General features: G+C 39.6%; 5 protein-coding genes, 1 long non-coding RNA gene and 1 pseudogene across 6 annotated transcripts; 3 read left to right on the top strand and 4 right to left on the bottom strand.

The window, feature by feature from the left end:
- The first annotated feature begins 33,554 nt into the window (after positions 1–33,554).
- Positions 33,555–54,064, top strand: LOC132091058 (cytoplasmic polyadenylation element-binding protein 1-like). The gene is made up of 8 exons (XM_059497824.1): positions 33,555–33,579; positions 34,169–34,282; positions 34,366–34,455; positions 35,679–35,803; positions 35,876–36,074; positions 36,907–37,001; positions 37,088–37,168; positions 53,661–54,064. The coding sequence occupies exons 1-8, from the start codon at positions 33,555–33,557 to the stop codon at positions 53,805–53,807; spliced, it is 876 nt and encodes a 291-aa protein (XP_059353807.1). The 3' UTR covers positions 53,808–54,064.
- A 225-nt stretch (positions 54,065–54,289) lies between these two features.
- Positions 54,290–54,998, bottom strand: LOC132091056 (synaptic vesicle glycoprotein 2C-like). Its single transcript, XM_059497823.1, has 2 exons — positions 54,848–54,998; positions 54,290–54,548 (listed from the first exon to the last, which is right to left on the bottom strand). Exons 1-2 carry the CDS (start codon positions 54,982–54,984, stop codon positions 54,290–54,292), a joined length of 396 nt encoding a protein of 131 aa, XP_059353806.1. The 5' UTR covers positions 54,985–54,998.
- Positions 54,999–64,638: 9,640 nt separating this feature from the next.
- On the bottom strand, positions 64,639–72,080 carry LOC132091055 (uncharacterized). The gene is made up of 4 exons (XM_059497822.1): positions 71,803–72,080; positions 71,124–71,432; positions 65,441–65,749; positions 64,639–64,746 (listed from the first exon to the last, which is right to left on the bottom strand). The coding sequence occupies exons 1-4, from the start codon at positions 71,854–71,856 to the stop codon at positions 64,639–64,641; spliced, it is 780 nt and encodes a 259-aa protein (XP_059353805.1). The 5' UTR covers positions 71,857–72,080.
- On the top strand, positions 66,269–70,994 carry LOC132161321 (uncharacterized). The gene is made up of 2 exons (XR_009438120.1): positions 66,269–66,402; positions 70,209–70,994. It is a non-coding gene; the product is annotated as an uncharacterized LOC132161321 (long non-coding RNA).
- A 9,581-nt stretch (positions 72,081–81,661) lies between the features above and the next one.
- LOC132161317 (cytoplasmic polyadenylation element-binding protein 1-like) lies at positions 81,662–106,233 on the top strand. Its single transcript, XM_059571285.1, has 12 exons — positions 81,662–81,756; positions 82,243–82,348; positions 83,051–83,248; positions 85,514–85,716; positions 85,854–86,109; positions 93,036–93,149; positions 93,233–93,322; positions 94,568–94,692; positions 94,765–94,963; positions 95,797–95,891; positions 95,978–96,058; positions 105,848–106,233. Exons 1-12 carry the CDS (start codon positions 81,742–81,744, stop codon positions 105,992–105,994), a joined length of 1,629 nt encoding a protein of 542 aa, XP_059427268.1. The 5' UTR covers positions 81,662–81,741; the 3' UTR covers positions 105,995–106,233.
- Positions 106,234–106,454: 221 nt separating this feature from the next.
- Positions 106,455–107,186, bottom strand: LOC132161319 (synaptic vesicle glycoprotein 2C-like). The gene is made up of 2 exons (XM_059571286.1): positions 107,035–107,186; positions 106,455–106,735 (listed from the first exon to the last, which is right to left on the bottom strand). The coding sequence occupies exons 1-2, from the start codon at positions 107,169–107,171 to the stop codon at positions 106,477–106,479; spliced, it is 396 nt and encodes a 131-aa protein (XP_059427269.1). The 5' UTR covers positions 107,172–107,186; the 3' UTR covers positions 106,455–106,476.
- An 8,122-nt stretch (positions 107,187–115,308) lies between these two features.
- On the bottom strand, positions 115,309–121,818 carry LOC132091054 (phosphatidylinositol 3,4,5-trisphosphate 3-phosphatase and dual-specificity protein phosphatase PTEN-like; annotated as a pseudogene).
- Positions 121,819–138,891: the final 17,073 nt, after the last annotated feature.

Below are 138,891 nucleotides of genomic sequence, written 5' to 3'. Positions count from 1 at the left end.
TTATTGATATTTAGCACTATTGAGCGTGACATTTTGTTTGTGCTTTTTTAAGGTGGCAATACTATACCATATGTATCCGGTATTTCTTAACACAAGAATAACACAAGTATTCAAATTCAATTTATTTTCAGTGTAAATTTCACAGTACATACATTACAATAGGCAGATAAAAGTGCCAGCAACCAAAAAAAAAGTTGCTGCATTGAAAAGAAAGACTTGGGCGAAAAAGTCCGCCTTAACATTCTGATCCCGCTGATTCTGATTCGGATGCCATCAAGCGGTATCTCTGGTCATAATCAGTCCTTCACTGACCAATCAGCGTTCATTAGCAGAATGCTAGCTTGTTATGGGCAACAACAACTCAACCTGTAAGAAATCGAATGTCAGGATCCTGCCCTGACAGTCCTGTCCATCTTGTCTCTGTTCCATGTTTCTTTGTTTGTTTTGTGTCTAAGCACATGGTTCTGTCTTTGTTCGTGTCTGCCACGTGCTCCCCTTGTCCCACCTCCTTGTTACCCCTGGTCACGCCCCCTTGTTTAGCCCTAGGCTGCTTGATTGTTTTCACCTGATCCTCATGTGTACTGCTCTATATATAGGGTTCTCTTTCCTTGTGTCTTTGCTGGTTCGTTTTTGGTGTTTACCTGCTTCTTGGGCCAGAATTTATCCTTTTGATCTAGCTCAAGTTGTTTTTGATCTCTTGTCTAGTTAGTCTTTATCCTCGGTTCCTTTTTGGCCTTTTAGTTTTATCTAGTTCTTGTTTTTTGATTGTGCACATCCTAATCTAGTTTTTGTTTTTCTCTTTTTGATTTAGAATTTTTTTTAGAATTGAATTTTCATCTTGGACCATCTCTGTGGTCATCCCTCCTGCCCGTATTGTCTGCCCTGCCCATCTGTTTGAACCGTTTCACTGCACATTCCCCCAGCTGTTCCAGTCTATGTTTTGTTAATAAAATACCCTTGTCTGCTCATTCTGCATTTGGGTCCCATTTCTTGCAGATCCCTGACATCGAAAGTACATAAGTACTCGTTTATTCAACTTTCGACCTATAACCTATGTTGAACTTGCAAAACCTACAATCAGATCTGAGATTTCTCATCGGCAATCGGATGAAAGGGACAAATTTAGCCGTCTAGCCCCATAGACTACCATTCATTTTGCACTCATGGCGATCGCCCCCAGTGGAACTCTGGTGGAACTGCAACCAAAATTCGGTACAATAGGACTTAATAGGGAGTGGGAAGACTCTCCGTAGACGGGCTCTGGTATAAGCCATAAAAATGTAACCATACATGGTAGACTTAAAACCAGCTACGGCTGTACTAAGCGATTTTATATGCTCATATGAACGCCAAAAGTTCATGGGGCACTAACCTTGTTTTGAGATAAATGTCTTTTATTCGCAATGGGCTAGGTGCATAAAATGGCGCCGGTGAGCTTTTTTATTAAATTTTTTTATTGAACATCATTAACAACCCAAATTGGCTAGAAGGCAGCGGTTTTAGGACCCAGCCTATAGGACCCTGCTTATAGGACTCTAGTTTTTTCTGACAGCGCCACCTACCGAACTGGATCAACTAAAACACTCATTTGAGATGGACGACATGGACAATCAGACTGTGAGTAACGATATTAAATTAACTTTTATTATATTACGTTTAAACGAACCAAAGTTTACATAGCCAAAGTGAGAGCTGCTAACTATGAATTAATAACTAATTCCCATGAATTTAGAATTCGTATTCTAGATGTATTAATTACTTAGACGTTCTTAAATTTCTAAACGTGTGGATTTCAGGAACAAAATTTAGTAAAACTGGTTTATAATACAACATTTGTATCAGATAGTAGGCTATACAAGTTTTTTTTATTTTGCATTTGATTTGTTTAACTATAACACTGATAAAGTACACACTCTGTTGGTCATCATCCACCATCCCCTGCATCACATTATTTATTATAGCTCAAATTTTTTGACAAAAAGTTTCACTGTTTAGAAGGCTTGAGTTAAATTTCCAGTACCCTTTTGGCCTTTGATATGTGTTAGCAGGTTTCAGAATAAGTTTAACCATACAGTGGTCAGTTAAAGGTGCCGAAGAAACTGTAGAGCTTGGCTCCAGACAAGATCTAAATTCAGAGACCAGCCAGAAATCTAATCTAGATTTTACTGAACCATCAGGCTTAAATCAAGTGAAGGCTTGGAAACAACAGTTTTTAGTCCGCCATACATCTATTAAATTAATCGCACTACAAAAGTTAAGCAATATGGCATTGTAATAATGTCTTGTATATTTTGAGGGAGATCTATCAAGCCAAGGGTAGATGATGTCAGGCAGTGGCCAAAACTTACTGATAAAGGTAATTGTTTTGACAACATAATGTAATAATGTAAAAATATGTAATGTAATGGAATTAAGAAGTGCATTAATTGATGACAACAATAAAACCTAATGCTGTCATTACTAGCTGTGTTGCTAATATGTTCACAACCTTCAAATAACTATTAGGCCATCCTTAAAAATATTATTGTTTGCAAATAACCAGACCGACCCAATTAATTATTTTTTCCCCCTTTTAGTTCGACCGACTTGCCGATTGTAATTGCGTTAAGACCCACAGATTTTTTTTTACTCTTCAAACAACTAATACAAATGCAATAAAATGTGAGACACACACAATTGATGCTTTTCAGATGCTCTCACGCCACACATTTTCTCACGCACAGAAAAATCGCAGAGCAAAGAGGACACGGAGACTGACAGACAAGACCGAGCGGGATACTTATGATAGAAAAAAAAATCTCATCTCTCAGATTCTGTCAATTTTATTACGAAATTCAAACAATAAATGCTCCTCCGCTCGACCAGGAACTCTGTGTAATCCGTATGGCCGTAAACATGGGCGGTCAATGTGCAACAAAGGTTCATGAATTTCACAAACGGTTTTATTCCAGGCCTGTAGTTTTGTGCTGTTGTTAAAACAGCCAACCACACAACACTCTCTTCCCGGCATCACTGGACAAAATAACTTTTCGTACAGCTAACATCTGCTACAGCCGCCTACGGGACCAACACGCTACTTCTGCTACTTCCTTAGCAGCAAGGCACGCAGTAATGGCGGCTCTGCTTTACTTCCGTGTTTCGCCGGAATTCTGTATAAGGCGAGGTATAAATCTCAATCTGTTACTTAAGAGGTAAATTACATGCTTTTGTCCAAAGCGCTGTCTAATCCAGAGTAACCCTGTTACCGTTGATGTAGCCCACATGTCCTCTGTAGTACACATTCTGGCCTGCCGCCCTGGCCTGCTCCATCTTCGGCCATGCAGCTGCACGAGCCTCCCTGTCAGCTTTGCAAAAGTCTTGCTTGAAATGAATTCCCAGATCTTTGCAAACCTTAGAGTTTTTGGATAGCTTCCAGATGGCGTCACGGTGAAATCTCATGGTGAACTGGATAATAACCTGACGGTCTCTTCCCTCTTCTTTTCTCCTGATGCAGTGCACAGTATCAACTACCGAATCCATCGATGTGTCCCACCGCGGCGCTAATCTAGAAGGGATACTCTTGACAATGTCTCTGGTGTTTTTGTTGACTTTTTCTTTGAAACCATGTATTTTAAGGTTCCATCGTCTCTTGTAATGCTCCATCTCTGTGACTTTATCTTTCAGCTCCTCGTTGTCCTTTACAAGATGGAGCATTTCTTTTTAGGGATGTCCCGATCAGGTTGTTTTGCCCTCGAGTCCGAGTCATTTGATTTTGAGTATCTGCTGATACCGAGTCCCGATCCGATACTTCTATAATACATTAAAAAAAAGAATAAAGAAGAGCGAAAAAACAGATCCAGGATGTTCAATAAATTACATTTTGAAATATATTCAAATATAAAACAGCTATTTTAAATAGGCTAGTAAAAATATTTCAAAATTTTACTGTTTTGCTTTACTTTTGATCAAATAAATGCAGGCTTGGTGAACAGAAGAGACTTCTTTAAAAAAAACATTAACAAGCTTACTGTTCAAAAACTTCTGACTGGTAGTATAGGCAATTAAAAGAGTTTAGCGCTCTGTGATGTTCATCTCGCTGTATTCTGGGTCCGAATGAAATATCAGGTCATGCACAGACTATCCTGTTTCTTTGAGTTTGAATCTATATTTTTTCACACCATCTCTTGAAAACAAAGTAATGTCATGCCGCACGCGTTACTGTTTCTGTGTGGAGTCAAAAGGGTCTAACTCTATGCCACCGCATAACTAAAGATGTGTTAAAAAATAATGAGAATATATATCCGACTCGAGTCCTGATCGGGAGGTAACATCCGATTCCGATCGAGTCTGAAACCACGCGATCGGGCCCGATTTCCGATCACGAGATCGGATCTGGACATCCCTATTTCTTTTTCTATCGCTTGAATCTTGAGCTTGCACTCTTTAATCTCAGTGACATTCAGCTCCACTAGTCTGGTAACATTAGCCACCATGACAGCGTTTTCTCTCAGCTGGTCGTCGATGCGGTCAATTCTGGAGGTGAGCTTTTCTATGGCTTCAACGCGTTTGGCACTTCAGACGAATCCTCTGAGGTTTTTACCTTCGAAGGTGGCACTTCACCTTTCGTTGGAGTTTTTAGGGGATGTAGGATTAATAAGGGAATTAAGATCAATACAACTCAAAGGGGATTGAATTACAATGAATAAGAACCGAATTAATATGCAAATTATTCAGAATTAATATTTAACACTTTATCAACCATTCGTCCACCGATAAATTGAGATTAGGGTATTTTATCAATTTTGGACAAAATATTATCCCGTGGCCTATGGTAATAATATTATAAAATTATGATAATTGATTATGAGCAAGGTAACAGAATCTACAGTTTAAGGCAGTAACTTGTAAGCACACAGCACAAGACGCTTGTAAAATGTATGTAAAATCAACCAAGACTTTATTGAACTACTCTAATACACACAAACTAAACTAACGAAAACACACAAACATTCATTCAAACAGTGACGGAGAAAAGTGATGTTATTAACGGAGGGTGAATGGAGTCCCAAGTGTCTAGCGTTAGACACTATTTCTTGACCGCAACCTGAGAGAATCAATCTACTAGCACTTTAATCTTAGTTTGTTTTCTTAATAATATTTGAACCAGTTTCAGCCAGAATTAGGAGATATTGTGTACTTGCATTTAGATGCTCATGTGGGCGCGTTGCTGGAAGTTGCTGGAGACTGAATCTCTGGTGCTGATTGGCTGGCAGTCGATCGATGATGTGTTCTGAGGGACAGCACTCTTTTGTGATTGGTTGGTTGGCTTTGCCGGTAAGCACTTACGAATAGGCTGTAATGAAAGTTAAACACACAGAAAGAATTCCACAGGTTATATAAAACATACATGGTACTTAAGATATATGTGAGGTAAATACTGGTAATCAATTCAGCTTATTGGAAGCAATTTTGAGACCGTTGTTTATTAAACCACAAGTGGGTTAAATTCAGTCTATTGGTTTTGGAGACACAAGTCTCTGGAATTTGTATCTTCAGAAAAAAGGGGTGTTCCCTTGTTTAAGGTTTGTGGTGATCCTGGGCCATAGGAATGCCTTAGCATCCTTCGTTTTTCTGATAAGGCTGGGGATTTATGCATCGGGGTCACCACAGGGTTTCTTGACCATTTGGTCTTTAGTTTGGGGAACAAAGAGAAATCTTTTCCTGCTGTCCTGGTGTCGCTGGTATGAGATTAGACAGGCACAACAAGGGAAAGGGGGGGTTGACATCTCCTTTAGCCATCTCGGCACCATGACTGTTTTATGACACACAAATGGTTCGATGGAGAATCGTTCAGATCTGTGGAATGCGGTGTTGGGTTCATTTAATGAAATGGACTGTTCAAGGATAATCCTACAGGGAACTTTTTCTCTTTGTCTCACCCCTGGAGGTTGTAACCTCCATCTGTGCGTAACCATGGTCCGTGTTTGCTTGGCCTGAGGTAGCGGCTGATTTAACGTCTGACTTTCCGCTTGGCATTTTCAATTAAAACTTCGATTGGGCTATAAATGTCTGGAATAAGGTGTTTCAACCCCTTAGTTAAAAGTTCAGTTTACTATTTTTAACCTTTAAACCAATCACATTTAATTTTGAGGTAAAAATTCTGGGGCATGTGAATGAGAGCTCACAAAGTGCTGCTTGCCCGTTCCGCCATCTTGCGGAATCCCCTTGTTAGCCTATTTTTACAATAAACTGCTTCTACGGGGCCACAACGTAAGATACAAGGTAATGGGGCCTTTTATAAATTTTGTGTTTCTTTAGAAATAATGAATAGACAAATGGAGTCTTTAAAGCTTCAGATGTAAATTCACTGTCAAAGTGACGCCAAAATGAATGGGAGTCAATGGAATGCTAACAGCAGGTGGGGGTCCGCTAGCCAATGGCGCCCAGGGATGCTTCAATAAAATACAACTGTGCACAACTGGAGGCTGCAGTTTTAGAACCCCGGCTATAGGACCCTAGTTTTTTGTGACAGCATGACCTACCGAACTGGATGATATAGCAACGGTTGCAGTTTCAGGTGTCAGTTATAAGACCCAGGTGGTTTAGTTTGTACATACATAATTTGAAATACAGTTAATCTCAGGAGTATTTTTTATTAGATTTTATAAAATGTGTTTTTTATTCAAAATGCATCAGAGGTTAAATTTAAAGAATTTACACAAAACAAAATTACAAATATATATACATTTTTAAACATCTGAAATAGTGAAGTCTTAGTTTCTTGAATTATACAGTATATTTATTAACCTCCTTAAGTTTAACTAATTTGCTTGTTATCAGGTAAAATTAAAATTGGAATCAGAATATGCAGTCACTAAATTATATAGCCAGATATTGTAATGGTTGTAGAGAGGCAAGACAAAACTGGAGAATGATTAAAGAATGAATGTATTGACATTCATATAGAGAGTTTAACATGTTCAACTGATAAATATATCTCTGATTTAACACAAATGTTTTTGAGCTTTTTCACATTTGGCTCCCAAACTCTGGAATAGGCTTCCTGATAAAGTTCAGGGTTCAGACACACTCTCTCTGTTTAAATCTAGATTAAAAACACATCTCTTTCGCCAAGCATTCAAATAATGCATCTCATAATATGTGACTGTTGTTGTATCTGAACAAATGCGCTTTCTTATTCTTTCGCTTGGGTTAAATGGGTTAATTTTACTTTGTTGGAACAGCTGCTATGCTAATGATGTCTCTATTTGTTTCTCTGTTTCTGCTGGGATCTTTATCTCGTGGGAACTAGGATTTACACAAGCTCCAGTCTGGATCCAGAACAACTGAGAAGAGATGATGCTGACCCTCAGAGGACCTCAGATGATGCTAACCCTGAATCAACAAACAGAACTAATAAATATTGCTACAAGTGTGACTGCATCATATAATAATTGCTGTTAATAATGTTCATCGTCTGGCTGACTACGTCTTGTATTAATTTTTCTGAAAAGTCGTGTCATATGCACATAAACTGACAGTAACCACTTTTAAGCTACTACTAAATATTGTAGAAACGTAATTTTCTGTAAAGTTGCTTTGTAACGATTTGTATTTTAAAAAGCACTATACAAATAAATTTTAATGTAATTGTTCCGTGAGGTATTCATTACTCTGATTGACAGTGATAACTGTAGCAATGAATGGAACAAAACATCTGCAAAGTCGATGTCAAAACAGCATTAAGTATATCTTTGCATCAGAACATCGTACAAGTATGGGGGTCGGTTTATATTGGCAAGCAGCCTTGGAAGTATCATCACTGGCAGCTTCCAAGCCACTCCCTAGCAACAAAACAGAGTACCCTAGCAACCATTTAGTAAGTCATATCTTTGCAACAGTAAATCCTATAACAGGAATTCCAACATGTTAGTCATACTATTAGTGAATAGCTACATGCATTGGATTCCGTGATCACAGAATCACAGAAATTCCGTGGTATTCGTTATATTTTAGAGGAATTCAAATGTTCATTATATTTAATGTAGGTTTGAATAAAAGTACCATTATTTGAGCATGTTAAACTCTTTCATTCTTCACTTTTCTGCCTTTATTTCTGACCTGTGATCTTTTGAAACCTCAGTACACGTCCTCCTCCTCCTTCCGTTCCTGTTCACAGGTAAAACAGTCAGCAGCAGTTGTCTAGTGCTGGTCACCGTGACTACGAAGGAATGCGGCGGAGCTCCGCTGACTGTGAACCGTGAGAAGATGGTGATGCATCAGTTTTAATTTAGAAACTTGTTAGTTAATAAATCCATCTGCTCAGACTAATCATCTGACTGAATCATTTGCTGCCTTTGTGATCTTTCTGAAATCAATAGAAACTCCGTGCAGTGTTTATCTTTCACATTTACTGAATGCAATGTCTTACATCTGATGCCATCCACCATCCACATGATGACTGTAGATTTGTTTCCAGAAACCACTTCAAACTGGTTTAGAAAACATGAACTTTGTTGAACTCTCCTGAACATTTTCTTATTAGTTTTAGAACACAGTCACTTTCTGTTGGTTTAGCAAAATCAAAAGCCCCAAGAACATCAGTATAAATTCACTGCTTTCATGTTGTAGCAACATCTCCTTTGACAGGAAATGTGTATTTTCTGTAATTGCGAATGTGTAACTACTGAATTAGGACTATGGAGTGGTGTATCTCAGCTCTCAGAAGAATACAGTATCTCACAATCCAGTTATTTTAGATATTTTAATGCAATCTGGAGCCATTCATACTGTTGAATACACTGTTAGTAGTTTTTAGACCTTTTTATGATGTGCTTGATGGCATAAACCAGATATTCCTTCTCATCTAGGTTAAAAATGAAATCCAGCTTTACTGACTCCTCTGTGTCACTGTAGGAAATCATGTGTTGTTTAAATATTATATCTCTATTTATTTATCATAAAGAGTTTTAAATATCAATAAAACAGAAAGCACACTCAAATGAAGATGTCTTCTAATTTTTATTTAACTTTGATGTGTTTATATGGTTTGATATTTACACAGACAGGTGTGACCTGGGCAATTTATTTATGAAACGCAATTTCTTTTTTAGCGGTTACAAATTAGCAAAGACTACTGGCTTTTTTTCATGTTACAAACATTATACAGAAATAATTGTTATTAAAAAAATTGTATGTTTAATTTATCCGTGTTTTTAGTTACTGAAATGTAATCCTCGTGGCAACTTCCCGTGTGACCACTAGCCCCAGCCTCCACTGTCGTTTGGTCTGTGCGCGTGGAGCAGCGACGGCCTGACCTGTTTTAAAAAGTTAAATTAGCCTGTTTTTGTCTTTTTGAGCTGCATATAGACGCTCTCATGGATTTCTGCAGGGTAAGAGACGGTCTGTTCTATGTGTTTGAAAGAGCTTTTACACACACTTTCAGTTTTTAATTTTACGTCGTCAACTCCAAACATTTGCAGCTTCTAGCTGTGTATGATGAAAATAGTACAAACACAATGTAGGCCTACACAAACCGAGACAAATAGCAAAAGAATTTACTAGATGATGAGCATTAAGTATTAAATAGAGAAAAAAAGGAGTATAATCAACGTCTAAATAGAGAGCTCACTAGGTTTTAAGACAGGGTTCCTTAACACTAAGTGGAGTTTTTCAAAGTTTGCTGACTCAAAAGTGTTTATTCATAATTTTGAGGTATAGCCACACATCCTAGCAAGCTGAATATACATGTGCAAAAAGTAAAGTACTAGTAATGTTTCACTTTAGTTAACTAGTTGCAAGTAGATCTAAATGAAATTTTCAGCTAATATGGCAATTCAGTCACCCTCTTGTGCATGTGCGCTGTTTCTTTTAACAGAGAGAGAGAAAACACTGCAAGGCCGCTTATGAAGATCATGGAGCTCAAAGGGCCTTTGGGCTGTTCACAGGAGCCAACCCGCAGAACTACTGGAAACACATCCCAGGTGAGATATAAACACACACACACACACACACATTATTTATTGGTTTAGACATGCTACATTTCAAAACTACTGACTCTGTAATTTATTATTTTTAGGGCCCGAGCACCGATGGTGTGAGGACCCTCTTGGAATTGCTCCGTTTATTATTATCATTAGGGCCCGAGCACCGATGGTGTGAGGACCCTCTTGGAATTGCTCCGTTATTATTATTATTATTATTATTATTATTATTAGGGCCCGAGCACCGATGGTGTGAGGACCCTCTTGGAATTGCTCCGTTTAATATTATTAGGGCCCGAGCACCGATGGTGTGAGGACCCTCTTGGAATTGCTCCGTTTATTATTATTATTATTATTATTATTATTAGGGCCCGAGCACCGATGGTGTGAGGACCCTCTTGGAATTGCTCCGTTTATTATTATTATTATTATTATTAGGGCCCGAGCACCGATGGTGTGAGGACCCTCTTGGAATTGCTCCGTTTATTATTATTATTATTATTATTATTATTATTATTATTATTCTCCAGAATGAATCGCATTTTTGAGGGCCTAAACATACTCAAAAAGTCATGAAACTTTGCACACACCTCCGAACCGGCGAAAATGTACATCTGATAGGGGTTTCAGAAGTGGGTGTGGCAAAATGGCTCGAAAGCGCCACCTATACATGTTCAACAGTGTGCGCCTCGAGCTATGTTTCACGTACATGTATGAAATTCGGTACACACATGTAACTCTCCAATACCTACAAAAAAGTCTCTTAGAGCAAAATTCTAAACCCAACAGGAAGTCGGTTATTTTTAATATTATGAGCAAATTTTGTGTCATTTTTGCCATTTCCATGCGTTGTATTTTAACGAACTCCTCCTAGAAACTTATTCAGATCAACACCAAATTTGGTATGCCTAATCTAAAGGCCTTTGCGATGTTAAATTGCGAAGATTTTGAGTTTTCGTTAAAGGGCGTGTCCGTGGCGGCCTGGCGAATTTCGATGATTCGCCATGAAAGATGAAGTTGCTATAACTCAGACATACAATGTCCAATGTGCCCAAAACTTCACATGTTTAATAAGACTCCTGACCTGAACATATTTACATGCCCATATTCAGTTATAGTCATAGCGCCACCTATAGGCAACAGGAAGTGACATATTTTACACTTCGACAGACTACTCCTAGAAATTTTTTGACATCAATGTCTTTTTTATGGTCAGTCTAATCTAAAGGCCTGTGCAATGTTAAATTGTGAAGATCTTGAGTTTTCGTTAAGGGGCGTGTCCATGGCGCCGTGACAAAATTCAAAGTCTCGCCATGGGAATAAAAGATGTTATAACTCAGGCAAAAAATGTCCGATCTTCCCCAAACTTCACACGTGTGATAAAAGTCCTGGCCTGAACAGATCTGAAGGCCAATATTCCATCGGGTGTGGCAAAATGGCTCGATAGCGCCACCTATACACTTTCAACTGAGTGCATATACACTTTCAACGGAGTGCGCCTCAAGCTATGTTTCACGTACATGTACAAAAATCGGTACACACATGTAACACACCAATATCTACGAAAAAGTCTCTTGGTACGAAATCCGGATCCAAACAGGAAGTCAGTTATTTAGAATGTTCTCTGCAAAATTGGTGTTGTTTTTGGCATTTTCAGGGGTTGTACTTTAACGAACTCCTCCTAGAGATTTATTCAGATCAACATCAAACTTGGTCAGTTAAATCTAAAGGCCTTTGCGAAGTTAAATTGGGAAGATCTTGAGATTTCGTTAAAGGGAGTGTCCATGGCGGCCTGACAAATTTTGATGTTTCGCCATGAAAAAGGAAGTTGCTGTAACTCAGACATACAATATCCAATCTGCCCCAAACTTCACATGTTAGATAAGACCTCTGCCCTTAACAGATCTACATGCCCATATTCAGTTATAGTCATAGCGCCACCTGCTGGCAACAGGAAGTGACAGGTTTTACGTTGCGACAAACTACTCCTAGAAATCTTTTGACATTAATGTATTTTTTGTGGTCAGTCTAATCTAAAGGTCTGTGCAATGTTAAATTGTGGAGATCTTCAGTTTTTGTTAAAGGGCGTGTCCATGGCGCCATGACAAAATTTGATGTCTCGCCACAGCAAGAGAAGTTGTTGTAACTCAGGCATAAAATGTCCGATCTTGCCCAAACTTCACATGTGTGATAAGGGTCCTGGCCTGAACACATCTGAAGGCCAATACTCCATTATAATGATAGCGCCACCTGCTGACAACAGAAAGATTGGCACATATATGGAATAAACTTTGATATATTCCACTTATATTTATGAGTTTAAATGCATATTTCTCACCGTTCACCTATTTACTAAAGCCACTCGCTGCCGGTGAGCCCGGGTGCGAGGGCCCGTTCATCGCTGCTTGCAGCTTTAATTATTATTATTATTCTTCTTCTCTAAGATGAATCGCATTTTTGAGAGCCTAAACATGCTTGAAAAGTCATGAAACTTTGCACACACCTCAGAACTGGCGAAAATTTACGTCTGATATGGGTTTCAGAAGTGGGTGTGGCAAAATGGCTCGACAGCGCCACCTATACACGTTCAACGGTGTGCGCCTCGAGCTACGTTTCACGTACATGTATGAAAATTGGTATACACATGTATGTCTCCAATACCTACAAAAAAGTCTCTTGGAGCAAAATCCGAAACCCAACAGGAAGTCGGTTATTTTTAATTTTATGAGCAAATTTTGTGTCATTTTTGTCATTTCCATGCGTTGTATTTTAACGAACTCCTCCTAGAGATTAATTCAGATCAACACCAAAGTTGGTATGCCTAATCTAAAGGCCTTTGCGATGTTAAATTGCGAAGATTTTGAGTTTTCGTTAAAGGGCGTGTCCGTGGCGGCCTGGCGAATTTCGATGATTCGCCATGAAAAATGAAGTTGCTATAACTCAGACATACAATGTCCAATGTGTCCAAAACTTCACATGTTTAATAAGACTCCTGACCTGAACAGATTCACATGCCCATATTCAGTTATAGTCATAGCGCCACCTATAGGCAACAGGAAGTGACATATTTTACACTGCGACTAACTACTCCTAGAAATTTTATGACATCAATGTCTTTTTTGTGGTCAGTCTAATCTAAAGGCCTGTGCGATGTTAAATTGTGAAGATCTTGAGTTTTCGTTAAGGGGCGTGTCCATGGCGCCATGACGAAGTTCGATGTCTCGCCAAGGGAATAAAATATGTTATAACTCAGGCATAAAATGTCCGCTCTTCCCCAAACTTCACATGTGTGATAAGAGTCCTGGCCTGAACACATCTGTAGGCCAATATTCCATCGGGTGTGGCAATATGGCTCGATAGCGCCACCTATACACTTTCAACGGAGTGCACCTCGAGCTATGTTTCACGTACATGTACAAAAATTGGTACACACATGTAACACACCAATACCTACAAAAAAGTCTCTTGGTACGAAATCCTAATCCCAACAGGAAGTCGGTTATTTTGAATTTTCCCTGCAAAATTGGTGTTGTTTTTGCCATTTCCAGGGGTTGTACTTTAACGAACTCCTCCTAGAGATTTATTCAGATGAACACCAAACTTGGTCAGTGTAATCTAAAGCTATTTGCGATGTTAAATTGCGAAGGAATTGAGGTTTCGTTAAAGGGCGTGTCCATGGTGGCCTGACAAATTTCGATGTTTCGCCATGAAAAAGGAAGTTGCTGTAACTCAGACATACAATGTCCAATCTGCCCCAAACTTCACATGTTGGATAAGACTATTGACCTGAACAGATCTACATGCCAATATTCAGTTATAGTCATAGCGCCACCTATTGGCAACAGGAAGTGAAATATTTTACACTGCGACAAACTACTCCTAGAAATTTTATGACATCAATGTTATTTTTGTGGTCAGTCTAATCTAAAGACCTGTGTGATGTTTAGTTGTGAAGATCTTGAGTTTTCGTTAAAAGGCGTGTCCATGGCGCCGTGACGAAGTTTGATGTGTCGCCATGGGAATAAAAGATGTTATAACTCAGGCATAAAATGTCCGATCTTGCCCAAACTTCACATGTGTGATAAGGGTGCTGGCCTGAACAGATCTGAAGGCCAATATTCCATTGGGTGTGGCAAAATGGCTCGATAGCGCCACCTATACACTTTCAACTGAGTGCATATACACTTTCAATGGAGTGCGCCTCAAGCTATGTTTCACGTACATGTACAAAAATCGGTACACACATGTAACACACCAATATCTACGAAAAAGTCTCTTGGTACGAAATCCGAATCCAAACAGGAAGTCAGTTATTTAGAATGTTCTCTGCAAAATTGGTGTTGTTTTTGGCATTTTCAGGGGTTGTACTTTAACGAACTCCTCCTAGAGATTTATTCAGATCAGCATCAAACTTGGTCAGTTAAATCTAAAGGCCTTTGCGATGTCAAATTGGGAAGATCTTGAGATTTCGTTAAAGGGAGTGTCCATGGCGGCCTGACAAATTTCAATGTTTCGCCATGAAAAAGGAAGTTGCTGTAACTCAGACATACAATGTCCAATCTGCCCCAAACTTTGCATGTTAGATAAGACTTCTGCCCTTAACAGATCTACATGCCCATATTAAATTATAGTCATAGCGCCACCTGCTGGCAACAGGAAGTGACATATTTTACGCTGAGACAAACTACTCCTAGAGATTTTTTGACATTAATGTATTTTTGTGGTCAGTCTAATCTAAAGGCCTGTGTAATTTTAAATTGTGGCAATCTTGAGTTTTTGTTAAAGAGCGTGTCCATGGCAAAAATGACAAAATTTGATGTCTCGCCACAGCAAGAGAAGTTGTTGTAACTCAGGCATAAAATGTTTGATCTTCCCCAAACTTCACATGTTCGATAAGAGTGCAGCCCTGAACACATCTGAAGGCCAATATTCCATTATAATGATAGCGCCACCTGCTGGCAACAGGAAGATTGGCACATATATGGAATAAACATTGATATATTCTACTTATATTTATGAGTTTAAACACATTTTTGTCACCGTTCACCTATTTACTAAAGCCACTCGCTGCCGGTGAGCCCGGGTGCGAGGGCCCGTTCATCGCTGCTTGCAGCTTTAATTATTAGGGCCCGAGCACCGATGGTGTGAGGACCCTCTTGGAATTGCTCCGTTTATTATTAGGGCCCAAGCACCGATGGTGTGAGGACCCTCTTGGAATTGCTCCGTTTATTATTATTATTATTATTATTATTATTCTTCTTCTCCAGAATGAATCGCATTTTTGAGGGCCTAAACATACTCAAAAAGTCACGAAACTTTGCACACACCTCAGAACCGGCGAAAATGGACATCTGATATGGGTTTCAGAAGTGGGTGTGGCAAAATGGCTCGACAGCGCCACCTATACATGTTCAACGGTGTGCGCCTCGAGCAATGTTTCACGTACATGTATGAAAATCGGTACACACATGTAACTCTCCAATACCTACAAAAAAGTCTCTTAGAGCAAAATTCTAAACCCAACAGGAAGTCGGTTATTTTTAATATTATGAGCAAATTTTGTGTCATTACTTATTCAGATCAACACCAAATTTGGTATGCCTAATCTAAAGGCCTTTGCGATGTTAAATTGCGAAGATTTTGAGTTTTCGTTAAAGGGCGTGTCCGTGGCGGCCTGGCGAATTTCGATGATTCGCCATGAAAAATGAAGTTGCTATAACTCAGACATACAATGTCCAATGTGCCCAAAACATAACATGTTTAATAAGACTCCTGACCTGAACATATTTACATGCCCATATTCAGTTATAGTCATAGCGCCACCTATAGGCAACAGGAAGTGACATATTTTACACTTCGACAGACTACTCCTTGAAATTTTTTGACATCAATGTCTTTTTTATGGTCAGTATAATCTAAAGGCCTGTGTAATGTTAAATTGTGAAGATCTTGAGTTTTCGTTAAGGGGCGTGTCCATGGCGCCGTGACAAACATCAAAGTCTCGCCATGGGAATAAAAGATGTTATAACTCAGGCATAAAATGTCCGATCTTCCCCAAACTTCACATGTGTGATAAAAGTCCTGGCCTGAACAGATCTGAAGGCCAATATTCCATCGGGTGTGGCAAAATGGCTCAATAGCGCCACCTATACACTTTCAACAGAGTGCACCTCGAGCTATGTTTCACGTACATGTACAAAAATTGGTACACACATGTAACACACCAATACCTACAAAAAAGTCTCTTGGTACGAAATCCTAATCCCAACAGGAAGTCGGTTATTTTGAATTTTCTCTGCAAATTTGGTGTTGTTTTTGCCATTTTCAGGGGTTGTACTTTAACAAACTCCTCCTAGAGATTTATTCAGATGAACACCAAACTTGGTCAGTGTAATCTAAAGCCATTTGCGATATTAAATTGCGAAGGACTTTAGGTTTCGTTAAAGGGCGTGTCCATGGTGACCTGACAAATTTCGATGTTTCGCCATGAAAAAGGAAGTTGCTGTAACTCAGACATACAATGTACAATCTGCCCCAAACTTCACATGTTGGATAAGACTCTTGACCTGAACAGATCTACATGCCAATATTCAGTTATAGTCATAGCGCCACCTATTGGCAACAGGAAGTGAAATATTTTACACTGCAACAAACTACTCCTAAAAATTTTATGACATCAATGTTATTTTTGGTGTCAGTCTAATCTAAAGACCTGTGTGATGTTTAGTTGTGAAGATCTTGAGTTTTCGTTAAAAGGCGTGTCCATGGCGCCGTGACGAAATTTGATGTGTCGCCATGGGAATAAAAGATGTTATAACTCAGGCATAAAATGTCCGATCTTGCCCAAACTTCACATGTGTGATAAGGGTCCTGGCCTGAACAGATCTGAAGGCCAATATTCCATTGGGTGTGGCAAAATGGCTCGATAGCGCCACCTATACACTTTCAACTGAGTGCATATACACTTTCAATGGAGTGCACCTCAAGCTATGTTTCACGTACATGTACAAAAATTGGTACACACATGTAACACACCAATATGTACAAAAAAAGTCTCTTGGTACGAAATCCTAATCCCAACAGGAAGTCGGTTATTTTGAATTTTCCCTGCAAAATTGGTGTTGTTTTTGCTATTTTCAGGGGTTGTACTTTAACGAACTCCTCCTAGAGATTTATTCAGATCAACACCAAACTTGGTCAGTTAAATCTAAAGGCCTTTGCGATGTTAAATTGCGAAGATTTTGAGTTTTCGTTAAAGGGCGTGTCCGTGGCGGCCTGGCGAATTTCGATGATTCGCCATGAAAAATGAAGTTGCTATAACTCAGACATACAATGTCCAATGTGCCCAAAACTTCACATGTTTAATAAGACTCCTGACCTGAACATATTTACATGCCCATATTCAGTTATAGTCATAGCGCCACCTATAGGCAACAGGAAGTGACATATTTTACACTTCGACAGACTACTCCTTGAAATTTTTTAACATCAATGTCTTTTTTATGGTCAGTATAATCTAAAGGCCTGTGTAATGTTAAATTGTGAAGATCTTGAGTTTTCGTTAAGGGGCGTGTCCATGGCGCCGTGACAAACATCAAAGTCTCGCCATGGGAATAAAAGATGTTATAACTCAGGCATAAAATGTCCGATCTTCCCCAAACTTCACATGTGTGATAAAAGTCCTGGCCTGAACAGATCTGAAGGCCAATATTCCATCGGGTGTGGCAAAATGGCTCAATAGCGCCACCTATACACTTTCAACAGAGTGCACCTCGAGCTATGTTTCACGTACATGTACAAAAATTGGTACACACATGTAACACACCAATACCTACAAAAAAGTCTCTTGGTACGAAATCCTAATCCCAACAGGAAGTCGGTTATTTTGAATTTTCTCTGCAAATTTGGTGTTGTTTTTGCCATTTTCAGGGGTTGTACTTTAACGAACTCCTCCTAGAGATTTATTCAGATGAACACCAAACTTGGTCAGTGTAATCTAAAGCCATTTGCGATATTAAATTGCGAAGGACTTTAGGTTTCGTTAAAGGGCGTGTCCATGGTGACCTGACAAATTTCGATGTTTCGCCATGAAAAAGGAAGTTGCTGTAACTCAGACATACAATGTACAATCTGCCCCAAACTTCACATGTTGGATAAGACTCTTGACCTGAACAGATCTACATGCCAATATTCAGTTATAGTCATAGCGCCACCTATTGGCAACAGGAAGTGAAATATTTTACACTGCAACAAACTACTCCTAAAAATTTTATGACATCAATGTTATTTTTGGTGTCAGTCTAATCTAAAGACCTGTGTGATGTTTAGTTGTGAAGATCTTGAGTTTTCGTTAAAAGGCGTGTCCATGGCGCCGTGACGAAATTTGATGTGTCGCCATGGGAATAAAAGATGTTATAACTCAGGCATAAAATGTCCGATCTTGCCCAAACTTCACATGTGTGATAAGGGTCCTGGCCTGAACAGATCTGAAGGCCAATATTCCATTGGGTGTGGCAAAATGGCTCGATAGCGCCACCTATACACTTTCAACTGAGTGCATATACACTTTCAATGGAGTGCACCTCAAGCTATGTTTCACGTACATGTACAAAAATTGGTACACACATGTAACACACCAATATGTACAAAAAAAGTCTCTTGGTACGAAATCCTAATCCCAACAGGAAGTCGGTTATTTTGAATTTTCCCTGCAAAATTGGTGTTGTTTTTGCTATTTTCAGGGGTTGTACTTTAACGAACTCCTCCTAGAGATTTATTCAGATCAACACCAAACTTGGTCAGTTAAATCTAAAGGCCTTTGCGATGTTAAATTGCGAAGGACTTGAGGTTTCGTTAAAGGGCGTGTCCATGGCGGCCTGACAAATTTCGATGTTTCGCCATGAAAAAGAAAGTTGCTGTAACTCAGACATACAATGTCCAATCTGCCCCAAACTTCACATGTTAGATAAGACTTCTGCCCTTAACAGATCTACATGCCCATATTCAGTTATAGTCATAGCGCCACCTGCTGGCAACAGGAAGTGACATGTTTTACGCTGTGACATACCACTCCTAGAAATCTTATGACATTAATGTATTTTTTGTGGTCAGTCTAATCTAAAGGCCTGTGCAATGTTAAATTGTGGAGATCTTTAGTTTTTGTTAAAGGGCGTGTCCATGGCGCCATGACAAAATTTGATGTCTCGCCACAGCAAGAGAAGTTGTTGTAACTCAGGCATAAAATGTTCAATCTGCCCCAAACTTCACATGTTGGATAAGACTATTGACCTGAACATATCTACATGCCAATATTCTGTTATCGTCATAGTGCCACCTATTGGCAACAGGAAGTGACATATTTTATGCTGAGACAAACTACTCCTAGAGATTTTATGACATCAATGTTATTTTTGTGGTCAGTCTAATCTAAAGACCTGTGTGATGTTTAGTTGTGAAGATCTTGAGTTTTCGTTAAAAGGCGTATCCATGGTGCCGTGACGAAGTTCGATGTGTCGCCATGGGAATAAAAGATGTTATAACTCAGGCATAAAATGTCCGATCTTGCCCAAACTTCACATGTGTGATAAGGGTCCTGGCCTGAACAGATCTGAAGGCCAATATTCCATTGGGTGTGTCAAAATGGCTCGATAGCGCCACCTATACACTTTCAACTAAGTGCATATACACTTTCAACGGAGTGCGCCTCAAGCTATGTTTCACATACATGTACAAAAATTGGTACACATATGTAAGACACCAATAGCTACAAAAAAGTCTCTTGGTACGAAATCCGAATCCCAACAGGAAGTCGGTTATTTAGAGTGTTCCCTGCAAAATTGGTGTTGTTTTTGCCATTTTCAGGGGTTTTACTTTAACGAACTCCTCCTAGAGATTTATTCAGATCAACAGCAAACTTGGTCAGTGTAATCTTAAGCCCTTTGCGATGTTAAATTGCGAAGATGTTGAGGTTTCGTTAAAGGGCGTGACCATGGCGGCCTGACAAATTTCGATGTTTCGCCATGAAAAAGGAAGTTGCTGTAACTCAGACATACAATGTCCAATCTGCCTCAAACTTCACATGTTAGATAAGAATGCTGCCCTTAACAGATCTACATGCCTATATTTAGTCATAGTCATAGCGCCACCTGCTGGCAACAGGAAGTGTCATGTTTTACACTGCAAAGAACTACTCCAAGAAATTTTATGACATCAACATTTTATTTTGGTCAGTCTAATCTAAAGGTCTTTGCAATGTTAAATTGTGGAGGTCTTTAGATTTTGTTAAAGGGCGTGTCCATAGCGCTGTGACAAAATTTGATGTCTCGCCATAGGAAGAGAAGTTGTTGTAACTCAGGCATAAAATGTTCGATATTTCCCAAACTGCACATGTTCGATAAGACTCCTGGCCTGAACACATCTGAAGGCCAATATTCCATTATAATGCTAGCGCCACCTATTGGCAACAGCAAAATTGACACATATAAATGACTTTGACATATTTCACTTTTTATTTAAGATTTGAAATGAATATTTCTCACCGTTCACCTTTTATCTAAAGCCACACGATGGCGGTGAGCCCGGGTGCGAGGGCCCGTTCATCGCTGCTTGCAGCTTTAATTATTATTATTATTATTAGGGCCCGAGCACCGATGGTGTGAGGACCCTCTTGGAATTGCTCCGTTTATTATTATTGTTATTATTATTATTATTATTATTATTATTATTATTATTATTATTATTATTATTATTATTATTATTCTTCTCTAAGATGAATCGCATTTTTGAGAGCCTAAACATGCTCGAAAAGTCATGAAACTTTGCACACACCTCAGAACTGGCGAAAATTTACGTCTGATATGGGTTTCAGAAGTGGGTGTGGCAAAATGGCTCGACAGCGCCACCTATACATGTTCAACGGTGTGCGCCTCGAGCTACGTTTCACGTACATGTATGAAAATTGGTATACACATGTATCTCTCCAATACCTACAAAAAAGTCTCTTGGAGCAAAATCCGAAACCCAACAGGAAGTCGGTTATTTTTAATTTTATGAGCAAATTTTGTGTCCTTTTTGTCATTTCCATGCGTTGTATTTTAACGAACTCCTCCTAGAGATTAATTCAGATCAACACCAAAGTTGGTATGCCTAATCAAAAGGCCTTTGCGATGTTAAATTGCGAAGATTTTGAGTTTTCGTTAAAGGGCGTGTCCGTGGCGGCCTGGCGAATTTCGATGATTCGCCATGAAAAATGAAGTTGCTATAACTCAGACATACAATGTCCAATCTGCCCCAAACTTCACATGTTTGATGAGACTCCGAACCTGAACAGATTGACATGCCCATATTCAGTTATAGTCATAGCGCCACCTATTGGCAACAGGAAGTGACATATTTTACACTGCGACTATCTACTCCTAGAAATTTTATGACATCAATGTCTTTTTTGTGGTCAGTCTAATCTAAAGGCCTGTGCGATGTTAAGTTGTGAAGACCTTGAGTTTTCGTTAAGGGGCGTGTCCATGGCGCCGTGACAAAATTCAAAGTCTCGCCATGGGAATAAAAGATGTTATAACTCAGGCATAAAATGTCCGATCTTCCCCAAACTTCACATGTTTGATAAAAGTCCTGGCCTGAACAGATCTGAAAGCCAATATTCCATCGGGTGTGGCAAAATGGCTCGATAGCGCCACCTATACACTTTCAACGGAGTGCGCCTCGATCTATGTTTCACGTACATGTACAAAAATTGGTACACACATGTAACACACCAATACCTACAAAAAAGTATCTTGGTACGAAATCCTAATCTCAACAGGAAGTCGATTATTTTGAATTTTCCCTGCAAAATTGGTGTTGTTTTTGTCATTTTCAGGGGTTGTACTTTAACGAACTCCTCCTAGAGATTTATTCAGATGAACACCAAACTTGGTCAGTGTAATCTAAAGCCCTTTGCGATGTTAAATTGCGAAGGACTTGAGGTTTCGTTAAAGGGCGTGTCCATGGCGGCCTGACAAATTTCGATGTTTCGCCATGAAAAAGGAAGTTGCTGTAACTCAGACATACAATGTCCAATCTGCCCCAAACTTCACATGTTGGATAAGACTCTTGACCTGAACAGATCTACATGCCGATATTCAGTTATAGTCATAGCGCCACCTATTGGCAACAGGAAGTGAAATATTTTACACTGCGACAAACTACTCCTAGAAATTTTATGACATCAATGTTATTTTTGTGGTCAGTCTAATCTAAAGACCTGTGTGATGTTTAGTTGTGAAGATCTTGAGTTTTCGTTAAAAGGCGTGTCCATGGCGCCGTGACGAAGTTCGATGTGTCGCCATGGGAATAAAAGATGTTATAACTCAGGCATAAAATGTCCGATCTTGCCCAAACTTCACATGTGTGATAAGGGTCCTGGCCTGAACAGATCAGAAGGCCAATATTCCATTGGGTGTGGCAAAATGGCTCGATAGCGCCACCTATACACTTTCAACTGAGTGCATATACACTTTCAACGGAGTGCGCCTCAAGCTATGTTTCACGTACATGTACAAAAATCGGTACACACATGTAACACACCAATATCTACGAAAAAGTCTCTTGGTACGAAATCCGAATCCAAACAGGAAGTCAGTTATTTAAAATGTTCTCTGCAAAATTGGTGTTGTTTTTGGCATTTTCAGGGGTTGTACTTTAACGAACTCCTCCTAGAGATTTATTCAGATCAACATCAAACTTGGTCAGTTAAATCTAAAGGCCTTTGCGAAGTTAAATTGGGAAGATCTTGAGATTTCGTTAAAGGGAGTGTCCATGGTGGCCTGACAAATTTTGATGTTTCGCCATGAAAAAGGAAGTTGCTGTAACTCAGACATACAATGTCCAATCTGCCCCAAACTTCGCATGTTAGATAAGACTTCTGCCCTTAACAGATCTACATGCCCATATTCAATTATAGTCATAGTGCCACCTGCTGGCAACAGGAAGTGACATATTTTACGCTGAGACAAACTACTCCTAGAGATTTTTTGATATTAATGTATTTTTGTGGTCAGTCTAATCTAAAGGCCTGTGTAATGTTAAATTGTGGCAATCTTGAGTTTTTGTTAAAGAGCGTGTCCATGGCAAAAATGACAAAATTTGATGTCTCGCCACAGCAAGAGAAGTTGTTGTAACTCAGGCATAAAATGTTTGATCTTCCCCAAACTTCACATGTTCGATAAGAGTGCAGCCCTGAACACATCTGAAGGCCAATATTCCATTATAATGATAGCGCCACCTGCTGGCAACAGAAAGATTGGCACATATATGGAATAAACTTTGATATATTCCACTTATATTTATGAGTTTAAATGCATATTTCTCACCGTTCACCTATTTACTAAAGCCACTCGCTGCCGGTGAGCCCGGGTGCGAGGGCCCGTTCATCGCTGCTTGCAGCTTTAATTAGGGCCTGAGCACCGATGGTGTGAGGACCCTCTTGGAATTGCTCCGTTTATTATTATTATTATTATTATTATTATTATTATTATCTCACAGAGACCGTAACATCCTATATTAGTTTCTGTGAGGATATATGCATTCCTACCAGGACTTATTTAACATTCAACAATGATAAGCCATGGTTTACAGTAAAACTCAGACACCTTCGTCAGGCCAAAGAGGATGCCTACAGAAATGGGGACAGGGTCTTGTACAATCAGGCCAGGAACACACTGAACAAAGAGATTAGAGCGGCTAAAAAGACCTACGCTAAAAAGTTGGAAGACCAGTTTACTTCCAACGACTCTACTTCAGTTTGGAGAGGACTGAGAGCCATCACAAACTACAAGACACCATCCCCTTGCACTGAGGCTAATCAACGACTTGCTAACGACCTGAATGAGTTTTATAGTAGATTTGAAACCCCCAACACCCACTCTGACCATCTCCCTGCACAACCATTAACACCTCCTGCAATCCCCCTCTCCATACCTCCTGCTCTTCAAATCTTTGAAGATGATGTGCGCCAGGTCTTCAAGAAAAACAAAAGAAGAAAAGCACCAGGCCCAGATGGTGTTACACCAGCCTGTCTGAAAACCTGTGCTGACCAGCTGGCCCCCATCTTTTCACAGATCTTCAACAGATCTCTGGAGTTGTGTGAAGTGGATTCCTGCTTCAAACGCTCAACCATAATCCCCATTCCAAAGAAACCCAAGATAACAGGACTTAACGACTACAGACCTGTGGCTCTAACGTCTGTCGTCATGAAGTCGTTTGAAAAACTGGTTCTGGCTTATCTGAAGGACATCACTGGACCCTTACTAGACCCCCTGCAGTTTGCGTACCGAGCAAACAGGTCCGTGGATGATGCAATCAACATGGCATTGCACTTCATCCTGCAACATCTGGACAAAACAGGGACTTATGTGAGGATCCTGTTTGTGGACTTTAGTTCGGCTTTCAACACCATCATCCCAACAACCCTCCAGACCAAACTGACCCAGCTCTCTGTTCCTAGCTCTATCTGTCAGTGGATCACCAGCTTTCTGACAGATAGGCAACAGTTAGTGAGACTGGGGAAATTCATGTCAAACAGCTGCTCCACCAACACTGGTGCCCCTCAGGGATGTGTTCTCTCCCCTCTGCTCTTCTCCCTGTACACCAACGACTGCACCTCTAAAGACCCCTCTGTCAAGCTCCTGAAGTTTGCAGACGACACTACAGTCATCGGCCTCATCCAGGACGGTGACGAGTCTGCTTACAGACAGGAGGTTGAGCAGCTAGCTGTCTGGTGCAGTCTTAACAACCTGGAGCTGAACACGCTCAAAACAGTGGAGATGACTGTGGACTTTAGGAGAAACCCCCCTGCACTTTCCCCACTCACCATCATGAACAGCACTGTGACTGCAGTGGAGTCATTCAGATTCCTGGGAACCACCATCTCTCAGGACCTGAAGTGGGACAATCACATTGGCTCCATTGTGAAAAAAGCCCAACAAAGGTTGTACTTCCTTCGCCAGCTGAGGAAGTTTAACCTGCCACAGGAGCTGCTGAAACAGTTCTACTCAGCCGTCATTGAGTCAGTCCTGTGTACTTCAATTACTGTCTGGTTTGGTTCAGCTACAAAATCAGATATCAGAAGACTACAGAGAACTGTTCGGACTGCTGAAAGGATTATTGGTGCTCCCCTGCCCACCCTCCAAGAACTGTACACATCCAGAGTGAGGAAAAGGACTCAGAAAATCACTCTGGATCCCTCACATCCAAGTCACCCCATCTTTGAACTTTTGCCATCTGGCCGGCGTCTCAGAGCCGCAAATACAAGAACAGCAAGGCACAAGAATAGTTTCTTCCCCCAGGCAATCTACCTCATGAACAGTTAAATGTTTCCCACTTAAACTTATGCAAAAATGTGCAATATCCTTATATTTATTTGTTACCCCTCCATCCTAGAACATTCCTGCATCTCACTCAATCCTATTCCATTATCATTTATAGCACAATTGTTTATACACTTATTTATTTGCAAATTTGTAAATCTCCTGTAAATTTTTTTTTTTTTTTTTGTCTGTGTGTTGTTGTCTCTGTTTACTGAAAGCTTATGTCACTAAAACAAATTCCTTGTATGCGCAAGCATACTTGGCAATAAAGCTCTTTCTGATTCTGATTCTGATTATTAGTGGTGCTTGCCGGAGGCAAGGCATCACTATAACTATTCGCCTTGACGAAACTTTGGCGCGCTACTCCTCCCGCATTTTTTGTCACAGACCCATGAATGAGATGTCAAAACGTGCGGCTTATTGAGGAGAGGTGTGCTATGACTTTTCTAAGCAATCTGACATACGATATTCGTACAGAGGACGAAGAAAATGTGTAAAAATATCCCATAGACTTAACATTGGAAAAATTATCTTACCTTATTTCTTTGGATCAGAAAGACATAGAGGCTTGGGAGTGGGCTCATTTGACTCGGCCTATCAAGCAGTCCATATGTAGTGACCTAACAACTTAGTATCCATGCCCTAGCAACCACTTTTAGCACCCTAGCAACTGTTTAGCTACATTTAAAAGCTATATATCAGCAAAATAACAATACAGAAACACTGACTCTGGCTTTTTGGGTTCAGGCTGGCCAATAGTCTTTAATAAATAACACCCATAAACTATATAGCCACACCATAGCAACCACATAGAGCACCCTAGCAACAATATAGCAATATAAAGTACTTATATCACGGCTCCACAACATCACACAGGCATCATGGGTGGCTACAGGGCGCCGAGTTTTGCCACTGCAAGCACCACTCACATTTTCTTCAGGAAATGTACATTCTAGTTATTATTATTATTATTCTTCTCTAAGATGAATCGCATTTTTGAGAGCCTAAACATGCTCGAAAAGTCATGAAACTTTGCACACACCTCAGAACTGGCGAAAATTTACGTCTGATATGGGTTTCAGAAGTGGGTGTGGCAAAATGGCTCGACAGCGCCACCTATACACGTTCAACGGTGTGCGCCTCGAGCTACGTTTCACGTACATGTATGAAAGTTGGTATACACATGTATCTCTCCAATACCTACAAAAAAGTCTCTTGGAGCAAAATCCGAAACCCAACAGGAAGTCGGTTATTTTTAATTTTATGAGCAAATTTTGTGTCATTTTTGTCATTTCCATGCGTTGTATTTTAACGAACTCCTCCTAGAGATTAATTCAGATCAACACCAAAGTTGGTATGCCTAATCTAAAGGCCTTTGCGATGTTAAATTGCGAAGATTTTGAGTTTTCATTAAAGGGCGTGTCCGTGGCGGCCTGGCGAATTTCGATGATTCGCCATGAAAAATGAAGTTGCTATAACTCAGACATACAATGTCCAATCTGCCCCAAACTTCACATGCTTGATGAGACTCCGAACCTGAACAGATTGACATGCCCATATTCAGTTATAGTCATAGCGCCATCTATTGGCAACAGGAAGAGACATATTTTACACTGCGACTAACTACTCCTAGAAATTTAATGACATCAATGTCTTTTTTGTGGTCAGTCTAATCTAAAGGCCTGTGCAATGTTAAGTTGTGAAGATCTTGAGTTTTCGTTAAGGGGCGTGTCCATGGCACCGTGACGAAGTTCGATGTCTCGCCATGGGAATAAAAGATGTTATAACTCAGGCATAAAATGTCCGATCTTCCCCAAACTTCACATGTGTGATAAGAGTCTTGGCCTGAACACATCTGTAGGCCAATATTCCATCGGGTGTGGCAAAATGGCTCGATAGCGCCACCTATACACTTTCAACAGAGCGCGCCTCAAGCTCCGTTTCCCGTACATGTACAAAAATCGGTACACACATGTAACACACCAATACCTACAAAAAAGTCTCTTGGTACGAAATCCGAAACCCAACAGGAAGTCGGTTATTTTTAATTTTATGAGCAAATTTTGTGTCATTTTTGTCATTTCCATGCGTTGTATTTTAACGAACTCCTCCTAGAGATTAATTCAGATCAACACCAAAGTTGGTATGCCTAATCTAAAGGCCTTTGCGATGTTAAATTGCGAAGATTTTGAGTTTTCGTTAAAGGGCGTGTCCGTGGCGGCCTGGCGAATTTCGATGATTCGCCATGAAAAATGAAGTTGCTATAACTCAGACATACAATGTCCAATGTGTCCAAAACTTCACATGTTTAATAAGACTCCTGACCTGAACAGATTGACATGCCCATATTCAGTTATAGTCATAGCGCCACCTATAGGCAACAGGAAGTGTCATATTTTACACTGCGACTAACTACTCCTAGAAATTTTATGACATCAATGTCTTTTTTGTGGTCAGTCTAATCTAAAGGCCCGTGCGATGTTAAATTGTGAAGATCTTGAGTTTTCGTTAAAAGGCGTGTCCATGGCGCCATGACGAAGTTCGATGTCTCGCCAAGGGAATAAAATATGTTATAACTCAGGCATAAAATGTCCGATCTTCCCCAAACTTCACATGTGTGATAAGAGTCCTGGCCTGAACACATCTGTAGGCCAATATTCCATCGGGTGTGGCAAAATGGCTCGATAGCGCCACCTATACACTTTCAACATAGCGCGCCTCGAGCTCCGTTTCAAGTACATGTACAAAAATCGGTACACACATGAAACACACCAGTACCTACAAAAAAGTCTCTTGGTAAGAAATCCTAATCCCAACAGGAAGTCGGTTATTTTGAAATTTCCTTGCAAAATTGCCGTTGTTTTTGCCATTTTCAGGGGTTGTACTTTAACGAACTCCTCCTAGAGATTTATTCGGATGAACACCAAACTTGGTCAGTGTAATCTAAAGCCATTTGCGATGTTAAATTGCGAAGGACTTGAGGTTTCGTTAAAGGGCGTGTCCATGGCGGCCTGACAAATTTCGATGTTTCGCCATGAAAAAGGAAGTTGCTGTAACTCAGACATACAATGTCCAATCTGCCCCAAACTTCACATGTTGGATAAGACTCTTGACCTGAACAGATCTACATGCCAATATTCAGTTATAGTCATAGCGCCACCTATTGGCAACAGGAAGTGAAATATTTTACACTGCGACAAACTACTCCTAGAAATTTTATGACATCAATGTTATTTTTGTGGTCAGTCTAATCTAAAGACCTGTGTGATGTTTAGTTGTGAAGATCTTGAGTTTTCGTTAAAAGGCGTGTCCATGGCGCCGTGACGAAGTTTGATGTGTCGCCATGGGAATAAAAGATGTTATAACTCAGGCATAAAATGTCCGATCTTGCCCAAACTTCACATGTGTGATAAGGGTCCTGGCCTGAACAGATCTGAAGGCCAATATTCCATTGGGTGTGGCAAAATGGCTCGATAGCGCCACCTATACATTTTCAACAGAGTGCATATACACTTTTAACGGAGTGCGCCTCAAGCTATGTTTCACGTACATGTACAAAAATCGGTACACACATGTAACACACCAATATCTACGAAAAAGTCTCTTGGTACAAAATCCGAATCCAAACAGGAAGTCAGTTATTTAGAATTTTCTCTGCAAAATTGGTGTTGTTTTTGGCATTTTCAGGGGTTGTACTTTAACGAACTCCTCCTAGAGATTTATTCAGATCAACATCAAACTTGGTCAGTTAAATCTAAAGGCCTTTGCGAAGTTAAATTGGGAAGATCTTGAGGTTTCGTTAAAGGGAGTGTCCATGGCGGCCTGACAAATTTCGATGTTTCGCCATGAAAAAGGAAGTTGCTGTAACTCAGACATACAATGTCCAATCTGCCCCAAACTTTGAATGTTAGATAAGACTTCTGCCCTTAACAGATCTACATGCCCATATTCAATTATAGTCATAGCGCCACCTGCTGGCAACCGGAAGTGACATATTTTACGCTGAGACAAACTACTCCTAGAGATTTTTTGACATTAATGTATTTTTGTGGTCAGTCTAATCTAAAGGCCTGTGTACTGTTAAATTGTGGCAATCTTGAGTTTTTGTTAAAGAGCGTGTCCATGGCAAAAATGACAAAATTTGATGTCTCGCCACAGCAAGAGAAGTTGTTGTAACTCGGGCATAAAATGTTTGATCTTCCCCAAACTTCACATGTTCGATAAGAGTGCAGCCCTGAACACATCTGAAGGCCAATATTCCATTATAGTGATAGCGCCACCTGCTGGCAACAGGATGATTTGCACATATATGGAATAAACATTGATATATTCTACTTATATTTATGAGTTTAAACGCATATTTCTCACCGTTCACCTATTTATTAGAGCCACTTGCTGCCGGTGAGCCCGGGTGCGAGGGCCCGTTCATCGCTGCTTGCAGCTTTAATTAGGGCCCGAGCACCGATGGTGTGAGGACCCTCTTGGAATTGCTCCGTTTATTATTATTATTATTATTATTATTATTATTATTCTCTAAGATGAATCGCATTTTTGAGAGCCTAAACATGCTCGAAAAGTCATGAAACTTTGCACACACCTCAGAACTGGCGAAAATTTACGTCTGATATGGGTTTCAGAAGTGGGTGTGGCAAAATGGCTCGACAGCGCCACCTATACACGTTCAACGGTGTGCACCTCGAGCTACGTTTCACGTACATGTATGAAAATTGGTATACACATGTATCTCTCCAATACCTACAAAAAAGTCTCTTGGAGCAAAATCCGAAACCCAACAGGAAGTCGGTTATTTTTAATTTTATGAGCAAACTTTGTGTCATTTTTGTCATTTCCATGCGTTGTATTTTAACGAACTCCTCCTAGAGATTAATTCAGATCAACACCAAAGTTGGTATGTCTAATCTAAAGGCCTTTGCGATGTTAAATTGCGAAGATTTTGAGTTTTCGTTAAAGGGCGTGTCCGTGGCGGCCTGGCGAATTTCGATGATTCGCCATGAAAAATTAAGTTGCTATAACTCAGACATACAATGTCCAATCTGCCCCAAACTTCACATGTTTGATGAGACTCCGAACCTGAACAGATTGACATGCCCATATTCAGTTATAGTCATAGCGCCACCTATTGGCAACAGGAAGTGACATATTTTACACTGCGACTAACTACTCCTAGAAATTTTATGACATCAATGTCTTTTTTGTGGTCAGTCTAATCTAAAGGCCTGTGCGATGTTAAGTTGTGAAGATCTTGAGTTTTCGTTAAGGGGCGTGTCCATGGCGCCGTGACAAAATTCAAAGTCTCGCCATGGGAATAAAAGATGTTATAACTCAGGCATAAAATGTCCGATCTTCCCCAAACTTCACATGTTTGATAAAAGTCCTGGCCTGAACAGATCTGAAGGCCAATATTCCATCGGGTGTGGCAAAATGGCTCGATAGCGCCACCTATACACTTTCAACGGAGTGCGCCTCGATCTATGTTTCACGTACATGTACAAAAATTGGTACACACATGTAACACACCAATACCTACAAAAAAGTCTCTTGGTACGAAATCCTAATCCCAACAGGAAGTCGATTATTTTGAATTTTCCCTGCAAAATTGGTGTTGTTTTTGTCATTTTCAGGGGTTGTACTTTAACGAACTCCTCCTAGAGATTTATTCAGATGAACACCAAACTTGGTCAGTGTAATCTAAAGCCCTTTGCGATGTTAATTTGCGAAGGACTTGAGGTTTCGTTAAAGGGCGTGTCCATGGCGGCCTGACAAATTTCAATGTTTCGCCATGAAAAAGGAAGTTGCTGTAACTCAGACATACAATGTCCAATCTGCCCCAAACTTCACATGTTGGATAAGACTCTTGACCTGAACAGATCTACATGCCAATATTCAGTTATAGTCATAGTGCCACCTATTGGCAACAGGAAGTGAAATATTTTACACTGCGACAAACTACTCCTAGAAATGTTATGACATCAATGTTATTTTTGTGGTCAGTCTAATCTAAAGACCTGTGTGATGTTTAGTTGTGAAGATCTTGAGTTTTCGTTAAAAGGCGTGTCCATGGCGCCGTGACGAAGTTCGATGTGTCGCCATGGGAATAAAAGATGTTATAACTCAGGCATAAAATGTCCGATCTTGCCCAAACTTCACATGTGTGATAAGGGTCCTGGCCTGAACAGATCAGAAGGCCAATATTCCATTGGGTGTGGCAAAATGGCTCGATAGCGCCACCTATACACTTTCAACTGAGTGCATATACACTTTCAACGGAGTGCGCCTCAAGCTATGTTTCACGTACATGTACAAAAATCGGTACACACATGTAACACACCAATATCTACGAAAAAGTCTCTTGGTACGAAATCCGAATCCAAACAGGAAGTCGGTTATTTTTTATTTTCTCTGCAAAATTGGCGTTGTTTTTGCCATTTTCAGGGGTTGTACTGTAACGAACTCCTCCTAGAGATTTATTCAGATCAACACCAAACTTGGTCAGTTAAATCTAAAGGCCTTTGCGATGTTAAATTGCGAAGATCTTGAGGTTTCGTTAAAGGGCATGTCCATGGCGGCCTGACAAATTTCGATGTTTCGCCATGAAAAAGGAAGTTGCTGTAACTCAGACATACAATATCCAATATACCCCAAACTTCACATGTTAGATAAGACTTCTGCCCTTAACAGATCTACATGCCCATATTCAATTATAGTCATAGCGCCACCTGCTGGCAACAGGAAGTGACATGTTTTACGCTGCGACAATCTACTCCTAGAAATCTTTTGACATAAATGTATTTTTTGTGGTCAGTCTAATCTAAAGGCCTGTGCAATGTTAAATTGTGGAGATCTTCAGTTTTTGTTTAAGGGCGTGTCCATGGCGCCATGACAAAATTTGATGTCTCGCCACAGCAAGAGAAGTTGTTGTAACTCAGGCATAAAATGTTCAATCTTCCCCAGACTTCACATGTTCAATAAGAGTCCTGGCCTGAACAAATCTGAAGGCCAATATTCCATTATAATAATAGTGCCACCTGCTGGCAACAGGAAGATTGGCACATATATGGAATAAACATTGATATATTCTACTTATGTTTATGAGTTTAAACGCATATTTCTCACCGTTCACCTATTTACTAAAGCCACTCGATGCCGGTGAGCCCGGGTGCGAGGGCCCGTTCATCGCTGCTTGCAGCTTTAATGTTTCTTATGTTCATCATGGCTGCATTTATTTGATAAAACTACAGTGAAAACAGTATTATTGTGAAATAATTTTACAATTGAAAATAACTGTTGTCTATTTTAATATATTTTTATAAGGAATTTATTTCTGTGATGCACAGCTGTATTTTGAGCATCATTACTCCAGTCTTCAGTGTTACATGATCTTCAGAAATCATTCTAATCTGCTGATTTGCTGCTCGTGAAACATTTCTGATTGTTATCAATGTCGAAAACATTTTTGCTGCCTGATATTTAGGGCTGCTCTGATCCAGATCGGCCGATCGTTAATGCGCATCTCGTCAGTAAAGCCTGTTCTCTAATCAGCGGTAAATTCCATCAGGTGTGTGATTTCACATAGAGCAGCTGTTACTACACAGAACCGTTGTTAAATGAGAAGCTGCGCAAATCCATGGTCATTTTCAGCATTTATTACCTTCAAATAATTATGTTCAGTTATGCACTCAATACTTGGTCGGGAATCCTTTTGCAGAAATAACTGCTTCAATGCGGTGTGGCATGGAGGCAATCAGCCTGTGGCACTGCTGAGGTGTTATGGAGGCCCAGGATGCTTCGATAGCGGCCTTAAGCTCATCCAGAGTGTTGGGTCTTGCGTCTCTCAACTTTCTTTTCACAATATCCCACAGATTCTCTATGGGGTTCAGGTCAGGAGAGTTGGCAGGCCAATTGAGCACAGTAATACCATGGTCAGTAAACCATTTACCAGTGGTTTTGGCACTGTGAGCAGGTGCCAGGTCGTGCTGAAAAACGAAATCATCTCCATAAAGCTTTTCAGCAGATGGAAGCATGAAGTGCTCCAAAATCTCCTGATAGCTAGCTGCATTGACCCTGCCCTTGATAAAACACAGTGGACCAACACCAGCAGCTGACATGGCACCCCAGACCATCACTGACTGTGGGTACTTGACACTGGACTTCAGGTATTTTGGCATTTCCTTCTCCCCAGTCTTCCTCCAGACTCTGGCACCTTGATTTCTGAATGACATGCAATATTTGCTTTCAAAGTACTTTGGACCACTGAGCAACAGTCCAGTGCTGCTTCTCTGGAGCCCAAATTGGCTTGACCTGGGGAATGCAGCACCTGTAGCCCATTTCCTGCACACGGCTGTGCACGGTGGAGCTGGATGTTTCTACTCCAGACTCAGTCAACTGCTTCCGCAGGTCCCCCAAGGTCTGGAATCGGTCCTTCCCCACAATCTTCCTCGGGGTCCGGTCACTTCTTCTCGTTGTGCAGCGTTTTTTGCCACACTTTTTCCTTCCCACAGACTTCCCACTGAGGTGCCTTGATACAGCACTCTGGGAACAGCCTGTTAGTTCAGAAATTTCTTTCTGTGTCTTACCCTCTCGTAATATTTCCCAATATTACTGTTTTTTCTGTATTTTTGATCAAATAAATGCAGGCTTGATGATCAGAAGAAACTTCTTTCAAAAACATTAAAAATTGTAATGTTTCCAAACTTTTGGTTTGTACTGTATATATATATCAGGCTTTAAAATGGTGGAATATTTAAAAAACACATCTTAAAAGCCTTGTGTTCTGTCTACAGCTGTTATTAATATTGTTGTGATTTTATGACTCATTGTTTCTCACAGCTGTAAATGAAGCCACTTACACCTGGGAAGGAAGCCTTCCTCTACGCCACTACAAAAACCCTGTTTACTCCTGTAAAGTGTTTCTGGGAGGAGTGCCATGGGACATCACAGAGGGTGTGCTGACTGAAACTCATTTGAGATGTAGCTTTTATTCTGTATTATGGTTCTGAATGCAATCAACTTTTCTGTTTCTGTAGCGAGTCTGTTGAACACATTTAGTGTTTTTGGTCCATTGAAAGTGGATTGGCCTGGTAAAGATGGAAATCATCCACGTTTTGCTCCACAAGGTAACAGCAGAATTTATCACATAGGATTATATCTTATCTATAATTCAACAATATAAGGGTCAATATAGAAATATATTTGATGCTTGACCATATAAAGCTTTACGTATCATCTTCTGGTGTATTATTCATGCTTTTTCTTAGGAAACAAAAGGCTTTTAGAATCAGAATCAGAAAGAGCGTTATTGCCAAGTAGGCTTGCGCATACAAGGAATTTGTTTTAGTGACATAAGCTTCCATTACACAGAGACAACAACACACAGAAAGAGAAAAAAGGCTAATCATCATCACCATTTGTGTCAAACATATTTTTGCTGGGAAATTGTTGCTAAATTTGATAAAATAACAGCAAGTATAACTTAATTTTGTTACTGATATTTCAGAATCAGTATTAAGCACCTTTATACATAGTTTTTTTGTTATTCTTTATATACTATTATAGATTTTATTAATATTTTGAATTAGCTTTTTTGTAATTTTGTTATTCGCTTTTTTCATTATTATTATAATTTTTTATTAAGTTTTAATTCCCTTTTACTTTTTATTTATTTCCAGTTATTAATTAAATTTCAAGGTTTAGTAATTTAACATCAGTTTAATTTATTTAATTAAAATTATTTGAAAATGTCTTCAATAGTTTTAGATAACCATCATAAACCTACTTAAAATGCCTTTTATGATGACAATAAAATTATCATCAAACCATTTAATTATTAAATTATATAAAGTAAAAATGAGATTTTACCAAGAAACATTTAGTTTTCAACTGATATTTTACATGAATATGATACACGCAGACTGCTTCCTAATTATTAAAATTAGATTTGGTTAGCATTTTTAATTATTCATAATAATGTAATTTATGCATATTAACATATTTGTGTATTTACATTTATAATATATTTATATTATTATTTTACCTAGTTTATTTGGTGCCATCGAAACTGTTTTTGATTACCATGAATCTAAATGAAAAGTCCCTTTAATTATCAAAGATTTTAAATAATAGAAATTCTGCAGAGATTGTTAAAATATACAGATTGTAAAAATACAAAAATACATACAAAAATATATACACACACAGTATGTACAGAATATAATTTATAAATAATGTATGTGTGTGTGTGTGTGTGTGTGTGTATATATATATATATATATATATATGAACACACATATATACAGTATGTGTATAGTGCTTTGATTTGACGTCTTGTATGTTTTTGCAGGTTATATGTATCTGCTGTTTGACTGGGAGGAGTCAGTGAAGTCGCTCCTGCAGGCCTGTGCTCAGTCTGATGATAATCTTGAGTTCTACTACAAATTGTCCAGCAGGCGGATCCACAGCAAAGATGTGAGAATAACATGCACTTAACCGTACCGACCCCTGACCTCTGACCCCGCTCTCTCATTTGCTGTACTGCAGGTGCAGGTCATCCCGTGGGTTATCTCAGACAGCAGTTTAATCCACCTCCCCATCCAGCGTCTGCCCCGCAGTAAGACGGTGTTTGTGGGTGCTCTGCATGGGACGTTGAATGCAGAGAGTCTGGCCCACATCATGGAAGAGCTCTTCGGAGAGGTCATGTATGCAGGCATCAACATAGACAAGGACAAATATCCGATAGGTCTGTGCATTCTCCTCTTATCTACAGTGAAAAAATAGGTGTAGATTTTATACTGGCAACCAAAAGTTTGGCATAATTGGAATAATAATAATGCTTGGAATAGTCTTTTGTTATACGAAGATTGCAATTATTTGATCAAAAATAAGGTAAAAACTAATATTGTGAAATATTATTAGAATTTAAAGTTTTCTATTTGAATATACTGTAAAAATGTTTCTATAATGCAAAGCTGAATTTTCAGGTTCATTACTTTTGTCTTCAGAAATGATGCTTCAGAAATCATTCTGTTACGCTGATATGATGCTTAAGAAACATTTTGTATTATCATCAATGTTAAACTCAGTTAATAATTCATAATATTACAATATCCTAATGGAAAATGTGATACACTACCATTCAAAAGGGGTATAAAAATAAATAAAAAAATAAATCAATACTTTTATTCAGCAAGGATACATTAAACTGATAGAAAATAACAGTAAAGACATTTATAATTGTGTAATCATAACAGACATTTGTTATAGAAATCTGTTTCGAATGAATGCTGTTCTTTTGATCTATTTAGAATCCTGGAAATATATTTTTGTTTCCACAAAAACATTAAGCTGCAAAATCAATTTTTTACTGTATTTTTATTCAAATAAATACAGCCTTGGTGAGCATTAGATCAATTTCTCAATTATTCCAAACCTTTGGCCTCCAATTTATTTTCATTCAGAAATTGGTCGTATGTATACACACACACACACACACACACACACATATATATATTCTACTTTTATCTTACTGTTGCTTCAGCCATAGAGTGAATGTGTTGCGTTTGTTCATCTAGGGTCTGGGAGAGTGATGTTCAGAAGTCAGAGGAGCTATTTGAAAGCTGTGACTGCAGCGTTTGTGCAGATAAAAACCTTTAAGTTTACCAAGAAGGTACATTAGAGCAGAACTCAGATATACCATATGCTGTGGGATCAGCTCTGTGGATATTCCTCAATTCCTTCCTGTTCCCTCTGTAGGTCTGGATTGAACCTTATCTGAGTGACTCCATGTGCCAAATATGTAACAGTCTGCCCGGCCCGTTCTTCTGTAGAGCTCAGGTAGGAATCAGATTCTGCACAGCATCATACCGAGCGTTACAGCTCAGCTTCTAATTCTTTGGTCTCTGTTTAATTTGACTTTTGACAACAACATATCTGCATCATTAAAGTGATGGTGAACAACCATTTTTAAGCAATGTTCTACTTACATTTTTCATTTATTTTCTATTGTGGAAAATATTTATTTCAAGAAAGGAATCTTTGGGTTGACAGCAAATTTATTTGATTATCAATTCGATTCACTGGGTTTTGATTAAATTCAAATGCAAGATTTGCAATTTCCAAACGATTCAATTCAGTACACACACAAAAAAAATTAACTAGTTTCGATTTCAATTCGGTATACAGTCTCGATTAATTAGATTTTTAATTAGCATTTTAAATTAATTATAAATATACAGAGGATTTAATCATTTTGGAAATTTAGTTTTTTATATAAATAAAATTTTCTATGTGAATATTTGTTATTTAACTATAAAACAAGCATTGCAATTTCTTATACACACATTTTACACATACAGTATCTATATACATTATTAGTTTTATTATAAGATTAAGTTTTTTTATTAGGAGTGCAAAAACATTCAACATAGGGTGAACACAAAACACAACAACAAAACACAAAACAACAATAAAATAATAATAATAATAAAATGTATATCAATAATAGCAACAATAATAACAGCAATAATAATAACAATAGTAATACTAAATATGGTGATGATGATAATATTTTGTATTAACAGAAATAGTTATATCAATAATAATATAATAACATTAATAATAACAACAATAATATTAAAAACAATATCAATAATAAATACTAATGATGGAAATGATGATAATATTTTGCGATTGCCGAAACAGTAATATCAATAATAATAACAGTAGTAATAATATTAATAATATAATAATGATAAAATGACAATAGAAATAGTAGTAATGAAATAATTACACATAACTAACACATACCACACCTCTCCTAGGTTCTGTGTCAGTGTTTTTCTTTTCTTTTCTTTCCTCCTTGTCATTCACAGTACAGTTACTATTTGTATGGATGCCTGAGGTGGTGCATTAAAAGAAGGGTGTGGTGCATTAGGGCTGTCACTTTTAGTTTGAAAATTGATTGCACAATCGATCTGACCAACCAAAAAAAGTTTCGAAAATGCAAATAGGGAATCGATTTTAACCAAATATGTACACTATTAATTTTAAAAGAATTAAACAATTAAAATATATATATGTAACAAAACTCACAAACAAGCAGAAAAAGAAATTAAAGAATTCCGAAAGTGCAGTAGCTATGCATTGCGAAAGCTAGACAGAAAATTGCAGCAATTTTACTACAATGCTGTGTTCACACCAAACGCGAATAGAGCGTCTGGCACGAATGATTTCAATGTTAAGTCAATGCAAAGGCGCGTTTACGCGTGTCTGGAGGTCTCGCGGCGCGAAAGAGGTGTTTACGTTACGCGAGATTCTGAGTTATGAAAAGGACTGTTGCAAGCTGACAGGGACCGGCTTTTGTGGTGGAAAATTGGCAGTATTACCCCCACCTTGCGCAGCTGTACCTGAGTGTCCCTGGGACATCAGTGCGGTCGGAGCGCGTCTTCTCAACAGCTGGACATACAGTGAATAAAAAACGCTCTGCTCTGGACCCCAAAAATGTTGATCGATTTGTTTTCCTGTCCAATAAATTTGTAATGGTGTCGGTTACGTTCAATAAAAAAAAACACACATGGCCTGTTCTCAAGTCCATTTAAAGTTTCATTTTTTGAACAGTAGTTTGAAATGGATTGAATCATTATTTAAAATAATCTTGGAGATTTTTGAATTGTCTAAATCATAAATGCAGCCGGGTTGAAGCCTGCACTGATGTTTTTCTTTTGTTATGGCAGCCATCCCCTCTGCAGATATATTTTTTGCTCTTTGTTATTCTGTACGATACTTCATGCCAATAAATAAGAAATATTGCTGACTTGTGCGTTTCCATTGCTCTTTATGTTCGTGCGTTATTTGACGTTGAAAAAGGAAACGTCTTTTTTTTAGACATGGAAAATCGATTTTACAATCGATTCAATGAACACTTATGTCTTAAAAATCGAAAATGATTTTTTCACAAAAGTGACAGCCCTATGGTGCATTAAAATTAGAATTTGGTGCATTAAAACCATGTGTGGTATATTTTAGGTGTAGATTTGATTTGATTACATTTATATAAATATATATACCATATTTTCAGTACTATGGCTGGTCCTGCGACTTATAGTCAGGTCACCTTTATTTATATAGCGCTTTAAACAAAATACATTGCGTCAAAGCAACTGAACAACATTCATTAGGAAAACAGTGTCAATAATGCAAAAATGATAGTTAAAGGCAGTTCATCATTGGATTCAGTTATGTCATCTCTGTTCAGTTAAATAGTGTCTGTGCATTTATTTGCAATCGATATCACTGTAGATGAAGTGTCCCCAACTAAGCAAGCCAGAGGCGACAGCGGCAAGGAACCGAAACTCCATCGGTGACAGAATAGAGAAAAAAACCTTGGGAGAAACCAGGCTCAGTTGGGGGGCCAGTTCTCCTCTGACCAGACGAAACCAGTAGTTCAATTCCAGGCTGCAGCAAAGTCAGATTGTGCAGAAGAATCATCTGTTTCCTGTGGTCTTGTCCTGGTGCTCCTCTGAGACAAGGTCTTTACAGGGGATCTGTATCTGGGGCTCTAGTTGTCCTGGTCGCCACTGTCTTTCAGGGCAGTAGAGGTCCTTTCTAGGTGCTGATCCACCATCTGGTCTGGATACGTACTGGATCCGGGTGACTGCAGTGACCCTCTTATCTGGACACAGACTGGATCTGGTGGCCACGGTGATCTCGGAACAAGAGAGAAACAGACAAATATTAGCGTAGATGCCATTCTTCTAATGATGTAGCAAGTACATAGGGTGTTATGGGAAGTGTTTCCGGTTCCGGTTTACCTAATTAATGCAGCCTAAAAATCCTTTAACGGATTTGGATAATAAAAGCATATTAGTATGTTATGTGTATGCCAGGTTAAAGAGATGGGTCTTTAATCTAAATTTAAACTGCAAGAGTGTGTCTGCCTCCCGAACAATGTTAGGTAGGTTATTCCAGAGTTTGGGCGCCAAATAGGAAAAGGATCTGCCGCCTGCAGTTGATTTTGATATTCTAGGTATTATCAAATTGCCTGAGTTTTGAGAATGTAGCAGATGTAGAGGATTATAATGTAAAAGGAGCTCATTCAAATACTGAGGTGCTAAACCATTCAGGGCTTTATAAGTAATAAGCAATATTTTAAAATCTATGCGATGCTTGATAGGGAGCCAGTGCAGTGTTGACAGGACCGGGCTAATATGGTCATACTTCCTGGTTCTAGTAAGAACTCTTGCTGCTGCATTTTGGACTAGCTGTAGTTTGTTTACTAAGCTCATCAAACAACCGCAGTAAGAATATTTCATCAAGCACGGTGAGTAATGGCTTCTCCTATCATTGTTTCTTGCACCTCTTGCCACATGTACAGTTTATCTATCTCTGTCGCTGATGAGGGATTCACATGTGATAAATGCAGGGAAATAGTTAGGCTGACAGAGAAGATTTCAGAATTAAGAGACATGCATCCAAACTTTAATTGAGGACAGTAAGAATGTTAAGGGGTTTAGATACGGCTTTGGATGCGTCTAGCTCAGGGATTCCTATACATTGTTCGGTTCCGGAAACAGAGTCCCAGCAGCAGGGCAACTGGGTGACGGTGAGGCAGCATAGTCGTGGGTCAAAACACCGCTCTTCTGTTCCGATCAAAACATTAAACAGGTTCTCCCCACTCAGTGATGCACCCACTGAGAAACCTGATGAAAGTGCTCTAGTTATTGGTGATTCTATTGTACGGAACGTGAATATAGAGACACCAGCCACCATAGTCAAATGTTTACCGGGAGCCAGAGCGCCTGACATCTTGGCAAATTTAAAAGTGCTGGCTAATGCTAAACGTAAATACAGTAAGATTGTTATTCATGCCGGCGCTAATGATGTTCGACTTCGCCAGTCGGAGATCACTAAAAATAACATTAAAGAGGTGTGTGAACTTGCAAGCACGATGTCAGACACTAATATGCTCTGGTCCCCTCCCTGCTTACCGTGGTGATGAGATGCATAGCAGATTGTCATCACTCAATGGCTGGATGTCTAAGTGATGCCCACAGAATAACATAGGTTTCATAGACAATTGGACGAGCTTTTGGGGCAGACCTGACCTGTTTAAAAGAGATGGTCTTCATCCCTCCTGGGGTGGCGCCACTCTTCTCTCTAGAAATATGGCAAATAGTCTTCTTGTTTATACTTGACTAACTGGGGCCCAGGTCAGGAAGCAGACAGACTGGCTAAACCGACCGTCTGCTAGCTGCCTCCCGTCACAGAGGTCAGCTAATTCTCAGCACATAGAGACTCTTTCACCTAGATATCACACTATAGAGACTGTGTCTGTTCCCCGAACTAGAAAATACAAAAAACGTCCAAACCAAGTTAAGATTAACAATTTAATTGAGGTTCAACAAATAAAAAACAGAAGCAATATGGATAAACAAATGATAAAGCTTGGCTTATTGAATATCAGATCCCTTTCTACGAAAACACTTTTTGTAAATAATATGATCACTGATCATAATATAGATGTACTCTGTTTGACAGAAACCTGGCTAAAACCTGATGATTACATTATTTTAAATGAGTCCACCCCCCAAGATTACTGTTATAAACATGAGCCACGTCTAAAAGGCAAAGGTGGAGGTGTTGCTTCAATTTATAACAACGTTTTCAGGATTTCTCAGAGGGTAGGCTTCAAGTATAACTCGTTTGAAGTAATGGTACTTCATATAACATTATCCAAAGAAACAAATGTTAATGATAAATCCCCTGTTATGTTTGTACTGGCTACTGTATACAGGCCACCAGGGCACCATACAGACTTTATTAAAGAGTTTGGTGATTTTACATCCGAGTTAGTTCTGGCTGCAGATAAAGTTTTAATAGTTGGTTATTTTAATATCCATGTTGATAATGAAAACGATGCATTGGGATCAGCATTTATAGACATTCTGAACTCTATTGGTGTTAGACAACACGTTTCAGGACCTACTCATTGTCGAAATCATACTCTAGATTTAATACTGTCACATGGAATTGATGTTGATGGTGTTGAAATTATTCAGCCAAGTGATGATATCTCAGATCATTATTTAGTTCTTTGCAAAATTCATATAGCCAAAATTGTAAATTCTACTTCTTGTTACAAGTATGAAAGAACCATCACTTCTAACACAAAAGACTGCTTTTTAAGTTATCTTCCTGATGTATCCAAATTCCTTAGCATATCCAAAACCTCAGAACAACTTGATGATGTAACAGAAACTATGGACTCTCTCTTTTCTAGCACTTTAAATAAAGTTGCTCCTTTACGCTTAAGGAAGGTTAAGGAAAACAGTTTGACACCATGGTATAATGAGCATACTCGCACCCTAAAGAGAGCAGCCCGAAAAATGGAGCGCAGCTGGAGGAAAACAAAACTAGAGGTATTTCGTATTGCTTGGCGGGAAAGTAACATATCCTACAGAAAAGCATTAAAAACTGCTAGATCCGATTACTTTTCTTCTCTTTTAGAAGAAAACAAACATAACCCCAGGTATTTATTCAATACAGTGGCTAAATTAACGAAAAATAAGGCCTCAACAAGTGTTGACATTTCCCAACACCACAGCAGTAATGACTTTATGAACTACTTTACTTCTAAAATCGATACTATTAGAGATGAAATTGCAACCATTCTGCCGTCAGCTACAGTATCACATCAGACAGTGCACTATAGACCCCCTGAGGAACAGTTCCACTCATTCTCTACCATAGGAGAGGAAGAATTGTATAAACTTGTTAAATCATCTAAACCAACAACATGTATGTTAGACCCTATACCATCTAAGCTCCTAAAAGAGGTGCTTCCAGAAGTCATAGATCCTCTTCTGACTATTATTAATTCCTCATTGTCATTAGGATATGTCCCCAAAACGTTCAAACTGGCTGTTATTAAGCCTCTCATCAAAAAACCACAACTTGACCCCAAAGAACTAGTTAATTATAGACCAATCTCGAATCTCCCTTTTCTTGTCCAAGATACTAGAAAAGGTGGTATCCACACAATTATATTCCTTCTTAGAGAAAAATGGTATATGTGAGGATTTCCAGTCAGGATTTAGACCGTATCATAGTACTGAGACTGCTCTTCTTAGAGTTACAAATGATCTGCTCTTATCATCTGATCGTGGGTGTATCTCTCTATTAGTTTTATTGGATCTTAGTGCTGCGTTTGACACAATTGACCACAACATTCTTTTGCATAGACTTGAACACTTTGTTGGCATCAGTGGAAGTGCATTAGCATGGTTTAAATCGTACTTATATGACCGCCATCAGTTCGTAGCAGTGAATGAAGATGTATCCTATCGACTCTATATTTCTTCGCAGCCTGGTGAAACACACCAATTTGAAAAACTAATGGATTGCATAGTCGATATAAAAAACTGGATGACGAGTAATTTCTTACTGCTAAATTCAGAAAAAACAGAGGTGTTAATTATAGGACCTAAAAACTCTGTTTGTAATAACCTAGAACACTGTCTAAGACTTGATGGTTGCTCTGTCAATTCTTCGTCATCAGTTAGGAACCTAGGTGTGCTATTTGATCGCAATCTTTCCTTAGAAAGCCACGTTTCTAGCATTTGTAAAACTGCATTTTTCCATCTCAAAAATATATCTAAATTACGGCCTATGCTCTCAATGTCAAATGCAGAAATGTTAATCCATGCATTTATGACCTCAAGGTTAGATTATTGTAATGCTTTATTGGGTGGTTGTTCTGCACGCTTAGTAAACAAACTACAGCTAGTCCAAAATGCAGCAGCAAGAGTTCTTACTAGAACCAGGAAGTATGACCATATTAGCCCGGTCCTGTCAACACTGCACTGGCTCCCTATCAAGCATCGCATAGATTTTAAAATATTGCTTATTACTTATAAAGCCCTGAATGGTTTAGCACCTCAGTATTTGAATGAGCTCCTTTTACATTATAATCCTCTACATCTGCTACATTCTCAAAACTCAGGCAATTTGATAATACCTAGAATATCAAAATCAACTGCAGGCGGCAGATCCTTTTCCTATTTGGCGCCCAAACTCTGGAATAACCTACCTAACATTGTTCGGGAGGCAGACACACTCTTGCAGTTTAAATTTAGATTAAAGACCTATCTCTTTAACCTGGCATACACATAACATACTAATATGCTTTTATTATCCAAATCCGTTAAAGGATTTTTAGGCTGCATTAATTAGGTAAACCGGAACCAGAAACACTTCCCATAACACCCTATGTACTTGCTACATCATTAGAAGAATGGCATCTACGCTAATATTTGTCTGTTTCTCTCTTGTTCCGAGATCACCGTGGCCACCAGATCCAGTCTGTGTCCAGATCAGAGGGTCACTGCAGTCACCCGGATCCAGTACGTATCCAGACCAGATGCTGGATCAGCACCTAGAAAGGACCTCTACTGCCCTGAAAGACAGTGGCGACCAGGACAACTAGAGCCCCAGATACAGATCCCCTGTAAAGACCTTGTCTCAGAGGAGCACCAGGACAAGACCACAGGAAACAGATGATTCTTCTGCACAATCTGACTTTGCTGCAGCCTAGAATTGAACTACTGGTTTCGTCTGGTCAGAGGAGAACTGGCCCCCCAACTGAGCCTGGTTTCTCCCAAGGTTTTTTCCTCCATTCTGTCACCGATGGAGTTTCGGTTCCTTGCCGCTGTCGCCTCTGGCTTGCTTAGTTGGGGACACTTCATCTACAGCAGTGGTTCCCAAACTTTTCCATTCCACGACCCACCTAGACAAGTGTAATCTATTTCATGACCCACCACAATATTTGAGGAAAAAAAAAGGTTGATATCACTTTAAGCCTAATCTTACTTAAAAGTTTGATGACAGAAATGAAGTATTTAAGAAAAAAAACCTTTTTATTTTAGAGTAGGCCTACACCTGAAAAAAATCACTATTAATATTTAAGTTTTAATTTTTGTTTACAGACTTTAGAATATGTAGTGTCCATAAAAACGTTAAACAGGCTCACTCCAGTGAACTGTAATCTGCGCTGCTGTGTTTTGTTGCAGAAAATGCATTCACGATCCTTCCGTGTGTGTCGGTGAGAACGGAGCACAATCCAACACTTTTTTTAGAAAAAGCATAAGAAGCAAAGCAGAACTATCTAAAACTGTTTGGAGATTAAAATAATTGTGAAATAGGTAAAAAATAATAATAAACATGTGTCTCGTTTTAAATAAACAAAAAAAAAAAAAAACTGGATGACATTAAGTTCAGGCAGAAATTTATTTTAGCAATGGTTAAATTAATGTTCAGCAATATCTTCAAAAGATTTCTGAACTTTGGCAAATTTTTCTCTAAAAAGAGATGATACGTCAAGGAGTATTGCATTATTTTTTTGTGCATTTTGTTATGTGGAAATGTTTAAATCTTGTAGTGTTACAATTAACCCTGCGTTTGTGCACTGCTCACCCTGTACATGTGAAATGCTTTTTACAAACCGTTTCCCGAACGAAAAAAGTGCACAGAGCTCAAACGGACGATAGAAATGAATGAACATGGCCTACCTGAAACCGTTTTCGTAACATTTGTTTTCTGGTGTATGCAATCTCATGCGGAATATAGTGTATTGAAGTGAGCAAGTTTTTCTCTTTTAATAATGCGGACCGATTGAACCTTTTAATGACATTGCTCTGAGACCTTCACTGTTATTACAACTCGTGCGCGCCCGCGCTTCAAAACACGCAAAGCACGCGGACTTAATTGCAATTCGAAAATCACACTAAGGATATTGCAGTCCTTATTAATGTTGGTGGGCTATATCATTGTGACGAGTGGGTTCCCGGTTCCCGCCTCCTCCTTCCCGTGATTGAGAAGTTTTTAATGTGTTAGACTGGTGCCGAAGCCTGGGAGGAAGGAGGGACGCGGTGCCGAAGATCCCTCGGCACTGAGGTGAATCCGCAGTGCCATCGAGCAGGGCGAAGGAGGATGCTCGAGGCGGTGGGCTGGAGTGAGTTGCCGGGGAGACGGACGCTCCTCTTTTGTATCCTTCCGATCTCCTCCGTGGTTCTCGAGACTGGTGAGTCGAGCAGGTGTCGCTCAATTCCAATCACTCCACCGGCCTCGCACCGTTCCCACTCGTCACTTTCGTGCAGCCCTAGACTGAACTGTGTGTGTGTGTGTCATTGAAACGCAAATTTAGCTGCAGCCAAGTGACTTTGTGCGACCCACCTTGTTCCATTCTGTGACCCACAAGTGGGTCGCGACCCACAGTTTGAAAACCCCTGATCTACAGTGATGTCGTTGACTTGATTGCAAATAAATGCACAGACACTATTTAACTGAACAGAGATGACATAACTGAATCCAATGATGAACTGCCTTTAACTATCATTTTTGCATTATTGACACTGTTTTCCTAATGAATGTTGTTCAGTTGCTTTGACGCAATGTATTTTGTTAAAAGCGCTATATAAATAAAGGTGACATTGACATTGACATTGACTAAGCGTGCAGAACAACCACCCAATAAAGCATTACAATAATCTAACCTTGAGGTCATAAATGCATGGATTAACATTTCTGCATTTGACATTGAGAGCATAGGCCGTAATTTAGATATATTTTTGAGATGGAAAAATGCAGTTTTACAAATGCTAGAAACGTGGCTTTCTAAGGAAAGATTGCGATCAAATAGCACACCTAGGTTCCTAACTGATGACGAAGAATTGACAGAGCAACCATCAAGTCTTAGACAGTGTTCTAGGTTATTACAAGCAGAGTTTTTAGGTCCTATAATTAACACCTCTGTTTTTTCAGAATTTAGCAGTAAGAAATTACTCGTCATCCAGTTTTTTATATCGACTATGCAATCCATTAGTTTTTCAAATTGGTGTGTTTCACCGGGCTGCAAAGAAATATAGAGCTGAGTATCATCAGCATAACAGTGAAAGCTAACACCATGTTTCCTGATGATATCTCCCAAGGGTAACATATAAAGGGTGAAGAGTAGCGGCCCTAGTACTGAGCCTTGAGGTACTCCATACTGCACTTGTGATCGATAGGATACATCTTCATTCACTGCTACGAACTGATGAAGTCATATAAGTACGATTTAAACCATGCTAATGCACTTCCACTGATGCCAACAAAGTGTTCAAGTCTATGCAAAAGAATGTTGTGGTCAATTGTGTCAAACGCAGCACTAAGATCCAATAAAACTAATAGAGAGATACACCCACGATCAGATGATAAGAGCAGATCATTTGTAACTCTAAGGAGAGCAGTCTCAGTACTATGATACGGTCTAAATCCTGACTGGAAATCCTCACATATACCATTTTTCTCTAAGAAGGAATATAATTGTGTGGATACCACCTTTTCTAGTATCTTGGACAGAAAAGGGAGATTCGAGATTGGTCTATAATTAACTAGTTCTTTGGGGTCAAGTTGTGGTTTTTTGATGAGAGGCTTAATAACAGCCAGTTTGAACGTTTTGGGGACATATCCTAATGACAATGAGGAATTAATAATAGTCAGAAGAGGATCTATGACTTCTGGAAGCACCTCTTTTAGGAGCTTAGATGGTATAGGGTCTAACATACATGTTGTTGGTTTAGATGATTTAACAAGTTTATACAATTCTTCCACTCCTACTATAGTAGAGAATGAGTGGAACTGTTCCTCAGGGGGTCTATAGTGCACTGTCTGATGTGATACTGTAGCTGACGGCTGAATGGTTGCAATTTCATCTCTAATAGTATCGATTTTAGAAGTAAAGTAGTTCATGAAGTCATTACTGCTGTGGAGTTGGGAAATGTCAACACTTGTTGAGGCTTTATTTTTCGTTAATTTAGCCACTGTATTGAATAAATACCTTGGGTTATGTTTGTTTTCTTCTAAAAGAGAAGAAAAGTAATCGGATCTAGCAGTTTTTAATGCTTTTCTGTAGGATATGTTACTTTCCCGCCAAGCAATACGAAATACCTCTAGTTTTGTTTTCCTCCAGCTGCGCTCCATTTTTCGGGCTGCTCTCTTTAGGGTGTGAGTATGCTCATTATACCATGGTGTCAAACTGTTTTCCTTAACCTTCCTTAAGCGTAAAGGAGCAACTTTATTTAAAGTGCTAGAAAAGAGAGAGTCCATAGTTTCTGTTACATCATCAAGTTGTTCTGAGGTTTTGGATATGCTAAGGAATTTGGATACATCAGGAAGATAACTTAAAAAGCAGTCTTTTGTGTTAGAAGTGATGGTTCTTCCATACTTGTAACAAGAAGTAGAATTTACAATTTTATATATGAATTTTGCAAAGAAATAAATAATGATCTGAGATATCATCACTTGGCTGAATAATTTCAACACCACACAATATTCACGTTCCGTACAATAGAATCACCAATAACTAGAGCACTTTCATCAGGTTTCTCAGTGGGTGCATCACTGAGTGGGGAGAACCTGTTTAATGTTTTGATTGGAACAGAAGAGCGGTGTTTTGACCCACGACTACGCTGCCTCACCGTCACCCAGTTGCCCTGCTGCTGGGGCTCTGTTTCCGGAACCGAACAATGTACAGGAATCCCTGAGCTAGACGCATCCAAAGCCAAAGCCGTATCTAGAGCCCTAACATTCTTACTTTCCTCAATTAAAGTTTGGATGCGTGTCTCTAATTCTGAAATCTTCTCTGTCAGCCTAACTATTTCCCTGCATTTATCACATGTGAATCCCTCATCAGCGACAGAGATAGATAAACTGTACATGTGGCAAGAGGTGCAAGTAACAATGACGGGAGAAGCCATTACTCACCGTGCTTGATGAAATATTCTTAATGAAGTAGTAGTTCGTTTATATTGCAAAATCAAGGTGCGACTTATTTATCAAAATTAATTTGACATGAACTAAGAGAAATGAACTAAGAGAAAACATTACCGTCTACAGCCGCGAGAGGGCGCTCTATGCTGCCAGAGATGCTGCTCAGTGCTCCTGTAGTCTACAGTCGTGGCCAAAAGTTTTGAGAATTACATAAATATTAGTTTTCAAAAAGTTTGCTGCTAAACTGCTTTTAGATCTTTGTTTCAGTTGTTTCTGTGATGTACTGAACTATAATTACAAGCACTTCATATGTTTCAAAGGCTTTTATCGACAATTACATGACATTTATGCAAAGAGTCAGTATTTGCAGTGTTGGCCCTTCTTTTTCAGGACCTCTGCAATTCGACTGGGCATGCTCTCAATCAACTTCTGGGCCAAATCCTGACTGATAACAACCCATTCTTTCATAATCACTTCTTGGAGTTTGTCAGAATTAGTGGGTTTTTGTTTGTCCACCCGCCTCTTGAGGATTGACCACAAGTTCTCAATGGGATTAAGATCTGGGGAGTTTCCAGGCCATGGACCCAAAATTTCAACATTCTGGTCCCCGAGCCACTTAGTTATCACTTTTGCCTTATGGCACGGTGCTCCATCGTGCTGGAAAATGCATTGTTCTTCACCAAACTGTTGTTGGATTGTTGGAAGAAGTTGCTGTTGGAGGGTGTTTTGGTACCATTCTTTATTCATGGCTGTGTTTTTGGGCAGAATTGTGAGTGAGCCCACTCCCTTGGATGAGAAGCAACCCCACACATGAATGCTGTCAGGATGCTTTACTGTTGGCATGACACAGGACTGATGGTAGCGCTCACCTTTTCTTCTCCAGACAAGCCTTTTTCCAGATGCCCCAAACAATTGGAAAGGGGCTTCATCGGAGAATATGACTTTGCCCCAGTCCTCAACAGGCCATTAACTATACTTTCTGCAGAAGATCAATCTGTCCCTGGTGGTTTTTTTTGGGAGAAGTGGCTTCTTTGCTGCCCCTCTTGACACCAGGCCATCTTCCAAAAGTCTTCGCCTCACTGTGCGTGCAGATGCGCTCACACCTGCCTGCTGCCATTCCTGAGCAAGCTCTGCACTGGTGGCACTCTGATGCCGCAGCTGAATCCTCTTTAGGAGACGATCCTGGCGCATGTTTGAATTTCTTGGACGCCCTGAAGCCTTCTTTACAAGAATTGAACCTCTTTCCTTGAAGTTCTTGATGATCCTATAAATTGTTGATTTAGGTGCAATCTTAGTAGCCACAATATCCTTGCCTGTGAAGCCATTTTTATGCAACGCAATGATGGCTGCACGCGTTTCTTTGCAGGTCAACATGGTAACAATGGAAGAACAATGATTTCAAGCATCACCCTCCTTTTAACATGTCAAGTCTGCCATTCTAACCCAATCAGCCTGACATAATGATCTCCAGCCTTGTGCTCGTCAACATTCTCACCTGAGTTAACTGTCACGGCAGGGATCCAATGAGGCACGGAGATAGAACCAATTGCAGGTAAGTCATTTATTAAAGGGTAATCCAAAAGGGTAAACAGTCCAGGCAGGGTCAAAACCAGAATATCAAACATAAACAAGACACGAAGACAAGGCAAAGCAAGGCAAGAAGCGACGGACATGAATAAACTTTCAAACATTTAAACAAGGACTCCGTCCACATACTAAGACAGACCGGGTTATATACACAAGGAGAGACAAGCGCTAATGGGAAACTGACAGGGTGTGATGATAGGTAATTAGTGACAGCTGGGTGCGATAATTAAGCAGGGACGTGAGGAATGTGATTAATGAAGTGAAAGACACCGTGGGAAAAGAGGACATCTAGTGGACACCCAGGGAACACAACCCAGACACTGTGACATTAAAAAGACGATTACTGAAATGATCTCAGCAGGTCCTTTAATGACAGCAATGAAATGCAGTGGAAAGGTTTTTTTGGGATTAAGTTAATTTTCATGGCAAAGAAGGACTATGCAATTCATCTGATCACTCTTCATAACATTCTGGAGTATATGCAAATTGCTATTATAAAAACTTAAGCAGCAACTTTTCCAATTTCCAATATTTATGTAATTCTCAAAACTTTTGGCCACGACTGTACACTGAGTAGCATAGAGTGCCCTCTCGTGGCTGTAGATGGTAATGTTTTCTCTTGGTTCTTGGTTCTAAATAAATGCGACTTATAGTCCAGTGCGACTTATATGTTTTTTTCCTCATCATGACATATTTTTGGACTGACGTTAGTTATACTCAGGTGCGACTTATAGTACGAAAAATACGGTGTGTGTGTATATATCTTTAGTCTCATACTGTATGAGATGAAGATTGGCGTTTTTAGTCTTGGAATAAATATTTTTACAAATTTGAGTCCAGAAGACAGTACCAGGAGCAATCCAAAGGTCTTCTTCCCATTTGATTGTTGTTAAAGTTATGGTTTTATTTGAACTAGTTATAATCTTGTATATTTTGGAAAGTAATTTTTTTGGGAAGGATTATTTAACTAAATCTTCTAATGCGGAAGGAAGGTGAAGATTGATGGTTCTATTGTTGATTTTGGATAAAACAGCTGATTTGAGTTACAGATAATTCAAGAATTGATTGATTGATTTAGTGTTTTTTTTGTTGCTTGTGAAATTAGGGTTGTTCCAGAGTGGGGTGAATTTAGATGGGGCCTGATTGGAGTTTGTGATTTGATGATATTTCCACCAGACTCTCAGAGCAGAGGTTATTGTAATTGCTTTGAAGCATGGGTGATGTTTAATGGATTGACTGAGAAATGGTATGTCTGATATGCGCAAGTTTTCGCAGAATGATTGTTCTATGTCTAGCCATATAATGTCTGACTGAGTGGGGTGAATCCATTTATATATGTATTGAAGTTGGTTGGCTAGTGAGTAAGGGTATAAATGTGGGGCTTCTAATCCCCCCAAAGATTTGGGTTTTTGTAAAGTTATAAATTTGTACTGTCATTTTGATTATCGCTATTCTGCCCTGGATGGAAAGTGGTAAGTTGTGCCAGCGGTCAAGGTCGTCTTTAGTAAAGGAGTGAAGGAGTTTTCAGTAAAGTAGTGAAGTTGAGTCCAGTCAGCTCTGACAGCCTGGAGGAAACCTTAATGCCTAAATAAGTGATGTGGCCTGAGCATAGAGGAATGGTTGATACCACATCCCATTTGGTTGGTGGAAGAATTAAAGATTTATTCCAATTTATTGCTTAATCTGATAGTGTAGAGTATAAATCAATGGTTTTAGTTATTTCTTGCAGAGATGATTGAGGATTTTGCAAAAATAGTAAAATGTCATCAGCATATAAACTAATCTTATGTTGTGTTTGGGGTGTGTGGATTCCTCTGATGAGTGGGTTCTGACGGATGGCTGCTGCTAAGGGTTCAATGAAGATGGTGAATAAAGAAGGAGAGAGTGGGCATCCTTGCCTAGTCCCCCTGTGCAGTGTGAAGCTTTGTGATGTTAGTCCATTGGTGGTGACTGTGGCAGAAGGTGCTATGTATACAATTTTAATCCAATTAATAAATGACTCCCCAAAGCCAATTTTTTGTAATGTGATGAATAAGAAGTTCCAACTGACTCTGTCTAAAGTTTTTTCTGCATCTAAAGTGACTATGATGGTTTTTTCCTGTTGTAGTGATGAATAATGGATTAAATTGTATAGTCTGCGTGTGTTGTTGGATGCATGCCTATCTTTAATAAAACCAATGGGATAATTTTTTCAATTCTATGTGCAAGAACTCTACTGATTATTTTGATGTCTACGTTGATGAGAGAAATAGGACGGTAGTTTTTGACGGAAGGGTTGGGTCTTTATTAGGTTTAGGGTTAAGTGAAATAGTGGCTGTGTTCATGTGCACTGGTAATCTTGAGTTTTCTTTTATTTCCGTTATTGCTCTGATGAATAATGGACCAGAAGTGTTTATAGGACTCTGCAGAGAAGCCATCGGGTCCTGGTGCTTTATTTTTAGGCATTCGATTCAGGGCGATAAGGAGTTCTTTTTCTATTATTGGTTTGTCCAGTGCACTGATTTGTTCTGTGTTAATTTTTGGGAGTTGAATATTATCAAAAAATGAATTAATATCATCTTGTCTTGTGTTATTATCAGATGAATAGTTTAGCATAAAAGTTTCTATATATTGTATTTATTTCTTGTGGAGAGTTGGTAGGCTTCCCAGCTGAGTCTTTAATAGTTACAATTGTTACTTTTTCTCTATTTCTTTTAATCTGATTGGCCAAATATTTACTGGATTTGTGGTTATATATTATTAGATTAAGTTTAAAGTCATGTCTTAAGTATGTGTCAAAAATAATTTCCAGTATTGTTGAAAATGATGGTCTTGTGACATGCATCCAAATTATACACCACCTATAAATGATTCAAAGCAATGTATTGATTAAAACTTACAACACACCGCACCAACCTACCAAACTAAACTCTAATTTTTTCTTTCAACTCTTCAGGCATGTTTTAAATACTACTGTCAGTCATGCTGGTATTGGCAGCATTCTCTGGACCTGTTGGGCAGCCATCAGCCTCTCATGCGCAACCAGAAGGGCCTGAACCTAAATAAACCCACCGCTGCCGGCGTGGGGAAGAGTCTTGACTGAGTTCACTGCTTTGGGGAAGGATTTTACCGTGAGACAAGAGCAACTCACTTGAGGAAGTCGTTTTATTGCACTGCTATTGTTCATTAAGCTTCTATAAACTCTAAAGGGTTCATTGATGGTGACCCGTTTGCAGTTAACCAGACAGCCATGATCATGGAGATCTGATTTTAAGAGTTGTGTTTTAGATTTTGCATGCACAGGTGTGGTTACTTACAAACATTCAGATTGGACAAAATAAAGTGGTTGAAGCACTGAAACATTTGATGCGGAGTATTATTTTTGTTAGAAAAAAAAACTCTCAAAAAAGAAACATTTAAGTTATCATTTAAGTATCCTCCGATTTCATTTATAAATTATTTTCATAAAAAAAATGTTTTTATATCATCAAATAAAAATCAAATGCTACCCAAATTAGTTTTTTCTTGATATAAACGAGAAATAATGACTTTAATTTAGTACGCAATAATGCTATCATTTTTATGTTATGTATTTTTTGGTTTAGTGTTTGGTCCCAGTATGACAGGATTGCCAGATGATGCCAATTGACTGTGTGTGTGTAATGTGAGTTCAGTCTGTTTAGTTGGAGGCAGGCATAGAGCTGTCAGTCCTCCTGCCAGCAGGAGTGTAGATAACATAAGCGGAGGTATGGCACAGTTTGAGCCCACCAGCTGCCCAAACACTACATTTCCCATGATGGCTGCCACACGACCAGCTCCAGTGAAAACCCCCAGAGCTGATGAGCTAACAAAAACTGGAATTAATACAGTCATTCTTTCAATTCTCACAATTCTTCTGTTCACAAAGGCTGCATTTATTTGATCAAAAATACAGTGAAATTGTGATATTACACCTGAAAATTAGTTCTATTTGAATACATGTTTAAATGTAATTTATTCCAGGGATGCAAACTGAATTTTCAATTTTTCAGCAATTTTCCTTTTGACCAGTAGTGTAAATTATGTCTGTTTTGATTGTCTGACCTCTCTGCATTTAAGATCAGTACCAATATAACTTTATTACAAATTAATATTGGGGTTCACCGTAGTTGTGTGGGGTAAAGTTCAGTTCCCAACACGTCTAGAGCGTTCCAGGAGATGACATAGACGCCGCTTAACACGCAAGACATGATCACACTCTGAGCTTTGGTCTTTACTACATAGATCATGAACACGCTCATGCTGGACGCCACCAAACTGACACCTATCAGAGAAAAATCTGCATCATTATAATAATATAATAATAATTATAGCACTTTATTCTTGAATGTTTTGTTAAGTGTAGTAATTAAATATTTTGAGCTGTCATTCAAACACTGGAAGACAAAACCTGATGTACTAACAAAGCAGGATTTTCCCACCAATTCTGTCCATGAACAGGATAGTGAAGATGTTTCCTGGCAAATTTGAAGCAGCTGTTATAAAACCCTCCACGTACACTATAAAAAACACATGAACACATGCAAACGACACGAAGCCTTGATAAAAAAATACTTGAATATCATGACAACAAAGTTCACTTCCTGATAGTATAACTAACAAATTTCAAATTTTTTGTGCTTTTGCTGATGAGAAAAATATTGAGTGGTCTCATTCAGTCTGCTTTTAGTAACATTAACATGCAGTTTTGACTAGATCACAGCTTTCATTTTCTGAGTTTTGGACTCGAGACACATTGGCGCGTGAATACCCTCCATCCTCGGTTCTCTTAAAAAGCTCCGGATACCACATCCATAACCCATAATACCTGCAGGATCATTATTTCCATTCACTCCACCCCCTCCCTTCTGGGCTCCTATAGATTATTTATCGTCTCTACTACGGCTTGCTAAGTAATGTTATGTTAGCTATATTACGCAGCTACGTGTGCTAATGACACATGCTTCATGAAAAAATATGTATGATCAAAATACAAAAAAGAAAGATTTACCTGTCCAGCAGAAATAAAGCCATCAAGGAGTCCCTTTTTAGCCCCTTGAGTTCCCTCAGTTCTCGCCATCGCTGGAAAGCCACGACGATATTAACTCGTGTTTTATTTCTTTGTTTATCCAAAGACTTTTTGTTCATTGCCTTTTCTTGTACTGTTACTGTTTTCCTTTTTTTGCCTGGTTTGCCTTCACTAACTGCATAGGCTGGTACTGTGAATTTTGCTTGCTGTTTCTCTGCCATTGTTTTGGTATTCCTAGGATCTGTGCCTCTTGAATTCCTCAAATCAAACGTGCGCGCGCAAGTGGGCAGGTCATGTGTGGCAAAAGTGTGGTTGCCATGGTTGCGAGAGAGTGACAGTCGCCTAAGCCAATCCTATGTTTCGTCCCGAAATGGAAATAATGAGCTGTGTTTAATACAGATTAAACGGTCTAGAGTCACTCGATTTTTATACTCTTTTTATCAGAGTACTTACATTTTAATTATGCATTGATATATATAGAAAGTTTAAACAAATTTGGAAGAAAGTTATTTATACATTTGTTACCTACCCTGCCTTTAATAACCAAGGAATATGCTGGTGGTGAGGAGCCCCATGTCGGCCAAGGTGAGATGGAGGTCACAGCAGCGTGCCGTGGGCAAGAGGAACACACAGGATCTCCACCACATCGCTAGCGTTTGCCCACCCACAGACCACCAACCGCAGCCAGTGGAAGAACCCGAACCTCACAGAAACATGAGGATCGCTGACCACTGCATCTGGACATAAGAAACTACACTTAGGACAAATTATTCTCCATATGAAATACACAAAGGTAAAATAAAGATGATTTTTTAACCTGCTTTCTCAACAGCCTCTTCATATGAAGGTTTCTTTCTGCTGGACGCCTGGTCATCTAATGGAAACATTATATATATACAGTACAGTACAAAAGTCTGGACACACCTTCTCATTCAAAGAGTTTTCTTTATTTTCATGACTATGAAAATTTGTAGAGTCACACTGAAGGCATCAAAACTATGAATTAACACATGTGGAATTATATATGGAATTATATAAATAACAAAAGTGTGAAACAACTGAAAATATGTCATATTGTAGGTTCTTCAAAGCAGCCAGCTTTTGCTTTGATTACTGCTTTGCACACTCTTGGCATTCTCTTGATGAGCTTCAAGAGGTAGTCACCTGAAATGGTTTTCACTTCACAGGTGTGCCCTGTCAGGTTTAATAAGTGTGATCTTTTTGCCTTATAAATGGGATTGGGACCATCAGTTGTCACATGGATGCACAGCTGATAGTCCTACTGAATAGATTGTTAGAATTTGTATTATGGCAAGAAAAAAGCAGCTAAGTACAGGAAAATGAGTAGCCATCATTACTTTAAGAAATTAAGGTCAGTCAGTCTGAAAAATTGGGAAAACTTTGAAAGTGTCCCCAAGTGCAGTCACAAAAACCATCAAGCACTACAAAGAAACTGGCTCCCATGCAGACCACCCCAGGAAAGGAAGACCAAGAGACACTTCTGCTGCGAAGGATAAGTTCATCCGAGTCACCAGCCTCAGAAATCGCAAGTTAACAGCAGAGCCGTATACAGGTCCTTCTCAAAAAATTTGCATATTGTGATAAAGTTCATTATTTTCCATAATGTAATGATAAAAAATAAACTTTCATATATTTTAGATTCATTGCACACCAACTGAAATATTTCAGGTCTTTTATTGTTTTAATACTGATGATTTTGGCATACAGCTCATGAAAACCCAAAATTTCAAATATAAAATCGCAAAAAATTAGCATATCATGAAAAGGTTCTCTAAACAAGCTATTAACCTAATCATCTGAATCAACTAATTAACTCTAAACACCTGGAAAAGATTCCTGAGGCTTTTAAAAACTCCCAGCCTGGTTCATTACTCAAAACCGCAATCATGGGTAAGACTGCTGTCCAGAAGGCCATCATTGACACCCTCAAGCGAGAGGTTCCTCACCTGTTCCCAGAGTGCTGTATCAAGGCACCTCAGTGGGAAGTCTGTGGGAAGGAAAAAGTGTGGCAAAAAACACTGCACAACGAGAAGAGGTGACCGGACCCTGAGGAAGATTGTGGAGAAGGACCGATTCCAGACCTTGGGGGACCTGCGGAAGCAGTTGACTGAGTCTGGAGTAGAAACATCCAGCTCCACCGTGCACAGGCGTGTGCAGGAAATGGGCTACAGGTGCCGCATTCCCCAGGTCAAGCCACTTTTGAACTAGAAACAGCACCTGACCTGGGCTACAGAGAAGCAGCACTGGACTTTTGGACAAATTTTGCATGTCTTTCGGAAATCAAGGTGCCAGAGTCTGGAGGAAGGCTGGGGAGAAGGAAATGCCAAAATGCCTGAAGTCCAGCGTCAAGTACCCACAGTCAGTGATGGTCTGGGGTGCCATGTCAGCTGCTGATGTTGGTCCACTGTGTTTTATCAAGGGCAGGGTCAATGCAGCTAGCTATCAGGAGATTTTGGAGCACTTCATGCTTCCATCTGCTGAAAAGCTTTATGGAGATGAAGATTTCGTTTTTCAGCACGACCTGGCACCTGCTCACAGTGCCAAAACCACTGGTAAATGGTTTACTGACCATGGTATTACTGTGCTCAATTGGCCTGCCAACTCTCCTGACCTGAACCCCATAGAGAATCTGTGGGATATTGTGAAGAGAAAGTTGAGAGACGCAAGACCCAACACTCTGGATGAGGTTGACCCGGGCGTTGGAAGCGACACATGCGCTGCGGTTGCTCGGCTCTCCCGCTGCAACCTTCTGCACTTTTTTTATTTTATTTATTTATTTATTTGATAGGGACAATGCACATTAATGAACATCTGCATTGAAACAACAAAAACAGACGTAAACATGCCAGATTATAGCCACAGGGCTAATTTACATCCGTAGTCCCTTAATTGGCAAATTACAGAAATACAGAACTTATAACATACAAAATGACAAAAATGAATAAGTTCAAGCAAAGTAAAATAAAAGTCACTTAATGGTCACAAAACTGGTTTGCTTTAAGCCACACTTTGAGTTTGATTTTAAATATAGGAAATGTGGAACATTCCCTTACAGTGATGGGGATACTGTTCCATAACTTACAAGCCTTCACAGACAGAGCATTTTGTCCAAAGGCTGTTCTTCTGAAAGGCACCTCACAGTCACCTCTAGTGGAAGCCCGTGTCCTGGCACCACTGTGAGTCTTTAATTTAAAGAAGTCCGACATGGGAGATGGGGCTAATCCATTTAACACTTTGTAAACAAAACAGGTATATTTAAAATGTTTAAAATTCTCTAGACTTAATAGATTATGTGTTTGTAATATATTACAAATATGGAAGGAAATTGTTTTTTTATCAAAGACTTTTAAGGCATTTTTATAGAGTGATTCTATTGATTTGAGTGTGTTCATACCAGTCAATGTCCAACTTGTACAACAATATTCAATATGTGATAAAATCATAGAATGTAGAAACACCTTAGCAGCCCCAAATGGTATAAATTGACGGATTTGTTTAAAATTTCTTAGATTTAATTTTACTGTACTCTATATTCTTTTTACATGTTTTTTAAAACTTAATGTGGAATCAAGGGTCACACCAAGGTATTTGAATTCAGAGACGATTTCTAATTCTTCTCCTCTTAAAAATACACCAGATTGTTTAATGCCGCGGGACTGTTTAGTGAACATCATACAAACTGTCTTTTTAGTATTGAGTAGCAGACAGGATTTAAAAAGCCATTCATTTACAGGGACCAAAGCGGAGGTCAGGATGGCAGAAGCCTCTTGAGCACTTTTTGCACTTGTGTAGATGACTGCGTCATCAGCATACATTTGAAATTCAACATCAACACAAGTGTTTGGAAGGTAATTTATATATAAACAAAATAATAAGGGACCGAGTATTGACCCTTGAGGCACACCAACGGGAACATCTAGGAAAGACGATTTGACACTGTTAATGTTAACACACTGTTTTCTTGAGTCCAAATACGATTTAATCCATTGAATGGCATTTGAGGAAAAGTTAAAATATGTCAATTTAGATAATAAAATCTCATGATTAACAGTGTCAAATGCTTTTTTTAAATCTAAAAACATAGCACCGACACAAGCACTATTGTCCAATTTACTTTTTACTTTTTCTACAAACAAACTGTTGGCAAATTCAGTTGAATGATTGGTGCGGAACCCAAATTGCATCGAATGCAAGGGAGAGTGGCCTTTATTTAGATGCTCATTTATAATTTTAGCAACCCAACTCTCAGCGACTTTGGAGACCACTGGAAGGATACTGATTGGTCGGTAGTTGGCTACATTTAATTTATCACTAGATTTAAAGATTGGGGTGACTAAGGCCATTTTCCAGAAGGATGGAACAATTTTCTGCTTGAATGATAAATTGATCATATATGTTATTGGAGCAATTAAGGAGTCTTTACATAATTTTAGAGAATGTGAATCGAACCCATAAGCATCCTTTGCTTTGGAACTCTTAAGCGATCCAATGATGTTGTCTACCTCCTGCTCTGTTATTTCACACAAATTGAACACAGGCTTGGAAGGATCAATGGGTCTAGTTATTTTCTCAGGTGGCTCAAACAGTTCAGTTATCTCCCTAACAAATTTAGAAAAATATTGGTTAAATTCATTCGATAGAGAATTTGGGTTATTTACTACAGCGTTGTTAATTTTGAGTTCAAAGTCTTCAATTGATTCTTTCTTTTGTCTACCAAGTAATTTGTTGAGATTTTGCCAGATCTTTTTGCCATTCCCTTTTGCATCAGTGATAATATCCATGAAGAATTTTGCTTTTGCCTTTCGCATATAGTTAGTGACTTTATTTCTTAAGGATGTAAATTTTTGCTTATCTATTGTAAGACCTGATTTTAATGATTTTTTAAGTTGCACATCCCTCTCCTTCATTAATTTCCTACACTCATCATTTAACCAAGGTAACAACTTTCCTTTTCTCTTATTATGGCTTCCTCTTTTGGTAAAATTGGATTGGATTGATTTTAGACTGAAACAGATTACTACAATTCTCTATGTCCTCACTTTGATTTAATTCACTCCAATCGGTTTCTTGCAAAGCCGCCGCAAAGTTTGGCATTTGGTTTTTTGGAATAGCATTATACACAGTATGACTGTGTGAAACTTTGAAACATCTTTTTGTGAGCTTTCTTGAAAAAAAGAAAGCATTGTGATCTGATAAGCCTGTCATAAAGTTAAATGTTTTTGTAATTCTTTCAGGTCGATTGACAAAAAGTAAATCTATTAATGTTTTGGAATGTGAAGTTATCTAAGTGGGCTGTTGAATTAATTGTGTGAAATTATAGCGGTCTGTAGTTTCTTTAAGATGTTTTCTAACCTTCTTTTCATTCCAATTTACGTTAAAATCACCAATAATAATGGTTTCTTTATTTAAATCACAATATTTGAGAAAAAGTTTAAATTTTTCATAGAAATCCAACTTTGCAGATGGTTTACGATATACACATATTATGGTAAATGACATTGAAGATGAAAGGGATACGTCTACTCCGACACCTTCAATTTGGATATCCTCTGGCCATACAATCTGTTTACTATTAAAAACATCTCTCACATACAACAAAACTCCTCCACCCCTACCATGCTCCCTGTCATTCCTGTACACATTATACCCAGGCATATTTACAACAGAATCTGGAGAGTTATGTGTCAGCCATGTTTCAGAGAGGCCTATAAAATCAATGTTGGAATTGCAGAGCAGATGTTCTAGCTCTTCTAGTTTAGGTGCCATACTCCTTATATTTAAATGGCCGCCTAATAAGCCTTTAGGTTTGGCTCGCGGATCCCATATTATTTTTGCCTGATTCAGAGTATGGAAAATATTAGATGATCTATGTCTTTTCAACACGAGATTCCTGGTTTTAGTCTGTATTGTTACTTGGGCAATGGGTGGAAACTGCGGTGTGGAGCACTCACCGGTAGAGGTGACAGTACCTGACTGCACTGCCGGTGACCGCCACGGATTTTGGCTTGTCCATGGATATGAGACGTTTGCAATGGATCTTTGCAGTCGGCAGCCTGAGCCTGGTCTGGTAGTAGCTGGACTGTCGCTGCTGAGGCCTGAGCCTGGCCTGGTGGTAGCTGGACTGCTGCTAAGGCCTGAGCCTGGCCTGGTGGTAGCTGGACTGCTGCTGCCAAGGCCTGATTCTGGCCTGGTGGTAGCTGGACTGCTGCTGCCGAGGCCTAAGCCTGGCCTGGTGGTAGCTGGACTGCTACTGCTGAGGCCTGAGCCTGGCCTGGTGGTAGCTGGACTGCTGCTGCTAAGGCCTAAGCCTGGCCTGGTGGTAGCTGGACTGCTACTGCTGAGGCCTGAGCCTGGCCTGGTGGTAGCTGGACTGCTGCTGCTGAGGCCTAAGCCTGGCCTAGTGGTAGCTGGACTGCTACTGCTGAGGCCTAAGCCTGGCCTAGTGGTAGCTGGACTGCTGCTGCTGAGGCCTGAGCCTGGCCTAGTGGTAGCTGGACTGCTACTGCTGAGGCCTGAGCCTGGCCTGATGGTAGCTGGACTGCTGCTGCTGAGGCCTGAGCCTGGCCTGGTAGTAGCTGGACTGCTGCTGCTGAGGCCTGAGCCTGGCCTGGTGGTAGCTGGACTGCTGCTGCTGAGGCCTGAGCCTGGCCTGGTGGTAGCTGGACTGCTGCTGCTGAGGCCTGAGCCTGGCCTGTTGGTAGCTGGACTGCTGCTGCTGAGGCCTGAGCCTGGCCTGGTGGTAGCTGGACTGCTGCTGCTGAGGCCTGAGCCTGGCCTGGTGGTAGCTGGACTGCTGCTGCTGAGGCCTGAGCCTGGCCTGGTGGTAGCTGGACTGCTGCTGCTGAGGCCTGAGCCTGGCCTGGTGGTAGCTGGACTGCTGCTGCTGAGGCCTGAGCCTGGCCTGGTGGTAGCTGGACTGCTGCTGCTGAGGCCTGAGCCTGGCCTGATGGTAGCTGGACTGCTACTGCTGAGGCCTGAGCCTGGCCTGGTGGTAGCTGGACTGCTGCTGCTGAGGCCTGAGCCTGGCCTGGTGGTAGCTGGACTGCTGCTGCTGAGGCCTGAGCCTGGCCTGGTGGTAGCTGGACTGCTGCTACTGAGGCCTGAGCCTGGCCTGGTGGTAGCTGTACTGCTGCTGCTGAGGCCTGAGCCTGGCCTGGTGGTAGCTGTACTGCTGCTGCTGAGGCCTGAGCCTGGCCTGGTGGTAGCTGGACTGCTGCTGCTGAGGCCTGAGCCTGGCCTGGTGGTAGCTGGACTGCTGCTGCTGAGGCCTGAGCCTGGCCTGGTGGTAGCTGGACTGCTGCTGCTGAGGCCTGAGCCTGGCCTGGTGGTAGCTGGACTGCTGCTGCTGAGGCCTGAGCCTGGCCTGGTGGTAGCTGGACTGCTGCTGCTGAGGCCTGAGCCTGGCCTGGTGGTAGCTGGACTGCTGCTACTGAGGCCTAAGCCTGGCCTTGTGGTAGCTGGACTGCTGCTGCTGAGGCCTAAGCCTGGCCTAGTGGTAGCTGGACTGCTACTGCTGAGGCCTGAGCCTGGCCTGATGGTAGCTGGACTGTCGCTGCTGAGGCCACTTGTGCAGCATATGTGTTAAACGGCCCCTCGGGCCCCTTTTCAGTGCTTTTTTTGACAAATCTCTCATTGGCCCACGCCCGTCAACCGCTCAGTCTCTCATTTTGTGCACTTTTATCAATTTTTGCCATTTTTCAATTTTTGTGCAGCGCCAGTGCTGCACGAAAGCATAACAAAGGCTGCTGCGCCCGCTGCTCTCATTTTCCAAGTCATTGAACGGTGAGCCCAATTTCACGTCGTTCGGTACGCCGTTAGTCTCCAATAAATGTAAATTGAGGACACATTTTTCATAATTTGCATATTTCCTCAACTTAGTGCAGCATATCTGCTGCGCGGCTCCCTTTTAGGGTAACGTTTTCATATTAAAGGGTGAGTTCCCTCTCATCTTCCTTGTCAACGCGTTAGTCTGCGAACGTGTGCACAGCACAAGTCTGACCACTGGACATGCAGCACATATGCTGCAGTATATTTTCAACCTTTTTTTTTTGGTTGGAACCTGAATAAAGCCATAAATTAAACCCAGATAAAACTATAAAACCACATAAATTGCATACCTAACTGAATAAAAGACAACGGTGGGGGATAATCTTCTCCCCTGGTCATGACGTTTACCAAAAAGACTATTTTACATGGTTTATTGTAAAGTATAACAATACATCATAGCTTTTCTTTTAAATTGTCAGCAAAATGATCTTTTCTACAGTCTAAGATATTGTAATGAGATATGTTTTACACAGTTTGTTTTAAAGTATGCGGTTAGAAGAGGGTAAGATTCTCCCCTGGTGATGCCGTTTACCAAAAAATAAATTTTACATAGTTTATTGTAAAGTATAAATTGTAAACCACCTAACTGCTCATTGCTTTTATTCTTTATTTTATTTTATTTCTTAAAGGGGTCATGCACATTTTAGTCTTCAGATTAGTCAAATCTTCTGCAAAATGATCTGATCTAAAGTCTAAGATCATATTGTAATGACAGATGTTTTACACGGATTATTTTAAAGTATAAAAAGATTCATTGCTTTTATTTTAAAGAAGGGAGTGGGGGTTTATAAGAGGATAAGTTTCTCCCCTGGTGATGCAGTTTACACCGTTTCCCTTATTAGTCTTCAGATAAGTCTTACAGATAAAATTTGTATAATTTTCAACAAAATACAAAATGAAAACGATGTCCTAAAGGTTTTTTTATTTCTTTATTTAACGGATACATGGTACACATGCACATGGATCTGTATAGGCACTTATCTCAGGCCTGATTGTTGAGAAATACAGCTCCAAGTACTATGAAAAAAGACCAGAGTTATTAAATGTAAATTAATGTCAGTTGGCAGTCATCAGTTTGCATATCCCTTTTTATGCGGGCCACTGCTCTGTCACCCACTCTGTCACTGGTGCTCAGCCACTCTGCATCCTGAAAAATATTGAAAAGATGTTATTTACTAAGGCATACGTGTGCAAATATTAAAGCATATCACAAGTGTAAACTCATTAAAATAGATGAACGTACCGTCAAACCTAAATACATTTTGGAAACGCTTTACTTAACAGTCTCTTTGTTACACATGCTACATGTACTTAGAACCTAGTAATGACTGTAAATAAAGCAAAATCAAATGTAAATAAACCTCAACCAAATCCTACCCTTGTAACCTATTTATTTCTCTTAAAAATGTACTGATTTGTTTTTCTCTGTGTGTGTGTGTGTGTGTGTGCTCTTGTTTTTGTGACATATCAGAAATCAACTTTGTATAATGGGTATGACACAGGTATAACAAGGAGAGGGTGACTTATGAGGACATAACCCATGTCCCCATTTTTCAAAACGCTCATAAATCATACAGAATGAGTTTTTTTGAGAAAGTAAAAATGCACAAAATTTCCTTTGAGGGTTAGGGTTTGGTGTAGGGCCATAGAATATACAGTTTGTACAGTATAAAACCATTACGCCTATGGGATGAACCCACTTTTCACAAAAACAAATGTGTGTGTTTGTGTGTGTTAGAGACATTTAAGGTATCTTTTTTTCTTGTCTAAAAATCAAGTCCAATCTCTGCATATGCCTTCTGTGAAGAGAGATTTGACACTTTATTTCTAATAAGACTCACCAGACCGCTTTCCAGATGCAGGCTCCGTTTCTGGCTCAGAATGTGACTTGCTGTCAGCATCTCGAGGAGCTCTGAGGAACACACTTCAGGAAGAAGTGGAGGTATGTTCCTCACCACCAAGCCCATCCTAATCATTTCCAATAACAACATAAGAAAAGAAACAGTGAATACAAACACATTTGATGGAATTTTGAGTATTGTACTGCAACAGAAAATGACAAAGCAGTGAGACACATGCACACACGTTCTCAGATGCCCAGGAAGAGAGCTCACGCCTTCCTGCAGTGAGGCCAGAGGGTGTAATTCCTGCTGTTAAAGATTATAAATGAAAAATATACAAAAACATGGTTAATGTACATACTTTGCAAAAAAAACAATCACAAACATGTTTTACAAACTATTAGCTCCAGTATGAAATTTTACTTAATGGTGCAGACAGGATGGATGTTGTCCACTCAAATGAATTTAGGTTTAGCAGGGCCCAACTCATTAGCAGTTCAATGGATTCTCTCTGTGTGTGTGTGTGTGTGTGTGTGTGTGTGTGTGTGTGTGTGTGTGTGTGTGTGAGAGAGTGTTTGAAAGAGAGAAAAAAGAGCAGAAAGGTATGCACCAATGTCTTATGAGCACAGTAAAATCCATAAAAAAATTAATATAATAACATCATAAACATCACATGAAAAAGAATGTTGTTTTTTACCACAGGAGTTGTTGCAACCAAGGCCTTCAGGAAGGGCTCCATCCTGTGTGATTTCCACGGAAAGGTGATCACAGGTGCTGAGGGCAGGGAGATGGTCGAGATGCAGGATGAGTTGGGCCACCTGTTTTTCATTAAACATGGCAGTGAGGACGTCTGCATCGATGCGGAGACCTTCCCCTGTGAGTGCCACCCGTCTCTGGAAAGCACAGGGAGATGGATTACACAGTCAAAAAAAAAATTCAATGTGCAGCCTCGCCACTGCATTGTAAAACTTCAAGAAGGAGACAGGCACGTCCTGCTCTTTCAGGCCACAAAAGACATTCTCAAAGATGAGAAGATCCGCTTTGACCACAGCATAAAAAGGTCTTTTCGTGGGGAGTAAGAGGAGCTGGAGTGGCTGGATGTCTGACAACCTACCCAGACAGACTCGATTACATTTTGTTTGTATTTTATTGTACAATTATATATATATATAGTTTTTGTATTTCCTAAATACAATTTCCCTAATTCTATTTCGTCTCATTCTTTCATTTATTAGTGTCGGTGCAATTACAGTCAGTTCCAGATATTTGGATCATTTATTTTTTTCCCTTTACCTGCTGGGCAGAAATATACTCAAAACTTTAAGATTTAACTTAATTGTTTTTTCCTCTTATTAGGAGGTATATTTCATTAACGATATATTTGAAAATGCCGGGCAGAAATACATACCAAAAACTTAGATCTGACCTCTGACCCCAGGCCGACAGGCCTGCAAAATGTAATACACTGTGATGCTGATCAAAAGCTGATAGGGTTGGCCTGAATGGTTGAGCCTGGACTTGTGGGGCAGAGGAAACGGGTAACATATAGCCCAGATTCAGGACTTTCACTGGTGTTTTGTGTTGCAATAAAGTCAAAAATCATATTAAAGGTTTATAAACCTTATTTAAATTTATAAACTACAAATGTTAAGCAACAAAGCTCTGAATGACCTCAACAAGGCCTACTTGACCCTTGATCTCTCGGCCTGCAAACAACGCACAACACTGAACTTGGGCTCATTTGAAACTGCACAACACATTTGGTCCAAATTTTTATTGAAGCTCATACTTATTTTGTAAATTACCATTCAGTATGTTTATTGTAGATATTTTTGTGTATTTGTAGATATGTTGTCCACTCAAATGAATTTTAAACTAACAGCAGGTTTAGCAGGGCCCAACTCATTAGCATTTCAATGGATTCTCTGTGTGTGTGTGTGTGTGTGTGTGTGTGTGAGAGAGACAGATGTATGAGTATCCCTGCAGCAGTTGAATTTCTGCCTATATTTAAAAATGCTGGGCAGAAATACATACTGAAACCTTTAAGAGGTCTGACCTCTGACCCCAGCATACAGGCCTGCCAAACTGATACACTGTGATACATACACACAAATACAAACATCCATATATTTGAAAATGTCGGGCAGAAATACATACCAAAAACTTAGATCTGACCTCTGACCCCAGGCACTCTGTGATGCTGATCAAAAGCTGATAGTGTGCAGTAACATATAGCCCAGATTCAGGCATGTCACTGGTGTTTCGTATTGCAATAAAGTCAAAAAACACATTAAAGGTAAGGATGAAATATTTATTTATATATTAAAAAAAATGTAAAAAAAAAATCAGTCCTCCTCCTCTTCGTCGTCGGCAAAGTACTGGAGATTAAAAAAAACAAACAAACAAATAATTAACACCAGAATTGCAACTAGACAGTTTGACAGACTACACTGAATATATCCAATACCTCCACAGCATCATCCTCTGGCCCTTGGAGGGGGAGATTGGGGACGTCGGGTGGAGGTGGTGGAGGACGAGGAAGAGGAAGAGGAGGAAGAGGAGGAAAAATATCACCTCCTCTTTCTTCGGATGATGTTGTATGTTCACTATCCTGCAAAATAACACAATACAACATCTGTCCGACTGCACATCATACGATAACCTCGGTCTTATACAGATGCACTGATTAATGACAAGTGTACTCACGGTCCGGCTTAAAATCACAGTGGTTGCCTTGGGGAAGAAAAAGAAAAAATAAATGAAATATGAATAATTACAACAAGCTTTAATTTGTGATAAATCAAGTTAATAAATTAAATATTTAGATTTGGTCAAATGAAAAAGCATTTTCGATCTACTCACCAAACTCCCACTTCCACAGGATGTGTCTATTCCACTGTCTGTGGTTACCCTATTTCCCATCTAGTCGTGTGAATTTTTTTTTATAGTAATATATATACACACACACACACACACACACACACACACACACACACACACACACACACACACACACACACAGGCAATTCAGTCTTTTGAGGAGACAAAGTCGTCATGAGCATTTCTTTAAAAGTAAAATCTTTACAAATAAATAAATGTATTTCTTTTGTTTCCCATCTTGTCGTCTGAAATTTTTTTTTTCTACAATAATATGAACATTTCTAAGCAAGTTATTTTTAAATGGGTTCAAAAAGTGAGAGTAAAGATTTAGACAGTCAGGAAATATGTGTAAATTGGGCCAACCACAGCTGATTCCAATCTGGCTTAGACTCAATGGCAGGGGTTATTTTTTTCTATTACATTGACACTTATACAATAAAAGGAGGACTTTGAAGAGTGATGTTTTTGGAAACAGAAACAAAAAAAGACAAACACTAATATATTCGTAATATGTTGTCCACTCGAATGAATTTTAAACTAACAGCAGCTTTAGCAGGGCCCAACTCATTAGCATTTCAATGGATTCTCTGTGTGTGTGTGTGTGTGATACAACACACACACACGCAATTGTATCCCTGCAGCAATAAAAATGAATTTCTGCAAGACTGCAAGCTTAGAACTAAGCTTAAATGTGTGTATCATTAACCATATATTTGAAAATGCCGGGCAGAAATACATACCAAAAACTTAGATCTACTCTGTAATTATGGTATTTATACATTTTAAAGATTGTGAACCTACCCGTTGTCAAGCACAGACCACAACTTAGCCTTTCATAGTTTTTTTTAACAATTTTTTAATTTGGATAATGTAGATGTTTTAGAGTTTACTGAAATGGTTGTTTATATATGTACACGTTTATAAAATGTATTTATATATTGGTATCTTGTTGTTGCACTACATGTGTATGTAAATATATATTTGATCCTTTTCATATGTAGCACAAAATTATTATCATGTTTGATAAATCTCTTGAGTTTTTTTCTAAGAATTTACATATGGTTGAAAGAGAATAAATGTTAAATAAAAATAAATATGCTCAAAAAATATATATAACTTTGCATACTTAATGGCATGCACATCCTTGACATTGTGGATGTTATTTATTTAATTTAATTATTTATTTAGAGCTAAGCTGTAAATGTGTGTACCATTAACCATAATAAATATGAAGATTCAAGATTTTTATTCGTCACATACAAAATTGTATATAGCACATATAACCAGCAGTGAAATGTGAGTCAGGTCAGCTCCATGGACAGTGCAGTTATTAAAGAAAACAACACAGATGAAAATATACATAAATATAGCTATGTAAGAATGAAATAAAAGTGAACAATAAAAATATAAGAATAAAATTTAAAAAATATGTATATTGTAGAATTAAATATAGATTGTGAAATAATGTGCATGAAAGTAAACTGTAGTCTTAAATATTAAGACAAACAGGAAGGTACAAGAAGCAAAGATTTGGCCAAATGCAAAAGGATTTTCAAAAAATATTATTTCTACTTATCAACTCCCACTTCCACAGGAAGTGTCTACCTGTCACTGGTCACTCTGTTTCCCATCTTGTCATATGAAAAAAAATAAAAATAAAACAATAATAATAAATATATATATTTTCTACAGCCTAATGGTCAATCTGTTGGACAACATGGCTACAGAAGTGCAGCAGTTGGACATTGGAGCTCTCTGACTGAAAAAGATCAGACCAAGCAGGTTCTGGATCTCTCTAAGGAGCTGAACAGAGGGACGCTATGAAGCAGAACCATAGGGAGATTACACACTCCAAGAAGTTGTTCAATGTGCAGCCACACCACTGCAGTTGACATTCTTTTAATTTCTGCTATTTTAATTTCTTTCTTTTTTCAGTCTCTGCCAGTTGAATTGACAGCCAAAATCGAGGGGGACGTCATTGTGAGGGACTGCTGGGGGCATTTATATTGTGAGGAAATTCTTGGACTGGCGCAAGATGTGCCAAAGCTTTTGCCTAAAAGAATGGATGTCAAGAAGGTAAAGCAGCGCTTTGGAGGCTGTAATGATGATGATGGACGGCCTAACCCTTTCATTATTTGCAAAGATTTTTAAATGTCAAAAAAAAAAAAAACACACATGAAAATGTAGTTTGTACAAGAGATATTTCTAGGGTTCTAGTTCTATTTCGAGGGTCATAGTTCTAACCATAAACGATGCCGACCTGCGATCCGGCGGCATTATTCCTATTAAATGTAAATCAATGTTGTTAATCAATCATCAGTTTGTATCATGGTAAAATTCACAGCTTGATCCTCAGAGTGATCTGCATACTCGACGTTGTATCCTTTTTATGCGGGCCACTGCTCTGTCACCCACTCTGTCACTGGTGCTCAGCCACTCTGCATCCTGGAAAATATTGAAAAGATGTTATTTACTAAGGCATACGTGTGCAAATATTAAAGCATATCACAAGTGTAAACTCGTTAAAATAGATGAACGTACCGTCAAACCTAAATACATTATGGAAACTCTTTATTTAACAGTCTCTTTGTTACACATGCTACATGTACTTAGAACCTAGTAATGACTGTAAATAAAGCAAAATCAAATGTAAATAAACCTCAACCAAATCCTACCCACAAAAACAAATGTGTGTGTTTGAGACATTTAAGGTATCTTTTTTTCTTGTCTAAAAATCAAGTCCAATCTCTGCATATGCCTTCTGTGAAGAGAGATTTGACACTTTATTTCTAATAAGACTCACCAGACCGCTTTCCAGATGCAGGCTCCGTTTCTGGCTCAGAATGTGACTTGCTGTCAGCATCTCGAGGAGCTCTGAGGAACAGACTTCAGGAAGAAATGGAGGTATGTTCCTCACCACCAAGCCCATCCTAATCATTTCCAATAACAACATAAGAAAAGAAACAGTGAATACAAACACATTTGATGGAATTTTGAGTATTGTACTGCAACAGAAAATGACAAAGCAGTGAGACACATGCACACACGTTCTCAGATGCCCAGGAAGAGAGCTCACGCCTTCCTGCAGTGAGGCCAGAGGGTATGATTCCTGCTGTTAAAGATTATAAATGAAAAATAACAAAAACATTGTTAATGTACATACTTTGCAATATAAAAAACAATCACAAACATAGTTTACAAACTATTAGCTCCAGTCCAGTATGAAATTTTATTTAATGGTGCAGACAGGATGGATACATACACACACACACACACACACTAACTATAACTATTAAAATAAAGAGCTTATTTTGAGCTTAATGGCAATGACGTCAGCACAAATAATAAATATTGCATGTCTATATATGTGCATATCTCATCAGGCCGGTTCTCTTTTGCTACCTGTCATCATCATCATCTGTATAACCTAGATGTTTTCAGTTATTAATGTTCATAACAAAAATGAAAACAAAGGCACTCACCTTCTCCCTAAACAATGCATGCTGGGAATTCGCGTTCTGAAGCGCGGCCGCCATTTTTAATCTGGCCCGCTACTTTTCGGCACATATCTCCGCGAAACGGCTCCAAACCACATAAACAACGTAGCGTTCTTTTCAGTTAGATTAGACGTTTACAAAGAGCTAATCAAACGACGGATACGACGGATTTCGCCGCGGGTTACCGTCGCGTCCAGGCCGAGCCAGAGGCCTGCTTTCAACGCCTAACACAAAGCTTTGCATATGGTTCTTCTTTCCGGAGTTTTTCTTGGCGGTTGTCACACAACGTAAAGGTGCATTACCGCCACCAACTGGTATGGAGTGTGCATCTTCTTCTATTTTTCCTGGCGGTTGACAACTTTGTTGTGAGTGTGCATCTGAATGACTAAACCGAGTAAGACTCAAATCTTCTCAATTTGAATTTTTTCTATAATTATATATATATATATATATATATATATATATATATATATATATATATATATACATACACACACACACACACACACAGGCAATTCAGTCTTTTGAGGAGACAAAGTTGTCATGAGCATTTCTTTAAAAGTAAAATCTTTACAAATAAATGCATTTCTTTTTATTTTGCATTAATGCGACATTTGTATTTAATTATAGTCATAATAGCATATATATGAAAATTTCCTATAAAAAAAACGTACTTTTTAAGACAATAAAAATTGTACTCTATTCTATTCAAAATAAAAATATTTTCTGACAATCTAAATCTTTACTCTCACTTTTTGAACCCATTTAAAATTAACTTGCTTAAATCTTCATTTATTCCAAAAACAACAACAAAGACTCACCCCAAACGTCTGATTGAAAGTGAAGATACACACCTTACAAGGGTCATTCTACAGAAACGTCCACATTTGGTACGGCAAGATCTCTTAAAATTGATTTCTTTTTCTAACATGTAAACTTAGACCACATTATTAGATTACTCTTTGACTTTATGAGTACACAAATTACAGCTTAATGATTTTTTTTTGTGTGCATGTATTTTACCCATAAGGAAGGTGACACCAGTGACAGTAACACTAGTGACAATTTTCATGAAAACTGCATTTTACAAAATGGCTGCTGCAAGGTATCAAACCACATGTTGTCAATCATGGTATACTCACTAAATTAAGTAGTTTAATCCATTTGTATTCTAGTTTTTTACAATGCCCAAACAATAAAAGAGGTCATACCAGTGACTTCAACTAAAAGCTTCATATGAAATCATGAGATAAATGAGAAGATTTTTGATAATTGAAAAGAGACAGTGGACTTACTATGGGCTTCTCATCAGAAATTTCCAGGAAATTGGAAGAAGGAAGTCGAGTGATGTCATCAGTGTCTTCTTCTTCTTCCCTTTTTTTTGGCGATTCGCCCCAATTTCGCGCATTACCGCCACCTACTATGCACTCGATCCAGAGACTCTAACCCCTTTCCCCATCTTCTTCTCTCTCCCCTCTTAGTAAATTTATATGCTATAACCAGCGCTGCGTGTTCAGCTCCTCTGGTTTAAAAAAAAAAAAAAAAAAAATATATGTCATCAGTGTGATTGTTATTTCAAAATAAGAGCTTTTTTGTTAAACGGTAACACCAGTGACACAACTCCAGGGGACCACTACTTTCATTATATATTTTATAATATTTATTTAGCATTTTGTTTTTTAATGTAATTTACATCATATATTTGATAGTTATGGACACATGGTTGTATTTTAAATGGAAGAAAACACTGTTTTTGACCTCAAATTAAAGCATTTTCCCTCTGTACATGACTGTGGGGACGAGCACTTCTGTGGTGCTTGGAATTCTAATTAATTAATAAAAATCAAATATTGCCACATTGATGGCTCAAGAAAGTGTAATTGTTCAAATAACATATTGTTTCATTTTTAAATATAAAAAAATTGTTAATCTAATGTGTTTTTCAAGTGTAATATTTCTGTAAGGGACAGAAAAATGGACATTTCCGTAGAATGACCCACAAGTTGAAGTTTAACACCTTGCCAGGGTGGAGCTAACACTCTTTACAGGGTCAAGGTGTTTTTGTGATTGGCTAGTTTGATTACCAACTCAAGGATGACCCAATTTGCAGGTCAACTCTTTAAAGATTTTTTCTTTAACTTTTTTCTTTTTCTTTTAGTCATTTTCAAACAATATTATTTCTACTCACCAAACTCCCACTTCCACAGGATGTGTCTACCCCACTGTCACTGGTGCAGTGAGAGGAGCAGGAGCAGTGAGAGGAGCAGTGAGAGGAGCAGGAGCAGTGAGAGGAGCAGTGAGAGGAGCAGGAGCAGTGAGAGGAGCAGGAGCAGTGAGAGGAGCAGTGAGAGGAGCAGGAGCAGTGAGAAATGCAGTGAGAGGAGCAGTGAGAGGAGCAGGAGCAGGAGCAGTGAGAGATGCAGTGAGAGGATAAGGAGCAGTGAGAGGAGCAGTGAGAGGTGCAGTGAGAGGTGCAGTGAGAGGAGCAGGAGCAGTGAGAGATGCAGTGAGAGGAGCAGTGAGAGGAGCAGGAGCAGTGAGTGGAGCAGTGAGAGGAGCAGTGAGAGGAGCAGGAGCAGTGAGAGATGCAGTGAGAGGAGCAGGAGCAGTGAGAGGAGCAGTGAGAGGAGCAGGAGCAGTGAGTGGAGCAGTGAGAGGTGCAGTGAGAGGAGCAGGAGCAGTGAGAGATGCAGTGAGAGGAGCAGTGAGAGGAGCAGGAGCAGTGAGTGGAGCAGTGAGAGGAGCAGGAGCAGTGAGAGATGCAGTGAGAGGAGCAGTGAGAGGAGCAGGAGCAGTGAGTGGAGCAGTGAGAGGAGCAGTGAGAGGAGCAGGAGCAGTGAGAGATGCAGTGAGAGGAGCAGGAGCAGTGAGAGGTGCAGTGAGAGGAGCAGTGAGAGGAGCAGTGAGAGGAGCAGGAGCAGTGAGTGGAGCAGTGAGAGGAGCAGGAGCAGTGAGAGATGCAGTGAGAGGAGCAGTGAGAGGAGCAGGAGCAGTGAGTGGAGCAGTGAGAGGAGCAGTGAGAGGAGCAGGAGCAGTGAGAGATGCAGTGAGAGGAGCAGGAGCAGTGAGAGGTGCAGTGAGAGGAGCAGTGAGAGTAGCAGTGAGAGGAGCAGTGAGAGATGCAGTGAGAGGAGCAGGAGCAGTGAGAGGAGCAGTGAGAGATGCAGTGAGAGGAGCAGGAGCAGTGAGAGATGCAGTGAGAGGTGCAGGAGCAGTGAGAGATGCAGTGAGAGGATAAGGAGCAGTGAGAGATGCAGTGAGAGGAGCAGGAGCAGTGAGAGATGCACGCTGACATGGGCCCAGCCACCAAACTGAACTACATAAAGAACATGATCAGGTTTGTTCAGTATCTGAAGACCCACCTCAACTTGTCTGCATCAGATGCTGACTTCTACAGGAAGTGCCAAGCCTACATCGACCTCCTCGGTTCCCTCAGAAAGCCAGTGGCCTAGTCGAAAAGCAAGGTCACTTGTAAAACCAGGTCAGTTTCCATTTTGTTTTCTTTCATGACTTCCTCCATGTTGATAGTACTTATATGCTGGCTGTACATCTGCTGTTATGTGCTACAGACATGGGTGTAATTCTCCGCAACATTGTTGTCTTGTATGTCATCCTAGGTATGACCGGTTCCTTGAGGGTGAGAAGAGCCTTCAGGAGAGCCAGGCACCACACACGAAAACCCTGGCAGATAGCTAATATGTGCCTGATGAAGAAGCCCATCTGACACACATGCAGGAAAAGCAACAATTTTACTCTTTTCGCTCCACTGAACAAAACTAGGTTCAAGGCGGACACTTGAGATTGTACCGAGATGCAGAGATGACCCAGTCGTACGCCTTCAGTCTGATAATCTCCATCCCACTTTGTTATGTCTTGGGTCTGTTGATAAAAGTTCTCTACTATTGCTGTTTTCACCCCAAACTGTGGCGGCCTGCAGATTCAGGAAAAGCTATGTATGATGTAACGGATGGAGTAGAGCCTCCTGTGGATGTTCAGGCCGACAGTGCTTCTGTTCACACCTTTAACAAGAGGATGGGCCGACATGCTGCTACCTTCTACACAACAAACACCTCATCAACAGTTAAAACAAAGGAAAGTGAAACAACTAATGCATCGGTACTTTAAAAATCAATGGTATTTAGCTTGTTTTACTGTTACAGAAATGTTATTATATTTGTAAATTGTTGTATATAGTGTTGTTACAAATTATGTTTTTGGATAATGTTACTGTTAATATGAAGTCATTAAAGTCAAAATAAAATTTCTTTGATTAAAAACAAAAAACAAAAAAAAAGGTACAGGCTCAACTCTAAATCTCCTCTTTCACTATCTGTACAAGACACAGTAAAATTGCATATATTTGTAAACTGCAAATGTTAAGCTTTAAATTGATACTACATATATGTGTTTGTAAATGTATATTTGTTCCTTTTCATATGTAGCACATAATTCGTATCATGTTTGAAAAAAATCTATTTTTTATAACCGTATCTTGTTATTCCACTACTTATGTATATTGCATATATTTTTTGCCCTTTCTTAAAAGTAGCACATAATTAGAATTGTTGAGCCAGGACTAGTGGGGCAGAGGAAATTCTACTCTGTATGGCTTCAACGCGTTTGGAACTTCAGACGAATCCTGTGAGGTTTTTACCTTCGAAGGTGGCACTTCACCTTTCGTTGGAGTTTTTAGGGGATGTAGGATTAATAAGGGAATTAAGATCAATACAACTCAAAGGGGATTGAATTACAGTGAATAAGAACCGAATTAATATGCAAATTATTCAGAATTAATATTTAACACTTTATCAACCATTCGTCCACCGATAAATTGAGATTAGGGTATTTTATCAATTTTGGACAAAATATTATTCCGTGGCCTATGGTAATAATATCATAAAATTATGATAATTGATTATGAGCAAGGTAACAGAATCTACAGTTTAAGGCAGTAACTTGTAAGCACACAGCAAAAGACGCTTGTAAAATGTATGTAAAATCAACCAAGACTTTATTGAACTACTCTAATACACAAAAACTAAACTAACGAAAACACACAAACATTCATTCAAACAGTGACGGAGAAAAGTGATGTTATTAACGGAGGGTGAATGGAGTCCCAAGTGTCTAGCGTTAGACATTATTTCTTGACCGCAACCTGAGAGAATCAATCTACTAGCACTTTAATCTTAGTTTGTTTTCTTAATAAGATTTGCACCAGTTTCAGCCAGAATTAGGAGATATTGTGTACTTGCATTTAGATGCTCATGTGGGCGCGTTGCTGGAAGTTGCTGGAGACTGAATCTCTGGTGCTGATTGGCTGGCAGTCGATCGATGACGCGTTCTGAGGGACAGCACTCTTTTGTGATTGGTTGGTTGGCTTTGCCGGTAAGCACTACGTTCGCGAGACTTCCTGGATTGCGGGTTGCAATGCAACAGAGTTTCCTCTAAGTCTGGAGCGACTCTGAGAGGGTTTTCTTTGACAAAGTTCAGCGAAGGATCTTACGGAAGAGTTGATGAGTTTTGAGTGAGCTCTTGGTGGTTTGAAGAGTACACGCTGGACGATGGAAAGGTCAGCACAAAACATTGGCAAGAGCCAAAGTCACTGCAAGCAGGGCAAAAAGCAAGGCAAAAAGCAAAGCAAAAACTGCTTGTCATTGGGTTATAAGTGTGTCCATCTGACCCGTCCTCCTTAGTGCGACAGCAAATCAGATCTTGTCTTGGGCGGGACCTACACCCCGTTCTCCTGTTCTTGCATGTAATTAGCGTAATGTCCACGTGATCGCGTGTGCCCAAACTCCTGAGAGTTTCTTTAAAAGCTTTAATAAGCAAACTTAATAGTTTAAATATGGTGCATCCTACACACATCTACTTTATATCCAAATTCTAGAAATCATTTACCCATCAAGTAGGTACCAAAATGCATATACTTCCCATAGTTGAGGTGGAAGTAAATAAGGATTTAGCCGTGAAGTTTTTAACACACAAAATTAACTTGAGTAATATAAAGCATGCATAATACAGAGAATACACATGTATGAGGCAACTTCTGGTGATTAGTTCCTATAACTGAGGTAGAAAACCCTTCGAAAAGGCTGTAATGAAAGTTAAACACACAGAAAGAATTCCACAGGTTATATAAAACATACATGATACTTAAGATATATGTGAGGTAAATACTGGTAATCAATTCAGCTTATTGGAAGCAATTTTGAGACCGTTGTTTATTAAACCACAAGTGGGTTAAATTCAGTCTATTGGTTTTGGAGACACAAGTCTCTGGAATTTGTATCTTCAGAAAAAAGGGGTGTTCCCTTGTTTAAGGTTTGTGGTGATCCTGGGCCATAGGAATGCCTTAGCATCCTTCGTTTTTCTGATAAGGCTGTGGACTTATGCATCGGGGTCACCACAGGGTTTCTTGACCATTTGGTCTTTAGTTTGGGGAACAAAGAGAAATCTTTTCCTGCTGTCCTGGTGTCGCTGGTATGAGATTAGACAGGCACAACAAGGGAAAGGGGGGGTTGACATCTCCTTTAGCCATCTCGGCACCATGACTGTTTTATGACACACAAATGGTTCGATGGAGAATCGTTCAGATCTGTGGAATGCGGTGTTGGGTTCATTTAATGAAATGGACTGTTCAAGGATAATCCTACAGGGAACTTTTTCTCTTTGTCTCACCCCTGGAGGTTGTAACATCCATCTGTGCGTAACCATGGTCCGTGTTTGCTTGGCCTGAGGTAGCGGCTGATTTAACGTCTGACTTTCCGCTTGGCATTTTCGGTTAAAACTTCGATTGGGCTATAAATGTCTGGAATAAAGTGTTTCAACCCCTTATTTAAAAGTTCAGTTTACTGTTTTTAACCTTTAAACCAATCACATTTAATTTTGAGGTAAAAATTCTGGGGCATGTGAATGAGAGCTCAGAAAGTGCTGCTTGCCCGTTCCGCCATCTTGCGGAATCCCCTTGTTAGCCTATTTTTACAATAAACTGCTTCTACGGGGCCACAACGTAAGATACAAGGTAATGGGGCCTTTTATACATTTTCGTGTTTCTTTAGAAATAATGAATGGACAAATGGAGTCTTTAAAGCTTCAGATGTAAATTCACTGTCAAAGTGACGCCAAAATGAATGGGAGTCAATGGAATGCTAACAGCAGGTGGGGGTCCGCTAGCCAATGGCGCCCAGGGATGCTTCAATAAAATACAACTGTGCACAACTGGAGGCTGCAGTTTTAGAACCCCGGCTATAGGACCCTAGTTTTTTGTGACAGCATGACCTACCGAACTGGATGATATAGCAACGGTTGCAGTTTCAGGTGTCAGTTATAAGACCCAGGTGGTTTAGTTTGTACATACATAATTTGAAATACAGTTAATCTCAGGAGTATTTTTTATTAGATTTTATAAAATGTGTTTTTTATTCAAAATGCATCAGAGGTTAATGGTTGTAGAGAGGCAAGACAAAACTGGAGAATGATTAAAGAATGAATTTATTGACATTTATATAGAGAGTTTAACATGTTCAACTGATATATATATCTCTGATTTAACACAAATGTTTTTGAGCTTTTTCACATTTGGCTCCCAAACTCTGGAATAGGCTTCCTGATAAAGTTCAGGGTTCAGACACACTCTCTCTGTTTAAATCTAGATTAAAAACACATCTCTTTCGCCAAGCATTCAAATAATGCATCTCATAATATGTGACTGTTGTTGTATCTGAACAAATGCGCTTTCTTATTCTTTCGCTTGGGTTAAATGGGTTAATTTTACTTTGTTGGAACAGCTGCTATGCTAATGATGTCTCTATTTGTTTCTCTGTTTCTGCTGGGATCTTTATCTCGTGGGAACTAGGATTTACACAAGCTCCAGTCTGGATCCAGAACAACTGAGAAGAGATGATGCTGACCCTCAGAGGACCTCAGATGATGCTAACCCTGAATCAACAAACAGAACTAATAAATATTGCTACAAGTGTGACTGCATCATATAATAATTGCTGTTAATAATGTTCATCGTCTGGCTGACTACGTCTTGTATTAATTTTTCTGAAAAGTCGTGTCATATGCACATAAACTGACAGTAACCACTTTTAAGCTACTACTAAATATTGTAGAAACATAATTTTCTGTAAAGTTGCTTTGTAACGATTTGTATTTTAAAAAGCACTATACAAATAAATTTTAATTTAATTGTTCCGTGAGTTATTCATTACTGTGATTGACAGTGATAACTGTAGCAATGAATGGAACAAAACATCTGCAAAGTCGATGTCAAAACAGCATTAAGTATATCTTTGCATCAGAACATCGTACAAGTATGGGGGTCGGTTTATATTGGCAAGCAGCCTTGGAAGTATCATCACTGGCAGCTTCCAAGCCACTCCCTAGCAACAAAACAGAGTACCCTAGCAACCATTTAGTAAGTCATATCTTTGCAACAGTAAATCCTATAACAGGAATTCCAACATGTTAGTCATACTATTAGTGAATAGCTACATGCATTGGATTCCGTGATCACAGAATCACAGAAATTCCGTGGTATTCGTTATATTTTAGAGGAATTCAAATGTTCATTATATTTAATGTAGGTTTGAATAAAAGTACCATTATTTGAGCATGTTAAACTCTTTCATTCTTCACTTTTCTGCCTTTATTTCTGACCTGTGATCTTTTGAAACCTCAGTACACGTCCTCCTCCTCCTTCCGTTCCTGTTCACAGGTAAAACAGTCAGCAGCAGTTGTCTAGTGCTGGTCACCGTGACTACGAAGGAATGCGGCGGAGCTCCGCTGACTGTGAACCGTGAGAAGATGGTGATGCATCAGTTTTAATTTAGAAACTTGTTAGTTAATAAATCCATCTGCTCAGACTAATCATCTGACTGAATCATTTGCTGCCTTTGTGATCTTTCTGAAATCAATAGAAACTCCGTGCAGTGTTTATCTTTCACATTTACTGAATGCAATGTCTTACATCTGATGCCATCCACCATCCACATGATGACTGTAGATTTGTTTCCAGAAACCACTTCAAACTGGTTTAGAAAACATGAACTTTGTTGAACTCTCCTGAACATTTTCTTATTAGTTTTAGAACACAGTCACTTTCTGTTGGTTTAGCAAAATCAAAAGCCCCAAGAACATCAGTATAAATTCTCTGCTTTCATGTTGTAGCAACATCTCCTTTGACAGGAAATGTGTATTTTCTGTAATTGCGAATGTGTAACTACTGAATTAGGACTATGGAGTGGTGTATCTCAGCTCTCAGAAGAATACAGTATCTCACAATCCAGTTATTTTAGATATTTTAATGCAATCTGGAGCCATTCATACTGTTGAATACACTGTTAGTAGTTTTTAGACCTTTTTATGATGTGCTTGATGGCATAAACCAGATATTCCTTCTCATCTAGGTTAAAAATGAAATCCAGCTTTACTGACTCCTCTCTGTGTGACTGTAGGAAATCATGTGTTGTATAAATATTATATCTCTATTTATTTATCATAAAGAGTATTAAATATCAATAAAACAGAAAGCACACTCAAATGAAGATGTCTTCTAATTTTTATTTAACTTTGATGTGTTTATATGGTTTGATATTTACACAGACAGGTGTGACCTGGGCAATTTATTTATGAAACGCAATTTATTTTTTAGCGGTTACAAATTAGCAAAGACTACTGGCTTTTTTCATGTTACAAACATTATACAGAAATAATTGTTATTAAAAAAATTGTATGTTTAATTTATCCGTGTTTTTAGTTACTGAAATGTAATCCTCGTGGCAACTTCCCGTGTGACCACTAGCCCCAGCCTCCACTGTCGTTTGGTCTGTGCGCGTGGAGCAGCGACGGCCTGACCTGTTTTAAAAAGTTAAATTAGCCTGTTTTTGTCTTTTTGAGCTGCATATAGACGCTCTCATGGATTTCTGCAGGGTAAGAGACGGTCTGTTCTATGTGTTTGAAAGAGCTTTTACACACACTTTCAGTTTTTAATTTTACGTCGTCAACTCCAAACATTTGCAGCTTCTAGCTGTGTATGATGAAAATAGTACAAACACAATGTAGGCCTACACAAACCGAGACAAATAGCAAAAGAATTTACTAGATGATGAGCATTAAGTATTAAATAGAGAAAAAAAAGGAGTATAATCAACGTCTAAATTAAGAGCTCACTAGGTTTTAAGACAGGGTTCCTTAACACTAAGTGGAGTTTTTCAAAGTTTGCCGACTCAAAAGTGTTTATTCATAATTTTGAGGTATAGCCACACATCCTAGCAAGCTGAATATACATGTGCAAAAAGTAAAGTACTAGTAATGTTTCACTTTAGTTAACTAGTTGCAAGTAGATCTAAATGAAATTTTCAGCTAATATGGCAATTCAGTCACCCTCTTGTGCATGTGCGCTGTTTCTTTTAACAGAGAGAGAGAAAACACTGCAAGGCCGCTTATGGAGATCATGGAGCTCAAAGGGCCTTTGGGCTGTTCACAGGAGCCAACCCGCAGAACTACTGGAAACACATCCCAGGTGAGATATAAACACACACACACACACACACACACACACACACACACCGATGCCATCAAGTGAATGTGACACTGAAACAGGCCATAATTGCCTAATTAATAGATGTTTCTGTTCTTATTCTGACCAGTACATCACTGCCAGTTATTCCTCCATCATCTTAATCAAAGTCATATGTCCCATTAAGGTCAAGATAATCTGACAATGAGCAAACATTGTTTGTTCATGTTAGCTCGGGTCCATTAAATAATACTGAATAGTTGAATAATTAGTTAATGTTGAAGTTAACATGAAATAAGATTAATAAATGCTTTATTGTAAAATGTTATTACTGTACAGTAATAACATACTCTGAAGCTCTGATAGTCTGATGCTTTCCCCTTCTGCTGATGTCATTGAGCCCACATAGACTATTGGAAAATGTTAACCAGTCAGCAAAAAGGTATTTAAGAATTTCTTTAGCATCCTGGTATGTAACCCACACTATTCATTATCCTTTTGCTTAAAATCAAGACCCGACCTCAGTTTTTTTTCTCATTATGTGACAGAGTTCCGCTTTTACTCAGAAATATGTTGTATTACAAATGAAAAATTAATTTTGAATGGCAATTGACATTTTCAAAAACATCTCAAAGAACAAAAAACTTTTTTTTGGAGTATAATGAACTTTTATGCAACATTTATAACTCTCTCTTTCTCTCATAGATGGTTCGGGCACAGCCTGCTCTCCGCTGGTTAGCAGAATGCTGTTTGCTCCAGAGCAGCAGGATCCTCTGGCTGCCGTGCCCAGTGTTGATGGGCTTATTCTGGGCCTGCTGTCTCTGACCTTCCCTTCCCGGAACCAGCAGCCCTGGAGCCACCCAGAGTTCCAGTGGTCGACCCAGCCCTGCTCCCAAACGCCCTGTGAGTGGACCTGTGTGACGAGAGTGATGTTGAAATGTTGAATGGCCCACTCCTGTCTGTCTGTTCAAGCTACTTTCAGACACTTTATCAGAGCTTTGTCTCGATTATCTAGGAATATACTTATATATATATATATATATATATATATATATAAATAAAAAAATGAAATATTTTATACTACAAATTAAAATAAAACATAAAATATATAAACATCCCTTTAAACAAGATACATTTACTTTAGTTGAAAAACTTTTGAATATTGTTTATATTGTTAATTTACAATCAGTGTATTTTTTATATAATTTATAAAATATATATGTAATGTATTATATACTTTTATATTGTTTATATGATTTGTATATTTACTTTAAAGTGCATCATGTAAATTGAATATTCTTCATTGAAATTCATTCGTTTAAACTCTTTTTTTATGTAAATACTTAATCCTGTACCTATAGACAGTGTTTGTATTTATTTAAAAGTATTTTTTATTATATCATAATCCTCAGATAGTGTTGTTATATTATATGGGAAAACATTGAAAAGCAGGAGGGAAATGATAAAGAAATTGTTGTTGTATTTGGTTCAGATCTTTCAAGAGCAGTTTTGATGGATTGTTCTGGAAGGTCTGAACTGTAGTAATGTCTCATATCTTGATTTCTCACTCAAACTAATCATTTTCACACCTTTCACAGAGGAAAGAATGCTGGATTCATCAGCGTTGGCTTGCATTTCTTTTTGACTTTCCCTTTAGCTTCCCTATCTCAGATTACAAGCATAAATGCATGTCTATCCATGTTTTAAATGAAAGCCATGATGTGCCTTAGGTGTGTTCTGACCCAAATCCAGTAACACAAACACACACACACACACACACACACACACACACACACACACACACACACACAAACACACACACACACACACACACACACACACACACAAACACACACACACACACACACACACACAAACACACACACACACACACACACACACACACACACAAACACACACACAAACACACACACACACACACACACACACACACACACACACACACAAACACACACACACACACACAAACACACACACACACACACACACACACACAAACACACACACAAACACACACACACACACACACACACAGACCAAGCAGGTTTCTGATGTCTTGCTGTCTCATCCAGCACTTCTTTCATTCATTCAGTGTTTTCACAAGAGTAGTGTTATTTTCGGACAGAATTTCAGACAGATATACACAAATGATAAACATGCCACCATATTCACCGCACTGGTGTGCAAGAAGTTGGGCAGTTTTTAAAAAGTAGCTAATACTCATACTCATATTTTATTTTTATATTTATATTTCATAAATATTTTTGTATTATTTATTGGTTTAGACATGCTACATTTAAAAACTACTGACTCTGTAATTTATTATTTTGTTTCTTATGTTCATCATGGCTGCATTTATTTGATAAAACTACAGTGAAAACAGTATTATTGTGAAATAATTTTACAATTGAAAATAACTGTTGTCTATTTTAATATATTTTTATAAGGAATTTATTTCTGTGATGCACAGCTGTATTTTCAGCATCATTACTCCAGTCTTCAGTGTTACATGATCTTCAGAAATCATTCTAATCTGCTGATTTGCTGCTCGTGAAACATTTCTGATTGTTATCAATGTCGAAAACATTTTTGCTGCCTGATATTTAGGGCTGCTCCGATCCAGATCGGCCGATCATTAATGCGCATCTCGTCAGTAAAGCCGGTTCTCTAATCAGCGGTAAATTCCATCAGGTGTGTGATTTCACATAGAGCAGCTGTTACTACACAGAACCGTTGTTAACTGAGAAGATGCGCAAATAAATGCTGAAAATGACCGTGGATTTGCGCAGCTTCTCATTTAACAACGGTTCTGTGTAGTAACAGCTGCTCTATGTGAAATCACACACCTGATGGAATTTACTGCTGATTAGAGAACCGGCTCTACTGACGAGATGCGCATTAACGATTGGCCGATCTGGATCGGCGCAACCCTACTAATATTGTTATGGAAACTGTGGTAATTTTTTTCTTAGGATTCTATAATGAATGTTATGCATATTTATGTATGTATGTTATATTTTTAAACACATTTTTGGCAATTATGTTTTCACCAAAATATGCAATTTTAAGGATAATTAAAATAAATATATAAAGTTGCTCAGTCAGTAAATAGCATGTCTCATAAAAATCACTGATTCTCTCCTGCAGCGTTGGATGTCTTGGGTGCCTCAAAAGGCAGTGATTCGGGTCAGCAGCACGCCTTCCAGGCCCTTGAGTCTGCATCTAGAAAACCACTGGAGCACTTCTCCAGCCTGAAGGCGGCGCTCGAACCTCACTCTCTGCTACACTCGGGATCCAGCAGCCCCGTCAACTCAGAGAACTGCATGATCTCATCAGGATCTGACCACCTGGTGAGCAACAGCATTCCCCTCTGATACCCAAAACCCTAAAGAGTGCAATGGATGATTTAGAAGATTCTGTTTCCATAGCGTCGGTGTCAGTTGTTCCAAAGTTACAGTAATGTTGTATCTGTATCCGTGTCTTTTAGGGTTCTCTCAGAGTTTCTCCTCCATTGCCCCTGATGCTGCCTGGACTGCAGGTGGAGGATGTGAAACTGGACACAGATGCCTGCTTAAAGCAGAACCCCCTGAACACCTTCACAAACGCTTCCAGTGCTCAGGCCGAGGGGCCAGTGGTTGGGTGCTGGTCCACAGATCCTATCTGGCCCAGCTGGGACACTTTGGCCTTGAACAAACCCAGGTTCTGCATCAAGAGAGAGGCACAACTGCATAAACAAGCTGCAGGTACAGTGACATTAGCCACCCTGCTAAACAGAACAGGAGGCAGCATTACTCTTAAATTGACTAAAACTTTTATTTAAAAAAAACAGCTAGTCACAGCTCAGAAACTCAAAGCAGCTGTTCTGTGAAGCATTTTTGGAAGTTGAACTATTTTTGACTTGACATGCCATATTTTTGAAAATGTGACACAGTGTCAGGTCCTTCTCAAAAAATTAGCATATTGTGATAAAGTTCATTATTTTCCATAATGTAATGATAAAAATTAAACTTTCATATATTTTAGATTCATTGCACACCAACTGAAATATTTCAGGTCTTTTATTGTTTTAATACTGATGATTATGGCATACAGCTCATGAAAACCCAAAATTCCTATCTCAAAAAATTAGCATATTTCATCCGACCAATAAAAGAAAAGTGTTTTTAATACAAAGAAAGGCAACCTTCAAATAATTGTGTTCAGTTATGCACTCAATACTTGGTCGGGAATCCTTTTGCAGAAATGACTGCTTCAATGCGGCGTGGCATGGAGGCAATCAGCCTGTGGCACTGCTGAGGTGTTATGGAGGCCCAGGATGCTTCGATAGCGGCCTTAAGCTCATCCAGAGTGTTGGGTCTTGCGTCTCTCAACTTTCTTTTCACAATATCCCACAGATTCTCTATGGGGTTCAGGTCAGGAGAGTTGGCAGGCCAATTGAGCACAGTAATACCATGGTCAGTAAACCATTTACCAGTGGTTTTGGCACTGTGAGCAGGTGCCAGGTCGTGCTGAAAAATGAAATCTTCATCTCCATAAAGCTTTTCAGCAGATGGAAGCATGAAGTGCTCCAAAATCTCCTGATAGCTAGCTGCATTGACCCTGCCCTTGATAAAACACAGTGGACCAACACCAGCAGCTGACATGGCACCCCAGACCATCACTGACTGTGGGTACTTGACACTGGACTTCAGGTATTTTGGCATTTCCTTCTCCCCAGTCTTCCTCTAGACTCTGGCACCTTGATTTCCAAATGACATGCAAAATTTGTCCAAAAGTCCAGTGCTGCTTCTCTGTAGCCCAGGTCAGGTGCTTCTGCCGCTGTTTCTGGTTCAAAAGTGGCTTGACCTGGGGAATGCGGCACCTGTAGCCCATTTCCTGCACACGTCTGTGCACGGTGGCTCTGCACCTGTAGCCCATTTCCTGCACACGGCTGTGCACGGTGGAGCTGGATGTTTCTACTCCAGACTCAGTCAACTGCTTCCGCAGGTCCCCCAAGGTCTGGAATAGGTCCTTCCCCACAATCTTCCTCAGGGTCCGGTCACTTCTTCTCGTTGTGCAGCGTTTTTTGCCACACTTTTTCCTTCCCACAGACTTCCCACTGAGGTGCCTTGATACAGCACTCTGGGAACAGCCTGTTAGTTCAGAAATTTCTTTCTGTGTCTTACCCTCTTGCTTGAGGGTGTCAATGATGGCCTTCTGGTCAGCAGTCAGGTCGGCAGTCTTACCCATGATTAAATGTTTACAAATTAAAATATAAAACATAAAATATATAAACATCCCTTTAAACAAGATACATTTACTTTAGTTGAAAAACTTTTGAATATTGTTTATATTGTTAATTTACAATCAGTGTATTTTTTATATACATTGAGAAGATGCGCAAATAAATGCTGAAAATGACCGTGGATTTGCGCAGCTTCTCATTTAACAACGGTTCTGTGTAGTAACAGCTGCTCTATGTGAAATCACACACCTGATGGAATTTACTGCTGATTAGAGAACCGGCTCTACTGACGAGATGCGCATTAACGATTGGCCGATCTGGATCGGCGCAACCCTACTAATATTGTTATGGAAACTGGTAATTTTTTTCTTAGGATTCTATAATGAATGTTATGCATATTTATGTATGTATGTTATATTTTTAAACACATTTTTGGCAATTATGTTTTCACCAAAATATGCAATTCTTAGGATAATTAAAATAAATATATAAAGTTGCTCAGTCAGTAAATAGCATGTCTCATAAAAATCACTGATTCTCTCCGGCAGCGTTGGATGTCTTGGGTGCCTCAAAAGGCAGTGATTCGGGTCAGCAGCACGCCTTCCAGGCCCTTGAGTCTGCATCTAGAAAACCACTGGAGCACTTCTCCAGCCTGAAGGCGGCGCTCGAACCTCACTCTCTGCTACACTCGGGATCCAGCAGCCCCGTCAACTCAGAGAACTGCATGATCTCATCAGGATCTGACCACCTGGTGAGCAACAGCATTCCCCTCTGATACCCAAAACCCTAAAGAGTGCAATGGATGATTTAGAAGATTCTGTTTCCATAGCGTCGGTGTCAGTTGTTCCAAAGTTACAGTAATGTTGTATCTGTATCCGTGTCTTTTAGGGTTCTCTCAGAGTTTCTCCTCCATTGCCCCTGATGCTGCCTGGACTGCAGGTGGAGGATGTGAAACTGGACACAGATGCCTGCTTAAAGCAGAACCCCCTGAACACCTTCACAAACGCTTCCAGTGCTCAGGCCGAGGGGCCAGTGGTTGGGTGCTGGTCCACAGATCCTATCTGGCCCAGCTGGGACACTTTGGCCTTGAACAAACCCAGGTTCTGCATCAAGAGAGAGGCACAACTGCATAAACAAGCTGCAGGTACAGTGACATTAGCCACCCTGCTAAACAGAACAGGAGGCAGCATTACTCTTAAATTGACTAAAACTTTTATTTAAAAAAAACAGCTAGTCACAGCTCAGAAACTCAAAGCAGCTGTTCTGTGAAGCATTTTTGGAAGTTGAACTATTTTTGACTTGACATGCCATGTTTTTGAAAATGTGATACAGTGTCAGGTCCTTCTCAAAAAATTAGCATATTGTGATAAAGTTCATTATTTTCCATAATGTAATGATAAAAATTAAACTTTCATATATTTTAGATTCATTGCACACCAACTGAAATATTTCAGGTCTTTTATTGTTTTAATACTGATGATTATGGCATACAGCTCATGAAAACCCAAAATTCCTATCTCAAAAAATTAGCATATTTCATCCGACCAATAAAAGAAAAGTGTTTTTAATACAAAGAAAGGCAACCTTCAAATAATTGTGTTCAGTTATGCACTCAATACTTGGTCGGGAATCCTTTTGCAGAAATGACTGCTTCAATGCGGTGTGGCATGGAGGCAATCAGCCTGTGGCACTGCTGAGGTGTTATGGAGGCCCAGGATGCTTCGATAGCGGCCTTAAGCTCATCCAGAGTGTTGGGTCTTGCGTCTCTCAACTTTCTTTTCACAATATCCCACAGATTCTCTATGGGGTTCAGGTCAGGAGAGTTGGCAGGCCAATTGAGCACAGTAATACCATGGTCAGTAAACCATTTACCAGTGGTTTTGGCACTGTGAGCAGGTGCCAGGTCGTGCTGAAAAATGAAATCTTCATCTCCATAAAGCTTTTCAGCAGATGGAAGCATGAAGTGCTCCAAAATCTCCTGATAGCTAGCTGCATTGACCCTGCCCTTGATAAAACACAGTGGACCAACACCAGCAGCTGACATGGCACCCCAGACCATCACTGACTGTGGGTACTTGACACTGGACTTCAGGTATTTTGGCATTTCCTTCTCCCCAGTCTTCCTCTAGACTCTGGCACCTTGATTTCCAAATGACATGCAAAATTTGTCCAAAAGTCCAGTGCTGCTTCTCTGTAGCCCAGGTCAGGTGCTTCTGCCGCTGTTTCTGGTTCAAAAGTGGCTTGACCTGGGGAATGCGGCACCTGTAGCCCATTTCCTGCACACGTCTGTGCACGGTGGCTCTGCACCTGTAGCCCATTTCCTGCACACGGCTGTGCACGGTGGAGCTGGATGTTTCTACTCCAGACTCAGTCAACTGCTTCCGCAGGTCCCCCAAGGTCTGGAATAGGTCCTTCCCCACAATCTTCCTCAGGGTCCGGTCACTTCTTCTCGTTGTGCAGCCTTTTTATGCCACACTTTTTCCTTACCACAGACTTCCCACTGAGGTGCCTTGATACAGCACTCTGGGAACAGCCTGTTAGTTCAGAAATTTCTTTCTGTGTCTTACCCTCTTGCTTGAGGTTGTCAATGATGGCCTTCTGGTCAGCAGTCAGGTCGGCAGTCTTACCCATGATTAAATGTTTACAAATTAAAATATAAAACATAAAATATATAAACATCCCTTTAAACAAGATACATTTACTTTAGTTGAAAAACTTTTGAATATTGTCTATATTGTTAATTTACAATCAGTGTATTTTTTATATACATTGAGAAGATGCGCAAATAAATGCTGAAAATGACCGTGGATTTGCGCAGCTTCTCATTTAACAACGGTTCTGTGTAGTAACAGCTGCTCTATGTGAAATCACACACCTGATGGAATTTACTGCTGATTAGAGAACCGGCTCTACTGACGAGATGCGCATTAACGATTGGCCGATCTGGATCGGCGCAACCCTACTAATATTGTTATGGAAACTGGTAATTTTTTTCTTAGGATTCTATAATGAATGTTATGCATATTTATGTATGTATGTTATATTTTTAAACACATTTTTGGCAATTATGTTTTCACCAAAATATGCAAATTCTTAGGATAATTAAAATAAATATATAAAGTTGCTCAGTCAGTAAATAGCATGTCTCATAAAAATCACTGATTCTCTCCTGCAGCGTTGGATGTCTTGGGTGCCTCAAAAGGCAGTGATTCGGGTCAGCAGCACGCCTTCCAGGCCCTTGAGTCTGCATCTAGAAAACCACTGGAGCACTTCTCCAGCCTGAAGGCGGCGCTCGAACCTCACTCTCTGCTACACTCGGGATCCAGCAGCCCCGTCAACTCAGAGAACTGCATGATCTCATCAGGATCTGACCACCTGGTGAGCAACAGCATTCCCCTCTGATACCCAAAACCCTAAAGAGTGCAATGGATGATTTAGAAGATTCTGTTTCCATAGCGTCGGTGTCAGTTGTTCCAAAGTTACAGTAATGTTGTATCTGTATCCGTGTCTTTTAGGGTTCTCTCAGAGTTTCTCCTCCATTGCCCCTGATGCTGCCTGGACTGCAGGTGGAGGGTGTGAAACTGGACACAGATGCCTGCTTAAAGCAGAACCCCCTGAACACCTTCACAAACGCTTCCAGTGCTCAGGCCGAGGGGCCAGTGGTTGGGTGCTGGTCCACAGATCCTATCAGGCCCAGCTGGGACACTTTGGCCTTGAACAAACCCAGGTTCTGCATCAAGAGAGAGGCACAACTGCATAAACAAGCTGCAGGTACAGTGACATTAGCCACCCTGCTAAACAGAACAGGAGGCAGCATTACTCTTAAATTGACTAAAACTTTTATTTAAAAAAAACAGCTAGTCACAGCTCAGAAACTCAAAGCAGCTGTTCTGTGAAGCATTTTTGGAAGTTGAACTATTTTTGACTTGACATGCCATGTTTTTGAAAATGTGATACAGTGTCAGGTCCTTCTCAAAAAATTAGCATATTGTGATAAAGTTCATTATTTTCCATAATGTAATGATAAAAATTAAACTTTCATATATTTTAGATTCATTGCACACCAACTGAAATATTTCAGGTCTTTTATTATTTTAATACTGATGATTATGGCATACAGCTCATGAAAACCCAAAATTCCTATCTCAAAAAATTAGCATATTTCATCCGACCAATAAAAGAAAAGTGTTTTTAATACAAAGAAAGGCAACCTTCAAATAATTATGTTCAGTTATGCACTCAATACTTGGTCGGGAATCCTTTTGCAGAAATGACTGCTTCAATGCGGCGTGGCATGGAGGCAATCAGCCTGTGGCACTGCTGAGGTGTTATGGAGGCCCAGGATGCTTCGATAGCGGCCTTAAGCTCATCCAGAGTGTTGGGTCTTGCGTCTCTCAACTTTCTTTTCACAATATCCCACAGATTCTCTATGGGGTTCAGGTCAGGAGAGTTGGCAGGCCAATTGAGCACAGTAATACCATGGTCAGTAAACCATTTACCAGTGGTTTTGGCACTGTGAGCAGGTGCCAGGTCGTGCTGAAAAATGAAATCTTCATCTCCATAAAGCTTTTCAGCAGATGGAAGCATGAAGTGCTCCAAAATCTCCTGATAGCTAGCTGCATTGACCCTGCCCTTGATAAAACACAGTGGACCAACACCAGCAGCTGACATGGCACCCCAGACCATCACTGACTGTGGGTACTTGACACTGGACTTCAGGTATTTTGGCATTTCCTTCTCCCCAGTCTTCCTCCAGACTCTGGCACCTTGATTTCTGAATGACATGCAATATTTGCTTTCATCCGAGAAAAGTACTTTGGACCACTGAGCAACAGTCCAGTGCTGCTTCTCTGTAGCCCAAATTGGCTTGACCTGGGGAATGCAGCACCTGTAGCCCATTTCCTGCACACGCCTGTGCACGGTGGCTCTGCACCTGTAGCCCATTTCCTGCACACGGCTGTGCACGGTGGAGCTGGATGTTTCTACTCCAGACTCAGTCAACTGCTTCCGCAGGTCCCCCAAGGTCTGGAATCGGTCCTTCCCCACAATCTTCCTCAGGGTCCGGTCACTTCTTCTCGTTGTGCAGCGTTTTTTGCCACAGTTTTTCCTTCCCACAGACTTCCCACTGAGGTGCCTTGATACAGCACTCTGGGAACAGCCTGTTAGTTCAGAAATTTCTTTCTGTGTCTTTCCCTCTCGTAATATTTCCCAATATTACTGTTTTTTCTGTATTTTTGATCAAATAAATGCAGGCTTGATGATCAGAAGAAACTTCTTTCAAAAACATTAAAAATTGTAATGTTTCCAAACTTTTGGTTTGTACTGTATATATATATCAGGCTTTAAAATGGTGGAATGTTTAAAAAACACATCTTAAAAGCCTTGTGTTCTGTCTACAGCTGTTATTAATATTGTTGTGATTTTATGACTCACTGTTTCTCACAGCTGTAAATGAAGCCACTTACACCTGGGAAGGAAGCCTTCCTCTACGCCACTACAAAAACCCTGTTTACTCCTGTAAAGTGTTTCTGGGAGGAGTGCCATGGGACATCACAGAGGGTGTGCTGACTGAAACTCATTTGAGATGTAGCTTTTATTCTGTATTATGGTTCTGAATGCAATCAACTTTTCTGTTTCTGTAGCGAGTCTGTTGAACACATTTAGTGTTTTTGGTCCATTGAAAGTGGATTGGCCTGGTAAAGATGGAAATCATCCACGTTTTGCTCCACAAGGTAACAGCAGAATTTATCACATAGGATTATATCTTATCTATAATTCAACAATATAAGGGTCAATATAGAAATATATTTGATGCTTGACCATATAAAGCTTTACGTATCATCTTCTGGTGTATTATTCATGCTTTTTCTTAGGAAACAAAAGGCTTTTAGAATCAGAATCAGAAAGAGCGTTATTGCCAAGTAGGCTTGCGCATACAAGGAATTTGTTTTAGTGACATAAGCTTCCATTACACAGAGACAACAACACACAGAAAGAGAAAAAAGGCTAATCATCATCACCATTTGTGTCAAACATATTTTTGCTGGGAAATTGTTGCTAAATTTGATAAAATAACAGCAAGTATAACTTAATTTTGTTACTGATATTTCAGAATCAGTATTAAGCACCTTTATACATAGTTTTTTTGTTATTCTTTATATACTATTATAGATTTTATTAATATTTTGAATTAGCTTTTTTGTAATTTTGTTATTCGCTTTTTTCATTATTATTATAATTTTTTATTAAGTTTTAATTCCCTTTTACTTTTTATTTATTTCCAGTTATAAATTAAATTTCAAGGTTTAGTAATTTAACATCAGTTTAATTTATTTAATTAAAATTATTTGAAAATGTCTTCAATAGTTTTAGATAACCATCATAAACCTACTTAAAATGCCTTTTATGATGACAATAAAATGATCATCAAACCATTTAATTATTAAATTATATAAAGTAAAAATGAGATTTTACCAAGAAACATTTAGTTTTCAACTGATATTTTACATGAATATGATACACGCAGACTGCTTCCTAATTATTAAAATTAGATTTGATTAGCATTTTTAATTATTCATAATAATGTAATTTATGCATATTAACATATTTGTGTATTTACATTTATAATATATTTATATTATTATTTTACCTAGTTTATTTGGTGCCATCGAAACTGTTTTTGATTACCATGAATCTAAATGAAAAGTCCCTTTAATTATCAAAGATTTTAAATAATAGAAATTCTGCAGAGATTGTTAAAATATACAGATTGTAAAAATACAAAAATACATACAAAAATATATACACACACAGTATGTACAGAATATAATTTATAAATAATGTATGTGTGTGTGTGTGTGTGTGTGTGTGTATATATATATATATATATATATATATATATATATATATATATATGAACACACATATATACAGTATGTGTATAGTGCTTTGATTTGACGTCTTGTATGTTTTTGCAGGTTATATGTATCTGCTGTTTGACTGGGAGGAGTCAGTGAAGTCGCTCCTGCAGGCCTGTGCTCAGTCTGATGATAATCTTGAGTTCTACTACAAATTGTCCAGCAGGCGGATCCACAGCAAAGATGTGAGAATAACATGCACTTAACCGTACCGACCCCTGACCTCTGACCCCGCTCTCTCATTTGCTGTACTGCAGGTGCAGGTCATCCCGTGGGTTATCTCAGACAGCAGTTTCATCCACCTCCCCATCCAGCGTCTGCCCCGCAGTAAGACGGTGTTTGTGGGTGCTCTGCATGGGACGTTGAATGCAGAGAGTCTGGCCCACATCATGGAAGAGCTCTTCGGAGAGGTCATGTATGCAGGCATCAACATAGACAAGGACAAATATCCGATAGGTCTGTGCATTCTCCTCTTATCTACAGTGAAAAAATAGGTGTAGATTTTATACTGGCAACCAAAAGTTTGGCATAATTGGAATAATAATAATGCTTGGAATAGTCTTTTGTGTGTACGAAGATTGCAATTATTTGATCAAAAATAAGGTAAAAACTAATATTGTGAAATATTATTAGAATTTAAAGTTTTCTATTTGAATATACTGTAAAAATGTTTCTATAATGCAAAGCTGAATTTTCAGGTTCATTACTTTTGTCTTCAGAAATGATGCTTCAGAAATCATTCTGTTACGCTGATATGATGCTTAAGAAACATTTTGTATTATCATCAATGTTAAACACAGTTAATAATTCATAATATTACAATATCCTAATGGAAAATGTGATACACTACCATTCAAAAGGGGTATAAAAATAAATAAAAAATAAATCAATACTTTTATTCAGCAAGGATACATTAAACTGATAGAAAATAACAGTAAAGACATTTATAATTGTGTAATCATAACAGACATTTGTTATAGAAATCTGTTTCGAATGAATGCTGTTCTTTTGATCTATTTAGAATCCTGGAAATATATTTTTGTTTCCACAAAAACATTAAGCTGCAAAATCAATTTTTTTACTGTATTTTTATTCAAATAAATACAGCCTTGGTGAGCATTAGATCAATTTCTCAATTATTCCAAACCTTTGGCCTCCAATTTATTTTCATTCAGAAATTGGTCGTATGTATACACACACACACACACACACACACACATATATATATTCTACTTTTATCTTACTGTTGCTTCAGCCATAGAGTGAATGTGTTGCGGTTGTTCATCTAGGGTCTGGGAGAGTGACGTTCAGAAGTCAGAGGAGCTATTTGAAAGCTGTGACTGCAGCGTTTGTGCAGATAAAAACCTTTAAGTTTACCAAGAAGGTACATTAGAGCAGAACTCAGATATACCATATGCTGTGGGATCAGCTCTGTGGATATTCCTCACTTCCTTCCTCTTCCCTCTGTAGGTCCAGATTGACCCTTATCTGAGTGACTCCATGTGCCAAATATGTAACAGTCTGCCCGGCCCGTTCTTCTGTAGAGCTCAGGTAGGAATCAGATTCTGCACAGCATCATACCGAGCATTACAGCTCAGCTTCTAATTCTTTGGTCTCTGTTTAATTTGACTTTTGACAACAACATATCTGCATCATTAAAGTGATGGTGAACAACCATTTTTAAGCAATGTTCTACTTACATTTTTCATTTATTTTCTATTGTGGAAAATATTTATTTCAAGAAAGGAATCTTTGGGTTGACAGCAAATTTATTTGATTATCAATTCGATTCACTGGGTTTTGATTAAATTCAAATGCAAGATTTGCAATTTCCAAACGATTCAATTCAGTACACACACAAAAAAAATTAACTAGTTTCGATTTCAATTCGGTATACAGTCTCGATTAATTAGATTTTTAATTAGCATTTTAAATTAATTATAAATATACAGAGGATTTAATCATTTTGGAAATTTATTGTTTTATATAAATAAAATTTTCTATGTGAATATTTGTTATTTAACTATAAAACAAGCATTGCAATTTCTTATACACACATTTTACACATACAGTATCTATATACATTATTAGTTTTATTATAAGATTAAGTTTTTTTATTAGGAGTGCAAAAACATTCAACATAGGGTGAACACAAAACACAACAACAAAACACAAAACAACAATAAAATAATAATAATAATAAAATGTATATCAATAATAGCAACAATAATAACAGCAATAATAATAACAATAGTAATACTAAATATGGTGATGATGATAATTGTCACGCTGTCAGTTTCTGTTTTCCTGGGTGTCCACTAGTGAGCTCACTTCTCCTTAGGCACTTCACCATAGGCACTATAATTCCTCCAGTCTGGTCCTGTCTTCACAGTAATTGCACTCCAGTTAATCGCACAGGTGCAGGCAATCTATTGTCATTAGTCTCCTTATAAATAGCTGTCCTTCCCTGTTGTTTGTATGGAGTCCTTACCCTTCGTGTACCTATGTTCTCGTCTCCCGAGACTTCCCCTTACCTTCTCGTTCCTCCGAGTTCCCGTTCTGTTTCATCCAGTTACCTCTTTTGTTTTGTTTGTCTACTTGGACTGTTTGTTTTGTATTACCTTTTTGAGCAATAAACATACCAGCAATTGGATCTTCCCATCTCCTCGTGTATTCCTGATACACAACCGTCACAGAAGGACTCCATCACAAAACAGATCCAGCGGTATGTCTTGTCCAATTTCCTCCCCAGCCATCAAACGGGAGAGGAATGGATATGAGGGTACTCACCTTGTTGTGTTCCGGGGGACCAGGGGTGGTCGCTCCGGAGCAAGCAGTCGAGAGGAGGTCCGGCAGCGATCTCCACTGTGGGCTCCCGTTGACCCGGGGTTCGGTTGGGAGCCGCCATTTCCCCATTATGACCAGAGAGGGGAGAGGAGACGCAAATCGGCTGAGCCAGCGCCGCTGTGCAAGATGGCCGCCAGTCCTGTGCCGCTGCACAAATTGGCCGCCAACCCAGCACCACGAGGCAAGATGGACGCCAGCACAGCGTCAAAGCACAAAGTGGCCACCAGTCCAGCGCCACAGTGCAGGATGGCCGACAGCTCAGCGCCAACACACAAGATGGCCGCCAGTCCAGCGCCACAGCACAAGATGGCTGTCAACCCAGCGCCAAGAAGCAAGATGGACGCCAGCACAGCACCAAAGCACAGGGTGGCCGCCAGTCCGGCGCCGCCGTGCAGGATGGCCGCCAGCTCAGGGCCAAAGCACAGGATGGCCGCCAATCCAGCGCCACGGCACGATATGGCTGCCAGCCCAGCGCCAGGAGGCAAGATGGACGCTAGCATAGCGCCAGAGCACAAGGTGGACACCCGTCCAGCGCCACAGTGCAGGATGGCTGCCAGCTCAGCGCCTACGCCCAAGATGGCAGCAGTGACATTTTTGGATTATTTCTCCAGGCTGTCAAAAATCCTAGAGATTCCCAAGACTGTTCACGTCCCGTCTGCTGAGCCAGCACCACTGCACAAGATGGCCGCCAGCCCGGAGCCACTGCAGAGGAAGGCAGTTACAGTGGGCTTTCCCGAGTCGAGTCAGATTCCGGTTGACCTTCCCGAGTCGAGTCAGGTGCCCGTTGACTTTCCAGAGTTGAGTCAGTTTCCGGTTGACCCTCCAGAGTCAAGTCAGGTGTTCATGGACCCTCCAGAGTCAGGGTTAGTCACTGTCGACCTTCCTGAGTCAGGGTTAGTTACCGTGGACCCTCCAGAGTCAGGGCTAGTTCCTGTTGACCTTCCCGAGTCGAGTCAGATGCCCGTTGACTTTCCAGAGTTGAGTCAGTTTCCGGTTGACCCTCCAGAGTCGAGTCAGGTGTTCATAGACTCTCCAGAGTCAGGGTTAGTCACTGTCGACCTTCCTGAGTCGAGTCAAATTCCAGTTGACTGTCCAGAGTCAAGTCAGGCTCCTGTTGACCATCCAGAGTCAAGTCACATTCCAGCTGATTCCCCAGAATCAAGTCAGATACCTGTTGATCGTCCAGAGTCGAGTCAGGTGCCCGCTGACTTTCCAGAGTTGTGTCAGTTTCCGGTTGACCCTCCAGAGTCGAGTCAGGTGTTCATGGACCCTCCAGAGTCAGGGTTAGTCACCATCGACCTTCCAGAGTCAGGGTTAGTTACCGTTGACCATCCAGAGTCAGGGCTAGTTCCTGTTGACCCTCCAGAATCTAGTCAGGTTCCGGTCGACCCTTCAGAGTCGAGTCAGGTGCTCGTGGACCCTCCAGAGTCAGGGTTAGTCATCTTTGACCTTCCAGAGTCAGGATTAGCTACCATGGACTTTCCAGAGACAAGGCTAGTTACTGCTGACCTTTCAGAGTCAAGTCAAGTCACTGGTGATCTTCGAGGACAGAGTCAGGTCACTGGTGATCTTCGAGGACAGAGTCAAGTCACTGGGGATCCTCAAGGACTGAGTCAAGTCACTGGGGATTTTCAAGGACTGAGTCAAGTCACCGGTGATCTTCGAGGACTGAGTCAAGTCACCGGGGATCTTCATGAAGAAATGCAAGTCACCAAGAATCTTCGTCCTCCCGTTGGTTTGGCCACAAGGACGTGGTGGTCTTCCGCTCTGCCCTGGGGGACTCCGGCATCGACCACAAGGACGTGGCGGTCTTCTGCTCTACCCTGGGGGACTCCGGCATTGACCACAAGGACGTGGTGGTCTTCTGCTCCGCCCTGGGGGACTCCGGCATCGACCACTAGGATGTGGTGGTCTTCTGCTCCGCCCTGGGGGACTCTGGCATCGACCACCAGGATGTGGTGGTCTTCTGCTCCGCCCTGGGGGGGCTTCTTCTTTGACCACATGGGTGTGGTGGTCCTCTGTTCCGCCCGGGTGGGCATCACGTGATGTCCTTCATGGACCCATTTTTTTGTGTTTTTGTTTTCTTTTGTTTTTCTGTCTGTTTCCTTCTTTGGACCTGGCCCTCCGTCCCTCCCCCTGATCCTCCGCCGGTCCACCACCCTCCTGGACTCCTTGTTTTGTGTTACACTTCTCTTGTCTCTGTCTTTCCATTTTACCTGGTTGTTCCGTCTTTGTCTCCCCATTCTACCTGGTTCTCCTGTCTCTGTTGTCCCATTCTACCTGGTCGTCCTGTCTCTGTATACTATGTTTTCTGACCCTCCGTCCCTCCCCCTAGTCCGCCGTCGCTCCACCTCCCTCCTAACATCTTTATCTGTTGGGTTTTCCTGGGTTCCAGGTGGAGCATCTGGCAGCTGCTCCGTAGGGGAGGGGGTAATGTCACGCTGTCAGTCTCTGTTTTCCTGGGTGTCCACTAGTGAGCTCACTTCTCCTTAGGCACTTCACCATAGGCACTATAATTCCTCCAGTCTGGTCCTGTCTTCACAGTAATTGCACTCCAGTTAATCGCACAGGTGCAGGCAATCTATTGTCATTAGTCTCCTTATAAATAGCTGTCCTTCCCTGTTGTTTGTATGGAGTCCTTACCCTTCGTGTACCTATGTTCTCGTCTCCCGAGACTTCCCCTTACCTTCTCGTTCCTCCGAGTTCCCGTTCTGTTTCATCCAGTTACCTCTTTTGTTTTGTTTGTCTACTTGGACTGTTTGTTTTGTATTACCTTTTTGAGCAATAAACATACCAGCAATTGGATCTTCCCATCTCCTCGTGTATTCCTGATACACAACCGTCACAGATAATATTTTGTATTAACAGAAATAGTTATATCAATAATAATATAATAACATTAATAATAACAACAATAATATTAAAAACAATATCAATAATAAATACTAATGATGGAAATGATGATAATATTTTGCGATTGCCGAAACAGTAATATCAATAATAATAACAGTAGTAATAATATTAATAATATAATAATGATAAAATGACAATAGAAATAGTAGTAATGAAATAATTACACATAACTAACACATACCACACCTCTCCTAGGTTCTGTGTCAGTGTTTTTCTTTTCTTTTCTTTCCTCCTTGTCATTCACAGTACAGTTACTATTTGTATGGATGCCTGAGGTGGTGCATTAAAAGAAGGGTGTGGTGCATTAGGGCTGTCACTTTTAGTTCGAAAATTGATTGCACAATCGATCTGACCAACCAAAAAAAGTTTCGAAAATGCAAATAGGGAATCGATTTTAACCAAATATGTACACTATTAATTTTAAAAGAATTAAACAATTAAAATATATATATGTAACAAAACTCACAAACAAGCAGAAAAAGAAATTAAAGAATTCCGAAAGTGCAGTAGCTATGCATTGCGAAAGCTAGACAGAAAATTGCAGCAATTTTACTACAATGCTGTGTTCACACCAAACGCGAATAGAGCGTCTGGCGCGAATGATTTCAATGTTAAGTCAATGCAAAGGCGCGTTTACGCGTGTCTGGAGGTCTCGCGGCGCGAAAGAGGTGTTTACGTTACGCGAGATTCTGAGTTATGAAAAGGACCGTTGCAAGCTGACAGGGACCGGCTTTTGTGGTGGAAAATTGGCAGTATTACCCCCACCTTGCGCAGCTGTACCTGAGTGTCCCTGGGACATCAGTGCGGTCGGAGTGCGTCTTCTCAACAGCTGGACATACAGTGAATAAAAAACGCTCTGCTCTGGACCCCAAAAATGTTGATCGATTTGTTTTCCTGTCCAATAAATTTGTAATGGTGTCGGTTACGTTCAATAAAAAAAACACACATGGCCTGTTCTCAAGTCCATTTAAAGTTTCATTTTTTGAACAGTAGTTTGAAATGGATTGAATCATTATTTAAAATAATCTTGGGGATTTTTGAATTGTCTAAATCATAAATGCAGCCGGGTTGAAGCCTGCACTGATGTTTTTCTTTTGTTATGGCAGCCATCCCCTCTGCAGATATATTTTTTGCTGTTTGTTATTCTGTACGATACTTCATGCCAATAAATAAGAAATATTGCTGACTTGTGCGTTTCCAGTGCTCTTTACGTTCGTGCGTTATTTGACGTTGAAACAGGAAACGTCTTTTTTTTAGACATGGAAAATCGATTTTACAATCGATTCAATGAAAACTTATGTCTTAAAAATCGAAAATGATTTTTTCACAAAAGTGACAGCCCTATGGTGCATTAAAATTAGCATTTGGTGCATTAAAACCATGTGTGGTATATTTTAGGTGTAGATTTGATTTGATTACATTTATATAAATATATATACCATATTTTCCGTACTATGGCTGGTCCTGCGACTTATAGTCAGGTGCGACTTATTTATCAAAATTAATTTGACATGAACTAAGAGAAATGAACTAAGAGAAAACATTACCGTCTACAGCCGCGAGAGGGCGCTCTATGCTGCTAGAGATGCTGCTCAGTGCTCCTGTAGTCTACAGTCGTGGCCAAAAGTTTTGAGAATTACATAAATATTAGTTTTCAAAAAGTTTGCTGCTAAACTGCTTTTAGATCTTTGTTTCAGTTGTTTCTGTGATGTACTGAAATATAATTACAAGCACTTCATATGTTTCAAAGGCTTTTATCGACAATTACATGACATTTATGCAAAGAGTCAGTATTTGCAGTGTTGGCCCTTCTTTTTCAGGACCTCTGCAATTCGACTGGGCATGCTCTCAATCAACTTCTGGGCCAAATCCTGACTGATAACAACCCATTCTTTCATAATCACTTCTTGGAGTTTGTCAGAATTAGTGGGTTTTTGTTTGTCCACCCGCCTCTTGAGGATTGACCACAAGTTCTCAATGGGATTAAGATCTGGGGAGTTTCCAGGCCATGGACCCAAAATTTCAACATTCTGGTCCCCGAGCCACTTAGTTATCACTTTTGCCGTATGGCACGGTGCTCCATCGTGCTGGAAAATGCATTGTTCTTCACCAAACTGTTGTTGGATTGTTGGAAGAAGTTGCTGTTGGAGGGTGTTTTGGTACCATTCTTTATTCATGGCTGTGTTTTTGGGCAGAATTGTGAGTGAGCCCACTCCCTTAGATGAGAAGCAACCCCACACATGAATGGTGTCAGGATGCTTTACTGTTGGCATGACACAGGACTGATGGTAGCGCTCACCTTTTCTTCTCCAGACAAGCCTTTTTCCAGATGCCCCAAACAATTGGAAAGGGGCTTCATCGGAGAATATGACTTTGGCCCAGTCCTCAGCAGTCCATTCACTATACTTTCTGCAGAAGATCAATCTGTCCCTGGTGGTTTTTTTTAGGAAAAGTGGCTTCTTTGCTGCCCTTCTTGACACCAGGCCATCTTCCAAAAGTCTTCGCCTCACTGTGCGTGCAGATGCGCTCACACCTGCCTGCTGCCATTCCTGAGCAAGCTCTGCACTGGTGGCACTCTGATCCCGCAGCTGAATCCTCTTTAGGAGACGATCCTGGCGCATGTTTGAATTTCTTGGACACCCTGAAGCCTTCTTTACAAGAATTGAACCTCTTTCCTTGAAGTTCTTGATGATCCTATAAATTGTTGATTTAGGTGCAATCTTAGTAGCCACAATATCCTTGCCTGTGAAGCCATTTTTATGCAACGCAATGATGGCTGCACGCGTTTCTTTGCAGGTCAACATGGTAACAATGGAAGAACAATGATTTCAAGCATCACCCTCCTTTTAACATGTCAAGTCTGCCATTCTAACCCAATCAGCCTGACATAATGATCTCCAGCCTTGTGTTCGTCAACATTCTCACCTGAGTTAACAAGATGATTACTGAAATGATCTCAGCAGGTCCTTTAATGACAGCAATGAAATGCAGTGGAAAGGTTTTTTTGGGATTAAGTTAATTTTCATGGCAAAGAAGGACTATGCAATTCATCTGATCACTCTTCATAACATTCTGGAGTATATGCAAATTGCTATTATAAAAACCTAAGCAGCAAACTGATTAACTTTTCCAATTTCCAATATTTATGTAATTCTCAAAACTTTTGGCCACGACTGTACACTGAGTAGCATAGAGTGCCCTCTCGTGGCTGTAGATGGTAATGTTTTCTCTTGGTTCTTGGTTCTAAATAAATGCGACTTATAGTCCAGTGCGACTTATATGTTTTTTTCCTCATCATGACGTATTTTTGGACTGACGTTACTTATACTCAGGTGCGACTTATAGTACGAAAAATACGGTGTGTGTGTGTGTGTGTATATATATATATATATATATATTTATCTTATACTTTAGTCTCATACTGTATGAGCTGAAGATTGGCGTTTTAAGTCTTGGAATAAATATTTTTACAAATTTGAGTCCAGAAGACAGTACCAGGAGCAATCCAAAGGTCTTCTTCCCATTCGATTGTTGTTAAAGTTATGGTTTTATTTGAACTAGTTATAATCTTGTATATTTTGGAAAGTAATTTTTTTGGGAAGGATTATTTAACTAAATCTTCTAATGCGGAAGGAAGGTGAAGATTGATGGTTCTATTGTTGATTTTGGATAAAACAGCTGATTTGAGTTACAGATAATTCAAGAATTGATTGATTGATTTAGTGTTTTTTTTGTTGCTTGTGAAATTAGGGTTGTTCCAGAGTGGGGTGAATTTAGATGGGGCCTGATTGGAGTTTGTGATTTGATGATATTTCCACCAGACTCTCAGAGCAGAGGTTATTGTAATTGCTTTGAAGCATGGGTGATGTTTAATGGATTGACTGAGAAATGGTATGTCTGATATGCGCAAGTTTTCGCAGAATGATTGTTCTATGTCTAGCCATATAATGTCTGACTGAGTGGGGTGAATCCATTTATATATGTATTGAAGTTGGTTGGCTAGTGAGTAAGGGTATAAATGTGGGGCTTCTAATCCCCCCAAAGATTTGGGTTTTTGTAAAGTGATAAATTTGTACTGTCATTTTGATTATCGCTATTCTGCCCTGGATGGAAAGTGGTAAGTTGTGCCAGCGGTCAAGGTCGTCTTTAGTAAAGGAGTGAAGGAGTTTTCAGTAAAGTAGTGAAGTTGAGTCCAGTCAGCTCTGACAGCCTGGAGGAAACCTTAATGCCTAAATAAGTGATGTGGCCTGAGCATAGAGGAATGGTTGATACCACATCCCATTTGGTTGGTGGAAGAATTAAAGATTTATTCCAATTTATTGCTTAATCTGATATTGTAGAGTATAAATCAATGGTTTTAGTTATTTCTTGCAGAGATGATTGAGGATTTTGCAAAAATAGTAAAATGTCATCAGCATATAAACTAATCTTATGTTGTGTTTGGGGTGTGTGGATTCCTCTGATGAGTGGGTTCTGACGGATGGCTGCTGCTAAGGGTTCAATGAAGATGGTGAATAAAGAAGGAGAGAGTGGGCATCCTTGCCTAGTCCCCCTGTGCAGTGTGAAGCTTTGTGATGTTAGTCCATTGGTGGTGACTGTGGCAGAAGGTGCTATGTATACAATTTTAATCCAATTAATAAATGACTCCCCGAAGCCAATTTTTTGTAATGTGATGAATAAGAAGTTCCAACTGACTCTGTCTAAAGTTTTTTCTGCATCTAAAGTGACTATGATGGTTTTTTCCTGTTGTAGTGATGAATAATGGATTAAATTGTATAGTCTGCGTGTGTTGTTGGATGCATGCCTACCTTTAATAAAACCAATGGGATAATTTTTTCAATTCTATGTGCAAGAACTCTACTGATTATTTTGATGTCTACGTTGATGAGAGAAATAGGACGGTAGTTTTTGACGGAAGGGTTGGGTCTTTATTAGGTTTAGGGTTAAGTGAAATAGTGGCTGTGTTCATGTGCACTGGTAATCTTGAGTTTTCTTTTATTTCCGTTATTGCTCTGATGAATAATGGACCAGAAGTGTTTATAGGACTCTGCAGAGAAGCCATCGGGTCCTGGTGCTTTATTTTTAGGCATTCGATTCAGGGCGATAAGGAGTTCTTTTTCTATTATTGGTTTATCCAGTGCACTGATTTGTTCTGTGTTAATTATTGGGAGTTGAATATTATCAAAAAATGAATTAATATCATCTTGTCTTGTGTTATTATCAGATGAATAGTTTAGCATAAAAGTTTCTATATATTGTATTTATTTCTTGTGGAGAGTTGGTAGGCTTCCCTGCTGAGTCTTTAATAGTTACAATTGTTACTTTTTCTCTATTTCTTTTAATCTGATTGGCCAAATATTTACTGGATTTGTGGTTATATATTATTAGATTAAGTTTAAAGTCATGTCTTAAGTATGTGTCAAAAATAATTTCCAGTATTGTTGAAAATGATGGTCTTGTGACATGCATCCAAATTATACACCACCTATAAATGATTCAAAGCAATGTATTGATTAAAACTTACAACACACCGCACCAACCTACCAAACTAAACTCTAATTTTTTCTTTCAACTCTTCAGGCATGTTTTAAATACTACTGTCAGTCATGCTGGTATTGGCAGCATTCTCTGGACCTGTTGAGCAGCCATCAGCCTCTCATGCGCAACCAGAAGGGCCTGAACCTAAATAAACCCACCGCTGCCGGCGTGGGGAAGAGTCTTGACTGAGTTCACTGCTTTGGGGAAGGATTTTACCGTGAGACAAGAGCAACTCACTTGAGGAAGTCGTTTTATTGCACTGCTATTGTTCATTAAGCTTCTATAAACTCTAAAGGGTTCATTGATGGTGACCCGTTTGCAGTTAACCAGACAGCCATGATCATGGAGATCTGATTTTAAGATTTGTGTTTTAGATTTTGCATGCACAGGTGTGGTTACTTACAAACATTCAGATTGGACAAAATAAAGTGGTTGAAGCACTGAAACATTTGATGCGGAGTATTATTTTTGTTAGAAAAAAAAACTCTCAAAAAAGAAACATTTAAGTTATCATTTAAGTATCCTCCGATTTCATTTATAAATTATTTTCATAAAAAAAATGTTTTTATATCATCAAATAAAAATCAAATGCTATCCAAATTAGTTTTTTCTTGATATAAACGAGAAATAATGACTTTAAATTAGTACGCAATAATGCTATCATTTTTATGTTATGTATTTTTTGGTTTAGTGTTTGGTCCCAGTATGACAGGATTGCCAGATGATGCCAATTGACTGTGTGTGTGTAATGTGAGTTCAGTCTGTTTAGTTGGAGGCAGGCATAGAGCTGTCAGTCCTCCTGCCAGCAGGAGTGTAGATAACATAAGCGGAGGTATGGCACAGTTTGAGCCCACCAGCTGCCCAAACACTACATTTCCCATGATGGCTGCCACACGACCAGCTCCAGTGAAAACCCCCAGAGCTGATGAGCTAACAAAAACTGGAATTAATACAGTCATTCTTTCAATTCTCACAATTCTTCTGTTCACAAAGGCTGCATTTATTTGATCAAAAATACAGTGAAATTGTGATATTACACCTGAAAATTAGTTCTATTTGAATACATGTTTAAATGTAATTTATTCCAGGGATGCAAACTGAATTTTCAATTTTTCAGCAATTTTCCTTTTGACCAGTAGTGTAAATTATGTCTGTTTTGATTGTCTGACCTCTCTGCATTTAAGATCAGTACCAATATAACTTTATTACAAATTAATATTGGGGTTCACCGTAGTTGTGTGGGGTAAAGTTCAGTTCCCAACACGTCTAGAGCGTTCCAGGAGATGACATAGACGCCGCTTAACACGCAAGACATGATCACACTCTGAGCTTTGGTCTTTACTACATAGATCATGAACACGCTCATGCTGGACGCCACCAAACTGACACCTATCAGAGAAAAATCTGCATCATTATAATAATATAATAATAATTATAGCACTTTATTCTTGAATGTTTTGTTAAGTGTAGTAATTAAATATTTTGAGCTGTCATTCAAACACTGGAAGACAAAACCTGATGTACTAACAAAGCAGGATTTTCCCACCAATTCTGTCCATGAACAGGATAGTGAAGATGTTTCCTGGCAAATTTGAAGCAGCTGTTATAAAACCCTCCACGTACACTATAAAAAACACATGAACACATGCAAACGACACGAAGCCTTGATAAAAAAATACTTGAATATCATGACAACAAAATTCACTTCCTGATAGTATAACTAACAAATTTCAAATTTTTTGTGCTTTTGCTGATGAGAAAAATATTGAGTGGTCTCATTCAGTCTGCTTTTAGTAACATTAACATGCAGTTTTGACTAGATCACAGCTTTCATTTTCTGAGTTTTGGACTCGAGACACATTGGCGCGTGAATACCCTCCATCCTCGGTTCTCTTAAAAAGCTCCGGATACCACATCCATAACCCATAATACCTGCAGGATCATTATTTCCATTCACTCCACCCCCTCCCTTCTGGGCTCCTATAGATTATTTATCGTCTCTACTACGGCTTGCTAAGTAATGTTATGTTAGCTATATTACGCAGCTACGTGTGCTAATGACACATGCTTCATGAAAAAATAAACAAAAAAATATGTATGATCAAAATACAAAAAGAAAGATTTACCTGTCCAGCAGAAATAAAGCCATCAAGGAGTCCCTTTTTAGCCCCTTGAGTTCCCTCAGTTCTCGCCATCGCTGGAAAGCCACGACGATATTAACTCGTGTTTTATTTCTTTGTTTATCCAAAGACTTTTTGTTCATTGCCTTTTCTTGTACTGTTACTGTTTTCCTTTTTTTGCCTGGTTTGCCTTCACTAACTGCATAGGCTGGTACTGTGAATTTTGCTTGCTGTTTCTCTGCCATTGTTTTGGTATTCCTAGGATCTGTGCCTCTTGAATTCCTCAAATCAAACGTGTGCGCGCAAGTGGGCAGGTCATGTGTGGCAAAAGGGTGGTTGCCATGGTTGCGAGAGAGTGACAGTCGCCTAAGCCAATCCTATGTTTCGTCCCGAAATGGAAATAATGAGCTGTGTTTAATACAGATTAAACGGTCTAGAGTCACTCGATTTTTATACTCTTTTTATCAGAGTACTTACATTTTAATTATGCATTGATATATATATAGAAAGTTTAAACAAATTTGGAAGAAAGTTATTTATACTTTTGTTACCTACCCTGCCTTTAATAACCAAGGAATATGCTGGTGGTGAGGAGCCCCATGTCGGCCAAGGTGAGATGGAGGTCACAGCAGCGTGCCGTGGGCAAGAGGAACACACAGGATCTCCACCACATCGCTAGCGTTTGCCCACCCACAGACCACCAACCGCAGCCAGTGGAAGAACCCGAACCTCACAGAAACATGAGGATCGCTGACCACTGCATCTGGACATAAGAAACTACACTTAGGACAAATTATTCTCCATTTGAAATACACAAAGGTAAAATAAAGATGATTTTTTAACCTGCTTTCTCAACAGCCTCTTCATATGAAGGTTTCTTTCTGCTGGACGCCTGGTCATCTAATGGAAACATTATATATATACAGTACAGTACAAAAGTCTGGACACACCTTCTCATTCAAAGAGTTTTCTTTATTTTCATGACTGAAAATTTGTAGAGTCACACTGAAGGCATCAAAACTATGAATTAACACATGTGGAATTATATATGGAATTATATAAATAACAAAAGTGTGAAACAACTGAAAATATGTCATATTGTAGGTTCTTCAAAGCAGCCAGCTTTTGCTTTGATTACTGCTTTGCACACTCTTGGCATTCTCTTGATGAGCTTCAAGAGGTAGTCACCTGAAATGGTTTTCACTTCACAGGTGTGCCCTGTCAGGTTTAATAAGTGTGATCTTTTTGCCTTATAAATGGGGTTGGGACCATCAGTTGTCACATGGATGCACAGCTGATAGTCCTACTGAATAGATTGTTAGAATTTGTATTATGGCAAGAAAAAAGCAGCTAAGTACAGGAAAATGAGTAGCCATCATTACTTTAAGAAATTAAGGTGAGTCAGTCTGAAAAATTGGGAAAACTTTGAAAGTGTCCCCAAGTGCAGTCACAAAAACCATCAAGCACTACAAAGAAACTGGCTCCCATGCAGACCACCCCAGGAAAGGAAGACCAAGAGACACCTCTGCTGCGAAGGATAAGTTCATCCGAGTCACCAGCCTCAGAAATCGCAAGTTAACAGCAGAGCCGTATACAGGTCCTTCTCAAAAAATTTGCATATTGTGATAAAGTTAATTATTTTCCATAATGTAATGATAAAAATTAAACTTTCATATATTTTAGATTCATTGCACACCAACTGAAATATTTCAGGTCTTTTATTGTTTTAATACTGATGATTTTGGCATACAGCTCATGAAAACCCAAAATTCCTTTCTAAAAAAATTAGCATATCATGAAAATGTTCTCTAAACAAGCTATTAACCTAATCATCTGAATCAACTAATTAACTCTAAACACCTGCAAAAGATTCCTGAGGCTTTTAAAAACTCCCAGCCTGCTTCATTACTCAAAACCGCAATCATGGGTAAGACTGCCGACCTGACTGCTGACCAGAAGGCCATCATTGACAACCTCAAGCAAGAGGGTAAGACACAGAAAGAAATTTCTGAACTAACAGGCTGTTCCCAGAGTGCTGTATCAAGGCACCTCAGTGGGAAGTCTGTGGGAAGGAAAAAGTGTGGCAAAAAACGCTGCACAACGAGAAGAAGTGACCGGACCCTGAGGAAGATTGTGGGGAAGGACCGATTCCAGACCTTGGGGGACCTGCGGAAGCAGTTGACTGAGTCTGGAGTAGAAACATCCAGCTCCACCGTGCACAGCCGTGTGCAGGAAATGGGCTACAGGTGCAGAGCCACCGTGCACAGACGTGTGCAGGAAATGGGCTACAGGTGCCGCATTCCCCAGGTCAAGCCACTTTTGAACCAGAAACAGCGGCAGAAGCGCCTGACCTGGGCTACAGAGAAGCAGCACTGGACTTTTGGACAAATTTTGCATGTCATTCGGAAATCAAGGTGTCAGAGTCTAGAGGAAGACTGGGGAGAAGAAAAAATGCCAAAATGCCTGAAGTCCAGCGTCAAGTACCCACAGTCAGTGATGGTCTGGGGTGCCATGTCAGCTGCTGGTGTTGGTCCACTGTGTTTTATCAAGGGCAGGGTCAATGCAGCTAGCTATCAGGAGATTTTGGAGCACTTCATGCTTCCATCTGCTGAAAAGCTTTATGGAGATGAAGATTTCATTTTTCAGCACGACCTGGCACCTGCTCAGTGCCAAAACCACTGGTAAATGGTTTACTGACCATGGTATTACTGTGCTCAATTGGCCTGCCAACTCTCCTGACCTGAACCCCATAGAGAATCTGTGGGATATTGTGAAGAGAAAGTTGAGAGACGCAAGACCCAACACTCTGGATGAGCTTAAGGCCGCTATCGAAGCATCCTGGGCCTCCATAACACCTCAGCAGTGCCACAGGCTGATTGCCTCCATGCCACGCCGCATTGAAGCAGTCATTTCTGCAAAAGGATTCCCGACCAAGTATTGAGTGCATAACTGAACATAATTATTTGAAGGTTGACTTTTTTTGTATTAAAAACATCTTTTATTGGTCGGATGAAATATGCTAATTTTTTGAGACAGGCATTTTGGGTTTTCATGAGCTGTATGCCAAAATCATCAGTATTAAAACAATAAAAGACCTGAAATATTTCAGTTGGTGTGCAATGAATCTAAAATATATGAAAGTTTAATTTTTATCATTACATTATGGAAAATAATGAACTTTATCACAATATGCTAATTCTTTGAGAAGGACCTGTAGAGAGAGAGTTGCGACAACTCCATTGACTCCAATGGAACTTTTTTTTACAGCAATGGCGGCTCGTGGAGCCTCTCAATAGTTCCCGAAAGTAGCAGCAAACTGATGCCCCGCCATAGAGATGCAGCAGAACAAACTGTTTGCGACGCACTTTTAAAAGGTAAGATGTTTAAATAATAAGCTTTTATATTATTAGTACATCTAAATAACAATAAACCGTAAGTTAAAACCTTCTAGTAGATCATTACTCATTAAATGAGTAGATTTAAGGGATGTTATCAGATAACTAACAGATTAGGCTAGGATTGTAGCTGAATAAAGTTAGTAACGAACACCCTATTAATTGTAAAATCTGTTTTCTTAATTCAGTTTCATCCATCGTGTTTGGAATAAGAGAAAAGGAGTCTTAACATTTTTTTTTTTGCAGGGTGGGGAAAGTTAGCTAACGTTACATAGCCTATTAGTTCAATATAACATTTGACCGCGTGTGACAACGGTGAGTGGAAGTGCTAAAATGAGGTTATAAAGTTTGTTCCTTATTACACGTATTAAATTAAATTCCTTAATAAAATGCACCCTATTGATATAAATTTAGAGTGAATTGAGTTTGCAAAAACATGGGTGGAGTGTTTTTAGTCATTGTGATTCATTGACTATTACCGGTCTATATTATATAACCTGTCTATTATATAATACTACTGTATTACATACTTAAACTTGTTAGTGTATAAAAGTAACATGCTGTAACGTTCTGTGGGTGCTGGTAGGTGGAGGATTAGTGGTGCCACTGGACTGTTCTGTGATGGAGCATCAGTGCTGATGCAGGTGGGGGACCATTTTTTTGATAGCTGCATTTTCATTCTTTATTTTTCTTAATGCTGCCTTTGCATTTTTTTATGTTTTTTTTTCTTGTCTCTTTAATTTTTTTAATAGACCCAGGTAACTGGCTGATGGTTCACTCGAATGCTGACTTGCTGCTGGCTGACTGGGTAGTGTCACCTGTCCCTGTCTCTCCTCTCTAGCCATGTCCTCTATTTCTTCACTGTCACTTTCCCTTCTCTGAGTGTCCTCATTCTTTTTTTCCACAACCTTTGAAACTGATAGAGGCAGAATACATGGAATTGCTAATTTTAAATATTGAAAATATCACATCACTTCAAAATTAGAAATATTACTTCAACTAGTACGAGTTTGTACTTATTATATGTGTATCACCTGAAATAATAAAGCTGTAATCAGCAGTGATTTGCTGTATGTTTACAGGTCTAGGGGTGCATCGTGGAGCAGGGGCACTCCTCTTTTTGACCACAAAGATTGTCGGAATAGCATCTGGTCTCAGCCTACTCTTTAATTTTTCGGTCATGACAAATTGGTTTTCCTCAAAATGTGCCTGCAGAGTGACTTTAGGTAAGTTTCCACACATAACCTTTTTTTTTTTTTGTCTACCCACATATTAAATGCACAGTTATAGGTAACACTGATGACTCCCTGCAATGTCTCAGTTCCCTGGGTTTAAATAAATTTAAGTATAATTGCCTAACAATTTTTTGTTGTTGTAATTTTTATTTATATTTAGATTGCTGCTGCTGCTGCTGCTGTCTTGATCCAACCATTATTTTCTCCTCTCCATGTCAGCGGGGAAGCCATACATTCGCACACCTTCCTCTGACCGAGTGGAGCATCCCCATGCAGCACAGCAAACCATGGTGGAGACTATGCAAGGACAACATGAAAGAAAGGACACATACAAAATGCTTAGCATGCTATTAAATTTCAAATGATCTGATCTAAAGTCTAAGATCATATTGTAATGACAGATGTTTTACACTGATTATTTTAAAGTATAACAATATTTCATTGCTTTTCTTTTAAAGTTATTTTGACTGGTTATTTGTGTTCAGTTTAGTATTTGTGTTTGCAGCCTGCAAACATATACCTGTCCACCGTATGGCGATGTGGATCTAGAATCCTGAAAGCCCATGGAGATTCTCCTAAGATTCTCCCCTGGTGATGCCGTTTACCAAAAAATCAATTTTACATAGTTTATTGTAAAGTATAAATTGTAAACCACCTAACTGCTCATTGCTTTTATTCTTTATTTTATTTTATTTCTTAAAGGAGTCATGCACATTTTAGTCTTCAGATAAGTCATTAAAATAACATTTTCCAAATTTTCTGCAAAATGATCTGATCTAAAGTCTAAGATCATATTGTAATGACAGATGTTTTACACTTATTATTTTAAAGTATAAAAAGATTCATTGCTTTTATTTTAAAGAAGGGAGTGGGGGTTTATAAGAGGATAAGTTTCTCCCCTGGAAATGCAGTTAACACAGTTTCCCTTATTAGTCTTCAGATAAGTCTTACAGATAAAATTTGTATAATTTTCAACAAAATACAAAATGAAAACGATGTCCTAAAGGTTTTTTTATTTCTTTATTTAACAGATACATGGTACACATGCACATGGATCTGTATAGGCACTTATCTCAGGCCTGATTGTTGAGAAATACAGCTCCAAGTACTATGAAAAAAGACCAGAGTTATTAAATGTAAATTAATGTCAGTTGGCAGTCATCAGTTTGCATATCCCTTTTTATGCGGGCCACTGCTCTGTCACCCACTCTGTCACTGGTGCTCAGCCACTCTGCATCCTGGAAAATATTGAAAAGATGTTATTTACTAAGGCATACGTGTGCAAATATTAAAGCATATCACAAGTGTGAACTCGTTAAAATAGATGAACGTACAGTCAAACCTAAATACATTATGGAAATGCTTTATTTAACAGTCTCTTTGTTACACATGCTACATGTACTTAGAACCTAGTAATGACTGTAAATAAAGCAAAATCAAATGTAAATAAACCTCAACCAAATCCTACCCTTGTAACCTATTTATTTCTCTTAAAAATGTACTGATTTGTTTTTCTCTGTGTGTGTGTGTGTGTGTGCTCTTGTTTTTGTGACATATCAGAAATCAACTTTGTATAATGGGTATGACACAGGTATAACAAGGAGAGGGTGACTTATGAGGACATAACCCATGTCCCCATTTTTCAAAACGCTCATAAATCATACAGAATGAGTTTTTTTGAGAAAGTAATGCACAAAATTTCCTTTGAGGGTTAGGGTTTGGTGTAGGGCCATAGAATATACAGTTTGTACAGTATAAAAACCATTACGCCTATGGGATGAACCCACTTTTCACAAAAACAAATGTGTGTGTTTGTGTGTGTTAGAGACATTTAAGGTATCTTTTTTTCTTGTCTAAAAATCAACCAATCTCTGCATATGCCTTCTGTGAAGAGAGATTTGACACTTTATTTCTAATAAGACTCACCAGACCACTTTCCAGATGCAGGCTCCGTTTCTGGCTCAGAATGTGACTTGCTGTCAGCATCTCGAGGAGCTCTGAGGAACACACTTCAGGAAGAAGTGGAGGTATGTTCCTCACCACCAAGCCCATCCTAATCATTTCCAATAACAACATAGGAAAAGAAACAGTGAATACAAACACATTTGATGGAATTTTGAGTATTGTACTGCAACAGAAAATGACAAAGCAGTGAGACACATGCACACACGTTCTCAGATGCCCAGGAAGAGAGCTCACGCCTTCCTGCAGTGAGGCCAGAGGATTAGCAGGGCCCAACTCATTAGCATTTCAATGGATTCTCTCTGTGTGTGTGTGTGTGTGTGTTTGAAAGAGAGAGAGAGAGAGAGATGTATGAATTTCTGCAAGACTGCAAGCTTGTTTATTTAATTTAATATTTTATTTAGAGCTAAGCTTTAAATGTGTGTACCATTAACCATATGCCTATATTTATAAATGCTGGGCAGAAATACATACTGAAACCTTTAAGAGGTCTGACCTCTGACCCCAGCATACAGGCCTGCCAAACTGATACACTGTGATACATACACACAAATACAAACATCCATATATTTGAAAATGTCGGGCAGAAATACATACCAAAAACTTAGATCTGACCTCTGACCCCAGGCACTCTGTGATGCTGATCAAAAGCTGATAGTGTGCAGTAACATATAGCCCAGATTCAGGCATTTCACTGGTGTTTTGTATTGCAATAAAGTCAAAAAACACATTAAAGGTAAGGATGAAATATTTATTTATATATTTAAAAAAAAGTAAAAAAAAAAAAAAAATCAGTCCTCCTCATCTTCGTCGTCGGCAAAGTACTGGAGATTAAAAAAAACAAACAAACAAATAATTAACACCAGAATTGCAACTAGACAGTTTGAAAGACTACACTGAATATATCCAATACCTCCACAGCATCATCCTCTGGCCCTTGGAGGGGGAGATTGGGGACGTCGGGTGGAGATGGTGGAGGACGAGGAAGAGGAGGAGGAAGAGGAGGAAAAATATCACCTCCTACTCTTTCTTCTGAAGATGTTGTATGTTCACTATCCTGCAAAATAACACAATACAACATCTGTCCGACTGCACATCATACGATAACCTCGGTCTTATACAGATGCACTGATTAATGACAAGTGTACTCACGGTCCGGCTTAAAATCACAGTGGTTGCCTTGGGGAAGAAAAAAAAAACATGGAAAAAATAAATGAAATATGAATAATTACAACAAGCTTTAATTTGTGATAAATCAAGTTAATAAATTAAATATTTAGATTTGGGCAAATGAAAAAGCATTTTCGATCTACTCACCAAACTCCCACTTCCACAGGATGTGTCTATTCCACTGTCTGTGGTTACCCTATTTCCCATCTAGTCGTGTGAATTTTTTTTATAGTAATATATATACACACACACACACACACACACACACACACACACACACACACACACAGGTAATTCAGTCTTTTGAGGAGACAAAGTCGTCATGAGCATTTCTTTAAAAGTAAAATCTTTACAAATAAATAAATGCATTTCTTTTGTTTCCCATCTTGTCGTCTGAATTTTTTTTTCTACAATAATATGAACATTTCTAAGCAAGTTATTTTTAAATGGGTTCAAAAAGTGAGAGTAAAGATTTAGACAGTCAGAAAATATTTTTATTTTGAATAGAATAGAGTATATTTTTATTGTCCACCGGGGTGGGAAATTTTCTCATATATGCTATTACAGCTTTTTTCAGTCGCTAACAAGCATTTGTCTGTCACATTTTCAAAACTCTAAACACAATTAGCACAGCATCTGTCTATTGTGGCCATACCATTCACACATTTCATGTCGTTTTCACACAATATGGAGTCATTGAACACATTTCCACCGTGCTTACATTTTCTGAATTATGGATCGTTTTTGTAGTATTTACAAATGTTAACACACAACATCCTACAATAGCAAAAACAATGTTCCAAACCTTAGATACAGTATAAAAACCTCTTCTTCTGCAATGATATCAGTTCAAAAAAAATATATCTTATCTGATTTATGTTGTGTAAATTGGGCCAACCACAGCTGATTCCAATCTGGCTTAGACTCAATGGCAGGGGTTATTTTTTTCTATTACATTGACACTTATACAATAAAAGGAGGACTTTGAAGAGTGATGTTTTTGGAAACAGAAACAAAAAAAGACAAACACTGTAATGTATGGACGAGGAAGAGTAAGAGCAAGGGGCCCAGGGAGACGAGCAGGAGCAGTGAGAGATGCAGTGAGAGGAGCAGTGAGAGGAGCAGGAGCAGTGAGAGGAGCAGGAGCAGTGAGTGGAGCAGTGAGAGGAGCAGGAGCAGTGAGTGGAGCAGTGAGAGGAGCAGGAGCAGTGAGTGGAGCAGTGAGAGGAGCAGTGAGTGGAGCAGTGAGTGGAGCAGGAGCAGTGAGAGGAGCAGGAGCAGTGAGAGGAGCAGGAGCAGTGAGTGGAGCAGTGAGAGGAGCAGGAGCAGTGAGTGGAGCAGTGAGTGGAGCAGGAGCAGTGAGAGATGCAGTGAGAGGAGCAGTGAGAGATGCAGTGAGAGGAGCAGGAGCAGTGAGAGGAGCAGGAGCAGTGAGTGGAGCAGTGAGTGGAGCAGTGAGAGGAGCAGGAGCAGTGAGTGGAGCAGTGAGAGGAGCAGGAGCAGTGAGTGGAGCAGTGAGTGGAGCAGTGAGAGGAGCAGGAGCAGTGAGAGGAGCAGGAGCAGTGAGTGGAGCAGTGAGAGGAGCAGGAGCAGTGAGTGGAGCAGTGAGAGGAGCAGGAGCAGTGAGTGGAGCAGTGAGTGGAGCAGGAGCAGTGAGAGATGCAGTGAGAGGAGCAGTGAGAGATGCAGTGAGAGGAGCCGGAGCATTGAGAGGAGCAGGAGCAGTGAGTGGAGCAGTGAGTGGAGCAGTGAGAGGAGCAGGAGCAGTGAGTGGAGCAGTGAGAGGAGCAGGAGCAGTGAGAGGAGCAGGAGCAGTGAGTGGAGCAGTGAGTGGAGCAGTGAGAGGAGCAGGAGCAGTGAGTGGAGCAGTGAGAGGAGCAGGAGCAATGAGTGGAGCAGTGAGAGGAGCAGGAGCAGTGAGAGGAGCAGGAGCAGTGAGTGGAGCAGTGAGTGGAGCAGTGAGAGGAGCAGTGAGAGGAGCAGGAGCAGTGAGAGATGCAGTGAGTGGAGCAGTGAGAGGAGCAGGAGCAGTGAGTGGAGCAGTGAGAGGAGCAGTGAGTGGAGCAGTGAGTGGAGCAGGAGCAGTGAGAGGAGCAGGAGCAGTGAGAGGAGCAGGAGCAGTGAGTGGAGCAGTGAGAGGAGCAGGAGCAGTGAGTGGAGCAGTGAGTGGAGCAGGAGCAGTGAGAGATGCAGTGAGAGGAGCAGTGAGAGATGCAGTGAGAGGAGCAGGAGCAGTGAGTGGAGCAGTGAGTGGAGCAGTGAGAGGAGCAGGAGCAGTGAGTGGAGCAGTGAGAGGAGCAGGAGCAGTGAGTGGAGCAGTGAGTGGAGCAGTGAGAGGAGCAGGAGCAGTGAGAGGAGCAGGAGCAGTGAGTGGAGCAGTGAGAGGAGCAGGAGCAGTGAGTGGAGCAGTGAGAGGAGCAGGAGCAGTGAGTGGAGCAGGAGCAGTGAGAGATGCAGTGAGAGGAGCAGTGAGAGATGCAGTGAGAGGAGCCGGAGCATTGAGAGGAGCAGGAGCAGTGAGTGGAGCAGTGAGTGGAGCAGTGAGAGGAGCAGGAGCAGTGAGTGGAGCAGTGAGAGGAGCAGGAGCAGTGAGAGGAGCAGGAGCAGTGAGTGGAGCAGTGAGTGGAGCAGTGAGAGGAGCAGGAGCAGTGAGAGGAGCAGGAGCAGTGAGTGGAGCAGTGAGAGGAGCAGGAGCAATGAGTGGAGCAGTGAGAGGAGCAGGAGCAGTGAGAGGAGCAGGAGCAGTGAGTGGAGCAGTGAGTGGAGCAGTGAGAGGAGCAGTGAGAGGAGCAGGAGCAGTGAGAGATGCAGTGAGAGGAGCAGTGAGAGGAGCAGGAGCAGTGAGAGGAGCAGGAGCAGTGAGTGGAGCAGTGAGAGGAGCAGGAGCAGTGAGTGGAGCAGTGAGTGGAGCAGTGAGAGGAGCAGGAGCAATGAGTGGAGCAGTGAGAGGAGCAGGAGCAGTGAGTGGAGCAGTGAGTGGAGCAGTGAGAGGAGCAGTGAGAGGAGCAGGAGCAGTGAGAGATGCAGTGAGAGATGCAGTGAGAGGAGCAGTGAGAGGAGCAGGAGCAGTGAGAGGAGCAGGAGCAGTGAGTGGAGCAGTGAGAGGAGCAGGAGCAGTGAGAGGAGCAGGAGCAGTGATAGGAGCAGTGAGAGGAGCAGTGAGAGGAGCAGGAGCAGTGAGAGGAGCAGTGAGAGGAGCAGGAGCAGTGAGAGGAGCAGTGAGAGGAGCAGGAGCAGTGAGAGGAGCAGGAGCAGTGAGAGGAGCAGTGAGAGGAGCAGTGAGAGATGCAGTGAGAGATGCAGTGAGAGGTGCAGTGAGAGGAGCAGGAGCAGTGAGAGGAGCAGCGAGAGATGCAGTGAGAGATGCAGTGAGAGGAGCAGTGACAGATGCAGTGAGAGGTGCAGTGAGAGGAGCAGTGAGAGATGCAGTGAGAGATGCAGTGAGAGGAGCAGTGAGAGAAGCAGTGACAGATGCAGTGAGAGGAGCAGGAGCAGTGAGAGGAGCAGGAGCAGTGAGAGGAGCAGTGAGAGGAGCAGGAGCAGTGAGAGGAGCAGTGAGAGATGCACGCTGACATGGGCCCAGCCACCAAACTGAACTACATAAAGAACATGATCCGGTTTGTTCAGTATCTGAAGACCCACCTCAACTTGTCTGCATCAGATGCTGACTTCTACAGGAAGTGCCAAGCCTACATCGACCTCCTCGGTTCCCTCAGAAAGCCAGTGGCCTAGTCGAAAAGCAAGGTCACTTGTAAAACCAGGTCAGTTTCCATTTTGTTTTCTTTCATGACTTCCTCCATGTTGATAGTACTTATATGCTGGCTGTACATCTGCTGTTATGTGCTACAGACATGGGTGTAATTCTCCGCAACATTGTTGTCTTGTATGTCATCCTAGGTATGACCGGTTCCTTGAGGGTGAAAAGAGCCTTCAGGAGAGCCAGGCACCACACACGAAAACCCTGGCAGATAGCAGATATGTGCCTGATGAAGAAGCCCAGCTGACACACATGCAGGAAAAGCAACAATTTTACTCTTTTCGCTCCACTGAACAAAACTAGGTTCAAGGCGGACGTTTGAGATTGTACCGAGATGCAGAGATGACCCAGTCGTACGCCTTCAGTCTGATAATCTCCATCCCACTTTGTTATGTCTTGGGTCTGTTGATAAAAGTTCTCTACTATTGCTGTTTTCACCCCAAACTGTGGCGGCCTGCAGATTCAGGAAAAGCTATGTATGATGTAACGGATGGAGTAGAGCCTCCTGTGGATGTTCAGGCCGACAGTGCTTCTGTTCACACCTTTAACAAGAGGATGGGCCGACATGCTGCTACCTTCTACACAACAAACACCTCATCAACAGTTAAAACAAAGGAAAGTGAAACAACTAATGCATCGGTACTTTAAAAATCAATGGTATTTAGCTTGTTTTACTGTTACAGAAATGTTATTATATTTGTAAATTGTTGTATATAGTGTTGTTACAAATTATGTTTTTGGATAATGTTACTGTTAATATGAAGTCATTAAAGTCAAAATAAAATTTCTTTGATTAAAAAAACAAAACAAAAAAAAAGGTACAGGCTCAACTCTAAATCTCCTCTTTCACTATCTGTACAAGACACAGTAAAATCATGCATATATTTGTAAACTGCAAATGTTAAGCTTTAAATTGATACTACATATATGTGTTTGTAAATGTATATTTGTTCCTTTTCATATGTAGCACATAATTCGTATCATGTTTGAAAAAAATCTCTATTTTTTATAACCGTATCTTGTTATTCCACTACTTATGTATATTGCATATATTTTTTTCCTTTTCTTAAAAGTAGCACATAATTAGAATTGTTGAGCCAGGACTAGTGGGGCAGAGGAAATTCTACTCTGTAATTCATGTAATTTAGCCTTCACCTTTTGGGTGATCCCAGGGTAAAATTCTCCCCCGGTGCTTTATTGTTACCCTGGTTTTACCAAAGGCCTCCAAGTTGGATGGTTCCTCCACTGTTTTTGTGAAATACAGATTCACCTTGAAGTTTGGAGAGAAGTATCTGTTGGCTTTGTCCTTATTGGCCTTATCCAAGTTGTTCTTGGCTAAAGTCAGGATTAGATAATCCTTATCATTCTCTCCCCGTTCTGTGGTTTGTTTTCCATCCAATTCCTTCACTAAACCTCCATTTTCAACCTTCTCTGAGCTCTCATCTGGTCCTGGGACGAAGAAGGTGTTCACCCAGAAACATTTTATCCTTTTTCATCATCTTGCTCTGCTTGTGGAAGAACTCCACCTTGATGTCTCCGCACACAGGCAGTGGCTGTGGAAAATCAAAGTACATGTACTTCTCCTCTCGCCTTGTGTGCACTGGATTAGATGTGTGGATTTTTACTTTCAGCTGGTACACCACAAACTGAGGATCCCAATGCCAGTTGGTTTTTCTGAACCTATGTGGAATCTGCTCACTCTTGCTTTTTACAGCAGAATCCCTGCAAGTCCCTCCACTGAACATAGGCATGGTCTCAAACACCATCTTGTGAAAGAGCGAGGCCACAGGTTTGTACTCCAGCTTATTCTTCAGAAAGTAGCTATAGTAGTACACATATCGCCTCTGGCTGGGAATAGTTACTCCCTTCTTGTCTCTGGTTCTAACTTCACCATAGAAGTCCAGAGCCTCTTGTGCTTTTTTGAATTTGCCTCGGTGTAACAGGCAGCCTTTCATTATTTGCAAAGATTTTTAAACCTTTCTGTGAAGATTTGGATAAGTGGCTCAGTGAAAATGACAATCATGTGAATAAGTTCTAACTGAGGAGGATTGTGATCCTCAAATGGATACTGTGCAACTCTGCAGTTAAATTTGGCAATATCATAATGTCTTTCTGCACATAGATTATATATCTTGTAATAATTTTTATGCTTCAAATCCAAGAATCGCACTACATCATCTATGTTGTTTCTGTAGACACCTTCAAGTCTTTCAGCTGGAAAGCCCATAGCTATGATGTTCGGATAAATTTAGGTCAATTCCAAGTCGAATCCATCTTCCTGGTATCTATTTCTGTTTGGCTGTGACAGAAATCTTAAAGGTTTTTGTGTGTGAGAGACATAATAGGCCAGAGGAAATTCTACTCTGTAATTCATGTAATTTATGCCTTTACATTTTTGGGTGATCCCAGGGTAAAATTCTCCCCCGGTGATTTATTGTTAACCTGGTTTTACAGAAGAGGACAGATTTGCTCATAGGCCTGGATAAAATGTATGTATTTACTTTATGTTGTTATTGCACTACCTGTGTACAGGGGCGAGGCTACATAAGGGCCAGGGTGGCACTGGCCCACTCAAATTGACGGCTGGCCCACCCAATCAGAACAGACAAAAAAAAAAAAAAATGTGGGAAAGCAGAAAAAAATATGCATATGTGACATACTGATCACTTAAACACAGTTTCATAAAAAAAATGAAATAAAAAAATACCGTAGAGCGAAAACCTTTTCATATAATTGCCTTACTGCAACAGCAGTACTGTTTAGCCAATCGCGTATTGTGGGTGGGAAGATGAGTTTACGTCTGCTAGTGAAGTAAACTTTTAACACGCACGACACAAGACGAGCATGTCTAAACAGACATATTTAATTATATATATATATATATATATATATAAAACAAGAATAGAATCTGAAACATCAACATCAACCCATCAACATACCAGCTGATTTATCCACACGTGACTTGATGAACCACCTGCTCTGCCCCATTTACGGAGTAATATTGCATTTACCCCAGTTTTCGCGCAAAATAAAAGGCAAGTCTAGACATTTTGCTGCTAAGTGGTACACAAAGTTCCAATTTTTAGAGTTATAAAAGACGATGCCGTGTACTGCAAGATTTGTCGTCATTTAAATGACACTATGTTTGAGGATTTGTACCGTGATTGGAAACACGTCACGCAGGCTTGTGAGCGGCACCAAATGAGTAGCGTAAGCAGGGGCATAGATTACGCGGGGGGACGTGTCCCCCACACTTTTAATATCATGGAAATTCGTCCCCCGCACCTTTTCAGTCAAATTTGTTCGCATAGAGGTTTTCAAGAGCTGGTATGCATAAATATAGATTTAAACTTAAAGAGACAGCATAGTCTGCGCATGACCTGATATTTTATTCGGACCCAGAAGGCGATATGAACATCACGGAGCGCTAAACTCTCCTGCAGTGTGTTTCATTAATACTCGAAGCCGGAGCGCGCTATCGCGCTGAAAGTCATAACAGGAAACTCCTAATATGGACAACAGCGTCCAGCTATCGCTGTATGAAAACAGTCGTTTTCACAGAAAAACAGACACTTTTGGAAACACGAAGACATTTAACATACGATTGCAACAATATATGGTTTTTCAACTCATCTCCAGCAGCAGCAGGTGATAAATAAAGTATATGAACAGTGCAGTGCTAATTGACATAGAATTTATTACAGTATAGAAACTATTATAACTTATGTGAAAAAAAGTGTTTGTAGTATATAAAAAAAATCATTATTATTTGTTATTGTCCAGTAGTTATAGATTTCTAAGCCAATTAAAAGATAGAAATGAGAGAAAAATTAAAGTTGCATATCCACTACCTGTCAAGTCTCTTCTGTTCACCAAGCCTGTATTTATTTGATCAAAAGTACACCAAAACAGTAAAATTGTGAAATATTTTTAAATAACAGTTTTCTATTTGAATATATTTCAAAATTTATGGAGATTTTAAAGAAGATTTTTTAGCATCATTACTCCAGTCACATGATCCTTCAGAAATAATTCAGATATTCTGATTTGCTACTCAAAGGAAAAAAAATAAATAATAATAATTATGATAATGTTGAAAACAGCTGAGTAGAATTTTTTTCAGTTTTCTTTGATGAATAGAAAGTTCAGAAGAACAGTATTTATCTGAAATATAATACTTTTGTAAAATTGTCTTTATCATTACTTTTGAGCAATTTAAACAATCCTTCCTAAATAAAGGTATTCATTTATAATATAGTATTCTTTTCCAAAAAATAATAATTGTGCTGACTCTAAGATTTTGAATGATATAGTGTATAATGTTGCAAATTCTTTTTATTTCATATAAATGCTGATCTTTGGATCCTTCTATTCATCAAAGAAACCTGAAAAAAAAATGTACTCAGCTGTTTTAAATATTGATAATCAGCATATTAGAATGATTTCTGAAGGATGTGACACTGAAAACTGGAGTAATGATGCTGAAAATTCACCTTTGATCACAGGAAAAATGTCATTTTAAAATATATTCGAATAGAAAAGTTATTTTAAATAGTAAAAATATTTCACAATATTACCTTTTTTTTTAGCTGTACTTTGGATCAAATAAATGCAGGTTTGGTGAGCAGATGAGACTTCTAAAAAACCTTAAAAATCTTACTCTTCAAAAACTGTTGACTGGTAGGCTATATAGATTACAGAAATGTTATATTGTAATGTTTTATATCATATTGTAATTTTGCTACAGTGGTCTTATAGCAGTACAATATCTATATTCGTCTTCCTTGTAATAGGCATTGTAGCTGCTTGTTATAAATGTATTTTGTTGTATATTCATGAATTTGTTGGCTAACAATCAATCAAATTTAACTTATCTGAACTGTATAGTGATTTTATCCCATATTGTAAAATTTGTGTAATTTGAGAGTAGTCATTGAGGTCCACCCTATTCCACCAAGGTCCACTCAGTTTAAAATTTCTGACCTCGCCACTGCCTGTGTATGTAAATGTATATTTTGTTCCTGTTAAAATGTAGCACATAATTCGTATCATGTTTGATAAAATCTATTTTCGTCAACCGTATCCTGTTATTGCATATATTTTGTTCCTTTTCTCAAAAGTAGCACATAATTAGAATTGTTGAGCCAGGACTAGTGGGGCAGAGGCAATTCTACTCTGTAATCTATGTTATTTAAGCCCATATATATTTTTGGGCTTAAAAATATAGGATAGCTGGCGCTCGCTCGAACAAGCAGTTTTATCCGGTAAAGCGAATGACTAGAGGCCTTGGGGCCGAAACGATCTCAACCTATTCTCAAACTTTAAATGGGTAAGAAGCCCGGCTCGCTGGCTTGGAGCCTGGGCGTGGAATGCGAGACGCCTAGTGGACCACTTTTGGTAAGCAGAACTGGCGCTGCGGGATGAACCGAACGCTGGGTTAAGGCGCCCGATGCCGACGCTCATCAGATCCCAGAAAAGGTGTTGGTTGATATAGACAGCAGGACGGTGGCCATGGAAGTCGGAATCCGCTAAGGAGTGTGTAACAACTCACCTGCCGAATCAACTAGCCCTGAAAATGGATGGCGCTGGAGCGTCGGGCCCATACCCGGCCGTCGACGGCAAGCAAATGTATCAAGGGATACGCCTCGACGAGTAGGAGGGCCGCCGCGGTGGCGCGGAAGTCCAGGGCGTGGGCCCGGGTGGAGCTGCCGCGGGTGCAGATCTTGGTGGTAGTAGCAAATATTCAAACGATAGCTTTGAAGGTCGAAGTGGAGAAGGGTTCCATGTGAACAGCAGTTGAACATGGGTCAGTCGGTCCTAAGGGATGGGCGAACGCCGTTCGGAAGGGAGGGGCGATGGCCTCCGTCGCCCCCGGTCGATCGAAAGGGAGTCTGGTTCAGATCCCAGAACCCGGAGTGGCGGAGACGGGTGCCGCGAGGCGCCCAGTGCGGTAACGCAAACGAACCCGGAGAAGCTGGCGGGGGCCCCGGGAAGAGTTCTCTTTTCTTTGTGAAAGGCCGGGCACCCTGGAATGGGTTCGTCCCGAGAGAGGGGCCCACGTCCTGGAAAGCGCCGCGGTTCCGGCGGCGTCCGGTGAGCTCTCGTCGGCCCTTGAAAATCCGGGGGAGAAGGTGTAAGTCTCGCGCCGGGCCGTACCCATATCCGCAGCAGGTCTCCAAGGTTAGAACAAGGCGGCGTAAGGGAAGTCGGCAAGTCAGATCCGTAGCTTCGGGATAAGGATTGGCTCTAAGGGCTGGGTCGGTCGGGCTGAGGTGCGAATTGGATGGTAGTTCAAATTGTAGCCCTGAATACCCCCATTCCATCAAACCCAAACCCAAACACAATAATAATCATGACAATAAGCCCAATTCAGCCAGTATTTTCAGCGTTTAGCTCTGAATGACCTCGACAGGGCCTACTTGACCTCTGATCTCTCGGCCTGCGAACAACGCACAACACTGACATTAGGCTAGAGTGAAACTGGACAACACAAGCTTTCCAACGATGTGATACACATTCTGATTGAATATTGTTTTAATGAACAATAAATAAATCCATAAAGGCATCTGAACCAAAACAGCTGCCGCTCTGCCAAGGCCCTCATACAGGCTCCACTTTAAATCTCCTCTTTCACTCTCTGTACAAGACACAGTTAAATCATGCACATATTTGTAAACTGCAAATGTTAAGCTTTAATTTGATACTAAATATGTGAAAATAGCTTAAGATTTGGCTCATTTACAACGATTTTGGTGAGAACAGGTCCACAACTCAGCTCTGAATGACCTCGACAAGGCCCACTTGACCTCTGATCTCTTGGCCTGCGAGCAACGCACAACACTGAGGTTGGGCTAGAGTGAAACTGCACAACACGAGCTTTCCAACGATGTGATACACATTCTGATTGAATATTGTTTTAATGAACAATAAATAAATCCGTACAGGCATCTGAACCAAAACAGCTGCAGCTCTGCCAAGGCCCTCATACAGGCTCCACTTTAAATCTCCTCTTTCACTATCTGTACAAGACACAGTAAATACATGCACATATTTGTAAACTGCAAATGTTAAGCTTTAATTTGATACTAAATATGTGAAAATAGCTTAAGATTTGGCTTATTTACAATGATTTTGGTGAGAACAGGTCCACAACTCCGCTCTGAATGACCTCGACAAGGCGTACTTGACCTCTGATCTCTCGGCCTGCGAACAACGCACAACACTGAGGTTGGGCTAGAGTGAAACTGCACAACAAGAGCTTTCCAACGATGTGATACACATTCTGATTGAATATTGTTTTAATGAACAATAAATAAATCCGTACAGGCATCTGAACCAAAACAGCTGCCGCTCTGCCAAGGCCCTCATACAGGCTCCACTTTAAATCTCCTCTTTCACTCTTTGTACACTCTCTGTACAAGACACAGTAAAATCATGCACATATTTGTAAACTGCAAATGTTAAGCTTTAATTTGATACTAAATATGTGATAATAGCTTAAGATTTGTCTTATTTACAATGAAAGAATCTTTTGTTCTATGTTCTTGTTTCATCAAAGCTTCCAGACAAAATATTATGACATTTTGTTCTGGAACTGTGAGGTTCTCACACAGAACTAGACAACATTTACAAATATAAATCATGTGATAGCACAGGCATATTTAAAAATGCTTTTGTTAGTCACTTGCATGAGTTCACACAGAGACCGTCACAGTTTCTTATTTTGGTTAGTTCATAATTTGGAAAACTGAAAGAAAATGAACAGTGTTTGATTTGTGTTCTGTATATGACAGCGTTAATGTGTTTATTTTTTGTATGTCACAATGGTCAGATTTGTCAGGGAACAGCACAAGTGTTACTGTGCACCCCTTTTCTGAAAATTAAAGCATTTCAAAATACAAGTGTTTTGTAATCTTCTACATTCACTTTCAATGGCCGGCCATTTTTGACCGGGAACATCACAAGTGTGACTTTGTGCCATTTTGTACAAAATAAAAGCATTTAAAAAAAAATGTCCTGGTTAAACATTAAAGTAGGCTAGTGTGATCAACAGTGAAACTTTTTTTCACCTTTTTCACAATATTGACAAAATTATTAACAAATAATGCTTTTTCACTCAAAAACTGAGGTGCATAAGCTCGGATAAATGACTCTTACAATTACATAGTTTGAAAATTAAATGCAAAACCAGTCCTAATTGAAAGAGAACAAGTTGACAAAAAGATTGAATCCAAGATTGGGTGAAAATATGGTATAATGAGTGATTTATAAGCTATTTTTTATAGGCCGGTCATTTTTGACCGGGAACACCACAAATGTGACTATTTGCCATATTTTTTTACAAAACAAAATTCCTGGTGAAACATTAGAGTAGACTAGTGTGATCAACAGTAGCCATTTTCTTCCATATTTTTTTTCATATTTCCAAAATTATTCAAAAATTAAAAATAAATTACTCAAAAAATGAAATGCTTACTCTCAAATAAATGAGGCCTATGATTATTCAGATGCAAATCAAAATATAAAACCAGTCCTAATTGAAAGAGAACATGTTGACAAAAAGATTGAATCCAAGGTTGGGTGAAAATATGGTATAATGAGTGATTTATAAGCTTTTTTTTATGGGCCGGTCATTTTTGACCGGGAACACCACAAGTGTGACAATGTACCATTTTATACAAAATAAAAGTTTTTAAAAACAAAATTCCTGGTGAAAATTTTAAGTTGACTAGTGTGATCAACAATACCAATTTTCTTCAGATTTTTTTTAATATTTCCAAAATTATTCAAAAATGTAAAAAAAATTACTCAAAAAATGAAATGCCTACTCTCAAATAAATGAGGCCTATGATTATTTAGATGCAAATCAAAATATAAAACCAGTCCTAATTGAAAGCGAACATGTTGACAAAAAGATTGAATCCAAGACTGGGTGAAAATATGGTATAATGAGTGATTTATAAGCTTTTTTTTTATGGGCCGGTCATTTTTGAACATCACATGAAGGTTAAATGGACAGTCCATCAAAGGCATTTAAAGTTTTACCTTGGCATCATAGTGTTTCTTTGAGTTCCCTCTAAGAACTTCTGATTTTTTAAAAATGTTTTTAAGGGGAAATATTACATTTGTGGATCCACTTTGTAACAGACAGTAAAGACACAAACCTGCAGTGTTTATTGTGATCCGTGAAGTGATATCAGTCAAAATGAGTCAAATATGAGTCAAAATTTTGAGTAGTTTTCTTCTCCAAGAAATTGTATAAATAGAAAAATCTAGATCAAGTTAATATAGAAGTGGCTTGATTTCTAGATCTGTTGTATCTACTAGCGATTTGTGGGTTGTTTTTAGGCGGAAATATTACGGATGTGGATCCACTTTGTAATTGTGTATAAAGAAGCAAACGTGCTTAAATGGACTAAATCCATCAAAGGCGTTTAATGTTCTACCTTGGCATCATAGTGTTTCTTTGAGTGCCCTCTAGGGTGTCAATTGGCTTGAATTCTAAACCTGTTTTAGCTACTGGCGTTTTTATTTTTTTAGCAGTAAATATTATGGATGTGGATCTACTTTGTAATTGAGTGCAAAGACGCAAACATGCTTAAATGGACAGTCCATCAAAGACATTTAATGTTCTACCTTGGCATCATAGTGTTTCTTTGAGTTCCCTCTAAGAACTTCTGATTTTTTAAAAATGTTTTTAGGGGGAAATATTACATTTGTGGATCCACTTTGTAACAGACAGTAAAGACACAAACCTGCAGTGTTTAAGATAGCACACGTACGTCGCGGAGACGTCTGTGCCACGTTGTCTTTTGCATCTGGCAGATGTATATTTTAGGGCGTTTGCTCATCTGGCATATGTCGCCGAGACGTCCCTGCCAGCTGTTAAGATGACGCCTAGCCGATGTGTTACAGACGTAAATGAATTAGAACGTCTAGAATTAGCTCTTTAAACGATGTTAATCAGATGTTCATATGTCTGCCTGATGTCTGATTGATGTAGGACAGACGTCCTTTTATCAAAACTTTTCCCTCCCATTATTTTAATAAAATACTCTTGCGAGGTTTTAAATAATCTTCCGTCATACATGTTACAATTACCAAACATAATAATGAACAAATAAACCAAACGATCAAATAAAGAACATACATTTGTTGATTTTATTAATTATATAAAACAGGCAAAAATAACCATTTAATTTATACAAAACAAGTTTATGCAAACAACAATACACTATTTGTAACATATATACAGGCATTCAAAAAAAAAAAAGAAAAAAAAAAGTTAAATCCTCCCTGGGGCCAAGCGTAGGAAATCTTTTATAAATTTTTCCGCGTCTGCTTCGGTTGGAGACAGAAGGACGGGATTCCTCATAGCTGAAGCTGTATATTAAAAGAAACAATTACAAAAATGTAAAAAAAATACTTACATTGAAATGAACGTTAGATATTTTTTTCTTTATCTTTATATATTGGGGTGTCGCTGTTGGACAGTGTTTTCTCTACTTCCTGTTGGCCTTCTGTAGCAAATTGTAGCTCCGTGTAGCTGTTTTTATTTAATTTTTTTCTCTAGAATCTTTATCTTACTATCACTCTCTGTTTTTTAAAGTGGTAAAATATAACTTAATTCACACCATATTTCTGATATTATCGATCAATCTTATCAGATTAACTTTGATCGTTCACTTTTATTTTATTTCCGTGAGTGCAGTACACCTGCAAAGCGTTAGCACTCGTTAGCTTGTCATTAGCGTCTTCATTCGAACCTATCGCTGTTTTCTTTTCTCCTCTCCCTCGCTCCAGTTTTTCACAAGTTCATCAAACAACCGCAGTAAGAATTTTCATCAAGCACGGTGAGTAATGGCTTCTCCTATCATTGTTTCTTGCACCTCTTGCCACATGTACAGTTTATCTATCTCTGTCGCAGATGAGGGATTCACATGTGATAAATGCAGGGAAATAGTTAGGCTGACAGAGAAGATTTCAGAATTAGAGACACGCATCCAAACTTTAATTGAGGACAGTAAGAATGTTAGGGCTCTAGATACGGCTTTGGATGCGTCTAGCTCAGGGATTCCTATACATTGTTCGGTTCCGGAAACAGAGCCCCAGCAGCAGGGCAACTGGGTGACGGTGAGGCAGCGTAGTCGTGGGTCAAAACGCCGCTCTTCTGTTCCGATCAAAACATTAAACAGGTTCTCCCCACTCAGTGATGCACCCACTGAGAAACCTGATGAAAGTGCTCTAGTTATTGGTGATTCTATTGTACGGAACGTGAATATAGAGACACCAGCCACCATAGTCAAATGTTTACCGGGAGCCAGAGCGCCTGACATCTTGGCAAATTTAAAAGTGCTGGCTAATGCTAAACGTAAATACAGTAAGATTGTTATTCATGCCGGCGCTAATGATGTTCGACTTCGCCAGTCGGAGATCACTAAAAATAACATTAAAGAGGTGTGTGAACTTGCAAGCACGATGTCAGACACTGTAATATGCTCTGGTTTCCTTCCCTGCTTACCGTGGTGATGAGATGCATAGCAGATTGTCATCACTCAATGGCTGGATGTCTAAGTGGTGCCCACAGAATAACATAGGTTTCATAGACAATTGGACGAGCTTTTGGGGCAGACCTGACCTGTTTAAAAGAGATGGTCTTCATCCCTCCTGGGGTGGCGCCACTCTTCTCTCTAGAAATATGGCAAATAGTCTTAGTGTTTATACTTGACTAACTGGGGCCCAGGTCAGGAAGCAGACAGACTGGCTACACCGACCGTCTGCTAGCTGCCTCCCGTCACAGAGGTCAGTTAATTCTCAGCACATAGAGACTCTTTCACCTAGATATCACACTATAGAGACTGTGTCTGTTCCCCGAACTAGAAAAAACAAAAAACGTCCAAACCAGGTTAAGATTAACAATTTAATTGAGGTTCAACAAATAAAAAACAGAAGCAATATGGATAAACAAATGATAAAGCTTGGCTTATTGAATATCAGATCCCTTTCTACGAAAACACTTTTTGTAAATAATATGATCACTGATCATAATATAGATGTACTCTGTTTGACAGAAACCTGGCTAAAACCTGATGATTACATTATTTTAAATGAGTCCACCCCCCAAGATTACTGTTATAAACATGAGCCACGTCTAAAAGGCAAAGGTGGAGGTGTTGCTTCAATTTATAACAACGTTTTCAGGATTTCTCAGAGGGTAGGCTTCAAGTATAACTCGTTTGAAGTAATGGTACTTCATATAACATTATCCAAAGAAACAAATGTTAATGATAAATCCCCTGTTATGTTTGTACTGGCTACTGTATACAGGCCACCAGGGCACCATACAGACTTTATTAAAGAGTTTGGTGATTTTACATCTGAGTTAGTTCTGGCTGCAGATAAAGTTTTAATAGTTGGTGATTTTAATATCCATGTTGATAATGAAAACGATGCATTGGGATCAGCATTTATAGACATTCTGAACTCTATTGGTGTTAGACAACACGTTTCAGGACCTACTCATTGTCGAAATCATACTCTAGATTTAATACTGTCACATGGAATTGATGTTGATGGTGTTGAAATTATTCAGCCAAGTGAATATATCTCAGATCATTATTTAGTTCTTTGCAAAATTCATATAGCCAAAATTGTAAATTCTACTTCTTGTTACAAGTATGGAAGAACCATCACTTCTACCACAAAAGACTGCTTTTTAAGTTATCTTCCTGATGTATCCAAATTCCTTAGCATATCCAAAACCTCAGAACAACTTGATGATGTAACAGAAACTATGGACTCTCTCTTTTCTAGCACTTTAAATAAAGTTGCTCCTTTACGCTTAAGGAAGGTTAAGGAAAACAGTTTGACACCATGGTATAATGAGCATACTCGCACCCTAAAGAGAGCAGCCCGAAAAATGGAGCGCAGCTGGAGGAAAACAAAACTAGAGGTATTTCGTATTGCTTGGCGGGAAAGTAACATATCCTACAGAAAAGCATTAAAAACTGCTAGATCCGATTACTTTTCTTCTCTTTTAGAAGAAAACAAACATAACCCCAGGTATTTATTCAATACAGTGGCTAAATTAACGAAAAATAAAGCATCAACAAGTGTTGACATTTCCCAACACCACAGCAGTAATGAGTTTATGAACTACTTTACTTCTAAAATCGATACTATTAGAGATAAAATTGCAACCATTCAGCCGTCAGCTACAGTATCACATCAGACAGTGCACTATAGACCCCCTGAGGAACAGTTCCACTCATTCTCTACCATAGGAGAGGAAGAATTGTTAAAACTTGTTAAATCATCTAAACCAACAACATGTATGTTAGACCCTATACCATCTAAGCTCCTGAAAGAGGTGCTTCCAGAAGTCATAGATCCTCTTCTGACTATTATTAATTCCTCATTGTCATTAGGACATGTCCCCAAAACCTTCAAACTGGCTGTTATTAAGCCTCTCATCAAAAAACCACAACTTGACCCCAAAGAACTAGTTAATTATAGACCAATCTCGAATCTCCCTTTTCTGTCCAAGATACTAGAAAAGGTGGTATCCACACAATTATATTCCTTCTTAGAGAAAAATGGTATATGTGAGGATTTCCAGTCAGGATTTAGACCGTATCATAGTACTGAGACTGCTCTTCTTAGAGTTACAAATGATCTGCTCTTATCATCTGATCGTGGGTGTATCTCTCTATTAGTTTTATTGGATCTTAGTGCTGCGTTTGACACAATTGACCACAACATTCTTTTGCATAGACTTGAATACTTTGTTGGCATCAGTGGAAGTGCATTAGCATGGTTTAAATCGTACTTATATGACCGCCATCAGTTCGTAGCAGTGAATGAAGATGTATCCTATCGATCACAAGTGCAGTATGGAGTACCTCAAGGCTCAGTACTAGGGCCGCTACTCTTCACGCTTTATATGTTACCCTTGGGAGATATCATCAGGAAACATGGTGTTAGCTTTCACTGTTATGCTGATGATACTCAGCTCTATATTTCTTCGCAGCCCGGTGAAACACACCAATTTGAAAAACTAATGGATTGCATAGTCGATATAAAAAACTGGATGACGAGTAATTTCTTACTGCTAAATTCTGAAAAAACAGAGGTGTTAATTATAGGACCTAAAAACTCTGCTTGTAATAACCTAGAACACTGTCTAAGACTTGATGGTTGCTCTGTCAATTCTTCGTCATCAGTTAGGAACCTAGGTGTGCTACTTGATCGCAATCTTTCCTTAGAAAGCCACGTTTCTAGCATTTGTAAAACTGCATTTTTCCATCTCAAAAATATATCTAAATTACGGCCTATGCTCTCAATGTCAAATGCAGAAATGTTAATCCATGCATTTATGACCTCAAGGTTAGATTATTGTAATGCTTTATTGGGTGGTTGTTCTGCACGCTTAGTAAACAAACTACAGCTATTCCAAAATGCAGCAGCAAGAGTTCTTACTAGAACCAGGAAGTATGACCATATTAGCCCGGTCCTGTCAACACTGCACTGGCTCCCTATCAAGCATCGCATAGATTTTAAAATATTGCTTATTACTTATAAAGCCCTGAATGGTTTAGCACCTCAGTATTTGAATGAGCTCCTTTTACATTATAATCCTCTACGTCCGCTACGTTATCAAAACTCAGGCAATTTGATAATACCTAGAATATCAAAATCAACTGCAGGCGGCAGATCCTTTTCCTATTTGGCGCCCAAACTCTGGAATAACCTACCTAACATTGTTCGGGAGGCAGACACACTCTTGCAGTTTAAATCTAGATTAAAGACCCATCTCTTTAACCTGGCATACACATAACATACTAATATGCTTTTATTATCCAAATCCGTTAAAGGATTTTTAGGCTGCATTAATTAGGTAAACCGGAACCGGAAACACTTCCCATAACAACCTATGTACTTGCTACATCATTAGAAGAATGGCATCTACGCTAATATTTGTCTGTTTCTCTCTTGTTCCGAGGTCACCGTGGCCACCAGATCCAGTCTGTGTCCAGATCAGAGGGTCACTGCAGTCACCCGGATCCAGTACGTATCCAGACCAGATGCTGGATCAGCACCTAGAAAGGACCTCTACATCCCTGAAAGACAGCGGAGACCAGGACAACTAGAGCCCCAGATACAGATCCCCTGTAAAGACCTTGTCTCAGAGGAGCACCAGGACAAGACCACAGGAAACAGATGATTCTTCTGCACAATCTGACTTTGCTGCAGTCTGGAATTGAACTGCTGGTTTCGTCTGGTCAGAGGAGAACTGGCCCCCCAACTGAGCCTGGTTTCTCCCAAGGTTTTTTTCTCCATTCTGTCACCGATGGAGTTTCGGTTCCTTGCCGCTGTCGCCTCTGGCTTGCTTAGTTGGGGACACTTCATCTACAGCGATATCGTTGACTTGATTGCAAATAAATGCACAGACACTATTTAACTGAACTGAACTATAACTGAATCCAATGATGAACTGCCTTTAACTATCATTTTTGCATTATTGACACTGTTGTCCTAATGAATGTTGTTCAGTTGCTTTGACGCAATGTATTTTGTTTAAAGCGCTATATAAATAAAGGTGACATTGACATTGACATTTATCTGGTTCGTCTGTATAAATCGGACAAAGTTATCTAAATAGCATAAAGAACAAATAATTTAAGCTGTTGGATGCCAACATAAAAAAACAAGGAGACAGCACGTGAACTATGCACGTGATTTAGGGTGCGCGCCTCAAAGCTCTTCCCTATATGGCGTTCCGATTAGATCTTTAATATGACGTTGCAACATGCACTCGTCTCACTGAACGTCTCACTGACGTCTTGATTTTTTGCTATTAAATCCATTCATTTTAAGACGCAGACGAGGCGTAGACGTCACGCAGACGTCACGTAAATCACGTGGCAGTGAAGTGTCGAGTCAGACGTTCACGCGTGATTCACGTGTAGCAGTGAAGTTATTTATTTATTTTTTCCCTAACACGGATCAGAACACGGTCCTCACACGGCTCAGTGCTGTGTGTGAGGCAATGCATATGGCGCTCGCTTTGTGTCATTTCTTTCCTAACCAAGCTTAAAGACGTGATAACGTGCGTGTGGAGAACGTCTGCCCGTCTGCCCGTCTGAACGTCTGCGCGTCTGTACGTCTGCCCGTCTGAACGTCTGCACGTCTGCCCGTTTGAACGCAAAACGTGCCTTGGCTAATTTAAAAATAGCGCACGTACTTTTATGCAGCTACTTGTTGGATTAATAAATGACTGACTAACTAACTGTATTTTTATATGTACATTTCTGAAATGCATTTTCTGTAAAGCTGTTTTGAAACTATATGTTTTGTGAAAAGCGCTGTAGCCAACAACTAAATTTGAATTGAATTGAATTGAATTGAATTGAATTGAATGGACTTGTCTTATTTGAGACACTCGTTCGAACAGTGTGGGCTAGAAGATTTGATCATTTAAGCTATTATTAAATTAGATGAAGTAATTTCCAGCAGAGAAAATCACATTAATAGCTATTTAACATAGACCTAGCTTTTAACATCCTCGAAGAATATTAAGAAAATACTATTTAGGTTTGAATACATAAAAAAAGAAAAATCTAATCTCAACAGAAAAAGTCTTTGAATGTATTTTGGAATATATTATGCACGATCATGCATGGGAATATGAAATAGGCTATAGGCTACAATAATAATAATAAAAAAGCTCCATAGTAGAGTGGATGCATTACTTAATTATATTCTTAAATTCGATGTTATAAAAAAATCGTACTATGAACTTCTAGCAAGCTCATTTAAACCGAGTTGTAAATGCCGAAATGAACGGAGGCTAAATAAATATTAAACTACTAAATATCAATATAATTGCCAGTAGATGGCGCCAAGGCCCTGTTCTATTGAGATTACTGGTTGATGTTCAACCTATTCTTTCAAAAACACAAATATATTTTAACATCCACACAACTAGCCTACTCTGTTTAGACAATTGCAGTTGTTCTGCTGTGGTGCTGTTTGGAACTGTATTTTCATTGACTAGCCCAGGGGTTGGCAACCTACGGCACGCGTGCCAACAGTGGCACGCAGAGGGATAATCGCTGGCCCGCAAGCAATAAGGAAAACTGTATAATGACGTACAGTTTGATGTAATAACTTCTCATAGTCACACAGCCTGTTAGGAGCTACAAATACTATTAAAGTGTGAGAATTAACTTGCATGGATGCACGTGCAAACACTGCACATACTAGGTGCTTCAGATCAAAGCCTCGGTCTAACAGCACTCGTCAATGTCAAAATGACTGAGATGGCCAATCAGATCAAAGTAGGTGGGGTTTACTGTTCACAGAAGCAGAGCGCGAAGCGTCAGTTTAACGTTAAAGAGAGTGAGGTAAGATTAAGCTGCAAATCAATTAACATTAGTCAACTTTTAATAATACGTTTTACCATAGAAATGTTAAATGACCTAAAGCTATATCCAGTGATGAAAAATTTTCTGAAATATGGCCATTTTGAGAGAATGAAAGTGGGGGGGGGGGTAAATTGTCTATCTCTGCAGACAATGAAGCGATTTTGCCCCTTTGTTGTTGAGAAATATAATGTAGCGATTCAGTATCGATTAATAAAAGTAGCGTGACAACACTCATAGGTTTATGAGCTTCTGAATGCTACTTTTTGCACAGCACGATCTCAGATCTCTGTGTGCGAGTGGTGTGTGTTGTGTGTGTGTCTGTGTGTGCACATTCATCAATTAAAGCAGTGCATTAACGTTGATTAAACGTTAAAAAAAGGTTTTTTTTATCGTATAATAAAAAATTGTATGTTTATCTGTGCTGACAGGTAAATTCCAGTTTAGATCTTCTGGGGAATTTTGTGCAATTCCTTAGTTGGAGTGTTAATATTTGAAACTATTTGTAAAACATGAAAACGTAATGCGGGATCGATAAATAAATAATTAGATTTTTAATACCTGGGGTCTGTTTCAGAAAGAAGGTTAAGTGAAAACTCTTGAGTATGTTAACCCTGAAATGAGTGAAACGTTTTTTTTTGTTTTGTTTCCTGGACACCTGTGAGATCCATCAAAGAGGAGATTCACTCGAGTGCATGTCAGTGGTGGAGAAATCGATTTAAATGAGGCTAATCTGATTCACTTGATAACATCTTGCTGTGACCTCTGAAAGTAACCTAATTACTAAAAATTGCATAAAATCCTGTGATTGTTCTGATCTACCGATCTTGATGGAAATTTAAAGAAGCCAAGTGAATGACAACTTTATTAGCCAAGTAGGCCTAAGCATTCTTTTTTAAACAATATTTTGTATCTATTCTGTGTCTTAAGTAGCCTACAATAAAACATTAGCCAATATAGTCTATAGCTTAGTAAAATTACTATGGTAAATCGATAAAAAAAGAAAAGAAGCTGTTTTGTGGTGGAGCACCCACCTTGTCGGCTGCCACTTTACTGGACCTCTTCAAAATTGAGTACTCTCAAAGAGGAAGCAGTAGGAGGGCTTTGGAGGAGGTCGCAATTGGCTACTGGCGGGACTGGGTAATTCAAGTTGAAGGTGAGTTCATATAATTATAAATTTGCTATATTATCTTGTTATTGAATATATTTGCAAGTTGTGCTATAGGAATGTGACTAAGTGTAAATATGAATATGAATAATGCATTCTACAGAGCAAATTATATAAAATGTAATTGCAGTGAACGGGAAAGACATTGAAATACTTCATTTTTTTTATTTTATTTTTTTCTCATATTTTACCTATCATGTAGGCGCTCTGTAGAATGCTTAATTGTCTTTTCTGAACATGGTATTTGAGCTTCAGGCTTCTACTATTAAGTCAGTGAACTTGTATTAAGGATTGCTCTAACACCTTTTAATTGAAAGTATCTATTGATACAAATCCAACTATAACGGGAAACCGGACTCTGAGACAGGGTCATTCATTGCAGAGAGTGAAGATGACAGCAAGCAGGCATGTAATGCATGTATTGTTATGGAGATGTTTGTAGATTCTACAAGCATGTACATGTATATGCTAACTTGGTATTTGTCAATGGATTGTACTAGATGACATGTTTAATTGTCTATATGGTCAAATGTGTAAATGTGTCAAATGTCAGGTTACAACTGTAGTTGTTAATGAGTAAAATGTTTAGCAATCTGTTTTTTTGGTTTGTTTTTTAAGATTGTTTCTTTGGTTTGTATGTTACAGATGGAGATGCAGCAGTGGAGGTAGAAGGTGGAGGGACCCTTGATATCACCCTGGAAGATGTGCTTGTGTTTGCTTCTGGGGCATCTGCCATACCTGCATTTGGATTTCAAGAGAATCCTGCCATTACTTTTCTTCATGAGGAACTGAATGGCAAACGGCGGATGTTCCCAGAAGCAAACACTTGTGCCATCATCTTGAAGTTGCCCATTGG

Source organism: Carassius carassius, chromosome 17 (genome assembly GCF_963082965.1).
Source record: "Carassius carassius chromosome 17, fCarCar2.1, whole genome shotgun sequence".
Classification (NCBI taxonomy): domain Eukaryota; kingdom Metazoa; phylum Chordata; class Actinopteri; order Cypriniformes; family Cyprinidae; genus Carassius; species Carassius carassius.
The sequence above is the reverse complement of the archived record's forward strand: the minus strand, read 5'-3'. Positions and strand labels throughout refer to the sequence as shown.

Excerpts from the sequence above, each read along its gene's own strand:
- LOC132091058 (XM_059497824.1), top strand. The coding sequence starts at position 33,555 with ATGACATGCAATATTTGCTTTCAAA. Across the intron at positions 35,804-35,875 it reads GGCGGATCCACAGCAAAGAT|GTGCAGGTCATCCCGTGGGT; the intron begins GTGAGAATAACA and ends GCTGTACTGCAG. Across the intron at positions 36,075-36,906 it reads CAAGGACAAATATCCGATAG|GGTCTGGGAGAGTGATGTTC; the intron begins GTCTGTGCATTC and ends TTGTTCATCTAG.
- LOC132091056 (XM_059497823.1), bottom strand. The coding sequence starts at position 54,984 with ATGAGCGTGTTCATGATCTATGTAGTAAAGACCAAAGCTCAGAGTGTG. Across the intron at positions 54,549-54,847 it reads CTTTACCCCACACAACTACG|CTCATCAGCTCTGGGGGTTT; the intron begins GTGAACCCCAAT and ends AGTTTTTGTTAG.
- LOC132091055 (XM_059497822.1), bottom strand. The coding sequence starts at position 71,856 with ATGGCGGCCGCGCTTCAGAACGCGAATTCCCAGCATGCATTGTTTAGG. Across the intron at positions 71,433-71,802 it reads ATGCATTGTTTAGGGAGAAG|CAGGAATCATACCCTCTGGC; the intron begins GTGAGTGCCTTT and ends AATCTTTAACAG. Across the intron at positions 64,747-65,440 it reads TGCATCTGGAAAGCGGTCTG|GATGCAGAGTGGCTGAGCAC; the intron begins GTGAGTCTTATT and ends AATATTTTTCAG.
- LOC132161317 (XM_059571285.1), top strand. Across the intron at positions 86,110-93,035 it reads ACTGCATAAACAAGCTGCAG|CTGTAAATGAAGCCACTTAC; the intron begins GTACAGTGACAT and ends TGTTTCTCACAG. Across the intron at positions 95,892-95,977 it reads CCTTTAAGTTTACCAAGAAG|GTCCAGATTGACCCTTATCT; the intron begins GTACATTAGAGC and ends TTCCCTCTGTAG.
- LOC132161319 (XM_059571286.1), bottom strand. The coding sequence starts at position 107,171 with ATGAGCGTGTTCATGATCTATGTAGTAAAGACCAAAGCTCAGAGTGTG. Across the intron at positions 106,736-107,034 it reads CTTTACCCCACACAACTACG|CTCATCAGCTCTGGGGGTTT; the intron begins GTGAACCCCAAT and ends AGTTTTTGTTAG.